The sequence below is a fragment of the Saccopteryx bilineata genome, chromosome 10, assembly GCF_036850765.1.
Source record: "Saccopteryx bilineata isolate mSacBil1 chromosome 10, mSacBil1_pri_phased_curated, whole genome shotgun sequence".
Classification (NCBI taxonomy): Eukaryota; Metazoa; Chordata; class Mammalia; order Chiroptera; family Emballonuridae; genus Saccopteryx; species Saccopteryx bilineata.
In genome coordinates, this window is record NC_089499.1 from 65,462,588 (window position 1) to 65,606,766 (window position 144,179).

Below are 144,179 nucleotides of genomic sequence, written 5' to 3' on the forward strand. Positions count from 1 at the left end.
CATCTCATAAAAGGCGCTTGGAAGTCTTCCCTCCTCTTGAATTTTTTGAAATAGCTTGAGAAGGATATGAGTTAGTGTTTTGAATATTTGGTAGAATTCACCTGTGAAGCCATCGGGCCCAGGGCTTTTTTTTGTTGGGAGTTTTTTGATAACAGTTTTGATCTCATTTGTTATAATCAGTCTGTTTAGGTTTTATGATTCTTCCAGATTGATTTTTGAAAGATTATATGTTTCAAGGAATTTGTCCATTTCACCTAGGTTGTCTAATTTTTTGGCATACAGTTCTTCATAGTATTTTCTTACAATTCGTTGTATTTCTACTGTGTCAGTTGTTACCTCTCCACTCTCATTTCTAATTTTATTTGATTCCTCTCACATTTTTTCTTGGTGAGTCTGGTTAAAGGTTCATTGATCTTGTTTACCTTTTCAAAGAACCAGCTCTTGGTTTCATTGATCCTCTGTATTTTTTTTTTAACCTCTATGCCATTTATTTCCGCTCTGATCTTTATTATTTTCCTTCCTTCTACTTCCTCTGTGCTTTACTTGCTATTCTTTTTCTAGTTCTTTTAGTTGCAGGACAAGTTGTTTATTTGAGCTTTTTCTTTCTTCTTAAGGTATGCCTGTAGTGCTATAAACTTCCATCTCAGGACTGCTTTTGCTGTGTCCCATAAATTTTGAGTTGTTGTATACTCTTTTTCATTTGTTTCAAGTAAATTTTTTAATTCTTCCTTGATCTCATTGTTAACCCATTTGTTATTTAATAACATGCTGTTTAGTTTTCAAGTGTTTGAGTGTTTTTCATTTTTTGTATTGTAGTTGATTTTTAGTTTCATGCCATTGTGATCAGAGAAGATGCTTAATATGATTATAGTCTTCTTAAATTTGTTGAGACCTATGTTATGCCCTAACATGTGGTCTATCCTAGAGAATATACCATGAACACTTGAAAAGAATGTGTATTTTGCTTCTATAGGGTGAAAGGTTCTGAAGATATCTATTAAATCCAGTTGATCTAGTGTGTCCCTTAAGTCTGCTGTTTCTTTGTTAATTTTTTTCTTGAGGATCTATCCAGTGTTGTTAGTGTGGTATTGAAATCCCTTAGTATTGTAGTATTGCTGTTTATCTCGCCCTTTATGCCCATCAAAGTCTGCTTTATATATTTAGATACTCCTATATTAGGTGCATAGATATTTATAATGGTTATATCTTTCTGTTGGATTGCTCCCTTTATCATTATGTAGTGAACTTCTTTATCCCTTACTATAGCCTTTGTTTTAAAGTCCATTTTGTCTGATATAAGTATGGTTATCCCAGCTCTTTTTTCATTTCCATTTGCATGAAATATTTTTTTTCATCCTTTTACTTTCAGTCTATGTATATCTTTTGTTTTGAGATGGGTCTCTTGTAGATAGCATATGTACGGGTCCTGTTTTCTTAACCATGCAGCTACCCATGTCTTTTGGTTGAAGCATTTAATCTATTTATATTTTAGGTTATTATTGATATGTAGTTATTTATTGCCATTTTTTTCTTTAAATCTACATTCTTCTTTTACTAGATTTTTTTCTTGCTTTGTTTTGTTTACAGCAGATCCCTTAACATTTCTTGCAGCATCGGTTTGGTTGTAATGAATTCCCTGAGTTGGTTGGTTTTTTGTTTGTTTGTTTTGTCTGGGAAGTTTTTTATTTCTCCTTCAATTTTAAAGGATAGCCTTACTGGATATAGAAGTCTTTGTTGTAGGTTCTTGTTCTGCATTACTTTGAATATTTCTTGCCATTCCCTTCTAGTCTCAAGTTTTTCTGTTGAAATGTTGGATGTCATCCTTATGGGGGCTCCTTTGTAGGTGATGGACTGCTTTTCTCTTGCAGCTTTTAGTATTCTTTCTTTATCTCTTAGCTTTGGTATTTTGATTATGATGTGTCTTGGTGTAGGTCTCTTTGGGTTCTTTTTTAATGAGGTTCTCTGTGCTTTTTTAACCTGTGTGATTCTTAACTGTATCAGTTTAGGGAAATTTTCAGCTAAGATTTCTTCAGTCAGGTTCTCTATCCCTTGTTCTTTCTCTTCTCCTTCAGCAGCCCCTATTATGTGGTGTTGTTTCTCTTTATGTTATTATAGAGCTCTCTTTAAGTTTCCTCAGACTTTCTGATCCTCTTTTATTTTTTCTATTCTGCTTCCATGCTTTCACTTATCTTCTAAATCACTAGTTCGATCCTCTGCTTCATCCATCCTGCTTTCAATTCCTTCACGTGTAGTCTTCATTTCCTTTTTTTTTTTTTTAATTTTTTTTTATTTATTCATTTTTAGAGAGGAGAGAGAGAGGAAGAGAAAGAGACAGAGAGGGAGAAAGAGGAGAGAGAGACAGAGAGAGAGAAGGGGGGAGGAGCTGGAAGCATCAACTCCCATATGTGCCTTGACCAGGCAAGCCCAAGGTTTCGAACCGGTGACCTCAGTATTTCCAGGTCGATGCTATATCCACTGTGCCACCACAGGTCAGGCGCTAGTCTTCATTTCTTATATTTTGTTTGTCATTTCTGTCTGGTTTTTTTTTTATGATTTCAGCCTACTTTTGGATACTTACAGTTTCTTTATTTAGGTGCTCATTAAGTCCATCCATTATAGCTTTGAGATCCTTAACTATCCTAATGATCAGTATTTTAAACTCTGCATCTGGTTATTTGATTACTTACTTTTCATCCAGTTTTTTTTTCTGGAGATTATTTTTGTTGATTCATATGGCTTATGTTTCTCTGTCTTTTCATTGTTTGTGTGTGGTTTTCAGACTTGTTAGAGTTGTGGGTCTGAGGTTGTTTTATTTAATTTGGCTTCTCCTCCAGGCTTTTATTCCTCTGCCTCTGCTGGTTGCTTGGATTTAATTCTCTTTAACTAGTAGAGCCACTTTAAAGTCTTGATTTGCCTGCTCTCTGTTTGCTTAACCCAGCGGGAGCTTCTACAATCTCCCCCCCCCCCCCCTTGATTTGCCTGCTCTCTGTTCGCTTAACCCAGCAGGGAGCTTCTACAATCTCTTTTTTAACATAATCAATTTTAATTGTTGTAAGTTTTTTAAAGGAGTTACTATATTTTTTGCTCCATAAGACACACCTGACCATAAGACACACCTAGTATTTTAAGGAGGAAAATAAGAAAAAAGAAAATTCTGAACCAAATGATGCATTAAAATATTTAATAAAATATTGTATGTTTTGCTCCAATAAGATGCATAGGCATTTTTCCCTCCATGTTTTTTGGGGGAAATTGCGTCTTATGGAGCAAAAAATATGGTATAGCCATGACTCTGAGAAAGAGCCTTGTGTTATGTGGCTTCTCTCTTTTCCATTAAATTTAATAGGTCTTTCAAGTGCCTCTTGTGGGTAACTCTGGTGTGATACAGAATTTTGCTTTTAAAGATTGAATGCGCCCTGGCCGGTTGGCTCAGCGGTAGAGCGTCGGCCTAGCGTGCGGAGGACCCGGGTTCGATTCCCGGCCAGGGCACACAGGAGAAGCGCCCATTTGCTTCTCCACCCCTCCGCCGCGCTTTCCTCTCTGTCTCTCTCTTCCCCTCCCGCAGCCGAGGCTCCATTGGAGCAAGGATGGCCCGGGCGCTGGGGATGGCTCTGTGGCCTCTACCTCGGGCGCTAGAGTGGCTCTGGTCGCAACATGGCGACGCCCAGGATGGGCAGAGCATCGCCCCCTGGTGGGCAGAGCGTCGCCCCTGGTGGGCGTGCCGGGTGGATCCCGGTCGGGCGCATGCGGGAGTCTGTCTGACTGTCTCTCCCCGTTTCCAGCTTCAGAAAAATGAAAAAAAATAAAAATAATAAAGATTGAATGCTGCCACTAGGGTAAAGGGGCTGCCATGCATGCAGAGATTATAGGATCATGCCGACATGTCCTTTACATACCATATTTCCCCAAGTATAAGATGCATTCTTTTTCAGAAAATTTGGCGTCTAAAAACTGAGTGCATCTTATACAGTGGTTGTAGTTTTTTCACTTGCATTTCCCTCTTTTTCACGCTTGTTTCTGCACTCGTTGTAGATTTTTTTTACTTTCATTTCCTGTTTGTTATCTGCACTCATTGTTTCGTACTTGTTAACAGTATATTATGGTAGGTTAAGTTTTGCCATGTTCTGCCCAGAATTGGTTCAGAAAAGTTTTTCTTATAGGGCTGAATTCAAGTTAAAAGTGATCCAGTTTGCAAAAGTGAATGGAAATCATGCTGCTGAATGTAAGTTCGGTCCTCCTCCAACTGAGAAATCAATCCGAGACTGGGTACAAGAAGAAAATGCCATGGTAGTAAAAGGCCATGAGGGGCCAGTCAGCAAAATGGCCTGATTTAGAGGGAATTTAAGATATGGATTGAAGAGCAAAGGGCAATTGGAATTCTGTGTCTACAAAGATGGTTCAGCCTGAGGCAAGAAGCATTGCTAATTTAAAAGAAGTTACTGATGTCAAAGGAGGACACAATTGCTGCTTCAGGTTTATGAAATGGAATGCACTAAGCATGCGTACATGCACCAGACTTGCCCAAAAGATGCCTGGAAGCTATGAGCGGAAGATCCTTGAATTTCATTATTTTGTCATTTAATGTCAGAAGACACATCAGTTTGAGTTGGGACAGATTGCAAATATGGATGAAGTCCCTCTTCAGTTTGATGTCCCAGGTAACAGAACTGTTGATAAGGGGGGGTAAAAACTGTAACTGTGAAGACAAGTGGACATGAAAAGAGCCGTAATACAGTTGTTCTAGCTTGTTGTGCCGATGGAACCAAGCTGCCTCCTATGCTGATTTTCAAACGCAAAGCAATGTCAAAAGAAGACATTCCTCGAGGAGTGATTGTCCACATTCATGCCAAGGGTTGGATGGATCAGGATGGGATGAAGATCTGGTTTGAGAAACTTTGGAGACCAGGTGGGCTCTTACACAAACCTGCCTTATTGGTGCTTGATCAGTTCAGGGCACACATAACAAAAAACACAAAGAAGATTGCTGCAGAGCAAGAAACAAAACTTACCATCATACCTGGAGGCTTGACATCCCAGCTCCAACCACTTGATGTCAGCATTAACAAACCCTTCAAAGCTGCCATGGGAGACAAATGGAACCAATGGATGAAGTCTTCTGGGTACAATTTGATACCAGCAGGAAGAGTGAAGAAACCAACTATAGAAGTTTGTACCTGGGTGAAAAGATCCTGGGATAATATCAAGATTGAGATAGTTGTCAAGTCATTTAAAAAGTGTGGCATTTCAAATGCCATAGATGGAACTGAGGACTAGGCAATATATGAAGACAGTGATTCGTCATCAGACACAGATGAGGACAAGCTAATGGATGGGAGTTTTGACAGTGATGAGTTGTATGAATTTTATGATGAATAAAACTTGAGTTGAATAACTTTATGTAATACATTTGTTTTCAAATTTCGCGCCCCAAAATTAAGGTGTATCTTATACATGGGAAAATACGGTTGGCTCTTCCTGTGAGTGGAATAATGGTGTGAATGTTACATGTTGAAGCTGCCACCGCCGTAGTCCTCTCACCACCTCTCTTACTCAAGTCAAATCAGTTTCTCTATAGATTCTTTTACCTCGCAGTGGGCTGAATTCAATTCAATGTCATGGGCACTTTTGTTTAAACAGCCGCATTTCTCAGACATGCCCTGCTGCGACCCTCACCACTTTGTGAAAGGCAGAGAGCTAGTTTAATGACTTCAAGTTTATAGTCTGCTTAGCCTCACGGAGATGGGATTGTAAAATTCCACATTGTATAGGGAAGTTTACAGCTGAATCATTTATTATAACTATATTTTGTAAATCATACTGTTTTATTTTCCTTATAAGTAATGATTTTTACATTTCCTCTTAAAGTGACATGTGCCTGTAACTCACTTGACTTCAGATTTTTTGACAGAACCATGTCGTTTCACTCAACACAGCCAAATTCATCATCTATTTTATTGACTGTGTTTTTGTCCTGAGAGATGTCTTTCCTAGAACTCTCAGTCTCTTACTTCAGTCTGGTCTGGATAGCTGTTGGCTCTGGTACTTCCCTTCACCATCATGTTGGTCTCATCTCTCTTCCTATGTGAAATCTCTTGTCTTCTGGAGTCCATGTTTTTCTCTTTCTTGTTTTATTCTGTCATCTCATCATTAGGTGGTGTGCATACATCATTAGCTTCCTGAAAAAGGTACTTTGCGGCTAAATGTTTTTTAAGATTTTACATAGCTGGCAATGCCCTTATTTTACCTTCATACTTGATAGTTTTCTTGGGAATAGAATGTCTGCTATATTGGAAATAATGACTAATGATGTTGGATATCATTTCATGTGTTTATTTGCTATGTCTTATTTGCTGATGAATTTGTTTAAATTTTTGTTCATATTTTTTCATTAGGTCATTTTTTTTATTACTGACCTTCAAGAGTTCTTCATATATTCTTTTTCAGATATTTGATATAAAAATATTTTCTCCTAGTTTGTGGTTTGTCTTTTAATTTTTTTAACAGTGTCTTTTGGGCCCTGGCTGGTTTGCTCAGTGGTAGAGCGTTGGCCTGGCGTGCAGGGGTCCCGGGTTCGATTCCCGGCCAGCGCATACAGGAGAAGTGCCCATCTGCTTCTCCACCCCTCCCCCTCTCCTTCCTCTCTGTCTCTTTCTTCCCTCCCGCAGCCAAGGCTCCATCAGAGCAAAGTTGGCCCGGACGCTGAGGATGGCTCTATGGCCTCTGCCTCAGGCGTTGCAACCAGAGCAACGCCCCAGATGGGCAGAGTATCGCCCCCTGGTGGGCATGCTGGGTGGATCCCGGTTGGGTGCATGCAGGAGTCTGTCTGACTGCCTCCCCGTTTCCAACTTCAGAAAAATACAAAAAAAAAAAAATAGTGTCTTTTGAAGAACAGAACATTGTAATTTTCGAGTCTGGCTTATTTTGAATTATTTTATGAATCATACTTTTGTTGTCATGTCTAAGAAGTCTTTCCCTATACATGTTTTCTTCTAGAAGTTTTATTGACTTAGGTTTTACATTTAGTTTTACGTTCCACGTTGAGTTAATTCTTATAAATAGTGATTGAGAACTTACATGTATGACTTGAATTTTATTAAATTTATTAAGACTTGTCAGATGGGCCAGAAGATGGTCTGTCTTGCTAAATGTTCCATGAGCATTTCAGAAAAATATTGGGTAGAATGTTTTTCAAATGTCAGTCAGGTCAAGTTGATTGATAGTGTTGTTAAAATATTTTATAGTCACTGATTTTCTGTCTACTTGTTGTATCAATTATTGAAAGAGGAGTGTTGAAATCTCTTGGCGATAATTATGGATTTGTTTATTTCTCCTGGCACTTATTCTAAGAGTTTGGCTTCGTGTATATTGGAGACATGTTATCAGGAACAAAATGATTAGAATTGTTATATATCTTGGTGAATTGACTTCTTTATATTATTAGTCAACCTTCTTTATTCCTGGGAATAGTCTTTGCTCTGAAATTTATTTAGTATAATATTAATTTAGCCACCTGAGCTTTCTTTTAATTAAGAGGAGCACAGTATATCTTTTTCTATTTTTTTTATTTTGAAAATTATTTTACGGTAAGATACTGTCATAAAACCAAGCAAAGGATCAATGTAACTTCAAATTTTGCTTACAGCCTACCTGGGATTTTAGGGTGTGTGTGTGTGAATATGTGTTTGCTCATGTACACCAGTGTGTGGTTTTGAATGAATTCTTACAATTTTTTTGTTCTCTTAACAGTTTTTCTCACATATTCCTGGTTCATAGTAGGTTCTCAGTAAATATTTGTTAAATTAAAACGTTTTGCATTCTACCTGTGGAAAGACAAGTAGACATTCTATCCTTTTCCTCTTAACATATTTCTGCTTTCTATTTAAAGTGTTATTTCTTGTCTTCTATTGGATTGCTTCTTATGATTTCTTTTTACCTCCTTTGTTAGATTATTAGCTTTACTTTTATGCTGTGTTATTTTAGTGCTTGACATAGAGTTTATGGAATAATCTTTAATTTATCACAGTCTGCCACCAATGGATATTATGCCTCTTCACATATAGTATAAAAACTTATAATGGCTCACTTTCCAAACTTTGTGCTGCTGTTGTCACACATTTTTCTTTTATTTATGATATAAACTCCATACTATATTGTTATTATTTTTGTTTAAACATTCCACTCTAGTCTTTTAAAGAAATTATTTTAAATAATAAAATAATTCTCATATGTTTACCCATGAGATTACCATTTCCAGTTCTATTTATTCCTTTCTCTAGATTGCAGTTTCCTTCTGCTGTAGTTTTCCTTCTTTTTGAAAGTCTTCATGTGATATTTCTTGTACCATGGGTCTGCCAGTGATGGATACGTTCAGCTTTGCGTGCACTTTTCTTTCTTTCTTTCATTTTAAATTTTTATTTATTTTTTTAGAGAGGAGAGAGAGAAGTTTTTATTAATTTATATTAGAGAGGAGAGAGAGAGAAGGGGGGAGGAGCAGGAAGCATCAACTCCTATATGTGCCTTGACCAGGCAAGCCCAGGGTTTTGAACCAGTGACATCAGCATTCTGGTCTATGCTTTACCCACTGTGCCACCACAGGTCTTTATTTTTGGTTTTATTTATTTTCGCTATTGTTTTCCATTTTATTTATGCTTTTATTTTTTATTTTTCTTGCTTTGCGTTTATTTTGCTTTTATATTGGATGTCACTGGTGCCACCCCTCCCTCATCCTTGTGGTGGCACCTGGGGCAGCAGCAGGTCACTTCTCTAGGCATGAGGCTTCATCAGTAAACAGGATACCTTGGCTCTCAGTTTTATACCCTTTGCTCAGTTTCTGCAAAAGCACAATTTTCTCTAGGGTGCTAGTCAACCCACCTGCAGAAGCATGTGCAGTGCATGGTCCATGCTGCACCATGAGGACAAAAGGCTAGCGTTTCCCAGGCCTGCTCAGTGGGAGATGTTTCTGGATGGAGACTGGACACTATAGCCCCAAGCCAGAGCCATGGAGAAATCACCAGGGTCTGCTAAGTCAGCACGGCTTGTCTAGTTTATTTATGGGATTTAGATTATTGAATTGAAAACTTTCTTTTCTAACGAAGCATTTAGTGCTAAAAATTTCCTTCACAGCATGGTGTTTGCTGAACTTGATGTATTTTAATATGTTGTATTTTCATTTTCTTTCAGTTCCATGTATTTTTAATTTTTCATTGAGGCTTCCCTTTAGCCTGTAGGTTATTTATATGTATACTATTAAATTTGCAAGTGTTTGGAAATTTTCTTGTTGTCTTTTGTTATTAGTTTGTTTAAAAATTTGTTAAGGTTGGCCCTGGCCGGTTGGCTCAGCGGTAGAGCGTCGGCCTAGCGTGCGGGGGACCCGGGTTCGATTCCCGGCCAGGGCACACAGGAGAAGCACCCATTTGCTTCTCCACCCCTCCGCCGCGTCTTCCTCTCTGTCTCTCTCTTCTCCTCCCGCAGCCAAGGCTCCATTGGATCAAAGATGGCCCGGGCGCTGGGGATGGCTCTGTGGCCTCTGCCTCAGGTGCTAGAGTGGCTCTGGTTGCAACATGGTGATGCCCAGGATGGGCAGAGCATCACCCCCTGGTGGGCAGAGCGTCGCCCCTGGTGGGCGTGCCAGGTGGATCCAGGTCGGGCGCATGCGGGAGTCTGTCTGACTGTCTCTCCCTGTTTCCAGCTTCAGAAAAATGCAAAAAAAAAAAATTTGTTAAGGTTTATTTTGTGTCCAAGATGTAATCTATATTGGTGAATGTTCCAGAAGCATTGAAAAAGGTATGTTCTGCTAAAGTGCTATGTGTATATGTCAGTTTCATGCTATTTGTCTATTGTGTTTTATTTCTTCTATATCCTTGTTGATCTTTTGTCTAGTAACTCTGTGAGTTTCTGAGAGTGAGGTATTTAAGTTCTAAACTATGATTGTCTATTGCCTATTTCCCTTTCACTTTATCAGGGTTTGATTGGGTCTATTTTGAGGCTCTGCTGTTTAATGCAGACATGTTTGGGTTCATTAGGTCTTCTAATGATTGCTCTTTCATCATTATATAATATTCTTCTTTGTCTCTAGTAAACTTTGTTCTGAAATCTACTTTATCTGATATTAATATAGCTATTATTTTTTAGATTATTGTTTACATGGTATCTCTTTCCACCTGTTTTCTTTCAATCTACCCATGCTGTATTTGAAGTGAGTTTTTTGTAGTTGGTATATTGTTGGATTATGGGGTTTATTATAATTATTTGTTTTTTAACTCAGTCTGCTCGGTGAAGATAGAAGCCTAAGCTTCTTCTTGGCCTGGGGAGAGGTGGGATCACAGTTATTTCATGATGTTTGTCTGGTATAGAGAAGTTATTGTCTAAAAGTTTTCAGTCTTGGTAGGCTGCTTCTTGTTCTTTGGCTAGAGAAAACAGTATTTCCTTGCCCTTGTTTATTTTTGCCTCAGCTCATTAGCATTTTTATGTTGCCAACTTTTCAGATCCAAGTCTGGAATATGTGGCACAATTTCATATATGGGATATATATCATTCTGTCATTTCTTAGGTTCCAAGGTTTCTAGCTTGTATGCTACCTTCTTGTTATCTTTGATCATCTTATGATTTTTCTATGTATATAATTGTAAGGATTTTTCACTGTGCTTAGTGGGAGGAATTAGAAAAGGCATGTCTACTCCATCTTTCTTGAAGCAGAATTGTTCTCATTGTTTCTGAAAAGACATTTTACTGGGTATAGAATTCAAGGTTGACAGTTTTTTTTTCTTTCAGGACTCTAAAGAGATTGCTCCAATATATTTTAGCTTATATTATTTTGTATGAAAAGTCATCTCTAATTCTTACTTTTGTTTTTTCTATTCTTAAAATGTCTTTTTTTTTTTTTTTTTTTTTGTATTGAGCAATTTGATTATGCTCTGCCTTGGTGTGATTTTCTTCACTTCTCGTGTGTGTTTGTTGTTCATTGAAATTCTTGGATCAATGAGTTTATATCTCTTCAGTAGTCCCTCTCCAAAAGCAGATGACTCAACCAGACTTATGGCAGATGCTAAACTGTTTTGAATTTTTAGTTGAACTCTGATCTTTCCCAGGCCCCATACTGTTTACTTAGTAGGTGTACATATTTTTTGTACACCATATACACCAGCACTTTTTCCACAGGGTCTGTTTTTGAATGTCTGGGGACATGATTTGAATACTTCCCTAAGTCAAAAGCCCACCTCATATTTTAGATGATATATAGAGAGATGCCCTCATGGAGGTGAAACTTGTCCACAGAGGAGAGTTTGTAAGTTTTAGGAGCACAGAGTTGGAACCAGACCAGCTTGGGTTTGGACTCCGTATCTCTTGTTGTTGTGTTATTGTAGGAATGTTATTTAACCATTTTGAGTCTCTAATGTATAAAATGGGAATGATAATCATACCTCATAAATTCAACATGTGTAGTAGTAAGATAAGTAAATATGGAACATTATTAAATACTCATGTAATGGTATCTTTAATAGCCTTTATTTTTGTAGAACAGTTTTTGGTCACAGCAAAATTGAGCTAAAGGTACAGAGTTTTCTCTCATACCCCCTGTCCCTACACATGTACAGCCTCTCTTACTACCAACATCCCCTACCAGCCTAGATATTTGCTACAATCAATGAACCTACATTGATAGATCATTATCACCCAAAATCCATAGTTTACATTGGGTTCAGTCTTGGTGTTGTACATATTGTGGGATTGGACAAATGTATAATGATATGTATTTACAATTACAATGTCATACAGAATCATTTCATTGCGTGAAAAATCCTCTTTACTTTGTTTTTCTCTCCTGACCCCCTAACCCAGGCATGGCCAACAGTTTTTGCCCCCAGGTCAGATTAGAAATAAAACTTTTTTCATGGGCCAGATGAAATATTAAAATTTAAAAATGTTAAATACAAAAATGATTCATTTAAGTAAATAAAATTTATTATGTAATTTGTTTATGAATAAATGTGAGTGAAAAAAATTTTAATATACAATATTATTTTAATAAAAATATATTTTAATAAAAATATAACTATATACCGTATAAATATCCAAACTATCATAATCAATCGAAACAATATTTAATTACTGGAATGAGTTTGAAGGGGTTATATTGCAAATAAAACAACTATTTTGTTTTACAAACAACCTAGACATGTTTTCAGTTATCAACTGCAGCTATTGTCTATGCTACAATGCCATTTGATTCAGTACACTTGACCACAAAAATAACGAATTGTTTGACCTTGGGTACACACTGGCAAACTTCGCCTAAAAGAATGTGGGTTTCACATCACCGCTAAACATCAAACAGTTCATATTGAGTACAGACGAGTACAAAGGTTGTAAATCTTTATAATGGAATTTTTTAAAAAAATAAGTATCGCGAATCCATTCGACCAATTATTGGAAGTTAACCCTAGATTAGTCACACGCAGAATTCTTTTTCGCATATCACTATCTTCTTAAATATCTCGATTTGCAATAATCAAAGATGCTTCCACTTCTGAGTAGCTGAGATTTTAAAGTAGCGGAGAATATTAAAAATTTAATCACGGATCACATGAACTCATATGGCCCGCGAGCCATATTTGGCCATGCCTGCCCTAACCTCTGGCAACCACTGATTATTTTACTGTCTCCATGTTTTACTCTTTCTAGGGTGTTTTTTGGAATAAAGGATAGATTTTTATAATGTATCATTTTCTGATTAGCTTCTTTCATTTTGGTAATATACATTTAAGCTTCCTCTATTATGTTTTTTCATGGCTTGATCGTGCATTTCTTTTTATCAAGGAATATTCCATTGTCTAGTCTATTTATCTACTTATCTACTGAAGGAATCTTATTTGCTTCCAAGTTATGTCAATTATGAAAAAAGCTGTTATAAGCACTTTGTGGAGGTTTTTGTGCAAGCAGTTTTCCAGCTTCTGTGGGTAAAGACCAGGAGCACAATGGCTGGATCCCATGGTAAGAAAGTGTTTAGTTTTGTAGAAACTGCCAAATTCTCTCCCTAAAATGGCTGTGCTACTTTGCATTCCCACCAGCAGTGAGTGAGAGTTCCTGTTGTTCCACAAACTTGTCAGTATTTGGCGGTGTCAGTGTTTTGAATTTTGACCATTCTAATCAGTGTGTAGTAATAGCTCATTGTTGCTTTAATGTGCAACTCTGTGATGCCATAAGATGTAGAACATCTTTCCATTAGCCTATTTGCCATCTGTTTATTTTCTTTGGTGAGGTGTATGTTCAGGGCTTTTGCCCATTTTGAAATCATGTTTTTCATTTTTTAAATGTTTATTTTAATAGGTCTTTGGTACATTTTGGAGCGGTCAGCATTTTCACTTGACTTATTATCTTCTGTATTAAATGGAGGGCCTCAGCTTTATAGACTGCAAACATGAAAAATCATGTTTGTCTTTTGGAAGTAGGTGGATAAATTATCTTCATCTGAAAAAGAAAAGAAATTTCCTTAGGATTCCCTTGATCCCAACACATTTCAGGCCACCTGCTAGGTACAAGAGCCCTCCGTGCTATAAATCCCACCCCACAAAATTAGCTTATGCCATCTGTTTCTTAACAACTGCCTTTTCAATGGTGGAAAAAACCTCTTCAACACAGCGATGCCTTTCTTCTCTGTCTTCCTTAGAAATCTGTGGATTTACCAAGGGACTGCTGTAATCAGTGATGGTGATAGTATACTTGTTAGCAGGTCACCCCAACTTCCTGAGAACTGTTCTGACCTAGATCATCCTGTAAAAATACTCACTAATGCCACCGAAGAAAAATACTTCCCAGGAGTGTTATATTGTCTGATTTCCATTCGCCTACCCCTTCACTGTGCATCAGTAAATTTATATCAATGGGATTTTCATTTTATGTTTTTATTTACACACCAATTCTTTTGCAAATCATTTTAAGTCCCCTTTTATGAGAGTGAAGTTCTGTGACTATGTATTCCTATATAAAATATTGCATTATTGTTTTTAATGCAGATTTGAAATAACGGTAATGGATTTCAGCTACAACAATTTCTCCCATTTGGAGGAAATGAGCACCTAGTTAGATGAAAAACATAATTCCTCATATATTTTGAAAACATCCTGTTTCCATGGTAACTTGTACTTATCAGCTTGCCTGGTAAAAGAAATGTTTGAATTCTTTCTATGATAAAAAATTTAACCAAACATTAGGATTTCAGGGTTTTTTATAATTTAATTATGGTTTTGGGCTAATTCTCTTTTTTTTTAACATGGCTGCTTTTGTGGAAAAGAATCCTAAAGACCATTTGAGGGTATCTTCACCTTCAAAATAAAAGAGGATTCGCAGGCAAAATGCTAATAAGCATTGGAAAAGAAACTATTTTTGCTGGTTATAATCATTTCCTGATTCCTTACAGTTGAATTATATCAATGGAGATGAAGCAGCAACTTATTAAGATGCTACTGATTTGACAGAGAATAAGTTGGTTATGCACTTTTATCTGGATATTATAATCATTAGGCATGTTTCCTCACTGCTAATCTTGCTTTTATTGGGTGGTTTGTGCCCATTTACTCTGAAGTTTATTTATTTATTTTGAGGGAGAGGCAGGGGGAGAGAGAGAGACAAGAACATGAGCTGCTCCTGTGTGTGCCCTGACCAGGGAATTGAACCAGCACTCTCCGTGCTCCAGGGTGATGCTCCAACCAATGAAGCGATCCAGCCAGGGCTTTTTACTCTGAATTATGATTCTTGCAATGATAGCTTTATTAACGATTTTTCTTCAGAATTAAATATAGAAATTATTTGTATTGTTAACTATGCTTTTGTAAAATGTGAAAAAGATCATACTGTATTTTATTGGCAAAATTACATTTCATGTAATATAAAATAACTTAGTCCAATAAGACAAGAAAATATGACCCTTCGGTATTTTAGGAATGAAAGAGAAACCACTCAAAGTTAGGATAATTCAGAGTTTAGTTCTGAGGATCTGGAGGTTTTTGAAAGGACAAAGATGATTCTTAGCCATCTTCTAGATCATTGTCAAGGATAGTAAACATTTGTGACACAAAGTGTATGTGCAAAGTAAACTATAGGTGCCATATTTATCAGCCTCCCTAGTAGATGTTACATTTTATAACTCTGGGTATGATCACTATGTGCATCCATTTCACTTCCCAAAAAAAGATACTATCTTACCATAGAAACTAAGAAACTTTTGTTATGTGCATTCTATGTAACAAATGAAAACCAACAGGAAAGGGAGTAAAAATTTGACAGCCTCCTTCTGGGTTGGGAGTATGCAATCCTGCTGACCTTTAATAAAAGGAAAGAGGTTAAGTAACTGGTGAGGTTTTGTTGGCCTAAAACACCATTTGGAAGTATCTTCATGATCCTAATATAGTGCTTTGTACAGTAATTATAGTTCCAAGAATGTTACACAATTAAAAAAATTTTTTTTTGGAAAACAGGTAATATGTCTCCATTTCAAAAATTGCTTTATTTTCCTTTTATAATGGCCCATTAATTGATAATGACATCTCAACTTTTAGAATACTTGGCTCTTAAGTAAAATGACATAACATTTCAATCTATACTTTAATAATGAATGTTTTAATCATAGAGGGATTCATTATTCAGTTACTTATTAACCACTTTGTGATAGTCTGTGAAGACTACAGGTGAGCTCCTCACCCCCAGGGAACTGAAGCTGATGTGGAAAATGGGTTCAGGTCATTTTGTATACAACTCACCACCTCCTAGGCTTTGTACAGATATTTTCTGTATCAGAATTGCTTATGGTATTGTATTTTGTTGATGTGATTGTTTATATGAGGTGATTATTTAAGCTTAGATAGCACAATGGTCTTCCTTAGAGTGCTGGCTTGCAAAATGTTCCCCTAAATGATGTCTGAACGATAACTGAAAGCTCAAAACAAAATCTTACCCCTAAACTTGCTTTTTAGCTGTGAAGAGGTAACCAGTGCATTGCCGCCTTATCACTGTGCATGCGCTTGTCAGCTGGCTCCACAGTGGGTGCAGAAAACCAAGGTAGGCTCTGTGGATATGCTCTTGTCACTACCAATCATTCCAGTGTGTCTGGGACTGAGGACGGTTTTTGGGTACTTAGTGCTCAAATCCTGACAAGAAACAGCAACCAACCCCCAGTGTAGCATCGAAGGGTTTGTGCAGGGTCTCCCTCTGTCAGCCCTTTGGGGCACATATCATTAGCATACTCATTGTTCAGCTGAGAAAAATGGAGATTCAGAGAGTTTGATTTGTTTCAAATCACACAGCTGTTAAGTGTGGACTCAAACACACTCTGAACTTTCTTCTGTTCACATTGCCTCTCTGTTGTCCATCTTTTCCTTTTCTTTAAAATCTGCTTAAGACCAAATTGAGGCTTGCCAACTTTCCTGTTCAGCCTCAACTTCTGATCTGAGTAATCCTCCCACCTCTGGTTGATTGGCCTGGGGAGCATTAATAACTACTTTTCATAAGGAGCCAGTGACTTACAAAGTATATTAGTGCAGGACTGCCTATTGTGGCGACAAACCTTGGTAGCAGTATATATGACAAATGCTGGGAGTTCGCTATATCAGTCATTGGTCCTGCAATCAGTAAACAGTCCTGTGCGGCCACAACAAAGGTTTCTACATCTGAATTCTTGTACTGGCCACAGAGCTGATGTTTCTGAAACCGTCAGGATTCTTTTATTTACCAAGGAAAAGCATAACTATTCTTTTGTCTTTCCTGTGCTAGGGCAAGAGATTCCTAAGGAAAGCAGTTTGGTCACCTGCTTAGCCATCACTCTGGAGCTGGAGCTCTGGCATTCCTGTCCCTTTCAGAGCTGTGTCTGGTGACTGATCTCTGATGGAATTTGATCTGGCCCTTAAAGGATGGTTGGAGAATTTTGATGGGCAGAGGAGAAAAGAAAGGTCTAAGGAAAACAGGATGAAGATTTGAGCACACACAGTGTGTTTACTGAGTGGGTATTAGATGGATCACTGGTTCTGCAAAGTTGAATCTCCATGTACCAGATGCTGCACTGAATGAGGAGGCAGTGGTAGAAGAGAGGGTCACAGACCATGTCACCTCACTGCAGAGCTGAAGATGTACCAGGAGAAGAGGATGCAGCCAAATAGATTTATATTTACAAATCTATATATTTAATATACCATATTTTTTGCTCCATAAGACGCACTTCTTTTCCCCCAAAAGTGGAGAGGAAAATGCCCATGCGTCTTATAGAGTGAATGTTCCTTATTATTGGCTGCTGTGGGGCACTGCACCAGTACACATATGTAGAATGAGTATTTGAACGTGAAAGTCTCTTCTCATTTGTTAACAGTGCTAATGGTTGTTAATACTGCTGTTGAGTTTACATTGTTGAAATATTATTGTGGTTTATTTTATTAAATATTTTAACACACCATTTGGTTCAGAATATTTTTTTTCTTATTTTCCTCCTTAAAACCATAGGTGCATCTTATGGTCAGGTGCATCTTATGGAGGGAAAAATACGGTATATATGTATATACAGTGTGTCCGTAAAGTTATGGTGCACTTTTGACCAGTCACAGGAAAGCAACAAAAGACAATAGAAATGTGAAATCTGCACCAAATAAAAGGAAAACTCTCCGAGTTTCATACCTATTCAGTGCAGTTCGATGTGGGCTCACGCACAGATTTTTTAGGGCTCCTTAGGTAGCTATCCCATATAGCCTCTACAGACTCGTCACTGACTGATGGCCTACCAGAATGGGGTTTTTCCACCAAACTGCCGGTTTTCCTTCATTATAAACGTGTCAATATTCACGTTGCACTTTGGTCATGGATTTGAATTTAGTGAGCCACAGAACACACTGAACTTTCCTCTGTACTGTCCACATCTTGACTGGCATGGCCGTGGGCTGCTCCGCTGTATACACAGTGTTACGTCATCATCTGCGCATGCGCACATGCTGCCACATCATCCTACAGAAACTGGGAGGAAATGTACTTACAAATGCATTTAAAGAGGTGGATTAGGTGGGAAGGATTTCACATGCTAGACTGGAGATTTCAGAACTCAGCCTATAAAAGATAGTAGGCCATTTAGGACTTTTGGACAAAAAAGTAGCGGGAAAAGTACATTTCAGAAATATTAATCTGTCATCCATGAAAAAGATAAACTAGCAGAGGAGAAAAACTAGACATTGGGAGATGAATTTACAGACCTATCCCTTTCTATCAGTAGCTGTTGTATATGTAGTTTATCTTCTTAACAAATTTTGGTGGTGTGCCATCCATGTGACTGGCCCTAGGCTAGCTAGGCACCAGGGCACAGAGGTGCATAAGAGGGGCCCAGGCCTCTGGGACAGGCAGTGAATCAGTGCAGCTTGTGGCTCCTGCTGTGAAGGAAATGATCAGGGATGGGGAGGATCTGCTTGGGAGTTGGGGGGGGTAGGGAAGATCTAGGAGGCTGGAGGTGGGAGAAGAGGCCAGCATGCAGGGTGGAGGGACTGGAGGGTTAAGAAAGGGAACAGCATGTGCACTTGCCTCAGGGCTGCCCAGAAGCTTTGAGGACAGGCAGGAAGGATCCAGGAGGTGCCAAGTCCTGCTGGCCACCAGAAAGTTAGGCTCTGTCCAGAGAGCAGTATTAACTAGCGAAGCACTTTAGGCATGATCAAATCACTGTTTGGAGACAACTGCTCCAGCTGCTCTCTGGCAGCGGGTTGGAGGAGCAAGTGCTGAAAGCAGGGCGACCAAATGAAGGATATTGTGCGTGGCTGGAACTCAGCAGTGGGGACTGGGAGTGGGTGGAACCACTGGGGAAAAGAAGGAAGACCAGTGCAAGGGGTGCAGGGAGAACAAAAGAAGGAGTCTGGTGGACAGTGGGTTTGGATGTAGACCATGGGCACATTTTCCAGGGTTGGTGACGGGCACGACTTCACTGCAAGTGCTTAACAAACACTCCTTTATACTTTTTCCTTCCACGTGCCACCCTGAACCAGACCTTCACTGATCTTTTAGATTCTGTATTAGTAACACTTTTCTATAACCCTTGTTGAGCTTGCAAGGTGCATTATACATATTTTCTTGTATATGACTCAAAGCAGCTCATTCAGGGAGCTCTTGTCATTGTTTCCCTGTTTCCTGTGAGGAATCTGGAGCTCATCAAGGTCAGTAACTTCCTAAAGTAACACAGCTTATCCATGACAGGATCTCAGTTAAAGTAGGATTCAGTCTCAAAAGCAATTACTCTTTTTTTAAAAAATTGAATTTATTAGTGTGACATTGATTAATAGGATCATATAGGTTTCAAGTGTACATTTCTATGACACATCATTTGTATATCGCATTGTGGGCCCAACCACCCAAAGTCAGATCTCCTTCTGTCACTGTATATTTAGCCCTCTTTACCCTTTTCTACCTCTATCCCCCTCGCCCTGGTAACCACTTCACTTCTATTGACACTCAGTTTATATCCCACCTATGTGTAAAATCATATAGTTCATAGCTTTTTGTGATTTACTTACTTCACTCAGAATAATGTTCTCAAAGTCTATCCATGTTGCCATAAATGGCACTATGTCATCATTTCTTATGGCTGAGTAGTATTCCACTACTATGTGGAATATATGTACCACATCTTCTTTATCCAGTCCTCCATCAAAGGTCACTTCAGTAGTTTCCACGTCTTGGCCACTGTGCATAATGCTGCAGTGAACAGTGTGGTGCATATATCTTAGTGAATGAATGTTTTCAAGTTTTTCGGGTAAATACCTCGAAGTGGGATTGCTGGGTCATATGATAACTACTCTGAATTTGGGGGGGGACCCTCCATACTGTTTTCCACAGTGGCTATACCAGTTTGCATTCTCACCAGCAGTGAATATGGGTTCCTTTTTCTCCACAGCCTCTCCAACACATATTGTTACTTGTCTTATTGATGATAGCCATTCTGACAGGTGGTACGTCATTGTAGTTTGATTTGCAGTTCCCTAATAGCTAACAAAGTTGAACATCTTTGGCCTTTTGTATGTCTTTTTGAGAGAAGTGTCTGTTCAGGTCCTCTGTCCATTTTTTAATTGAATTGTTTTTTGGCTTAATGTTGAGTTGTATGAGTTCTTGATATATTTTAAATAGTAACCCCTTGTCAGAACTGCTGTATGCAAATAGCACCTCCCATTTGGCTGGCTGCCTCTTTTGTTTTGTTGTCAGTTTCTTTTGCTGTACAGAAGCTATTTAGGTTGATATAGCCCCATGCATTTATTTTTGTCTTTACTTCCCTTGCCTTTGGGGTCAAATTCATAAAATGTTCTCTACGGCCAAGGTTCATAAGCTTAGTGTATTTTTTTTCTAAGTAATTTATTGTTTCAGATTTTACATTTAGGTCTTTGATAGATTTGAAATTAATTTTTGTACATAGGGATAATCACTTTTTTTTTTAATGAGAGGAGGGGAGATAGACAAACTCCTGCATGCACCCCGACTGGGATCCACCTGACAACCCGTCTGGGGCCGATGCTCAAATCAACCAAGCTAACCTCAGCACCCAGGGCTGACGCTCTAACCAGTTGAGCTACTGGTTGCAAGGGGGAAAGAGTGAGAGAAGGGGGAGGGGGGGGAAGAGAAGATGGTCACTTCTCATGTGTACCCTGACCAGGGATCAAACCTGGGATGTCTGCGTGGTGGGCCAATGGTCTATCCACTGAGCAAACCAGCCAGGGCCAGTAATCACTCTTAAACCATGATACAGTCTCCCTCACCGCCCCCACTGTCCTAGGGAATTTTCACGTCTCCCCCACCCCTCCAAGCCATCACCCGAGAACTGACCTACTTGCCATTGCTGGAAATGTGCCGCAGGCCTGTGGCTCCTCCCTGTGCCCTAGGGAGTCTGAAGTCTGCCATCTAGTGGCCACTGTCTTCCTATTTCTCTTTAGCTTTTGGAAGGAAGGAAGGAAGGAAGGAAGGAAGGAAGGAAGGAAGGAAGGAAGGAAGGAAGGAAGGAAGGAAGGGAGGGAGGGAGGGAGGGAGGGAGGGAGGGAGGGAAGGAAGGGAAGGAAGGGAAGGAAGGAAGGGAAGGTAAGGGAGGGAGGGAGGAAGGAAGGAAGGAAGGAAGGGAGGAAGGGAGGGAGGGAGGGAGGGAGGGAGGGAGGAAGGGAGGAGCCTGACTGGGTGGTGCCACAGTGGATAGAGCGTGGGACTGGGACACGTAGGACCCAGGTTCAAAACCCCGAGGTTGCTGGCTTGAGCGCAGGCTCACAGCTTGAGCATGGGGTTGCTGACTTTAGCGTGGGATCATAGACATGACCCCATGGTCACTGGCTTGAGCCCAAGGTCGCTGGCTTGAGCCCAAAGGTTGCTGGCTTGAGCAAGGGGTCACTCACTCTGCTGTAGCCCCCGGGTCAAGGCACATATGAGAAAGCAATCAATGAACAACTAAGGTGCCGCAACAAAGAATGATGCTTTTCATCTGTCTCCCTTCCTGTCTGTATATCCCTCTCTGACTTTGTTTCTGACCAAAAAAAAAAAGAAAGAAAGAAAAAGAAGTTCCCACATATAAGACAGCCTGCATATTTAAAGCCCCACACCCTGTAAACAGGAAACCTCTCAGACTTAGCGAAGGAGCCCAGTAACATAAACATAGGGCACTGCCTAATAAATTCCCCAGCTTGGTCAACAAACATTTAAAAAATGCACATGCACACACTGTCATTCCACTGGAAAGTGAGCTCCTGGAGACAGGGATTTCTTTTTCTGTATTGGTCACTAATGAATCTCAAGAGCCTAGGACAGGGCAGTTGTATAGCAGACAGCAACAAATATTTTTTGAATGTAGAATAAATGACCACCTAACGTTTACTGCCTCTTACTATATACCAGTCACTTGATGTGTCCACTTTTTCAGTGAATCTTGATGACTTATGCTCATTGAGAGCTAGGCACTGTCAGAATGCTCATTTCTCTGATGTGGAAACTGAGGCACAGAGGGATAAGAAGCTTGCCAGGTTTGGGGAGAGCTGGCTTTGACTGAGGTTTTTTGACTTTAGAGAACATGGATGGAACTTTTGTGCATAGTGTCTCCTTGTAGATCTACTGTGTGCCAGGCTTTGTGTGTGGCATAGCCGCCTTTAGACAACTGCTAGAAGTACCTCCAAGGGCCCACCAACCACTCCTCTCTAATGTTTTCACTTTTTTCCCGTAGTGCTGTGACAGAGACAATAATGGAGGGAATACAGGAAAGGCTGGCTGGCCAACAATGGGTCCCTGTCACTAGCTAGGTCAGTGGCTGTGTGACCTTGCAGTGTCCTCAAATCTCAGTTTTCTCAGTGGTCCAAGAAAGAGACTGAGTTAGGATCTCTGCCTTCCCTTCCAGCTCCAACATTCTACTGTTCCTGTGATTCCCAGGGAGCCAGATGTGAGTGGAAGAGAGAGGACCACTTGTTACTAGGCAACCAGCACCCACTTCACCCATGTTGCCATGGTGATGATAAAAGTTAGGCTGATGGGATTACCAGCTAATTACATATGAGAGCTCAAGGTCTGTCTCTTTCTTGCTTGTTCACTGGGTCTTACTTCCTCTTTCTCTTAGGAACTGTGGAGCAATCTCCCCCCAATCACCACCATTTGCAGTGTCCCCAAGGCAGCCCTAGTGCAATGGGCAGCAACTGGAAATAGAAAGCCTGGCTGAGTCTCTGAGTAGCTGTGTGTCATTGCACAGGTTACTCAGCTTCTCTGGGCCTCCATTTCTTCATTTGGAAAATGAAAGTATTAGAATAATGCTCCCTAAGGCTCTTCCCTGCTCTCAAATCCTCTGATGCCTATGGAGTGTGTCAGGGGAGCCGACCATACCGTTACTAGGCAACCAGCAGGCACCCAGCCCAAGTTGCCTTGGTGACTGCATGCTGGAGGGGAGGGAAATAGCTGCTGCAGCTAATTGCTTAATTATTTATGAGTGCCTCAAGTCCTTTTTATTGTTTTTGTTGCTAGGGGCTGTGTGGTCACCCTCTCTTCCTCTCTCCTGCCACCCCAAGCCGTCTGAGTTACGTGTTACTCAATACATATTAGTCTGGATCTCAAGCTACCCAAGCTCTAGACCTGCTCTTTCATTTTCTAGAGTGTGGCCTCAGGTAAGTCACCTCACCTCTCTGGGCCTCAGTTTCCTCATTTGTAAAATGATAGGTTGGCTTAGATAATCTTCAAATTCCCTTTCTACCCTGAAATTCTAATTCCTGCTGTCCAGTTACAAAGGGGGATGACAAGGAGAATTTTCCCAATTTGTTATCTTCTAAGGATGACTCTGAAGATTAATAACACATTTCAAACAGGAAGGAATGAATGTTATGCTCATTGTGCTATCCTTGCCTCTCACCTTAGTGACATCACCTGACCTTCTTTTAATCTAAAGCTCATTTAAATATGTTTTTGGATATCCTCTACTTCCAAAATAGATTTAAGGGGTTGTATAAGATGCATATGTGAAATTAGGTTATCACAATAAAAATAGCAATGAAATAATATAAAAATAGTGATGCTTCTTCATTGGTTAATACTAATGTTGTGATTGAGTATCAAATCTAGTATTGAGCATCCTGGAAGCCAAAGCAAAAAAGAGAGGGAGGTACATAATTGTTACTCAATAAAGAAAAATTGCCAGACTGTTCTTCTAACTTCTGAATGTAATTTATTAGTTGGTGCATACTGTCTTTTAGAAACTGCAGATAAAACTTGTAAATTAACCCCCTGTCTTGCTGAGGGTGTTTTTAAAGGACATAGGAAGAAGTGAAATTTGACAGTTTGACTAGTGTTAACCATTAGAAAGCAAAGCTCTCTTCCCAGCAATGCCTCTAGAATTTTGTAAACATAAATGTTACTTAGTAAATATAAATTTTCAGAATCAATTATTATTTACAAACTAATAATATAGTAAAATATATCAAAATTTTAAATATAAGACAAATTTTATTTCTCCAAGCTTGTTCTGAAATAAACTTGTACAGATGAGGAAACACATCAAATGCAAAATTGCTTATGGTAGCATTATTTATAAAAGAAAATGATTATACACCACAGAAATCTTGAGGACTAGTAAATGATATTACTGCTCTAGAATGGGTTACTTTGCTATTCTTAAAGCATCTATATGTTTTGATATGGAAAAAAATGTTCAAATATATAATGTTAAGTAAAATAAGGATTGCAGCAATGATATAAAATGCTTCTATTACTGTTATAAAAGCTATAGGTAGGTATACAATTTATATGTTTAGATACATGCTTTTTGTGCATACTTGTGTTTTCTGGAAGGAAACTGTTCCAAGTGGTTTCCTCTAAGCAGGAAGACTGATGGCCTTGGGATGAAGGAAGACTTCCTATTCATTTCCTTACTTTTACTACGTAGACCTGTTAGATCTTTTGGTTAGAGAGGCAGTAGAACCTGGCACTTAAAAGCCTTGACTGTTGTCTGAATACCTGTGTTCAAATCCTGGCTCTATCACGTACTGTGTGATTTTGTAGTTAATTTAACTTCTCCATTTTTCATCGATAAAATGGGCCAATAATAGTACCTTCATTATTGGATTGTTGTGAGGATTAAGTATAAAGTGCTCAGAACAGCCTAAACAATACCATATATGTATTTTCTTGAAAAAATAAAAGGCAAAGTTTTTAAAAATGCATTTAACCAAAGGACCTCCAGTATCTGAGAATTGGAAGGACTTTGTCACTGTTTCAAGCATCATATATTGTATAGAAATTACATTTGAAGCAAGGGTCAAAAAGCAATAGTCTTGTTTTCATTGTCATTTTATCGGGACTTGAATACTTGGGGAAGGCACCTACCCCGGGATTGGTAATAGGCATTTACGATTCTTGTAATGACCCTGAACCCATCTGAATTTGCAGCTCCTTTTCTGGTTCATCCCAGTGAATGCTCAAGCGAAGAGCACAATGCATGTTAGGCCAGGTGGAAAATCTATGAGGAGCTGAAACTGTTCAAGGCCAGGGAGGGTGGATCCAGAAATTCAGGGTTAAAGAGAGTATCCATGCCTATGTCCTAGCACCTCTCCTTTTCTTTTGAGAGAGTGACAGAGACCTGTAAGGGGTTGTGCCAAGAGGATCCCTCAAGAATCTTCTGGCATAGGGACTTCCTCTTTATTCAGAGGTGCGGAAAGCAGAGGACTTTGTTCAGGACTGCCTGGTTTCCTCCTCCTTCCTTGCAGGTGCTTTGGGGCAAGCCTAGAGAACTTCCGCCAACTTTGGGAACTTCCCTTTGAATTTGGCCACACTTTGGGTCAGGCTTGGGACCATGGCTATGGCATATGGTGACCCCAGAGAGGGTGAGTTGGAGGCTCTAGTCCCTTCAAATCAGTGAAGTGGAAAATGCTGTCACCATGAGGAATGCAAGGCTGACCTGTTACAACGTCATGCCTGAGTCCGTGGTTCTTGGCCTTGTTACTCTGGCCCTTTCTATGGGCAGTTTTGGGCATCCCAGTCTCTATCTATCTGGCCAGAGGGGCCCATTGCATCTGTCTGTCACATCCATCTGTACCTCTCTCTATCTTCCCTTTCATCCCTCCACTCATAGTCCAACTATCTGCCAACTTGACCCACTAGGCCTCCTTCCCTCCCACCGTGGAGTCATTCCTCCATCTTTCTGTAGCCCCCTCCATTCAACTGTCGACCTCCAGTTTGGCTGCAGAATTAGCCGCTTGACCGGTACTGTTCCCCTACCCTGATAGGCCGCTGCTCTGCCCGGGTCCGTGCCCATTTCCGTGCCTAATTGGCCCCCACCTCGTTCGGTGCTGGCCAGCTTCTGTTCGCCCCGCCGAACCGCGAGGCCGTGGGCGGGGCGGCCGGCGTGGGGGCGGGGCCGGGCGCGTGAGCCGGCGGGGGGCGGGGCCAGGCGCGTGGGCCGGCGGGGGGCGGGGCCAGGCGCGTGAGCCGGCGGGGGGCGGGGCCAGGCGCGTGGGCCGGCAGGGTGACTCAGCCGCCGCCAGCCCCGCGGTCCGCCTGTCCGCTGGTGTGGCAGGCGGGGCGGGGAAAATGGCGAGTCCCCGGGCCGCTACCGATGCCGCCCCCGCGCTGCCGCCAGGTCTGCAGCAGCTGCCGGTCCTGCCGCCCGAGCCGGGCGGGATCCCGCTGCACTCGCCCTGGACCTTCTGGCTGGACAGGTGAGGGCCCCGCTGTGCGCGCCGGCCTGCGCCGTCGCTTTCTCTGCCGCCGGACCCCTCCGCCCGCTGAGGCCGGCGCAGAGCAGGATCGGAAGCCGCGGCGTGGGCCGGGCGAGCGGCTGCGAGAGAACAGGCGCAACCCCTGAAGTTTCGGCCGCACTTTCCTTTTCTGTTACTTTTAAAAGAATGACGGCGGGCGAGCTTCGGGCTGGGTGGTGGCTTGGGAGCTAGGGACACAACCTTGGCTGTGACGGCGCTGGGGAAGGCTGACCCGCCCCTGGCAGAGTGCGGTATTGGTACTGGACAGCACGCAGTGCCTGCACCCCGCGCCCAACAAGGCAGCCGCACCCCTCCTTGAGTTCTTTCTCCTCCACTGGGCAGGCATTTTTTCTGAGCACTTACTACGGAGCCACACACCTGCTGGGCGCTGGAATTCAATGGGGAACAATACCTCACCTTGTCAGTAAAGTGGAGACTGTTTTTCTCAAGGGACAGCTCAAGTGTGCTGTTCTCAGAAATGCCTTTGACTACCATATCTAAATTGCGTACCCCATCCTGCAACAAGTCACCATTCCGCCCTCTTTGTTTTTCTTTATGGTGCTTAATGGTACCAGTATATTATTATGTATCTGTTTACTTTCAATCTGTCTCAGCCCCTCAACACTTCTCCTTTGTTAAGGGCCAAAAGCACAGACTTTGTTTTTGACACTTGCTCTATCTCAACACCTAGAATTGTGCCTGGCACACAGTAGGAGCACAGGAAATTTTTGATAAATTGATGAATACAAAGTCTTTTTTTAGTATCTGTTTTATAGTGGATGTCCAACGTAACACCCCGGGGTTGTCCCAAGAGCTTATGAAACTTTTGATAGCACTGTATCTGCTATGGTTAACTGTTAGGAGGAAATGTATGTGACAGTTTTCTATGAAATGTACTTACAGACACCAATGTGGTCTTAATAGGCTTTGTATAAAATGCTTCAAGACTTTTTAAAAGTGATATTCATCTTTTTAGGGAAGACAAGTTCATTGTTTCTTCCTGTTGGAATTAGCACCCATCTATACTGCTCACAAAAAAATAGGAGATATTTTATCGCTTCGTATTCATTTTGAAATACCCTCTAATTTTTGTAGGCAGTATATAAGAATTCACACTTGGAGTCATTGTCTTATCCCCACCCAAAGAAGAAGTTGGAGATGGGGAAGCTACAGCACGTCTTATTTTCCAAAATATTTTCACTTTCATTCTGGGATGCTAAGAGAGCATTTTACTGTCATAACAAGTGTGGTTTTGGCAAACTATCAAAATGAAATCATGGTGTTTTTGTTTTAAGGGGTGTGCGGTAACTGTGCTTGTTAACTGGTGTCTGTTTCCGAGGAGTTAAACCTCAACCTGTGGTCTAAATTTTGACTACTATTGAATGGTGGGAACAGTATCAGAGAGTTTCTTTTTAAACAGGTCAAAAATTAGTCTACTTAACAGGCAGCACTTTATAAATGGTCTAATATTAAGACTATATAACAACACACAACTTCTTAAGAATATTTGGTATCCTTTAAGATAAGAACATGGTAACTTCAATGAAGACAAACTATAGCTTTCCTATTATACATTCGCACATTTTCATTCTCTGAAAGCCAGAAGTCAGGTGAAACACACTATTATTGTAACAGTGTCCCAATCTTTAATAAAAATGACTATTAATTTAGAAATTATAACTAGTTCCAACATTGCACACATGAGTTCATTTTCCTGATCAGTCATCCCATAGCTTTTATTGAACTTTCTCCACTTCCTTGTATCCCCATTACCTTTATGTAGGCTGCCCCTTCCGCTTTGGGGAATGAACACATTGAGTTCTCGAGGTTCATTTACAACTTTCTCCCCTAGAGAACAAGATTCTAGAGAGAGTGGTAAGGTTCTCAGCTGGTATCTGCCACCAGAGACATCAGTTTTGAGCTCCACATCATCCAAAGGCCTCCCGCTACTTAAAGCTCCCCTTTAGTATCTATCTCCTGGCCTGTCCTATCATTCAGCCTGCTGTGATGTTGGACAAGTGAGCTAGCCTTCCTAAGCTTCACTTTCATTGTTTGTAGTAGGGGGATAATCATAGGACATATCTCATAGGACTGTGACTGAGGATTAAATGGGAGCCATGAATATGAAACACTGACACATAAATACTAAATAATGTTAACTTCTAACACTTATGTTTCATGCTCTCAAGTTACTAACCGCTTGCTCCCCCTCCCTTTTTTTTGTATTTTTCCGAAGTTGGAAACGGGGAGGCAGTCAGACAGATCCACCCGGCATGCCCACCAGGGGGCGATGCTCTGCCCCTCTGGGGCATCGCTCTGTTGCAACCAGAGCCATTCTAGCGCCTGAGGCAGAGGCCACAGAGCCATCCTCAGCACCCGGGCCAACTTTGCTCGAATGGAGCCTTGGCTGCGGGAGGGAAAGAGAGAGACAGAGAAGAAGGAGAGGGGGAGGGGTGGAGAAGCAGATGGGCGCTTCTCCTGTGTGCCCTGGCCAGGAATCGAACCCGGGACTCCTGCACACCAGGCCGACACTCTACCACTGAGCCAACCGGCCAGGGCCTCCCCCTCCCTCTTGCACATCCCATCCACAGCCACCAGAGCAGCTTATCTGATGAATTCAGTGTGAATAAGCCAACAACCTCATTCATTCTCCTTGTGGTTGAATTAGACTCCTCAGTGGAGTTATCTGCATTTTTAGTAGTAAACTCCAATATGAAATTATTGGGGGTTTTTGTTGTTGTTTTTAAATAGACTCTGGATTTAAGCATATGGGAGGTAATTTTGGTTGAGGGTATAGAATGAAGTTTCCTTCTGTTTTCTGGATACTTAGAGCCCTGTCCTGTCTTGATTCTTGGAAGTCACTCTTGTTTGTGTGTATCTCTGCTTTGTTTTCATCACATGGTTACCCCGTTTCCTGTGAGTTTTAACCACAGGACTCAGTCTTCAGCCATCTCTCCATCCACATCCGTGACCTCATCCAGTCACAAGGCCTTCTGTTCCATCTGTACACCGGTGATGCCCCAAACTCGACACTGCAAATTCAGCTTCTCCTGTGTCCCTGTGGATGTTTAATGCACATTCGACCTCAGTGTGTTCTATACCATCTCAGTTATCTGTGACTCCTCCTCACCTTCCCCATTTCTCCTCTCTCCTGTGGCTCCGCCATCCATTATCAACACATGCTATTGATTCTACCATTAAAGTGTGTTGACCTGCATCCTAGACCTTGGCTTGCTGCACCTTTCTCACCTGGGTGAAAAACTGCTCTCCCTGCTTCTGCCCTTGCCTTTATAGCCCATTCCCATCACAGCAGCCAGAGTGGTCTCTTTAAAACCCAAGTTAAAGCATGTCACTTTTCTGCTCTCTGTTTTACACAGAGCAAAAGCCAAAGTGATTATAACAGCTCTGTCCCAGCTCCTAGACTCTGCAGCATCTTCTGCCCCCACCCAGGACAGCTTCCTCCCTCTGTCTGCTTGTTGTTCCCCTCCTGCCCACACCCTTCTAGCCCCTTGTTCTTTCTCCATCATCCTCAGCATGGTCCTTTGCCTGAAATGCTCTTCCTTCCATCATCTGCTAAGCACCTCTGCTTTTTCTTTTCTTTTTCTGGCTTCTTCTCAAATGTTATCTTCTCAGGGAGATCGTCCCTGAGCACTGATATAAAATGGCATGCACATTCAGACACACACTCCCCATCATATGGCAAACCTGCTTTATTTTCTCAATAGGACTAGCCCCATTTGCCAGTCTTCCCTCGCTAGAATGCAAGCTTCACAGGGTTCTTTATCCATTGCTCTGTCCCAGCTCCTAGACCAGGCCTAGCACAAGCTGGCCTGCACTGAAGGGCGTCATTGAACTCTGTCCGCAGAGACTGGCCTTCTGCCATGGTGGGTCTGTACTACTTTATCATTTGCAAATCTGCGTCTCTAGCCTTGACCTCTCTCCTCATTTCCGGACACATACTACCTATCACGTGCTGTACCATCCTACACATTTTTCAAAGTTGGAATTTCCATTTGTCCCTTGAATCCTCTTCTCTCTCAAACACCCTCCTTCATCCAGTTCTGTACTGCGACTGTTGGTTCACTGGTGGAAAGCTTGTTCCAAGCCTCAGCCGACCCTCCTCCCCATGTCCCTCTCTACAGGCCCAGTTCTCTCTAGCCCCAGGTCCTCACTAGCTACCTGACTCCAGTTTCCACTTATCCAGGTACCTCCCCGACCTGGGTTGGCAGGGTCAGCCCCCTAAACGACACTGGATCTTGTCATCCGAGGGTTGCCTGCCCCCTCTGCTACTGCAACAGGTTTTGACTCTGTCTCTCACCACCTACAGGTGCCTCTGCTTGTGGGGTTGCATGTGCCAGATGGGTGAAATTTTGGATCTTCACCCCGACTTTACTAGCACAGCTCAGATTGTTTTTGTTGTGTTTGTTTGTTTTTACAAATGGGTCACTTTAATTTGGAAATAACATTCTTCAGCTTTAAAAGAAGTGAAAACTATAAACTTAGAGATAATGGTACAGATTTCCATATTGCTGTGTTTAATATGAAATCTACTTCCTTCTAAGCCTCATGGCTTACCTATCCCCAACAACAAAGTACCACAGCCTGTCCATTCTTTCTGGTAACAGCAGATTACTGGTTCTTTTCCTGGATAAAGTATGGACTTGCCAGCCTCTGAGATTATTCTCACAATGTTTCTTCTGCTTGGGACGCCCTTCTCCCCTCTGTCTGCCTGAAAAGCTGCCATCATACCAGGCCTTACTGAGATAAGAGTCTGTAGCTGTCCTTCAGTAGCCCCTTGTCCCAGCAGGTTAAGCCCAGAACCTTGTGTTTCTGCAGCACTTTTTATAGCACTTTTTTTTTTTAATGCTATTGCACTTTATTGTCCTTATTTTTTTTTTTTAATAATTTTATTTTTTTAATGGGGTGACATCAATAAATCAGGATACATATATTCAAAGATAACAAGACCAGGGTATCTTGTCGTTCAATTATGATGCATACCCGTCACCCAAAGTCAGATTGTCCTCTGTCACCTTCTATCTTGTTTTCTTTGTGCCCCTCCCTCTCCCCCTTTCCCTCTCCCATTCCCCCCTCCCCCCCGTAACCACTACACTCTTATCAATGTCTCTTAGTCTCACTTTTATGTCCCACCTACGTATGGAATAATGCAGTTCCTGGTTTTTTCTGATTTACTTATTTCGCTTCGTATCATGTTATCTAGATCCCACCATTTTGCTGTAAATGTTCCGATGTCATCATTTCTTATGGCTGAGTAGTATTCCATAGTGTATATGTGCCACATCTTCTTTATCCAGTCATCTATTGACGGGCTTTTTGGTTGTTTCCATGTCCTGGCCACTGTGAACAATGCTGCAATAAACATGGGGCTGCATGTGTCTTTACGTATCAATGTTTCTGAGTTTTTGGGGTATATACCCAGTAGAGGGATTGCTGGGTCATAAGGTAGTTCTATTTTCAGTTTTTTGAGGAACCACCATACTTTCTTCCATAATGGTTGTACTACTTTACATTCCCACCAACAGTGGATGAGGGTTCCTTTTTCTCCACAGCCTCTCCAACATTTGCTATTACCTGTCTTGCTAATAATAGCTAATCGAACAGGGGTGAGGTGGTATCTCATTGCTGTTTTGATTTGCATTTCTCTAATAACTAAAGAAGATGAGCATCTTTTCATATATCTGTTGGCCATTTGTATTTCTTCCTGGGAGAAGTGTCTGTTCATATCCTCTTCCCATTTTTTTATGGGATTGTTTGTTTGTTTGTTGTTGAGTTTTATGAGTTCTTTGTATATTTTGGATATTAGGCCCTTATCTGAGCTGTTGTTTGAAAATATCATTTCCCATTTAGTTGGCTTTCTGTTTATTTTGTTATCAGTTTCTCTTGCTGAGCAAAAACTTCTTAGTCTGATGTAGTCCCATTCATTAATTTTTGCCTTCACTTCTCTTGCCATTGGAGTCAAATTCATAAAATGCTCTTTAAAACCCAGGTCCATGAGTTGAGTACCTATGTCTTCTTCTATGTACTTAATTGTTTCAGGTCTTATGTTTAGATCTTTGATCCATTTTGAGTTAATTTTAGTACAGGGGGACAAACTGTAGTCCAGTTTCATTCTTTTGCATGTGGCTTTCCAGTTTTCCCAGCACCATTTATTGAAGAGGCTTTCTTTTCTCCATTGTGTGTTGTTGGCCCCTTTATCAAAAATTATTTGACTATATATATGTGGTTTTATTTCTGGACTTTCTATTCTGTTCCATTGGTCTGAGTGTCTATTTTTCTGCCAATACCATGCTGTTTTGATTGTCGTGGCCCTATAATAGAGTTTGAAGTCAGGTATTGTAATGCCCCCAGCTTCATTCTTTTTCTTTAGGATTGCTTTGGCTATTCGGGGTTTTTTATAGTTCCATATAAATCTGATGATTTTTTGCTCTATTTCTTTAAAAAACGTCATTGGAAGTTTGATGGGAATTGCATTGAATTTGTATATTGCTTTGGGTAATATAGCCATCTTGATTATATTTATTCTTCCTAGCCAAGAACAAGGTATATTCTTCCATCTCATTATATCTTTTTCAATTTCCCTTAACAATGGTTTATAGTTTTCATTATATAAGTCCTTTACATTCTTTGTTATGTTTATTCCTAAGTATTTTATTTTTTTTGTTGCAATCGTGAAGGGGATTATTCTTTTGAGTTCCTTCTCAGTTGTTTCATTGTTGGCATATAGAAAGGCTATTGACTTCTGAATGTTAATTTTGTATCCTGCGACCTTACTGTATTGGCTTATTGTTTCTAGTAGTCTTTTTGTGGATTCTTTGGGGTTTTCGATGTATAGGATCATATCATCTGCAAAAAGTGATACCTTTACTTCTTCTTTTCCGATATGGATGCCTTTTATTTCTTTGTCTTGTCTGATTGCTGTGGCGAGAACCTCTAGTACCACATTAAATAAGAGTGGAGAGAGTGGACAACCCTGTCTTGTTCCTGATTTAAAGGGGAAAGCCTTCAGTTTAGTGCCATTTAATATGATGTTAGCTGATGGTTTATCATATATGGCCTTTATCATGTTGAGATATTTTCCTTCTATACCCATTTTGTTGAGAGTCTTAAACATAAAATTGTGTTGTATTTTATCGAAAGCCTTTTCTGCATCTATTGATAAGATCATGTGGTTTTTGTTCTTTGTTTTGTTGATATGGTGTATTACGTTAACCGTTTTACGTATGTTGAACCATCCTTGAGATTCTGGGATGAATCCCACTTGATCATGATGTATTATTTTTTTAATATGTTGTTGTATTCGATTTGCTAGTATTTTGTTTAGTATTTTAGCATCTGTATTCATTAGAGATATTGGTCTGTAGTTTTCTTTTTTTGTGCCATCCTTGCCTGGTTTTGGGATGAGGGTTATGTTGGCCTCATAAAATGTGTTTGGAAGTATTGCTTCTTCTTCAATTTTTTGGAAGACTTTGAGTAGAATAGGAACCAAGTCTTCTTTGAATGTTTGATAAAATTCGCTGGTATAGCCGTCAGGGCCTGGACTTTTATTTTTGGGGAGGTTTTTAATGGTTTTTTCTATTTCTTCTCTACTGATAGGTCTGTTTAGGCTTTCTGCTTCTTCTTGACTCAGTCTAGGAAGGTTGTATTTTTCTAGGAATTTATCCATTTCTTCTAGGTTATTGAATTTAGTGGCATAAAGTTTTTCATAGTATTCTACAATAATTCTTTGTATACCTACGGTGTCCGTGGTGATTTCCCCTCTTTCATTTTGGATTTTGTTTATATGAGTTGTTTCTCTTTTTTCCTTGGTAAGTCTTGCCAAGGGTTTGTCAATTTTATTGATCTTTTCAAAGAACCAGCTCCTTGTTCTATTAATTTTTTCTATAGTTTTTCTGTTCTCTAATTCATTTATTTCTGCTCTGATTTTTATTATCTCCTTTCTTCGGCTGGTTTTGGGTTTTCTTTGTTCTTCTTTTTCTAGTTCCTTAAGGTGGGAAGTTAATTGGTTCACTTGGGCTCTCTCTTGTTTGTTCATATATGCCTGAAGTGATATGAACTTCCCTCTTATCACTGCTTTTGCTGCATCCCATAGATTCTGATATGTCGTATTGTCATTTTCATTAGTCTGTATAAATCTTTTGATCTCTGCACTTATTTCTTCTTTGACCCATTCATTTTTTAAAAGTATGTTGTTTAGTTTCCACATTTTTGTGGGATTTTTTTCCTCTTTTTTGCAGTTGAATTCTAGTTTCAAGGCTTTATGATCAGAAAATATGCTTGGTACAACTTCAATTTTTCTGAATTTGCTGATGTTGTTTTTGTGGCCCAACATATGGTCAATTCTTGAGAATGATCCATGTACACTGGAGAAAAATGTATACTCAGTCACTTTGGGATGAAATGTCCCGTAGATGTCTATCATATCCAGGTGCTCTAGTGTTTTGTTTAAGGCCACTATATCTTTGTTGATTCTCTGTTTGGATGACCGATCTAGAGCCGTCAGCGGTGTATTGAGGTCTCCAAGTATGATTGTATTTTTGTCAGTTTTTGTTTTAAGGTCAATAAGTAGCTGTCTTATATATTTTGGTGCTCCTTGGTTTGGTGCATATATATTAAGAATTGTTATGTCTTCTTGATTCAGTGTCCCCTTAGCCATTATGAAATGGCCATTTTTATCTCTGAGTACTTTTCCTGTCTTGTAGTCAGCATTATCCGATATGAGTATTGCTACACCTGCTTTTTTTTGGATGTTATTTGCTTGGAGTATTGTTTTCCAGCCTTTCACTTTGAATTTGTTTTTATCCTTGTTACTTAGATGAGTTTCCTGTAGGCAGCATATAGTTGGATTTTCTTTTTTAATCCATTCTGCTACTCTGTGCCTTTTTATTGGTGAGTTTAATCCGTTTACATTTAGTGTAATTATTGATACTTGTGAGTTCCCTATTGCCATTTTATATCTTGCTTTCTGTTAGTTTTGTGTCTTGTTTGATCCTTCTCTTTTGTTTTTCTATCTTTTGTTTTTATTTGGTTGTATTCCATACATCTTTCCTCTGTTGCTATCTTTTTTATCTCATGTGCTTCTGTGGTGGTTTTTTCAATGGTGGTTACCTTTGAGTAATGAAAAGGGTCCCTACCCTGTTCATTGTAGCAAACTATTTTGTGAGTACTTTTGCACTCCATCGTCCTTTGCTACTGTTAATCTCCATCTTCTCCCCCTCTTTCTTTTTGTTGTTGTCACAGTTTAAATTTGGTTTTATTGTGTTCTTCTTGGAGCTTTTACTTGTGGCTCTGTTTTTTTTTTGTTCTTTGTATCTGATTGGAGAACCCCCTTTAGTAATTCCTGGAGTGGGGGTTTTCTGATGATAAATTCCCTCATCTTTTCTGTATCTGTGAATGTTTTTATTTCTCCTTCATATTTGAAGGATAGCTTTGATGGGTATAGTATTCGTGGCTGAAAGTTTCTCTCTTTCAGGACTTCAAATATTGGGGTCCACTCTCTTCTAGCTTGTAGAGTTTCTGCTGAGAAATCTGATGATAATCTAATGGGCCTTCCTTTATATGTTGTATTCTTCTTTTCCCTGGCTGCCTTGAGAATTTTTTCTTTGTTGTTGGTTTGTGTCAATTTCATTATGATATGCCTTGGAGTAGGTTTGTTGGGGTTAAGAAAACCCGGTGTTCTGTTTGCTTCTTGAATTTGAGGCTTTAGTTCTTTCCACAGGCTTGGGAAGTTCTCATCTATTATTTGTTTGAGTATGTTCTCCATTCCATTTTCTCTCTCTTCTCCCTCTGATATACCTATTATTCTTATGTTATTCTTTTTGATGGAGTCAGATAATTCTTGTAGGGCTATCTCATTTTTTTTAATTTTTGAGTCTCTTTCTTCTTCTCTCTGTTGTGCCTCAAGTTGCTTGTCTTCTATTTCACTAATCCTCTCTTCTATCTGACCTGTTCTATTAGCTAAGCTTGTTACTTCGTTTTTCAGCTCGTGAATTGAGTTTTTCATCTTTGTTTGATTTGTTTTTATAGTTTCAATTTCTTTGGACATATATTCTTTGTGTTCATTGAGTTGTTTTCTGAGCTCCCTAAATTGCCTTTCTGTGTTTTCTTGTATATCTCGGAGGATCTTTAGGATTTCTATCTTGAATTCTCTGTCATTTAGCTCCAAGGTTTCCAATATATTAAATTTTTTCTCCATAGATTTTTCCTCATCTAGCTGTGTTACCTCTCTTTCTTTTGTATCCATGATATTCGATTTTCTCTTCCTTAATGGCATCTGAGGGTGGTTTTGTTGATAGTATTAATGAGATTTAATAAAGAATAAAAAGTTAAAAAAAATAAAAAATCAAAAAGAGTTTTTTTTTAAAAAAAAATTAATAATGAAATAAAGAAAAATAAAATAATAATTTTTTAAAAAAGGAAATTATTCCCCCCCTCCTTTTTTCCTCTCCTCTCCCCTTTTTTTTGAGAAAATCTTGTGGTGAACTGTGAATTATAACAAACAATGCCTGTGATGGAGGTCCTGAATTGGGGAAAATAAAGGGGCAAAAAAAAAAAAAAAAAGAAAAAAAAAGGAAAAAAAAAAAAGGGGGGCGGTATGGACCCACAGAAAGCAAATAAGGAAAAAATTTGGGTCAAGAATAAAATGATTTGCTTTTAGGTGTTGGTGTTGTCTAAGAGTTATGATGAGAGGAATAAGAGGAAAACGGAAAAATGGGGGGACAAATTAAAAAATTACTATTGTATTTAGTGGAACAAGAACTAGATAATATGGAGAGCCAGGGATGGGAGCACTGCTAGTGAGTTAAAAAGGTGAAGTAAAAAACCCCAAAATGCCACAAACATAGGTTTGAGTCCCAGATAAGATAATTTGTTTGTTATTGAGGTTTGAATGAGAGGAGATGTAAAGGAGAAAGGAAGAAAGTAATATAGAGGGAGAAAAGAAAGAGAGAGAGAGAAAAAAAGAGGGAACCAGTAAAAGAAGAAAAAAGAAAGGAGAGAGAGAGAGTTAAGGGTTTTGGAGTGCAACCCTCATAGAGAGAAAGGAAGAGGAGAAAAAAGATAATGGGAGATGTAACACTTATGGGTAGTGTAGTTCAAGGAGAGGAGAGAGTAAGACCCACAGAGAGTTAATCGGCCAAATTGGAGGAGGAAAAAAAGTATCAAGAATGAAGATAAGAGAAACAAACGAACAAATATAATAAAATGGGATAGGTTATAAAGTCTGCAGATTATTCTTGATTTTGAGAGGTTATCTTCTTGTTTTTTCTTTTCTCTCCCTCTTCCTGGTCGGTGACTCTGTACCCCAGGTTCTGCCCCTTTGGCACGCTCAGGTAGAGGTTTGCAGTTGATAAGTCTCTATGGCAATGTCATGTATTGTGCTTTAGTCTCGTTGGGAGTCAAGGCTCATTAGCTTTCATAGGCTCCGACAGTGAGAGAGTCCGTGTTCCTGGAGCCTTTCTCCTAGTCTTTCCTTCCTCAATTAGTAGCCTGATAATCCAGCTATGGGGTTGTTGCTGCCTCTGCCTGGATAGTAAGAGGTTCAAAGAGCTGGCAACTCCCCACTCTATTTCCACTCAGCACAGGGCTCTGGGTAAGGCTCAGTCAGTCAGAGCTGCTAGCATAATCAGGCGGGCTTTCCGCCCACTCAAAGACCTCTGGCTCTGCCACTCTGTCGGGTAACACAGGCGGGCACCCACTTCCGGGGTGCTTGGAGGAAACTCTCATTCACTATCTGCGCGCGCAGACCAGGATATCCGGCCAGTAGTCTCACGCTCTGAGTGAAACCCCCAACCGCATGGAAATTTGCAGCGCTGGAATTCGCTCTCGCTCCGTCCCCGTGCGCGGCTTTTGCAAGGCGCTGGGGCGGCCCGAGATTCCGCTTTTGCCCACACAAAGGCCCCTGACTCTGCCCCTCTGTGCGATAACACGGGCGCGCCCTGCCGAGGCACTCGGAGGTATCGCTCACTACCTATCTGCGCGCGCACACCAGGATATGAGGCCGGCCGCGTTTCCCTGAGTGAAACCCTCACCAGCACGGAAAATTTCCACCGTTGGAATTAGTTCTCGCTCCCTCCCGTGCGCGGCTTTCCCAGGGCGCTGGGGCTGCCCAGAGATTCTGCTTTTGGCCCACAGAAAGGCCTCTGACCCTGCCTCTCTGTGGGGCAACACGGACACCCACTTCTGGGGCTTAGGAAGAGATCTCTCGCCCACTAACTGCGCACCAACCAGGAGAACGGGTAAAATGGCTGCCCCGCTTGTCTTTCTTTGTTTGGGTTTGGCGCAAGTGTTAGCTTGTATTGCCCGGCTTGCCACAGGAACAGTTTTTCCTCCGCTAGGATCTTCGTGCCACAGCCTGGTTCGGCCTTTTGTGCGCGGCCTGGATGTATTCACCCCCTTTGCCCGCCTCAGTTTCTATATTCACAGTTACCAGAGAAAGCCGCCCTGTTTAGGTTAGTGAGGAAGGCGGAGCATTTCTTACTCCCTATTTCCTTCAGGATTTGGTTATATATTTAGCCAATTTTTCACTCGACCATACCTTCGGGTGTATTGTGAAGCATCTGGAGGCTCCAAGTATAGGTTTTTCTGTTTCTGGTTGAAGATCTTGTTGAGTTTTGGGGGAGATTTATCGGTATCGCTTCCTACTCCGCCATTACTCTGACGTCATCTCAGCACTTTTTGATTTAAGGGTCATTGATGCCTTTTCTGTCCCTCCTTGATCATGAGGCTCTAACTGCTCCTTGTCTGACTCCTAGAAGTGCAATTCAATGTACATAGTAGATGCTTAGTGAGCATTTGTGTTCTTGTGTTTTGTGTTTTATTAATGAAGGTGGACCATTGTGGCCATCTCCCACCAGCCCCACCCATCAGAATTTATCCGCACCCCGCCATTTTTCTTCAGGTGTAGTCCCTTACCACTTACCTTCAATCACCTGGCTGTGCTTGTTAAAATTCAGGCTTACCATCTTGCTCAGACTTAGTGAGACCTGTGAGTAGAATGTGCATTTCCAACAAATGCCTTAGGCCTCAAAACTTGAGAATGACTGCTCTGTTTATTGATCGAGTTAATTGAGCATATTAGTTGCTAATCACTGTTCTGGGTGCTGAGAATGCAAAAATGACGACAGCATTGGACCTGGGCCTCCCAGGAATGTTGTCTCAAATGCTGTACGCTTCAACAGCACCAGTAATGAGCTCAGCAAGGTACTGAGTTCCAGATGGCCCCACCATTCAGGGTGCCATGCTCTCAAATGCATTCCACAGTGTGCTCCATAATAACAAAACTCATCTGTGGAGGTAGGCCAGGCTTCACAAAGAAGATCCCCAAATTATCCTTGTTTATAGAATGACCAGGGACCAGGTGAGGGCAGGAGGCTGCATGAAAGGCCATAGTTGAGAGGTAGAGAGTGGCTGACATCTCAGCTATTCCTGTGCCCCCCTATTCTTGCCTTTCTGAACCTACAATCTCTGTTAAAGTCCTAGGATTTTATTTCCTGTAAGGGACACAGGTCTCTGGATTGATCAAACAGGGAAGGGCCTTGAGTGAGGCTCACGGCCTGTCCAACTCTGGGTCAGTGGTTGCTTTCTGCTGATAGGAGGCCTGTGGCTCCTAAACATCCTCACTCAGAAAGGTTAGTACTAGTTCTAACCCAGGATTAACTAGTTCTAACCCAGGATTAACTAGTTCTAACCCAGTATTAACTAGTTCTAACCCGGGATTAACTGTTCCAAAATAAACTTCCTCCTTTCAATGTTCGAGATGCCTTTTCCTTGTTTCTAAACCTCAGACAGCTAGCAAGACTTTAGTGATCTGCCACGATGACAGGTCAAAACCTGGCCTTGCTTAGTTCTGTTGTCAGCTCTGACATAGCCATGCCTCTCTTTCAGCCAACCGCCATGTGCTGAAGGATTAACTGTGTATCAGGATCAAACCAGTACCAGTTGCTACTGTTAAGGAGCTTGTAGACTAGGAGTTACAAATAGATGGAAGCAGGACAAAACCAACATCTAGTAAAAATGCAAAAATAAACCATTTAGATTATATAGTTTCCATGGATATATTATTAAATGTTAACGATAGGCCCTGAATCATTTTTGTCTGTGACTCTTTCTCAAACAGCAAGCTGCTGTCACCACAAGCCGCAGATCTATCTAAAAGTGATTGAAATTAATCTGTCTAGAAGTGATTTAAAGGAGTGATCTATAAGGGACATCATTCATCATGAGCCTGAGCAGATTTTTCCCTCCGACAGCTAAGCTTGATGGCAAATTCAACCAGAAGACTGGCTTTTAGGAGACATATTCCTGGCTTAGTAGTTCCCCTAGCACTGTTCTCTTTACTGAAATGAGATGACCAATTAGGTGGAGTGTCATCATCGTTCATTCTTTCATCAGCCATTTTGTGTGCATGTATACTGGCCATCTGTCTCCGTTCACTGAAAATACTGTACCATGTAAAGTTTTAAACATCCTTTTCTACCTTAATCTATTAATTTTAACTTCCATTTACTTCAGGGTGCTAGGTAGGTACTAGACTGGGTACTGTGCATAATTATCCACAAAATCCTCACAGTATTTAAGTAGAACATATCAGCAACATTTATAAATGAAAACAGTGAGGGCCAGAAAAGTCACTTAATTGAAGTCACACAGCTAATACAGATCAGAAACAGGATTTGAATTAAGTACTGTGTGACCCCCAAGCCCTGGGGTCCCAACTGCACTGAACACTGCATCCCATGGACAGCGAATGGGACACAATTCTCCCATATTTCATATCTGAAATACAGGAGCTAGACAGGATATGAGAGGTAATCTGGGCCTACCACTTAATTTCACAAAGAAGGAAACCAAGGACCAGTGTCATCGAAGATAATTAAGCCAAGGACTTCCACTTTCAAAATTTGTAGGGAGAGAGGAGAGCCCTGTCTAAAAACCGTATTTATAGAATCGTCCTTTACTTTTATGATAACACTGTCTCAATCTCTCTGACTAATGAAAAAATGCATGTGTTAGAATAGTGATGTTTACCTTTTTTCATACGATGGTATCTATAATTCATGAGCTATTACTTCCTGAGATGTTAGCATTTCTTATGGTGCCTTGATTTAGATGACATAGGCATATCTCAAACTTTAATGTATATGTGAATAACCTGGGATTTAGCAGGTGTTAAGAGATGCCTGGAGACTCTGCATCTCTAAGAAGCTCCCCGGTGAAGCTGCCAGTCAAGGGACCACACTTTGAGTGGCATAGATGCAGGCTGGATTTGGTGAAACGTTTTCAGCTTCTTTCCATTGTAAGAAGCATCTCCACACCTTTAGTTCAGTGGTTAAGTGGTGCTGTGGCCCACTAAGAGCTAGCCAGGTCATGATTAAGGTAATTTCCTTAAGAATTTACAAAAGCCTCTGTCCCGATGAGCTTTGTTCACGAATTTAGCCTGCACCCTAAGGATGGGTATAGTGGGGAAGGCATGTTTGGACTGCGAAGTCTGAAGTGAAGATGTAGGCTGTAGGAGAGTTGAGACTATGTTTGGTTCAGAGTTGTGTTTGTGGCACCAAGCAGATGATGGGTCATGCAGTAAATGACCAGTTTAGTCTAGTGACTAAGATCACCATTGGCAGGCAACTCTTGGTTCAAGTCACAGTTCTGCCACTAGCCAGCTATGTGTCTCTAGGCAAGTCCTGCCCTCAAACTTAGTTTGCTTATCTGTTGAGTAGAGTTGCAACCATTATTTACCTTATGGGGTTTAATGAGGATGAAATGCATGCATGTAGCACACAATATGTACGCTCCTCAGTTATTGGAGGCTCAGTAAATTTTCTTTTTTTGTGTGACAGAGCAGGACAAATAGGGACAGACAGGAAGGGAGAGAGATGTGAAACATCAGTTCTTCGTTGTGGCACCTTAGTTGTTCATTGACCGCTTTCTCGTATGTTTCTTGACCAAGGAGCTACAGCAGAGCGAGTGACCCCTTGCTCAAGCCAGTGACCTTGGGCTCAAGCCAGTGACCTTTGGGCTCAAGCCAGCCACCATGGGGTCATATCTATGATCCACGCTCAAGCTGGCAACCCCGCACTCAGGCTGGTGAGCCCGGGTTCAAGCCAACGACCTTGGGGTTTCGAACCTGGGTCTTCTGCATCCCAGTCCAATGCTCTATCCACTGCACCACTTTCTGAAAGGCTCTGTAAATATTTCTTAACTTAGGGTAGTGATGAGATTCAAATATACTGCTTACAAAAATTAGGGGATATTTTATCGCTTTATATTAATTTTGAAATATCCCCTAATTTTTGTGAGCAGTAATTCAACAACCAGTTCTTTTCCTTAATGACCATTTTAAGTATAAAAAAGATATACTGAAAGGTAGTATATTATTTCATGCATTTAATACTTAAATAAGAATAATAAAAGAGGCACACAAAACTAGATTGTTATAAGAGTTTTAAAATATTAATGAAAAAATTCTGTATTAAATAATACCTAACAAAAAACAATAAAAATTATTTAAGATATTCCTACATTGCTTCTTAATTGGCATCCTCACTTGCAATTTTTTCACCTGTGGACCGAATAAACATTATTACAAGGTGCTTAGAATATGCTATTGTACAGATGAATGTTAAAAAAGAGTAAGGAATGTAAATTTGTGATTTCTATATTGGGCAGCTGCCCAGGCACCCACCTTAGAGAGAACTCTGATCACAAGTGCCATTTTAACACCTGGTTTGCTGAACTCAACAAAAAATTAGGTATTGGTTCTGCCGAACTAGTGCGAACCAGCTGAATCCCACCACTGACTAAGGGGGAGGATCAAATGTTTTCAAGCATTTCAGACTGAAGTTGAGGTAAAAGAGTTTTGTCTTGTGGAGATTCTCAGGAACTTGCTTTAATGAGTAGATAAAGAAGAGTTATAAATAACATATTCAATTTTGCATGTAAATGGGGCTTAGATGGCTTAAAACCATTCAAGTAGAACAGTTGGTTCAACCTTATTGGACTTTCTGCCTCTTCCTAGCTACACAAATGGAAAGGAATTTTAACCAGTTTTACATAGAGAATCTTAAGAGGCTTTTCCTATTATTCCACTATTAAGTTGAAGATACACAGGAGTATTATAAAGCTGGAGTGGGAAGTTTTGGTCTTAAGTAAACACTAAGCCCTGCCCTGACATCTTTCTGCTAATCATCTACTTGGCAGACCTAGAAGGATCCTTTCTCACTTCTGCCTTAAGCATCATGGCTCTGGCTTAGTTACATCATGTGGAGGCAGCCTTTGCTCTAGCTATGGCCTGAAGCCCAGAGAGACTGGCACTTGATGGGCTTGCTTTTGTGAGGCCAAATATAGCAGCTTCTCAGCTGTGTGTGTAACTCTCACAGACTTCTTGGAATTTTTACTCTTTTTCTTACAGGTGAGAAAAATGTGCTTGGTGTCTCAGTTCTGATTACTTTCTCATCTGCTCCTTGTGCCAATGATGGTGGTGACAATGACATCAGCAACAATTGCTTATTAGAGGTCAGGAGCTGTGGCAATGCTTCCTACAGCATTAGCTCAGTAGTCGAAGTCGCAAAGCATTGTGCTCAAAGAGAAGGTGAGGGGCAGAAGATTCAGGCTTGTCACACAACTGGGTGATGGCAGAAATGGAACTTGAACTCAGATCTTTGATTCCAAAAACCATCTTTTTACCCCTTCTGCTTTCCTGTCTTTCTGCTACAGCCCATCTGGGGCTTTTGCTTGGTAAATTATTTTCCTCTCATGGCCAGCCCCAGAAAACAACCTGAAGATGTGTTCTTCCTGAATTGTGTTCCTTGTATCATATTTTGGATATCATTGTTACCAGGGTTTCCTGCATTGCAGCTTCTCTCTCAGTGGCTCGATGGAGGATGGTAGCAGAGAGCATGATAGGCAAGTGCACAGGGCAGGCCCATGAAGGGGGAGCCGGTAGTCTAAGGAAGGGTGAGAGAAGGACTTGTCAGGAGCTGTCCTTTGTGACATCCCAGGCTGATATTGACTGGTTTTTACTGATAGGCATCCCTCCCTGTCCATGAGGAGATCATGGGCATCAGAGCCAGACAGAGCAGAGAAAGAATCCAGATCTGCTACTTAGAGACCGGCTCACTAACCTTCAGTTTCCTAATCTGTAAAGTGGGGTAATGATGCCTACTTGGCAGAATTGCTATGAGAGCTCACAATAACATATGTAAAACCCTTTCAAATAATGCATGCTCAATAAAATGAAGCCATTATTACAGTGAAATCACTAAATCGGAGGGAAAGCTCCCGATGGAACTGTTCAAACTCCCTAACTTGTTCTGTCCCATGCTGCGTTCTCAGCTCCAGCTGTATGCTGTGGGAGGGTGTTTTAGAATTCAGAGAATGTGAAAATAGGTTCTGATTGCTTGGTTCTGTGATTTTCCACAGCTCAGGCTCTATCTCCTGCTAGGAATAGACAGAGTCAGTGTGTATATTCCTCTCTTGGCTTTCTCAGAAGAGTATCTAAGCGTTGTTTCTTTACCTTGGGAGTCTAGGGATTCAGAGAGCAGGGGTGCCAGTTCTAACTCGACTGGGACGAGGGCTTTGTCTTGACTCCCATCAGCTAAAAGAGATGTGCAATGAATTTTGGTGATTAAATAAATTATGAATCCTCGGGAACTATTGTGACATGCCTGTGGCAGGGTTTCTCAGCATTGATTCTATAGACAGTTTGGCCTAAATTATTCTCTGTTGAGGGCTGTGTGTTCACAGTGGGTGGTTCAGCAGCAGCCCTGCTTCCATCCACTGGATGCCAATAGCATCCCATTCATTCATGACAACCCAAAATGTCTCTGGATATTGCCAAATGTCCCTTCAGGGCCATACCACCCAAAAGATGAGCATCTTTGGACAGCAGAGAGAAGATGTAGTTAGAGCTCGCTTGGGCAATTTAGGTTTGTGACATGAATGAAGTAAAAAGACTTTCAAAAAAAGATAGGAAAATATACTATACATGTGATACCAGTAAAAATGTTTCTTTTTTGGAATTCTACTACAGACATTTACCTTCTGGTTGCTACAACTATCTGATAGCTCAACAGGGAGGAGAAGGTATGGCTGTCAGCTGCCTGCACTGCTGCCTTAGGAAGCATGAACAGTAGGACGACACAGCTTCTGGGGCAGCATTGAACCAGCAGGTCTAGCACACACTGCTCTGTTCAGAAGGCAGATCATTTAACAACCTCAGCTTGTTTGCCCCTTTTTAAATTGATTCTGTGGATTTGGCCCAGTTTTGTTTGTTGTAGATGTCCAAGGTTCAAACATGAGGCTTTGCTGTATTGGCATTTTTCACTGACCATCAGAACCAGATTTGGTTCACAGAATAATGCCATGCCTTGCCCTGGCCAAGCCAAATATTTACTATGATCAGAAGTTTTGACAACTCCATTTTGTTACTATGAAAACTGAATATTCATAAAACTGTGCAGCAGCCGGAAGGAGCCTTTCTGATCACAGAATCCAACCTCCTCCAGTAGGAAATTTGAAAAATGAACTGCTGTGGAACCTGACCTACTTCCTTTCAAATACTTACTACACATTGGTGTTGTACAATGTTAATCAGAGTAGAACTGTTGTTGAGCATGATTCTGTGAGTTCAGTGAGTATCTTCCCTACTCTGATCGTTGGAAAGACTCTTCTTACAAAGTTACATGAACACAATATAGTATTAAAAATATGGTTCAGCCTGACCAGGCGGTGGCGCAGTGAATAGAGCATCGGACTGGAATGCCGAGGACCCAGGTTCAAGACCCCGAGGTCGCCAGCTTGAGTGCGGGCTCATCTGGTTTGAGCAAAAAGCTCACCAGCTTGGACCCAGGGTCACTGGCTCAAGCAAGGGGTTACTCGGTCTGCTGAAGGCCCATGGTCAAGGCACATATGAGAAAGCAATTAATGAACAACTAAGGTGTCGCAATGAGGGACGAAAAACTAATGATTGATGCTTCTCATCTCTCCGTTCCTGTCTGTCTGTCCCTGTCTATCCCTCTCTCTGACTCTCTCTGTCTCTGTAAAAAATAAAAAAATATGGTTCAACAAAAACTATGGTCTGCATGAGAACACTCCAAGAGCCCATTGAAAATGAAAGTATAACTTGACTGGACCATTCAGCAGTTAGGGGTAAAGAGCAGAAAATATCAGATACATCACCTGTATTCTGATATGGTAACCTTGTCTTGGGCAAGGTACCAAACCTTTCTGAGTTCTGGCTTGCTCACCTATGCAATAGTGACCATGCAAGAAATAATACTGACAGCTACATAAGTAGGTTTGCCAGGACTCAATGCTGTCATGGAGGTGAATGCAAGAATTCATTCCATTCACACTGGCTGCTGACATGGTTTCTGTAAACCCTAACCAGTGCTGCCTAGTTCCTGCTTTATTCTGGAGGCCTGTTTGGACTCTTTAAATTTGTTCAAAAAAATGAAACAGAGGGGACCTAAATGACTGTGTAATGATCTCTTCCTCTAGAAAGTGAGTTAAAGATGGAGGCATTTAAAAAGTTCATCAGTGAACCTTCTTCTAGGTTAAATGGTAGTGTCTTCACATAGTACCTGTTAAGTTGACATAATGCTATATGAAGTGAACATTCAAATTATTCTCATTCTATACCATCATAAATTGAAGTATGACTAAAAATTAGTAAAATTTTGAAATACACAGTTTTACCTTGGCTGGTTGGCTCAGTGGTAGAGCGTCAGCCCAGCATGTGAAAGTCCTGGGTTTGATTCCCGGTCAGGGCACATAGGAGAAGCACCCATCTGCTTCTCCACCCCTTCCCCCTCTCCTTTCTCTCTATTTCTCTCTTCCCTTCCCTCAGCCAGTGCTCCATGGGTGCAAGGTTGGCCCGGACGCGGGGGATGGCTCAATGGCCTCCGCCTCCCTGTCAGGCACATGCAGGAGTTGGTCTGCCTGCCTGCCGGCCCCTCACCCCCCCCCCCACACTTCTCACTTCAGAAAAATACAAAAAAAGAAAAAAAAAAGAAATACACAGTTTTAGAATGAAAAAATACAAAGTCCATGTACTACTACTCCCTTTGGACCCCAACACCCCACTCTTCAGCCATAGGTGGAGCCCTGTATGCATTCTCACACGTGATTCCTGTGAGCCAGGATATCTGTGCTGGGCATAGTCATTTGGGAGGTCAACTAAACTTTGCAAACGAGGAAATCAGTATTGAAATAAATGCCAGTGAATATCTTTTTAGAAAAAGTTCAAGTACCTCTTAAATAGTTTTTCCCACGTTTTCATAATTTTAACCCAGAACGACATAAAAGCCTGCATTAAACAGCAAATCACTATTTATCCAAGTCAGCATTTTACAAGCCCAAGCCCAGGTAGTGGGACAGACGGATGAATCAGTCACAGGCAGGCAGTTTGAGAACCAGGTGCTGAACAAGTGTCTGAACTCTTAACCACACTCTTCAGAATAGTTATTTGAGGCTTCAAGTCTGGCAACAAATGCAGTCAGGGTGGTTGTTGTGGATTTCTTTTTTAAAGCACCCATGCCCAGCTTATTTATAAACAACTTAGAAATGAATTGTAAATCCAGTGCTTTAGGTCTATTTATTTATCAGGGTTTACCTGCTCAATAGGGGTCCCTTGTTTGCCCTCAGACTAGTCCATAACTGTGCCTACTTAGTGGCCCTTCAGGCTAGGAAGCTGATTTCAGAAATGTCTTTGGTATTCATGTTTGATATCCAGGGAGCGTTCACTGGTCCATTGTTCTGAGAGTGTCATGTTTAGAGCCCTGCCATTTATGTATCGTGTCACCCCCTTCCCCCAAAAGCAGACACCTGGGTGTGGCCCTTTGCTTTGCCATCCCCTCTACCTCTGAGCTTTATTAGTTTTGTGCACATCTCCAGTTTGCAGTAGTTTAATGACTATCCAAGGAGTTTTACATCTTGATGTTCTACAGGGACTGTCTCTCTGAGGGTCAGTGACTGGCAAAGAGTGTCCCTTCTATGGATTCCATATCTTAGTGCAATGGTTCTCAAAGTGTGTGCCAGAGCACACTGGCGCGCCCTAGAAGATTTCCAGGTACGCCCTATGGTATTCCAGAGAAATATGTGCCTATTGGGGACCATAAAACCAATATGACTTTTGGAGTTTAGATTTTGGGGGGACAGAGGTGTGGGGAATTGGCTATAAGCTGACAGTCTGCCCAACCCCCCACCTCACTTACCTGATTGGGTTGCAAAAGGCTGTTAAGCTGTGGTGCTGGATTGTTTACACTACCCTCTATGTTCCCTGGAAAGACTAGAGGCAAGTTTCTTCTATCCTTTGTTTGATATAAAGTTAAGATTTGCTAATGGCCTCACTTTGCCGTATAAATAAAGCAAGATGCGATTTTTGGGCACGATTTGTTCTTGCCAGCAGCAATTACAGGGCCCTCCCGACCCCATATTTTCTTAATTCTGCACCATTCCCACTTGGGACGTGGAATCACTAGCTGCGCTGGTTTGTGGCATGTGCCCAGATATAAAAATAAATACAGTTACTCCATTATACCACTTCATTACGGAAATACCGCTCTTTTTGTTAACACATCATTATTGAGGAGCCACTGCACCACCTCACCTGCAGGTGTTGTAAAATACCAAAAGCTACAGAATCAATATTCATATTTTAAGAGGCTTGAAGAACATTTTATTAATTTGGGTTAAGGTGTGCAGAAAAATTGTGAGAAATAGTCTCTGTACTGTGTGACTGGCATAAAACCAGGATGGCCCTTGGCATTGTATTGTAAATGCAAAGGGGAGGAAAACAAGGATTCCCAGACATTCCACCACACCTGTGGGGAAAGGGGTGAATGGCTAGCCAGGTACAGGAAGAGAAAAGCCAAAATAAACCTTCTCTTATAGCAATGAGCCATTTGCGGGCATTTGTCCCCACAGAAACTACCTCTCCTATGTAAATGTGTGTGGTTAACACATGTGACTCTGGACAGAGAGATGGCGGATAAACACTAGATAATATAGGAATGCCTTTTAGTATGTAAAGAGACATCTTTCTACCATTGTGTTGGCTTGTAAATTTTGTTTTCTCCAAAATGATGTATGGCTTGCAAATTGAACATGGTCCTACCATGTTAAAGGACATATGACTATAACCAATAGTGGTGAAGGGCTCCTGATTGCAATTTTTTTACTTCTGTACTTCCCACTTACAAAACTATAAAAACTAGGTAGAACAAAGGACCGGCACACTCTCCCTCAGATTTATGTCAGAGTTGCCGCCACTTGGCCAAGCTAAGACAATAAAGCTTTGATGTGTAATGGATGGACTTTGTTCGTGTCTTCCATGTTTCAGGTCCCTCCAGATTAGGTTTAACATTTGGGGGCTCGTCCGGGATTTTAGAGATTAGAACTTGGCCTGCTTGATCTTTATGCAGGGCTATTATGATAGGAACAAAAGGATAGAAGCTAAACAGAACTCTCTCGAAAAGGTTCGAGAACGGCCGTTTATGAGATTCTGTTTAGCCACATCCAAACAGGTGTTCCCTTCACTCTCATTTCAGTCATAGAACAGTAAAGAAATAAAATGAGTTTAGAGAAAGAGAATAACTGGAAAAATCTGTAATTTTCCCAAACTCTTAAGTATTTCTATTTACTAAAGAAAATCAGATGATAATAACTTTAAAAAGCATTTGTCTTCTAATTATTCATAAATTCTAATAGCTGCTACAACCAGCAGCTGAAATCCCTCCATTTCAACCCCCGCTGAAAGGCAGGTATAGCTTATCTGGGAGGGGAATATTTTCCTGCTCCTCTCCTGGGGCTGGGGCTCCCAGGCAGAGCCCAACCTTGCTCGCACAAAGGTCAGCCTGCCATAGAGTCGCGAACCCCGCGGCCACAGGGATTTGGGGCCCTGGGCCTTGGAGGTGCTTCCTCTGCTGCTGCACCTCGAGCTCATAGGAGCTGCACATTCCAGCAAAGGAGGCTGCGCTGTGCACCTGGCCTGTGCCACCCGTGAGACATGTCCCGTCTACTGCCTGTGTGCCCCTGCGGGACACGCTTTCTTCACCGCCCACGCGAGTGGCTGCCTGCACATCCATAAGGGGACCATGGCCGGGCCGCACTGGCAGCCGCTCAGACTCAAGGCAGTGGCTGCCACGGCTTCTCACGCTTGCGCTACTGGAAACTTGGTGGTGTCCGAAGCCTTGTATTTGGGCGCACCTTCCCCGCTGCACCCCTTTTGTATGTGGATTCCGAGCACTGGCCAGAGCTCTCTCCCGCCCCATGTGTGTCTTTTTCGCCCTGCTGACCTGGGAAGCCACTGCATCTGCCTCCACTGTCGCCTGCTCGCTTCACCTCGGCGGCATGGGGCAGGGCAAGCCGTGAGGCCAGCATGAACCCTAGTCCACAGGCGGCCTTGTCCCTGCCGCTTTACCGACTCTCAGCTCATTGCCCCTGCCTGGGGAGGCCAGCTTCCACTCTTTAGAGCAGGGATTTCCAAGGATCTGAGACAAAGACTTTGGGAGCAGAGGGCTGCAGAGCCGCAAAGTTTAAAATGGCCACAGCCGTGATATTCCCATCTTCCAAGTTACTCTCAGACTCTAAGCTCTTACATTTAGATTTCTCTGTTTCTACCTCATTCTGATTAAATAACTTATTCTCAAATAAAAACATTTGTACAAAAAGAAAAAGGTCCCTCACTTTTGAACCTAGTACTCCCATAGTTATTTATTCCCAAATTATTTCTATATTCTCCCCTCACACTGTACTTAAAAGCTTCACTCTCTAAAAGCTTTAACTCACTTTGTGTGCTCACTTCTGGGAGAGTTCCATTACCTCTCCACTTTCCCTTCTGCCACCCATGTCTGGCTGTGGGGAGAATAGGGCCAAGACAAATGCAGTGACAAAAACAGATAGACAGACAGCAAATAAACCAGACAAACAGCAAAAAAAACCCAAAACAAAAACAGACAAACAGCAAGAAAACCCAGACAAAAAGCAAAAACAGATAGACAAACAGGCGCCACTCTTCCCTCGAGCTCGGAATATCTAAACTCAAATGGGGTTCCCTAAAAGTGGGTTGCCTCCCAAATCTTCCAACTTCGCGTCAGAGGGGAGACGGCCACCGGCCCCTTCCCGGCTCGTCAGCCAGGGCTCGCGTGGCAACCAAATGGTCGTGACCTTGTTCTACTTACCCAGGGTTGAACAAGAAAGCTCCGGTGTGCAGACCGACGGTGGTCCCTCGATCCCAGACGAACCCCCAAATGTTAAGCCTAATCCGGAGGGACTCGAAACATGGAAGACACGAACAAACTCCGTCCATTACACATCAAAGCTTTATTGTCTAGCTTGGCCAAGCGGCGGCAACTCTGACATAAATCTGAGGGAGAGTGTGCCGGCCCTTTGTTCTACCTAGTTTTTATAGTTTTGCAAGTGGGAAGTACAGAAGTAAAAAAATTGCAATTAGGAGCCCTTTACCACTATTGGTTATAGTCATATGTCCTTTAACATGGTAGGACCATGTTCAATTTGCAAGCCATACATCATTTTGGAGAAAACAAAATTTACAAGCCAACACAATGGTAGAAAGATGTCTCTTTACATACTAAAAGGCATTCCTATATTATCTAGTGTTTATCCGCCATCTCTCTGTCCAGAGTCACATGTGTTAACCACACACATTTACATAGGAGAGGTAGTTTCTGTGGGGACAAATGCCCGCAAATGGCTCATTGCTATAAGAGAAGGTTTATTTTGGCTTTTCTCTCCCTGTACCTGGCTAGCCATTCACCCCTTTCCCCACAGGTGTGGTGGAATGTCTGGGAATCCTTGTTTTCCTCCCCTTTGCATTTACAATACAATGCCAAGAGCCATCCTGGTTATGCCAATCACACAATACAGAGACTATTCTCACAATTTTTCTGCACACCTTAACCCAAATTAATAAAATGTTCTTCAAGCCTCTTAAAATATGAATATTGATTCTGTAGCTTTTGGTACGTTACAATACCTGCGGGTGAGGTGGCGCAGTGGCTCCTCAATTATTATATTTATTAACACATCATTATATTACTTTAAGATAAACACACCCAAATAAAATGTATAGATTTTTCAAAAAGAAGCATGATATTGAAGAATTTGATTCTGGAAGTGAACAAAAGTTAAGTGTAAATAAAATAGGACATGAAGGCTGATGGGCAGAATTTAATTTTTAGCATTTTCCATCGCTAACAGTGAACAATACGACTGGATTAGAAACCTATTCATGGAAGCTTCAAGTGATTTTGGTTTAACAGTAACATAAGAAGAACTGGCAGCTATCTCCACTGATCGTGGATTGATGATGAAACATAAGGAATTGTCTCTTGAAGCCTTTTGGATTTCTTTTATTTTTTCATTTTAGAGAGGAGAGAGAGAGAGAGAGAAAGGAGGGAGGAGCAGGAAGCATCAACTCCCATATGTGCCTTGACCAGACAAGTGCAGGGTTTCAAACCGGCAACCTCAGCATTCCAGGTCGACACTTTATCCCTTGCACCACCACAAGTCGGACTTTTTTTTTTTTTAATTTTTTTAAGACTTTATTTGTTTTAGAGAGGAGAGGGAGAGAGAGAGAGAAAGAGAGAACGACGGAAGGGAGGAGAAGCAGGAAGCATCAACTCCCATATGTGCCTCCACCAGGCAAGCCCAGGGTTTCGAACCGGCAACCTCAGCATTCCAGGTCAACACTTTATCCACTGCGCCACCACAGGTCAGGAGCCTTTTGGATTTCTATAAAAGAAGAATATGTGGCAATATCTAAAAAAGCTTTGAACATTTTACTACAATTTTTAACATCCTATTTATGTGAATTAGGATTTTCTACCCTCAACACAATTAAGAGTAAAAAGAGAAGAATTCTTCAATATATTGACAAGGAAATGAGAGTTTGCCTTTCAAATATATGCCCAAACATGTAAGAAATTGCTAGGACACATCAGACTCACGTTTCTCATAAACACAAGAATGAAAAAACACATTCGCTCCAGGACCTGCCGAAATTACTCTTACTAAGAATGTATCTCTATATATAAAAAGATAACTTTTTGTCGTTTTAAAAATTTTTTAACCCCTCTTTTAGAGTCAGAATAAACTTAACTTTGTCGTATTTATTTCATTTAATTACCATAAAAGCACGCTTGGACTTTTTTTCTTTAATATTTTACTTAATTATTATAACGTATTTTTCAGAAATTTGTATATAGTGCACCTACAATTATTTGTAGGATTTTAAATGCGTCCTGACTTCAGAAAGATTGAGAACGCTGTCTTAGTGGGTCAGCCGTGAGCCAGTATGTTCTCTCAGCAAGCCTCTTATTTCTTACCAACAAACAGTCACAGTGCTTTCAAGCATTGTTTTGAGTGCTGAATTTTCAGCTTAGGCCTGATGTTGCTGGACACCAACATGTTTTAAAAGATTTTATTTATTGATTTTAGAAATAGAGAAGGCAGGGGAGGAGCAGGAAGCATCAACCTGTAGTTGCTTCTTGTATGTGCTTTGACCGGGCAAGCCTAGAGCCCCAAACAAGCGACTTCAGCATTCCAGGTCGATTATCTATCCATTGCACCAGCACAGGTCAGGCGAGGACATTTTTTTTTTTTTTTTTTTGCAAGAACTGTAAATTCAGTATAGGGTGAAAGAACAGGGGTCCGTAATTGAGAGTCTTCTAAGGATTGTCGAGACGATGTTATGTTACCCCTATCCCAGGAACCTGTGCTGAGTAAAGCTAGTCATAGTGTGTGGTTTTTCTAGTGAATAAACCTGTAGTATGTTGCCATCTAGTGGAACATAAGGAAACTAAAAATTAATGTTTTCTGAAGTTTAGCCGAGCTAATTAAATTAGCCAGGGGAAATAAGTAAGTCTTACTTTCTACAGGCAGTTGTTTCAGAGATACATGCAAATTCAAGTGAAACTAAAGTTCACTTTTAGTAATTTTGTTTTTCTAACAGTTGGCAAATTCACTCCTAAGAGTTCATGAATGTTTCCCACTGGGGAGCTAACAAGGTTTTAAACATGAACCAGGTCAGGACCCTGCATTTCCATTGTCATCTGTGCAGCAGTTTCTCATCCAAAGTCCTGGGCAAGGGGCCTGGTTACTGCAAGGTTATTTTAGTATTTTAAAAGTGGGATTTAAAGGTTTCCAATACCATTCTTACATACATTTCTGTTTTTTCTACTAAATTTCCACAGAATAAAATAAATTTATTTATAGGAGAAGCAAACCCATGACTTCACAAAGTAGGAATCTTATATTTTAAATTCTAAGTGAGTACCAGAACTGTGCAGCTCTGTGTCTTTGGACCTATTTGCATGAACACTGCAGACTATATTGTGAACTAGTTCGTGAACCCTGACTACTTGTCTTCCTGTTTCTTTGCCCCTTTGCTCATGTTTGCTTAGATCCCTCCCTGGTGCCACTGCCGCTGAGTGCGCATCAAATCTGAAGAAAATCTACACGGTACGAACAGTACAGGTAAGATCCAAAAAGGGGCACACCCAGTGAACATGCTGTGTGCTGGACCTGTAGTCACCAGCCTGGAAACCACCGCCGGACTAGCGGCTCCCACCCAGCTTCCTGTTCTGGCAATGGCTCGAGTCCATTCTGGTGCAGCTGTCATCAACTAAGTCAACCCAGAGGTCGGCAGAGCACCAGCCCCACGTGGCCTACTCTTTTCTTGGTGAACTCCTAAAATTTATTAACTTCCTAAACATTTCACAGACCCTCATGAGCAGCAGACGGTGCTGTGGTTTGGAAGACATGGCTCTGTTTCCGCATTCAAACACCAGCTCCCTGCCTGAGCTCTGACTTCTCACCTGGGAGAGGCACAGGCAGCAGCTGCAGCTATCACATAGGAGGAGCCGGGAGAGTTGAGCATGAAAGTGGAAGGTCTGAGACCAGTTTCCTGCTTCATGTTCAAATTTGATTGTCCTCATGAGGCAGGTCTCAACTCTTTTGATTTCTGTAAAGTTAGTATACTGATAGCACCTAATTCATGGTTGTTATCAGGATTGAATACGATAATATTTATACCTTGCTTAGAAGAATACCTAGTACTAGGTTCTCAACAAATGTAAGCTTGGTTCTGTTAGTTCTTTCTCCAACTCTTATCATGTACATTTTTTAAATGATTTATTTAGTTGATCAGATTTCTGTTTTCTTCAAAAGCAAATTCTATCAAGCTTGTCCCCTTTTCTAGTTTAATACACTATATTATAGAGACAGTAAGGGTTTTAAGTCTGCTTCATAATTACATTGACCAAGTCCTGAATTTTCTAGAAGGCCAGATTTAAATAGTAGTTTTTTTGTTGTGCCCCTAAATCTTTTAATGTGTTAGAAATTCTAACAGGTATGTAGATTGCAGTTCTTAGGCAGCCTCTCACTGTAGAAGAGGGCCTTTTTTCAGACACTGTTCCCAATATCTGGCAGAAAGTCTGGTATTTGCAGTTCTTTGGTCCCAAGATGGACAGGGAGTGGGAGTAAAGACACAGTCCCAGCCATGGGCTGTTTCTAATCTAGTTGGGAAAAGGACATAGCATGTGGAAAGTAAAGTAACAGTGTGGCTGTGACCATCACCTAGAGCCCTGCATGAGCTGCACACGGGCAGTGTGTGAGCCCCTGTCCAGAGGGAGCAGGCGTCTCCGAGTCCAGAAGAGGCTTCCCCGTGCTCCTCCCCTGTGGTGAAGTGCCATAGTATAAATTTCAGAGCCCTTGATTTTAAAGCCAGTCCTCCCATGGAAGTTTTTAGATCCTGCTAATTTTTGAGGGACTTATTAGACTTTCCTCTTTGAGCAGCAGACCTTGGTACAGTCTGATGAAGGGTTTGTTCAGCTCTCCTGATCCTGGATAATTGTATGAAACATTTGGGTGAGTTTTGGCATCGAGCAGCAAGTTAGACAGGGGCTTCAGGGACCATGTTCAAGTAGTAGGTATATACTAGGAAATACTTTCTTGAAAAGTACATTGGGATATAATTTATATTCAGTAAATGCAGATTTCTTAAGTGTCCAGTGTGATAAATTTTTGCAAAGGAATGAACCATGTAACCATCACCCAGATTGAGATAAAAATTTTTCTATCAGGCCAGAAAGTTTCTCCCTGCCCCTTTCCAGTCAGTCTTTTTCTCCCAGGAGCAAGCGCTGTTCACGTTCTTGTCACCATATATTCATCTTGTTTTTTACTGAATCTCATATAAACAGGATCACACAGTACTTATTTTTCTAGTTCCTTTTACTCAGTAAGTATTGCAGGACTGAATGAATGAATGAGATATTAATAAATGAACCATGTTCCTGAGTCACAACAGACTGCTCATATAAAAACCCAGCAAGCGGCCCTGGCCGGCTGGCTCAGCGGTAGAGCGTCGGCCTGGCGTGCGGGGGGCCCGGGTTCGATTCCCGGCCAGGGCACATAGGAGAAGCGTCCATTTGCTTCTCCACGCCCCCCTCCTTCCTCTCTGTCTCTCTCTTCCCCTCCCACAGCCAAGGCTCCATTGGAGCAAGGATGGCCCGGGCGCTGGGGATGGCTCCTTGGCCTCTGCCCCAGGCGCTAGAGTGGCTCTGGTCGCGGCAGAGCGACGCCCCGGAGGGGCAGAGCATCGCCCCCTGGTGGGCGTGCCGGGTGGATCCCGGTCGGGCGCATGCGGGAGTCTGTCTGACTGTCTCTCCCCGTTTCCAGCTTCAGAGAAATACAAAAAAAAAAAAAAACCCAGCAAGCTATAGGTCATACATTTTAAATGAGAGCTAAAATTGATTGTTGGTGGGCAAAAAGAAAATTACTCTTTTTATGTATAAAACCCAGGTATACATATAGTCCAGAAATAGATACAGTCTCTCTATGGTATTACAGTTTCACAAGAGAGTAGGAAAAGGGGCTCCTTCAGGTGCAGGGGTGATCATGGAACACTGCTCTAAGATATGACAGGAAGTTCTGTCGTATCTTTAATGTCTCTGTCCCTACACTTTCCTTATTTGTAAAACTGAGATAACAGTGTCTCCTCCCTTCGGCTAATTGAGGGTTAATTGAGGTCGCATATAGTTCTTAGCTGTGCTTAGCACTTAGCAAGCCCTCAGATGTCTAACACTGAGTCCCACCTCTCAGTCCCGTCAGTTTCTTGGTGAGGATGTGGGCTGTAGTGGAGGTGGTCACACTGCCTGGGTTTATGTCCCATATCTGCTACTTACCAGCTTGGGTAGGTTGCCTAAGTTCTCTGTATCTGCTTCTTGGTCTTTAGGATGGGAATAAGTATGACACCAGTTGTATCATTAGGTTGTGAGAAGGAAGTGGCACAGAAAGTAGGAAGCACTAAGAAGAGCCTCGTAATAATCATCATCACCTCATCTGCCGTCACTTGTCTGCTTCTGTTGGAACATCTTTTGTACTTTCTTCAGCCATGTTTTATGTCAGCAAACGGTGTGCTACAATTTCTACATTATTTATTTGAAGCAGTTATACCACAGCTAGCAGCCTACGTATGAAAACATATCTAACTTACCAATAACTTGTGATTTCAGCCCTTGATTATCCTTAATATCTATGAATAGTCCTTGGTATTGAAGGACTAGCCTAGGTGTCCATCTTAAAGGCAGTTATGACTGCCTTTTGTCCCACTGTCTTTTTTTCTGTAGTTGTAGGCTGATTCTTGGACTTTCTGTTAGCACTTTAAAAAACTGCATCCCTCACCGTGTCTGAGTTTTCCCCTCATTTATGTTTGAATGAAAGGTAAAAATTGCGTTGTAATGATTACTTTGTATAGAGCTGATATGTCTTTTTATACTTTGATGTCCTTCAGCAAAACATAGATCTTGAAGGAGTAAGGGAATAATTATCCCTGTTTATTAGCAGGGAGACAGGCCAGTGGGTCGTTTTTTACTGAATCTCATATAAACGGTATCACACATCACTGGAAACATCTAGTCATGTTGTGGACAGGAACTTCATCCCACTTCTGTCTAGTTCAGGTCTCTCTCTTTAACTCCACCCTGACTGAGGAGATTGGGTACTTGCTTATGGCCCAGTGACACCAGCAGAGGAGGACACTCACCAGGGCCAGTGATAATTCTCTATGCTTGTACACCAAAGGCAACCAATGAGTGTATAAATAAGCAAAACAACAAATCAATGTTTTTCTCTCTCTCTCCCTCTCCTTTTCTTTCTCTCTAAAAATCATTCAATAAAATAATATTTTTTAAAAAGAGTGAAATATCTTGTGACATCATTGAAAAGCGCTCAATTTAAAAAGTGTGTGGCATTAACCCTTTGAGTAGTACAAATGTTCATGTACGTCCTCACTCGAGGGTTAACAAAAAACTTACTACTCAAAGGGTTAAATTGGTCTATTTCCTTGTTTCAGACTTCATACAGTATTTGTTAGGTTTGTATGATGATGGAACAGCTCATGGAAGGGAGCCAGCATTACACAGCTCCTCAGACCTCCTCCCTGTGAACATGAAAACACCATTTTATTGGAAGCTTGATAATTTGTGATTATATTTCTTTTTTTTAGTTGAAACATCTAAATTTTATTAGAAATAGAACCTTGCAAAAAGATTTCAAAGGTGATTAGGCTTACAATCAATTCTATTTGGGCATGCAAATAGTAGATTGTAGTAAAGCTACAACAAAGTACAATGTTCACTAATGATGGTCAAGTGCTTTTTTCAAAAGCCTAATGATAACCCCCAAACAAGAATTATAAGAGTTGGGTGTTGGCCCTGGCTGGTTGGCTCAGTGGATAGAGCATTGGCCCAGCATGTAAACATCTCGGGTTCAATCCCCAGACCATCTGCTTCTCTTCTCCTCCCTCTCCCCCTTCTCTCTATCTTTCCTTCTTGCAGCAAGTGGCCCTGTTGGTTCAAGCAGCAGCCTCAGGCGCTAAGGATGGCTTGGTTGATTTGAGCATTGGCCCCCAACGGCAGTTGCTGGATGGATCCCAGTCAGGGTGCATACAGGAGTCTGTCTATCCTCCTCTCACTTAAAAATAAAAAGAATTGGGTGTCATTCACTCAGTCAGCATTTGTGGACACTGGTGAGTCCTGCCTTTGTACACAAGGTTCACTCCTTGGTGGGTAAGCTTCTGAGCACCATTCTGGCTCCTCGTCCACTTAAGAACAAGGCAGGTCAGATAGTTAACCAATGAAGTCTTCAATCCAATGGAGTCTGCCTGGATTAAAACCAAAGTTCCCAGGATAACCTTCACAGGCCACAGAGCCCTTGAAACCCAAGTCTCCTTCTTTGTGTAATAGGGCCAATATAGCAGGTTCATTGGATACTCGTTAGGTGGGAAGTGTAAGTGTGTGCTAAACCTAGAGGAAGAAGCGAGTGTGATTAGGTTCATTTGACAATGATGACCCTTGATAAACTAACTTCCAGTTTACTAGTTCTGATTGGAGCAGCTATGCCCCACCTGATAGTCTCCTGCCATTCATTACCAGGAAAACTGGCAAAATTTCTTCTGGAATGTTCTGAAAAAAAAACAAGAGACTATACTTGAGAAAAAAAGACACCAAGGTGTGAAACAAACACAAATACCCAACAAACACACCTCTAAAAATCAAAATTGAACCCATGAAATCCACAATTTCTTGTGAGGTTGCAGAATATGAAGCAGGAGAGGATTTTGAAATACCAAACAAATGTTTTCTTTCATCAGGCATTTCCCATTGTTTCGGGCTTGTTTCCCACCGACTGAGTCAATGGTATTTCTGGGGAGAGCAGACAGCACCGGAATGAAGGAGGCTGACTCCTGAAGAGCTTAATGGGGTTTTTAACTCAACAGCAGATACAGCAGGCTGAAAGCAGAGTGCTTCTGCTTTGCAAGAGCTGGTTACTTGGGAGAGAATGGGTTTTGCTTTGAACTCCAAAAGGCCTTGACTTAAGGTAAGAGCCAAAGCTGTGAGGAGATGAAGGATGTCAAGACTGTCCGACCACACAGAAAGTCTATAAAGCAAAAACAAAGTGAGTTGGGGAGCTAAGTAGGGTTTGAACTTTGAGAGAAGAGGACAGAGCCTGTCCCTGGAAAGTTTGGGGAGACAGCAGAGCAGTATGTAGCGTGCCACCTGGGTACAGCCACACATAGATGATTCTTTACCAATGGCAATATTTGTAAGTTCACAGGGGCTTCACAGAAGACCCAAGAAATTGTTTGAATTCAGAAGCTTAGATGATGCCATTTAACAAAGGCTGATATGCTGTGAAGAAGCGACTAGATGAAAAAAATCAGGGTTTGGGCCCCTAGAGGTGCTAAATGGTGGGAAGGTGAGAGAAGGGTTGTTTAGTAGGTTTGTTCTGTAAAGTCAAGTGATGAGAAAGGGGGGCGCCTGAACGAGAGAATTCCATGTCAGCTTCACAAAGGGAAACTTAGACCCTGCTTTTAGGTGAAAAGCTTTCTCAGTTGCCTTCAGCTCAAAATAACCCTTATTGTAAGTGGCATCTTCTTATCTCCAGAGGAGACCAAGTTTACCTTTGAAGTGACTAAATTCCTTTTACTTTGCAAGATACAATCCCTCCCTACCGTCTTCACCCCACCCACGCAAGGGCCTGCTTGCCAGCTGACATGGAGTTGCATGGGTAACTTAACTTCCTCTCTGTTTCTGCATGCCTAGGTGTGACTATAAATGTTGATCCCGTAAACACTAGTGAATAAATTAAATAATAACGAACCCTGTTACACTTATCTTTAGTCTGCGCTAGTCACCACTATGAAGCAGACCTTATGTCAGATCCTGCTCTCTTTCTTTCTTGCGTGGGTTTTTTCTCACTCTTCCCCACCCCCTCTCACCCAGATGGTTCCCTCCAGGTCATTCTATTGCAGGACACCACCCATTCTGGGCTGCCCTTCTGTGTTCAGGGCAGAAAGTACTTTGAATCAATCTCATCATTCTCCATTATCAATACTTCACTATAAACCGTCTCCTTCGGAAAGGAGCAGCCTCACTTCCCAAGGCTCTGGGGAGCAATCTGCTGTCCTAACTTAGTGAGCTGTAGCAGCACAACTCTACATACTTCTGATAAAAGATGTTGTCTTAATGTCACTGGCAGTACAGCTACAGAAGGAACATTTTCTTAATTTCAATAGAATGTGTGTGTGTGCGTGCGTGTGTGTGTGTATATTATATATTTTATTTTTAAGTGAAAGGAAGGGAGATAGACTCCCAGATGTGCCCCAACAAGGATCCACCTGCAACCCCCATCTGGGGCCAATGCTCGAATCAACTGAGCTGTCCTCAGCACTTGGGGCCAATGCTCGAACCAATCGAGCCACTACCTGCAGGAGGGGAACGGAGAGAGGAGGAGAGGAAGGGGGAAAGGAGCAGATGATCACTTCTCCTGTGTGCCCTGACCAGGAATTGAACCTGGGACATCAGCACACCGGGCCAACATTCTATCACTGAGCCAACCAACTAGGGCCTAGATGTCTATATTTTTAAGAAGACCTCTGTTTATGAGAATGATGCTGGATATCCATTTATAAAAGAAATATGAAGTATCTGTTTTATATTAATATAAGTAAAAATCAGTCAACATATGGGAAATGTTGGGTAGAACACAGTACAAGTGGACACAGTATGGCAGAACTTGAAATGACAGCACAGACAGCTGAGGCAGGACACAGGTGCAGTGTCAGTCTCGTGGGAGTAAGGCTGGAAGACACCGGGCACGAACAGTTCTCCCTCACAATCTATCCAGCGGATAGCTCTCCATTTCTCCACAGGTGCAATGAGGCTTGTCAGAGCCGTGTTCTATTCTGTAAAGCACCCATTTAAGATATGAAAACACAGAGAAATGCAGAACATTTGGAAATGTTTACAAAAGAGTAAAAGAAACCAACACATGTCTTGAAAACAAGTGAAGTAGGAAATAAATTTAAGTACAGTACTATATGAAGTCTGAAACAAGGAGATGGACCAATTTAATGTCACATGCTTTTTATTTTTTTATTTTTTTTAAATTGATTTTTTTTAATTTTATTTTTTTAATGGGGCGACATCAATAAATCAGGATACATATATTCAAAGATAACAAGTCCAGGTTATCTTGTCTTTCAATTTGTTGCATACCCATCACCCAAAGTCAGATTGTCCTCTGTCACCTTCTATCTAGTTTTCTTTGTGCCCCTCCCCCTCCCCCTTTCCCTCTCCCTTTCCCCCCTCCCCCCCGTAACCACCACATTCTTATCAATGTCTCTTAGTTTCACTTTTATGTCCCACCTACGTACGGAATAATGCAGTTCCTGGTTTTTTCTGATTTACTTATTTCACTTCGTATAATGTTATCAAGATCCCACCATTTTGCTGTAAATGTTCCGATGTCATCATTTCTTATGGCTGAGTAGTATTCCATAGTGTATATGTGCCACATCTTCTCTATCCAGTCATCTATTGACGGGCTTTTTGGTTGTTTCCATGTCCTGGCCACTGTGAACAATGCTGCAATGAACATGGGGCTGCATGTGTCTTTACGTATCAATGTTTCTGAGTTTTTGGGGTATATACCCAGTAGAGGGATTGCTGGGTCATAAGGTAGTTCTATTTTCAGTTTTTTGAGGAACCACCATACTTTCTTCCATAATGGTTGTACTACTTTACATTCCCACCAACAGTGAATGAGGGTTCCTTTTTCTTCTCAGCCTCTCCAACATTTGCTATTACCGGTCTTGCTAATAACAGCTAATCGAACAGGTGTGAGGTGGTATCTCATTGCCGTTTTGATTTGCATTTCTCTAATAACTAAAGAAGATGAGCATCTTTTCATATATCTGTTGGCCATTTGTACGCACATGCTTTTTAAATTGGGCACTTTTCAGTGATGTCACAAGATACTTCACTCTTTTTTAAAGATGTTTATTTTATTGATCAATTTTAGAGAGAGAGGAAAAAGAGAGAGAAACATTGTTTTTTCGCTTATTATGTGCCCTGACTAGGGATTGAACCCACAACCTTGACTTATCTGGACAGTGCTCTGACCAGCTGCACTCCTCAGCCAGGGCCTGTTTCACTCCTCTGTTCTCATGCAGAAACTTGCACCTATCTGTTTTACTGAGTACCGCAAGTCAGCGTTAAATCTGTTGCTGTCTGTTTTTGTTTTCAAGAAAAGCTTGTAAAAATATAAAGCTTAGCACAGTCCTTAGGGTGTTTTCTTACCTGTGGAACAGGAGAAGCATTTTGTTTTTACTCATAGGTGCTTAAAATAGTAGATAAAAAGTCAGAATTCAATAACTTTGGCAGGGTGTAAGGGTAGGTATTGTGATGTGGGATGCCTTTTTTAGGAGATTTGAAGTTTGCCTGCACCAAAGTCCTTTTGATTTTACCGAAGGCAGGGATCTCTAGGTTAGCATAATGTTGTCCATAAATTCTACACAGGTCATTCTACACATCTAGTGAGAGTCCAAGGCTAGAGCGAAGGCACCACTCTGCTGTCTGACGTTGGTGGGAAAATGTCTGAAACATTTCCTCATCCAGTGATTCCCTCATCCGATGACCTACTCCATGGCTTCCACGGTGGAAGAAAGATGTGTCAAAAACAGAGTAGTATTTTCAAAGGAGACAGCTTAGTGGTTAAGGACACAGGCTTTAGAATCAAACTGCTGCCATCAAATTCTGGCTCTGCCTATTTATGTGCACACTGCAGACGGACACTGAAGCATTGGAGTAATCTTATTCTTTGCACTAAGAGCAAACTATTTATATGGTAGAAACTGTGAAGGTGAGAAAATGATTTTCATCCCACTTTTCTAACTTTTGGCTGGACTGATAATTAAATTGACAGGTGACAGATTAACAGGAGAAAATGACCAAACTTTTTGTGTATGTACCTACAGGGTTCCAAAAGAAGATGAGACCCAGGAAGTATTGGGCAGCTGAGGCTTATCTGCCGGTCAGGACAAAGGAGAGGGAGGCGGGGCTCAGGGACTTCAAAGGGAAAACAGTCAGTTCCAGTAGATGAGAAAGAGCAAACATGTGGTAACCAAAGCATGCCGCGCTCTCCCACCTCCCACCTCCCGGGAACAATGGGACAGAGGGTTGAACAGATTTGCTGAACCCTCCCTGTCTGCCACACTGAGTTCATGTATTCTCAGCTGACTATGCTAAGGCTGCCTTTCTGAAGTAGGTTTCTCCATCTGAATTCTTTTAGGCAGGGAAGGGCAGAGGTCAAAGGTCACTTCTGAATCTTTTGTTTCTTAAAAACAACCAGCTTAAAATAATATCCCAAAGGCATATTTTGGGGTGGTAAACTCTAATCCTCTTCAGTACTTCCCTAAAGATGGACATTGTTTGAGGATCTGTTATTCCTACAAATCCATTTCAGCTACTCCCCACATTAGCACTAGGTCAGTATGCAGATCCAGGGTGTCCCCAGTGAATAAATCTACTGCCAGGTAGTTATTTGTCTTCTGGTTAATCTTACAGTTTATTGTTGCTGACCTTGCAATTACATATTCCCCATGTATAAGACGCACCCTTTTCTGAAAACTTTGGGGTCCAAAAACTGGGTGCCTCTTATATAGTGGTAGATTTTTTTTTTTACTCACACTTCCTGCTCTTTCGTGCTTGTTTTTGTGCTCATTGTTGTAGATTTTTTAACTCGCATTTCCTGCTTGCTGTCTTTTTTTCAAATTTTGGGCCCCAGAATTAAGGTGCATCTTATACATGGGGAAATACTGTACTTCCGCTTTAATTTTTACACAGGACAGGCTTGAAAAACCAACAAGGGTTATTAACACAGGACTCCTTTAACTGTTCCCTTCAGACCCACTAGGAGACTCAGCAGTCACTCTCTACTTGCCTCACCGCACAGAAGGGTAGTTCTCATTGGGGATGTAATTCTGTGCATAGGATTCATGGCAGAGTGTGATTCTATAGTTCATTCCAAACAAACTGGGAAAGGTTTTGTTCTTTGTAAAACTTAATTCTCATCCAAATCTTAATGGTCACACCAAACAGTGACACTTGAGCAGGTGAGTCTCTGTGCCTCAGTTTTCTTCTCTATAATGCAAGCATAATAATCGTGCCCCCTAATGAACTTGTCATTAGGATAAATTACATAAACATGTAAAATTTAATAGACCAAAGTCTGGCACTATTACTATGGCTATTACTATTACTCTATTATTTTTATATAATGTTTCTGTTTACTAGCCACTGAGTTTCTATTAGTTCTGGCTGCTATAACAGAAACCATGTTCTGGGTGGCTTAAACAACAAAAATTGATTTCTCTCAGTTCTTGAAGTCCAAGATCAGGGCCAGCATGGCTGGGTTATGGCGAGAGCCCTGTTCCTGGTTTACAGGCAGAGGGCCATATCCTTACTGTGTCTTCACATGATAGAGAGAGAGAGGGCTAGCCCCCTTCTCTTCTTGTAGGGATACTAATGCCATCATGGAGCTCCATCCGTATGTCCTAATTACCTCCCAAAGGCTCCACCTCCTATATGAATTTACTATATGAATTTGAGAGGTACACAAACATGTAGTACATAACACCCTATATCTTTGGCAGCTGAGCTGCTGCCTGTTCCTCCTAGAAGGGCAAAGGAGAACAGAGCACCTCGAGTGACTCTTCTCTGCCACTTTCTTCATATCCCTCCTTTAGTACAAAGGGCAAGAGACTCCTTCTAGGCTTAGAAAGAAGTCCATGTGGCTGGGAAATATGGTTCAGCACATATACTCAGCACGATAGACTTGATTAGATGCCACCTACCTGTCATCGTGATCATTAGCAAGATCCAATGTGAAAATACATTGCATAGAAATGTTTGCTTCATAACCACAGCATTGTGAAGCTTAGAACTTGTCCCGACTTCAGTAAGGAACATTTTTTAATGTTATGTTACATTTTCTAGCAGATAATTATACATATAATAGAACACTGAGAAAAATCTATTTGGAATGGATAGAACTTAATGGAATCTGGGTTTTTTTCCCCTTTAATTCACTAATTTTTATAATCTGGTATGGTAAAAATCAATACTGGGTATATTAAACAATATGTTTTTCTTTTAAAGATATTCTGGAGTGTGTACAATAACATTCCTCCTGTGACTAACCTGCCTTTGAGATGTAGTTATCACTTAATGAGAGGCGAGAGGCGACCACTTTGGTAAGTGTCTGATGTTAACTTGAGGTTAGGGTGGAAGGGAAGTGATCATATCCCTCATTAAATACTTCATAATGAATTGGAGTGCCATTAAAGTTTTCTTCAGGTGGTGCTGGAAGTAATATTAGCTATTACTTAATTATGAAATAAGCCCCTGCCCCCTACCCCAGTTACCTTGGGCTCAGGATGGTGGGAAGATTTCTCAGTGCTCCTACCTCAAGGGCCGCCTTCAGTCTCATCACAAACAGTTCGCTACTAGCACTCTGAAGGTATAATGCAGTACTTCGTATGGGGGGGGGGGTCACATCACTTGGATTTCTTATTTCATTTGTTCAATAATGACCTGGACAGCTGAGTAGGAAAGTGTAGAAGAAGCTAGTGGGGAGCTGAGGGGTTGATGTGGGATCTACGCCTGTTGTGTGGTTGAACAAACTCATGTCACAAAGATATATCTCTCACATGGACCACAGAAAGTGTGTGCTACTGACTATGGCCTAGGGTCTGGGAAGGCAAGGGTGAGGGGTCCTTTTTAATAGCTCATGCAGTGATGAGGGCGGTGGACAGTTTGCCTGGGCTGAAGTCCCAGTTAGTAATAAATCCTTATATCATGCCTTTCAACTATTCTAAGTTATGTATTCGTTAACAAAATAGGAATGTATCTCAGTTCTTTACATAGCAAATGACAGGAACTATTGATAAATCTAAGCAAAAAAAAAAAAAAAAAAAAAGAATTTCTGGCCCTGTAACTGAGAAGCTCAGTGGTATGGCTGATTTCTGACAGTATTCAAATATTATTTGAAACATGACGCGCTTCATCAGGCTTGCTTTGCTTTCCTCTGCACTGATTGAATTCTCAGGCTACCCCACTGGTGGCGGCACAGTGGCTCACGGTGCCCTCAGCCTCACTTTCCAAGGCTACCCATGTCAGCATTCACCAGCCTCAGGAGTATATCAGGGCTGGCTCTTGTTGGCTCACTTGGGTCACCTTTCCATCCTTGGCTGATCACAAACACTACGAAGAGGCAGTATTTCATGGGCAGATATGGATCATAAGCCCATCTTTGAAGCAGTCACCCCTATCTGAATGGGTCTAACATAAGATTAGGGGACAACTGGCTCCTTAAAGGGAAATTGGGATGCTCTTACCAGTGAGGAAGCAGATACTAAACAGGAAAACGTAACAAATTCCCACCAAAGGGCTGACTGTCCTAATAGTAATAGACCTAAAAGACAAGGTCGATACGAGAGACAGACGAGGCAATGCCATTATCCTGGTGATGAAGTATAAAGGCCTTTTCCTAGGTGAAACATCTGTATGACTTGTCCATCCCCTGGTAATTTAGGGAACCCCTCACTGCAACCTCCTTGGGGATCAGAATCTGGTGTCCCATCACCTTTCCTGCCCTTGTGGTCACTAAATTCCATTTACTTCCCTCTTCATCCCACCCCTTCCTTTTTCTTTCATCTGCTTCTGTTTCCACTGAAAGGACTAGGGAAGAGTGTATTGGAAAATACCATTTGTCTTTTTGTTTTTAATGTCATCTATTGTTAAAGTACATGTATGTACAACCACTTACTCCTTGAGTATAACTTTAGACGTTGATCTTTGATCCAGGGAAGAAGAGAGTAATGCAAAGGGCGGTGTGTGGAAGATGAAAGTTCCCAAGGACAGCACGGTAGGTTTGTTCTGATCCTTTTTTAGAACTGGCTGAGCTTGAGGTTGATTGAAGATGACATTTTGAGCTTTTCAGACAGCCTGCCTGGTCATCTCAGAACAGGACTAGGGGTGAGAAATTCTGTTCTAACCTTGGTGATTTTCTGTCTTGCACTGTCACTTTGAAATTATACTATTTCACTACTCTATAGAAGTGGTGTAATAGTCTACGGCCATACCCTAAACACACCTGATCTCTTCTGATTTCTGAAGCTAAGCAGGGTTGGGCGTGGTTAGTACTTGGATGGGAGAAGTACTGTGATAGTTTCACTGTGTCATATAGTCTGAAGAGCTAAATGACTCTCGTTTTTACAGAAAGTTTATCTTTATGTGATTATTTCCTCACCAAGCCATCACTAACATGCGGATGTTGGCTTTACAAGTTGAGAAGCAGGCCTCTTCCCACCAAAGGCTTGTCCCTCCTCAACTAGGGGCAGAGCAGTTCTGGGAACGACCATGGCGTGGAGAGGGAGGGTTCTGGGGAGACCTGGATCTCACCAGTCTTTGGGGTTTCACATGAGGCTGATGAGAACCTCGCTGGAGGAGTGGCCTGGTAGGAGGCAGGTTTACTATGGCCAAGCCTCAAAGACCTCAATTTCCCAGAGATGGGTGGGCTCTAATTTATTATGCTGACTGAAAATGAATGTTCAAATCTGGGAACATTCCCTGGGAAACCAAAAGGCTTCTTTGAAAATAGATGAAAGGGCAAATGTTACCCATTCTCACCTTTTCATAGTTTCTTTCATGTGGATAAGCTCAAAGAATTGAAGTGTCTCCAGAGACCCAAAGGCTTGAGCTGGAGTCATTTTCCTTTAAGCACATACCTAAAGATGGGGCCAGATTTATTTGTTAGAGATGCAAGCTATTAGTCAGGATTTGCCCATTATTTGGAATACATAATAAAAAATATCAGGGAAGCCAGTGACTAATCGGATAAGTTAGGACTATGAAAAACCTGTCTCCTTGAAGAAGAGAGAAAACTACTGTAGGAAAGAAAGGAAAAGATTGTGTAAGAGGAGAGAATTTGATTTCAATAGGAACAGGTTTTTCTTTTTATGTTATTTTCTGATACTAGACTTTGAATTTATAATAGAACAACCTTGATGCCAACTTTCAGTGCAAAGAGGCTGAAAGCCATGTTTTTCCCTTCCTTGTTAGCCCACTCAGCCACGTTTTGTCACAGATAATCACACTTCACGTCTGTATAAGCATCGCCATCCTGAGAAGTTTGATGCACACTTAATTGTTGGCAAGTGGGAGTCTTGTGGGCCAACCTTATCTGAATCCAAAACAGGACAGGGAACTTGCCTTTCCCTAACTCCCTTCCTCCTCTCTCAACTCCAGCACTGCAGTGTTCAAGACTGAGGTTGGACAGACAGAACACAGAGAGGATGCTCTCTAGAGAGGAGACAAGTAGACCAGAAGGGAGGACCTAGGGAACCAAAAGAAAACCCTCCTAAGAGAGAAAGGTCACAATTGGTAACTGGGTTAAAAATTCAGCTAGGCTGCTCTCAGCTCATTGGAACACAATAATAAATATTGTTATTGTGGTTGATATGGACTGAGCTCCTGGCATATAGCAAACACAGCTATTTATGGAATGGTTGAATCCTTTGGCTGTTATCACAGTACTAAGTGCTTTGAATGCATTTGTTGACTAATTTCATGGTCACAACCTTGGAGGTTGTCATTCCCTGTTTGCCTATGGAAAACATGCCCAGAGAGGTTGGTAACTTGCCCAGGTTCACAGATACTAAGCAGCCTGTCAGGATTCAAACACAGTTCTGGGAGATTTCAGAGACTGTGGGCCAGGGCAAGGAAGATAAATGGGACCAAGAACTTTTCAAGGGGGAATAACTGGTAGAACTTTTAGGACTTCAGTAACTTGTTTGTTGGATGGCATTCGTAGATCTTGAGTAGAAGGAACTCTATTTTCTCACTGGTGCAAGGTAGACCGTGGTCTAAGTGCTTCATACTGTGTGACCTATGAAGTACTTTATAAACTGCAAGAAAAACAGAAAAGGGTTTTCAAAAGAAGGATTTTACTTAAAGCATTCAAATATAACCAGTTGATATGTTTTGAATCAGAGAGAGGAAAAGAAATCAGAAAATTATGTCATTTGAATGTATTCTCCTCGTTGTTTGAATTTTATCAAGGGTTTCACTGGAAATTAGTTTTGTGACTTGGGACACCTAGGTTTTTGGACATGAAGTTTGTGATTCTGGATCACTGTATCTATCTATGTAAAGTGATTTGTTGAACAAGACAACACACACCGCTGCTGTGAGTTTATGCCTGTAAGTTGGCAGTGTCTGTGGGCTCCAAATACAGCCTACATGTGAAGTTGCAGAAAATAGGACTTGTGTAGCTCCTGGATATAATTGTCTAAATATATATATATATATATATAATATATATATACACACACACACACACACACACACACTTATATATGTTGTAGGGGGTTTGGTTTTGTTTTTTGTTTTTTATTCTTTTTTTTTTACACCAGTCCACAGTTTGGAAAGAGTTGTTGTTAGCGACTATCGGGGAGCAGTTCACAGACTGCGCTGCAGCAGGTAAAGCGCCACAGCTCGGGCTGCTGAGTCTGCTTGGCTTGTGCTTGTTACTTACAGAAGTTTGCGTGTGTTTGACTTTATACGTTTTCAAGTTGTTTATTTTGTAATTTTGAAGTTTCTTAGATTTTTCATGTGATTGTGTTATGTGTATGTATACATGCCTGTTTACTGTGTGTATGCCACATATACATCTGCGTATAGGCATGTGTATGTTCCCTCATAACTCATTTTAACAGTATCTATGGCCATCTGTCCAAAGTAAATAGGCAGAAAGAAAACATTTGGAACCAGTTGGGATCTTAACACAACTTGTGGTTAGTTTCCTATTCCAATCCTTCCAGAGAGGAAGTGCTTCTGGTGTCTAGTGAGGCTTGTAGTTAGGTAGACACAATTCTTTCTGTCCCTCTCAAGCCCTGTCCTCTTTCTCCTGTTCCTCTCTTGGTCCCCTGATGAAAGGGAGTGATATCAAGGGTGAGCAGGAGGCACTCGCCATTATTAGCTGTGACCCCACCTACCCCCATTATTGAGGCTAAAATATCAGGTCTTCAGGACTTGACTTTGGAGACCATTTTCAAATAGTGAGTGAATTTCTGAGAGCCTCTGTGAGTACATTTTTATTTTGTTTTTTAATTTTAGTTTAGTTCATCATGAAACCACTCAAAGAAGGGACTTGAATGGCTTGTCTAAAGTTTTTTTTTTCCTTGAGTAGTTCCTTCTGGATGCTTCTGAGGTAACATTTTGAATAACATTTTTCCTTTTCAGCTTTCAGTTATGACTTTTTTTTTTTTTTAACAAAATGGTATTGACTAATTTGCCCTCTGCCGTGCTGGCTGGTGCAGCTTCAGGAGCCCTGAGGCCCAGACACTGCTGTGGCGAGTCTCACACTCATCTCACCCGCAGTCTCACGCCCGTCGCGCCCGCGGTCTCACACTCGTCTCACACCCGTCTCACCCGCAGTCTCACACCCGTCTTGCGCCCCCCCCCCCCGTCTCCCCGCAGTCTCACGCCCATCTCCCCCGCAGTCTCACGCCCGTCTCCCCCGCAGTCTCACGCCCGTCTCCCCGCAGTCTCAGACCCGTCTCCCTGCAGTCTCACGCCCGTCTCCCCGCAGTCTCAGGCCCGTCTCTTCGCAGTCTCACGCCCGTCTCCCTGCAGTCTCCCCGCAGTCTCAGACCCGTCTCCCCACAGTCTCACGCCCGTCTCTCCGCAGTCTCAGGCCCGTCTCCCCGCAGTCTCACGCCCGTCTCACCCGCAGTCTCACGCCCGTCTCCCCGCAGTCTCACGCCCGTCTCCCCGCAGTCTCACGCCCGTCTCCCGGCACTCTCAGGCCCGTCTCACCCGCAGTCTCACGCCCGTCTCCCCGCAGTCTCCCCGCAGTCTCAGGCCCGTCTCCCCGCAGTCTCCCCGCAGTCTCAGGCCCGTCTCCCCGCAGTCTCACGCCCGTCTCCCCGCAGTCTCACGCCCGTCTCCCCGCAGTCTCACGCCCGTCTCCCCGCAGTCTCAGACCCGTCTCCCCGCAGTCTCACGCCCGTCTCCCCGCAGTCTCAGGCCCGTCTCCCCGCAGTCTCAGGCCCGTCTCCCCACAGTCTCACGCCCGTCTCTCCGCAGTCTCAGGCCCGTCTCCCCGCAGTCTCACGCCCGTCTCACCCGCAGTCTCACGCCCGTCTCCCCGCAGTCTCCCCGCAGTCTCAGGCCCGTCTCCCCGCAGTCTCACGCCCGTCTCCCCGCAGTCTCACGCCCGTCTCCCCGCAGTCTCAGGCCCGTCTCCCCGCAGTCTCACGCCCGTCTCCCCGCAGTCTCACGCCCGTCTCCCCGCAGTCTCAGACCCGTCTCCCCGCAGTCTCACGCCCGTCTCCCCACAGTCTCAGGCCCGTCTCCCCGCAGTCTCAGGCCCGTCTCCCCGCAGTCTCACGCCCGTCTCCCCGCAGTCTCACGCCCGTCTCCCCGCAGTCTCAGGCCCGTCTCACCCGCAGTCTCAGGCCCGTCTCCCCGCAGTCTCCCCGCAGTCTCACGCCCGTCTCCCCGCAGTCTCAGGCCCGTCTCCCCGCAGTCTCCCCGCAGTCTCACGCCCGTCTCCCCGCAGTCTCAGGCCCGTCTCCCCGCAGTCTCACGCCCGTCTCCCCGCAGTCTCACGCCCGTCTCCCCGCAGTCTCACGCCCGTCTCCCCGCAGTCTCACGCCCGTCTCCCCGCAGTCTCAGGCCCGTCTCACCCGCAGTCTCACGCCCGTCTCCCCGCAGTCTCCCCGCAGTCTCAGGCCCGTCTCCCCACAGTCTCCCCGCAGTCTCAGGCCCGTCTCCCCGCAGTCTCAGGCCCGTCTCCCCGCAGTCTCACGCCCGTCTCCCCGCAGTCTCACGCCCGTCTCCCCGCAGTCTCAGGCCCGTCTCCCCGCAGTCTCACGCCCGTCTCCCCGCAGTCTCAGGCCCGTCTCCCCGCAGTCTCAGGCCCGTCTCCCCGCAGTCTCACGCCCGTCTCCCCGCAGTCTCACGCCCGTCTCTCCGCAGTCTCACGCCCGTCTCCCCGCAGTCTCACGCCCGTCTCCCCGCAGTCTTAGACCCGTCTCCCCGCAGTCTCACACCCGTCTCACCTGCAGTCTCAGACCCGTCTCCCCGCAGTCTCAGGCCCGTCTCCCCGCAGTCTCTCCGCAGTCTCACGCCCGTCTCCCCGCAGTCTCTCCACAGTCTCACGCTCATCTCCCCGCAGTCTCACGCCCGTCTCACCCGCAGTCTCACGCCCGTCTCCTCGCAGTCTCACGCCCGTCTCCTCGCAGTCTCACGCCCGTCTCCCTTGCAGTCTCACGCCCGTCTCACCCACAGTCTCACGCCCGTCTCCCCGCAGTCTCACGCCCGTCTCACCCGCAGTCTCACGCCCGTCTCCTCGCAGTCTCAGGCCCGTCTCCCCGCAGTCTCACGCCCGTCTCACCCGCAGTCTCACGCCCGTCTCCTCGCAGTCTCACGCCCGTCTCACCCGCAGTCTCACGCCCGTCTCACCCGCAGTCTCACACCCGTCTCCTCGCAGTCTCAGACCCGTCTCACCTGCAGTCTCACACCCGTCTCACCCGCAGTCTCAGACCCGTCTCACCCGCAGTCTCACGCCCGTCTCACCCGCAGTCTCACGCCCGTCTCACCCGCAGTCTCACACCCGTCTCCTCGGAGTCTCACGCCTGTCTCCTCGCAGTCTCACCCGCAGTCTCACGCCCGTCTCACCCGCAGTCTCACGCCCGTCTCACCCGCAGTCTCACGCCCGTCTCCTCGCAGTCTCACGCCCATCTCCCTCGCAGTCTCACACCCGTCTCGCTCACAGTTGTGAGAATTCTGCTTGTTTTGCTTTCTTTTTATACTATGGTTTTTATTGACTTAAGACAGAACCTGTGTTAGATGAAACTGTCTTGTTTTTTTTTTAAGTAAGAGGACGCAAGATAGAGAAACAGATTCCCACATGTGCCCCAACTGGGATCCACCCGGCCACTCCCCAGCTAGGGCCGAAGCTCGAATAAACCAAGATAGTTTTAGTGCTTCAGACGGACATGCTTGGACCAATGGAGTTATCCTCAGTGCCCGGCGCTGACGCCCAAACCAACTGAGCCACTGGCTGTGGGAGGAGAAGAGAGAAAGAAGGGGGAGGAGAGGGAGAGAAGCAGATGGTCACTTCTTTTATGTTCCCTGACCGGGAGGTGAACCCGGGACATCCACTCACCGAGCCAATGCTCTATCCACTGAGCAAACCAGCCATGGCTGAAATTGTCTGAAATATAGATTTTCTCTGTTTAATAGGAAGTGCTTAGCAACTGCACAATATGCAGCCAAAATGCATCCTAGGTATAATTATAAACACAGAAATCCCTACGAGAGGAAGTATTCTGTGTGAATTATTCCTATTTCCAGAACCAGGAAAAATTATCTAAGTAATAATAAATAGCCAGGATTAAGTAAAGAAGACCAATTGTTTGTGGTTGACTCAGAAAACCAAAGCACCATTAACTATTAACCTTCCATGAACCTGGTGTGCCACTTGAAGCAAGTCAGCTCATCTCTTTGGGCACACTGTCTCCATCTTTAAACAGTGGCTCCTCCTGCCTCTAATGTCAGGAACTGCCAACACCCTAAAATAATGAGGGTTTGCTGATTGGCTCTACTATGACACTGACATGTTTGCTAATGGATGTGCCTTTGCATAACAGTTGCAGCCTTTTTACCATGCCATTTCTGAAAGCACTGTGCTAGCAGGCTATGCCTAGCTGCCAAAAGCCAAGCCACATTGAAACATTGATGGTTCAGCATATGCAGCACCCTCTGACCAGACGTGTAGAAGTGGGCAATAGCAAAAGACTAGAGAATACTTATATTTTCCTAAAAGGCTGATCTAGTGACTTCATGACCATTCTTAAAAGTGGTACTTTATGATTAATATCACATAAAATTTGACAGTTGAGCTCTAGCACTGATATTTTGAAGGTATAAATAAAACAAATGTTTTGATGGAATAAAAGTTCCTATTTTGTGGCCATGATTGGAAACTATTTGGTTTTTTGTTTAAATGTGACATATACACAAAAATAGTGTACAAGCCAAAATGTGTATAGCTTGATAAATATTCTTGAAGTAAAAGACCCCTGTAACCAGCATCCAGATTAAGGAGCAGAATATCACCACCCCCAAAATCCCTTCTCGTCCTCCCTCCCCCAGCTGTTCCGGCAGTCAGCTTCCAAATCGTAGGCTGATTCCACCTGCTTTCAAACATTTATTTAAATGGAACCATTTAGTGCCAAGTCATACACATTTAGCTAGACAAACTTCATTTAAAAAAGAAAGAAGGGAGGGAGGGAGGGAAGGAGAGAAAGAAGGAGGAGAGAAAGGAATTATTTTACTGAAGATGAATTCCTTTAGTAAATTAGACAGGTGTTCATTTAATTGTATCTAAATACTAGGATGTTTAACTTGCAAAAGACAACTGAAAGAACTGATGACATAAATTATTTACATTTACAGTAAATTAGGCAAAGTATATATCCTAAAGCAACACTTTTTAATTTTAATGCTTACCTTTCTCATTTTACTTACTGGTGCTGAGCATGCAGTTACAGAGAGCTGACCCTAGTTCATGAGCATGTCATGAACATGTAAACCGGGAGCCAAAAATCTTTACTCCTGTCATTTTGCTACAAATTAACATACACAAAGTGGCTGCGAGGGAGTGTATGAGAGTATAGCAAGAAGACCTTATTGACCCACTGTCATTTTCAGATACCTACAAGGTAGCCCCAGATCCAGAATTTAGACCTCCATTAATTAATGAGGATAAGTGCTTTAATGTCCATCTACTGCAGTACTATGTTAGCAGAGCCACACTCAGAAGATACTCTTACTTTATACACAGTACCGACAGATGGTCATTGATTCTCTAGCCCACAGTTTAAAAGCCCAAACAGAGAACAGAATGGCTAGCGAGAGGCATTGGAGAAAAGGAAGAATCAGTAAGCGGAAAGCAACTTGGAACACACAGTCTGAGTCTAGTTAGTGTTGGGGCAAGTAGTACTAAGATCTCTGAGCACTTGGCAGGAAGTCAGGAGAAATACTTGCTGTTCTGAACAAAGACAGTCAAACATCGAGGAAAAGTTCGTTTGAGTTCACTTGGCTTTCAGAGGGAAGACTTATGCAACTCAGTTTTTTTTAAGTCTTACCAAAACAGTAAGAAATAGTCACAAAGCTTTGGTAATGTATTAAAAAGGGTAAATTACTTATCTGGAAAATTTGTTTGGCTAGAACACTTTGTTTATCTAAGTCCCTGGTTAAATGTGATGTGATTGCTACAGCTTTTGCCCAATAACTTGCTTTTTTGTCCAACAATTCCCTTAGAAACAAATATTTATTATGGATTTCCTTGTGCGACCTTTTTTATCATCTTATTTATAGTTTACAGATAAAATAATAAGTGCTTAAAACCATTGCTGACAGACTTGAAATTATCACTCATTTTTTTTTATCCTGCCTTCCCTTCAGATGATGAAGTAATAGGAGTCAGCGTCAGTGTTCGGGACCGAGACAACGTAGTCCAAGTCTGGAACGTAAATGCCTCTTTAGTGAGCAAAGCGACCGTTTTAGAAAAGATCTATGAACTTCTACCCAACATAGCTTTTAAAGCAGTATTTTATAAACGTAAGTGCTTCGTTTCCAGTTATTACTTTCTAGATAATTCTATCATACTTTTTAAAATAGAAATTGTGTTGCAAATGAGGTGAAAGCAGAATCACTTGAAATTCTATAATCCAGAAAATATTTCAATAAAATACATTAAGTGTTCAAAAAAAATAAGCTTCATCTCAGCACAGATAAGACCTAATTGTTGCCTAAATACATATATCAGAATAGGAGATACATGTTGTATTTATCATTTCAAAAATTTAAACCTGATCATAAATTTGTCATTCTCGGAAAAAAAATTACCTTCTATTTGAAGCAACAATAACAAAAATGTTACTCTGTGAGCTGGCAGGTAGATATTCAATCATCCCTTCATAAACAGCAATTTGTACTGTATAACATCTGTATTTGTGGAGGAACTCTTCTGAGACAGATGAGTGAATGTTCTACTGAAATGCTAATACTTCCTCATTTCAATAACTGTGACACAGAACTGAAGGAGAATTCATGCACAGTGGTGACATGTTAAAAGTATGAATAGGTGTGTGAACCCATTGTTTGCATCATTATTCATGTTCATTGCTTTTGTGTGCTATTTTTAAAAAAGTCATTTTTGTCATAATGAAAACAGCTCAGTGCTTTTAAACCAAATATTTGGTAGATCAAACTTCAGGTTACACTTTCAACAGTGAGATGGAGCAAAGCATTGGCAGCCTGCACATACCTGATAAACTTCCTGTTTCCCAAACTGTTCTGGAGTCAGTAAACCGATTTTTGTAACTACTGTGTTTCATTGAATCTAAGATGCCCTTGATAATACGTATTATTTTAGTATCACTAAGAAAGAAAAATAAAAGGCTCCCAGTTAAACTATGACACACCGTTAATTCCAGAGGTGCCACTGGGGGCAACGCATCATAGAATCACTGAAATACACTTCATTTATTGTTTCACTTTTCTGAGCCGTTTGCCAAAAAGGAGGAAAAAAGTCAGATTTTGTTTTATAAGTGTATTAGTATGATGGAGCATATTAAAACTAAGACCTCCCTCAATGAAACCACATGACCAGGCCAGGTGAGTTAGATGTCAGCACAAGACTGAACTGGGCTGCAGGTATTCCAGAGATGCCTAGCATCTAAATTAGAGGTGACAATTTAAATAAAAGGGATAATGATGGCACTGCAGAAGGTTGCTTATTGGCTGTGCTGTGTGGAAATTGCACATTTGTAGATAAAATTTTCATCCCTAAGGAAACATTAATTGTATTTTCAACCCAAATATTAGTTGGAAGGCCACTGAAGGTTCTTTTCTTCTTTCTGCTCCATAAGATGTACCTCAGCAGAAACTCTCTGGAAGGAAGTATGTCTCACTGCCATTCATGAACAGGGCTAAAATGTTCTTCACTGCCTTTGTACCAGCTCCACATTTTACTCCAAAGAGAAGAAAAGCAGTTTGGAACTACTAAGTCAGGCACTCTGGATTGTTGTTCCACCTTAACAGTGTGACCTTGAGCAAGTCACAACTTCCATCCTTATTCTTTCTCATCTGAGTAGCGAGGAGGTTGGTCTTAAATGATCTCCAAGGTCCCTTCTGCTTCAAAATTGTGTGATTAGATGTTCAGTTGGTTAGCAGTAGTGTTTCATTAGCTAATTAACCATAGAACGGTCAGTTTGATTTTTAGGGCAATGGCAGCCATCAGGTCAGGACAAGCAACGACACATCCCTGCCAGCTTTTGTTGATGGGCAGGAGGCGTGGGGAAGCCAAACAAAGGGGCAGACCTGCGGGTTGGCCAGTTGAGTCAAGCTGAGTAGACATTCTGAAGATAGATGCCATTGTGAAGTTTGTGGGTGATGCAGAACAGGCTCCGGGTCTCGTTAGAAATCCACATTTTAATGGCATAGATGAACATCTAAAAACTCAAAAGATTATTCAAATAAAGATTTAAATCAGAGAGAAAGCAATTATTTTTATTTTACATAAAGCAGGCAGTCCTTTACTCAGTAGGGTTATGTACCATACACTACAGAGTTGATCTAGAAATCTGGGGGGTGGGCAGGAATCTCACAGTGTGGTAAGAAACAATTTAGGGTGAGCTGAGTTAGAAATGACCAACTGCATGTTTTCATTCTGTCTTGGTCACAGGTATCAGTATTCATTCACAGGGTGTAGAGCCAGGTGACACAGCAGGTTTTCCGCAGGATGGATAAGAATTGGGCTGTTGATAAGTTGTATAGTGGATAAAGATTGTACAGAAACCCCTCTCTTCAAATTCTGATAGGTTATCCAGAGCAGCTGAATGACAAAACGTCTTTTTCGATAAGAAAATTGTTTAGAGCAGAGGTTGGTAAACTATGAGCCTCAAGCCAAGTCTGCCTGCTCTGTGCATATTTTTGTATGGGCTGCTGCTACGAATGGCTGTCACGTTTTTAAATAGTTGGAAAAAAATCAAAAGAACCACAATGCATGAAAACTGTATGGAATTCATCTGTCAGTGTCCACATGTGCATAAGGTGTGCCAGCCCCTGGCAGCGCCCATTTCTGTACACAGTGTCTAGGCTGCTTCGTGTTACAGTGCAAGAGTTCGTAATTGGCACAGAAACTGTATGGCCCATAAAGCCTAAAATATTTATTCTATACCCCTTTCCAGAAAAAGTTTGCTGAATCCTGAATTTGTGCATTTCTGTATTCCCCTTTGCCAAGGCTCACCTGCGGCGAATCGAGCTTCCTCTGCTTCCCAGGACTCTCCCACATCTGATGCTCTATTCTGCTGTCTCTGTGACTGGTCCCAGTCACAGCACTCTAGTGTCCCTCACATCCAGAAGTGATAAGACCTTTGGGGAGCTCCTATCTCCTGACATTTCTCCTGGAGTCCAGCATCCCTGGACTGTGGCCCCTGGGCACTCAGTGGCGCTGTGTGTTTCATCACAGAGCAAGCCAAGCTTTCTTTGTTCAAACAAACACACACACACACACACACACGAAGTGAAATATTTGTAAAGTTCTTGTATTCAGTTAAGTCAGTTTGGATTACAGGCCACCCTCAGCAGTGCGATTCTCGCCGTGTTTTGTCCAGGGAAAGAGAAGGTGGGGTCAGTGTCCAGGATGAACCTGAAGGGAAACGGTCCCATCCTCACCCACTAGTCTGAAGGCATCTGCCCATGTTAAACCCAAGAGTTGTGTGCCACTGCAGAGTGAAACAGGCCAGCCTACATGTGCCTCCGGGACATCTTCACTGCTAGTGGTTACTGTGTGGCAAGATTTTAACATTTTAGAAGCCAGTAAGCATAATTTATGTACTCATTGATTTTGTTTTATGAAACATCACTTTTTAAAACTTCTTATTGTAAAATAAACATACAAAGATATGGAAAAACTACCCAAAAAAATGTGTAACTTAGTAAATTGTTATAAGGAGAACATTCTTATAAGAGCACCCCGGTAGGGGTGGGGGGATAGAGCTCAGGGGACCCTGCATGGCCCTTGGTTTAATCAGACCCAGGCCAGAGACTTTTCCACTGAACAGAAGAGAATCTGCCCTTGCTTCATGGTGACGGGTACCCAGGTCCAGGAAGGAGATTCACAGTCTTGGCCCTTTGCCTTGAAGGAAATGTTATGTATTTCATAGGTCTCCCATTTCCCACTTTTACTTTTTAAAATTTTAAGTCTTGGAAAAATATTTTTGATAATTTTTTAGTCTAGAGTTTTACATTGTCATTAGTAATTTTACAAGCCAAACAGCAGAGCCGGGAGGAAAAATAATGCTTGGAAAAAAGAAAAGACACCAATTTCATGAAACTTCACTTCCCACAGAGGACATTGGGAGATGGGGAGACATAATTGTTACCACCCTTCTGTTGTTTGTTTCGTTTTTGTTCTGTTTTATTTTTAAAGGCAGACTTGTGAATGGCCCTGCCTTGGGTCAGCTGAGGCCCCTCCCGACTCCCGCATTCTGCGGGCGCATCTTTCCCTGCAGCGCTCGGAGCTCAGAGCTCGGAGCTCGGAGCACAGGCTCTCGTCCGCCTGTCTGAGTGCTGCTCCTCTCCAGCTCAGTATAAGAAGCAGGCAGCGTGCCCACTGCCTGTGTATTCCTTGTTTTAATTTTCATTACTACATTCCTCAGGAAACGCACACCTTACCTAACAGTTACTGGCACAAAAAGGTATTTGAATTCTTGCCAACATTTGGGGAAACTGAATGAGATGCCTTAGAGAAGGGTTGCCCCATCCTTTGCTTAAAGTTTTCTTTCCTTTTTTTCTTTTTTGTTTTTTTCTGTCCTTTAGCCCATGAAGAGCATCATGCTTTTGAAGGTGGACGTGGAAAACACTAATTGCACTCTGTAAAGAATTCTTTGTCCTTTGCTGATTGGTTTTGGAAACGGTCTTAACAGGAGGGAGAGTGAAGAGGAGATGTGCCGAAGTCCGATGCTGGTCAATTTAGAGTGGGTCTCTGTCCTTGCAGACCGGGCAATTAGGACTCAGAGTGGCAGGGGGGGTGGGGAAAGATTGTGTGGGGTTTTTACTGTCACGTTGCTTGCTTTTTTTTTCTTTCTAAATTCTGTTCTTTTCACTCCAATTCCTTTTGCGCTTTTAAATTCCTTATTTTATCTAATTCTTGTTTTGTACACTCTCCTTTCATTGAGGCAGAAGAAATCAGTTTCCCTTCAAGGTACTGTACCTAGTTAATAAAAATTTGCATAACTGTGACAGGACCACTTTTGGAAACCAGGCTGCACTCGCACTCGAAGGAATACCAGCCATGGAACCTGTCTTGATTGTTTGTATGACACGCTCCTGTATACTAGGCACTGGGCATTGCTTTTTCTGTCCTAGGTAAAAGAAAAACCACACTTAATCAGATTTTGTGCTGACAGCACACACATCTTTTATTTTTACTTTTTAAAACTTTTTTTTTAGCTATAAAAGGAAAATAATAGTTGGGTTGCCTGACATGAAAATTATAATCACGGTTTAGTATCAGGATACAAATCCAACTCGAGGATGGGACTCTGTGACATATTCCTAACCAGAATTCCAATCTAGCCTTTTCAAAGGAAGGTTTAAAATGGTGACAAGAAATTTCTCCAAATAAGAAACTATACTTCTGATTTAAAGAAGGAATACTTTAATTGTTTAAACTAAGCTTCTTGCAAATTTTGGGCATGTGTACCCACCTAAGGTTTTCCACAGCAATTTGATACATTTTGTTAAATGACCCCTTTCCTGCTCACATTGTATGTCATTTCCAAAGATCTGTAGTCCTCCAAAGTTAAATCTCATTTCCTGGACCAATGTGAACATTCACGAAGTTGAATTTGATTGCATTCTGTTCATATTAGCTTTGGGAGTTGTTAATATATATTAAGTTGCCAAAAAAATAGTGGTTTTAATAGAAGGAAATGGCCACCCTCTGGAACATCAAGACTTGTTCAAAGATGCCTCTTTCCCTCCATGACTCTGCCAACCTTCCTGTGCTTCTTTCTGACAGAGGCAGGTCCGTCTGAGGGTGCCTCCTCCTGCTGGCGCTTCTTGGAGTCAGGGCCACTGATGCATGCTTACACATTTTGTAAAAGGGCCAAGTGCCCAGAACTTCAGTGTACCCAGGATTTTTAATTCCTTTTGCAGTGTTGACCAGCAGAGAGACATGGAGGTACTAAGCCTTCATCCTGTGGTTTGTAAATAACATTCTTCATTTAGACAGTTGATAGGACTTTCAGCAATATCTAGTTATGAAAGTTGGGCCCTTCGTTTGCATTACTAACCATATCAGCTATAATAACAATGATTGTAGGGTTTTTTTTTTTAAATGCTTTGTTTCTCAACTTTAGTTTCTTCAGTGATCTTAATATGAGGTATAAGGATATCAGACCCATTTTTTCAAAAGCCTGGAACTTGTTTCTTTAAATATTATACTAACATCCAACTTGTTTTTATTATTCATTAAGGATTTTAAAAAATTATTCTGTATATGAATAAAAACTTTTTGATAATATAAATATTTTTTCTGATAGATTAGAGAAAGGATATAATTGACTTATCTACATTATAATTGTCATATATACTTCCGTTAGTAAATGGATTTTGAAGTATTTTTATTTCTGAACTTTATTTAAAAGCATTGTGGTGACATGTTCAACTTTTGCGTGTATGTCGCTCTTGAAGTAAAAATAAATAAATAAGTAGGAATGTTAGGCTCACATTAATGTTTTTCTAGTTACATTTTTTTATGATAATGATACATGGCTTTTAACACACAAACTGGACTCTTGTGCCACAGGACTTGTGCAACTATTTTTGACCGTATGGAAAATACCAACTGTGAGAAGGATTTAATTTGTCTAAATTAAGAACCTATCATCTTAATTACGTTGAGATTATTTTGTCAGATTTTACTTTAGAAATTGTTTTAAGTGAATATTTAGTTCATAGAAGATGTTACATGAGCTAACGTGATTGACCAGTTTAAAAGCCTCTCATTACCTTCTTGGATTAAAGAAGCCAGTACTCTTCGGAGATACAAGGAAGTATTTTCTGGGCCATGTGACTTTTATGTTAGGGCAGTAGACCCATCTCGACCAATGCTGGGGAAAGTGAGACCTTTCAGTAGAATCCTGTTTTTGTTTTTCAGCCAAGTCCTTGCAGGTGCAGTCTAAACTCCCCACACAGATACACACCGTAGCCAAGGAGCTCACTGTCCTGTCTTTGTGGTTCCTCAGGGTCTGGGATACAGAGCTAGGAGCTTGGAAGCCAGCTTGTTTCTTCACCTCCCATCATCGCGGAGGTTGTCAGAGCTGTGGGGCTTCACTGTTTGCATCACAAAAGTGCACTTGTTAGATAAGGATGAGTAATACTCGTTTACAGTAACTTGTCTATATTTCACTTTTCCTTTGGAAGCACTCGGAAGTGCTGACTCTCTCTGTTGAAGCGAGAGAGTGCTACTCTCCCTTCACTGTTCCACATCTCTGAAATGCGGGGCAAGTTCAGAGTGAACATATAAATTTAATGTGGCTGTTAAATTTATGGTACAATTGACAGAAAAAATGAAAAGAAAAACAACTCTAATGAACTTGACTCTAACCTTCTCAATTTTATTCCTGAATTTAGCTCATGTCTGTATCTAATACACAGTCACTAATACATAGTCACAAGGCTTTATACTTAAAAGAAGCTTTGAGTAAAGTTGAGTCCACTAGATACAATGTACAATCTAGCCACAGAACCTCTTCACTGACTCTATCCTTTGTTAAAGGACATGGGGCTGACAAGCAACAGTGCGGGCATTGAAGTCTGCAGGCTACATCTAGTCCAGGATTCCTTAAACCAAGAACATGCAAAGTCTGTCAACCTAACCCCCCCACAAGTCACCCTGGTCAAGTATCTGATCCGGTCAGGACACTGATAAGACTATATACATACTCAGACTTTCTTGTTATCAACAGTTCACATTTGTCATTCTCACTCTGTGCCTACAGTGGTATTCCAGCCTGGTGTTTGGAAGTGGCCTGATTATGACTGCAGGTGGGCATTGTTGTGGGAACCTCACCTGGGCACTTACACTGAGCTGACGGCATTTGGAGCCATCACATGGTGGTGCTGCCTTCCAGCCAACGGTCTGGCTCAGCAGCATAATTTATTCAGCTATATTTATATAATTATTTTAAGAGTCTACTGCATTTTACTCTTATGATTTTATAAAAACTAGATACTACCAATAGAAGTTTAGCTCTCCTATACCTAGGAAAATGCATCAAAGATAGAATTCTCCAGATATATGTTGAAAAACCTCAAACCTTAGGCTTTCAATGAGCCTGTAAACAGTTATGAAGAAAAATAATGAAATAAATTAACATATAGGAAATATTCAACTATTATGCACAAGAAAAGTAAAATTGTAGTTTGATTTCTTTTTTAGCTTTCTGAATATGAAACTCCCCTTTTAAAATACATCGACCATTCACTTTTACTATATTCTATGTTTCTATAAAATTTCACTTATTACAAATGAAAGTAGAGGACTGCCTGTAGAAGTTTATTTCCTAAAAGAATATATTCAGATCAATTAAAAATTACTTAAGAGTTTGGTGACAGGATGTAGAAAGCTTGGGTAGTCTCAGCAGCTGAGAGCAGTCAGGTGGAGAGGAAGAAGGCAGGAAGCAGGGAGCGGAGAAGCCCGGGAACCTGGGCTGCAGTGCGTTCGTTCATTAGGTGGCTTGTTCCTCTACTTCTCCCAGGAGGAAAAAGCCCCAAACAGCATCCTCACACATCAGCCTCTACTGTTGTGTGTTTTTATTTTCTATTAAGAATCTAAGAACACTTCTGATTTAGGCCAACCCATTCAGGCTGAAAGTCACCTTCTGCTGTTGTACAGGTACTTTCATCTTGCCAACAATACATTTCTAAAAGAAAACTCATAGACTCTTAGAATTTTAGAGTGGAAGAGACCTTTGAGATCATCTATCACTGCTTCCCACCCCTTCGCATGCAGAAGGATCCCTGGGAGCTTACTTCATGTGCAGATCTCAGCCTGGACTCTGGAGAATGACTCAGCAGTCCCGGGGGGCCAGGGTCTGCCTGTCCAGCAAGCTCCTCAGGGACGCTAATGTGGATGGTCCTCAGACATCACTGTGAGAATCCCTGATTATATCCAACCCCCGCATATGACAAATGAGAAAAACCTCACCCCCCACCCCCCACCCCCCAGCCCCAGCCCTCTCAGGTGACCTGGTTAGAATGTTTAATACCAATGTCCTTAAGAAGGCTGGAGAAAGCCACTATTACTTTAGACTTGAAAAGCTGATGCTTGTAAATAAGAACTTTATGGCTAGGATCACAGCTGTAACAGGTAGCCCATCTCTGCAAGTCTATAATATAAAACCTTTAATATGGAGTGGTGGCTTTTTTTCTAAATACCATTTCAACCTGTTAAGAGAAAAGAAATTAATGTTCAGAAAAAGTAGTTACTCCATATGTGCAGTAACTGCTTTCCTGTAATGTCTTATGGCATCTGGGGTTCAGCATCGTTGAACTAGATTAAATGAATGTTATAGAGTTATAAAATCGCGTGTAAAATAACGCCAAACTGTTCAAATGACTATAAAAGTAGCCTGGGAGTGAATTTCTACTAAAATTAATTGTCACTCCTAGATGTAGCTTAGCAAAGCTGTTACTAAACTAGGAAGATACTGTAATACATAGAAGTGTAAAAAAATCAAATAAGTGTTCACTAAACCAAGTGAATGATAAGCAAAGTTATTGTTAGTATTTTCTTGTTCATCATTGCTACTGAAATTTAGGTTCCCATTATATATGTGTGTGTTGAATGTCCTTTACTAGAATATCCAATAAAAGCAGCCTTTTGGATATTCTATGCTCTTGTGCCCTTCAAATGTCATGAGGTTGAAGGAATCTGTGTTGAGTGTTTTTGTTTTGGTTGTTGCCTGAAAAAATGTTATCCACTCATTTAATGAAATGCAAGATTTCATACTGAAAATTTCAAGTTCTAGTGTTCAAGTCAGAGAACTTTTCTTAAACTTTTATTTTGGAACAAGTTTTTTTGGGAAATACTCAACTGGTAACTTTGCATTATAGAAAAGAGCATGAGGCAAATATGAGTGCTTCTGAATTTTCTATACAAAATTAATGGTACCTCTCATATTTTTATGTGCAAAGCAACTTTTAGTAAAGATTTAAGGTGGAAATTGTAGTTTTAGCACTTTACATGATGTGATAAATGGAGACTATTGAGGAACTGTGAGCATTTTTAATAAACTTACAAGGTTTTTGTTTTCAAATAGAGCTATTAATTTTGTGAGCCTCGATTAAATTCCTCCCAAATTTCTCAGACTTAAATCGGGTAATATGGCTTATAACCACTGTATGGTTTTATAAAAAATGTTTTAACTGTTTTCTCAGTAATCATTTAATAAGAAATCACCATCCCTTTGCACGTATCCTCACTGAGATTTTAGTTTCTTTGAATTATTACACAAAAGGACTTAGAAGCTTAAACTCATGAACGCACTTTAGTTTGCACTATTTGTCCCAAATTTAAAGTCAGTTAAATTCAAAATTATTCATTCTTTCGAACTGCCTGCCCCATGTAAGTTGAAGCAAGTTTACTTCCTTATGTTTTGGATCTGCCTGTGGCCCCTCCCCCACTGTGTACCATCTGTGCCCTGTGCAGGGAGGCCCGTTCACATGTGGCTCCAAGCTGGTGTGATGCCCTTCCTTTGATCTGGCTTCATCCAGTGATTTGCTCAGGATTTTTAAGGTCAAAATGAAAACTTTTCTGTTCTAGTTATTTTTTATTTTATATTGTGTGTTATGTTTGATGTTCAGATATATGTGAAAGTTGCTTCTATGAACCAGTAATTTTTATTCCAGCGTTTTGCAGCAGTAAGGTAAGACTAGGCTATACTTTTCTTACTTGAAAATGTAGTGATTTATGTGTTTCATGCAAATGTTCAGACTTTTCATGCAAAAGTTCTTGCTCTTTTCTCATTTGAATCTAGATTGTTATGAATTTTTGCTCTGTCCTTTTTTCCAAGTTTTAACCTAGTGGGGTTTCAGAGTTCATTAGTTTGTATAATTTAATCTTTTTTGATCGGTTGCCTGTCATTCTCACTCTGTAACTGGGTTCTTTAATACAGAAATGTTCTTCTCTTCCTTTGGGTTTAACATTTCATGCAGTTTTATTCATCACATTGCTTCATCTCAGTTGAGTTCCAAGTATATGTGTGGTAGTTGTCTTAAGCTTGTTTATCCCAGCACATAGTGAGACTTCCTGTCCAACTGCTGTAATGTGGGTGAGGCTCCCACCACCGTGGTGCCTATGGTGCTCTGACAGGAATCAGCTATTTCTGTTTCTTACTCTCCCTCATTGAACACATTTGGTGATAGTGCTCACTTGGTCTATTAAAGAACACATTTTGCTTATCTTAATTCTTTTTCTTTACCCTTTACTAAGAATGGTTTCATTTAGAATAAGTTAGTTACCCTTGTTTCTTGTTTGTCCTGCAATTTGCCAATAAGATCCACTTGCCAATTAGATTCAAAGCTCCTATTGTAAAATATAGATTTTTAAAGTGTCACAAAATAATTTACTCTAGCCAAGTAAAGTGAATTTACTCTTCCTTTCTGACTAAAATATTCCTTTGAAAACAAGCAAAAAATACCAGCAAACTCTATTTCCCCCATTCATTTGGAGACTTTCATATTTCTCACTATAGAAACAAGCAATTTCAGAGTTATGTATGTGATGCTCAGGTAATTTGAACAGCGAATCTAGTGAAAAAGTTGAGTGGCAGGCCATCACACTCTGAGGCTTTAACATTTCCTAGGGTCTGCTGCTTGTATTGGAGGCCGCTTACTGCTGCCACGCAGTCCATGGGTGCTTTGTATCTAGTGATTATCCGTGCACTTTTTGGAATGTGTTCTTGGTGGTTTTATACATGTGGGTTCTGCCTTCCTACCTGAGCTGCAGCTTTATAGAGGCCAACACCAATGATTCTTTTAATGTAGTAACTGCTGTTAAAAAAAAACAACCTTTAACTGTTTTCACTAATGAATGTGTTTTGTTTTGTTTTGTTTTTTTGAATCTCTGGAATCCTACAGGAAGATAGTTTTTTTGTTATTGGAAAAAAAGAAAACAGTAGCATTTACAAGGCTCAGCAAGTTTAAAATGTATATCATTGAAATATGTATCTATTTCCCATCATCTGGCGAGGCTGTGGTGCTAACATTTCTTGCCAGAGAATCTAAGTTTAAATCGTAAGCATATTTAACTAGCAAACATAAATCATAAGCCCTCTAATCACAAGCATGTTGAACCCTGGTACCATTTGGACAGATGGTCTGGTTACACGTGTGCTCCTCCTAACCTCAAAGACTGGGACAAGCTCTTACTCCCCAATTTCCTCTTTCATCCGGGAAACTTCAATCATTTGCTTTCACACATAGAGAATTCTAGAAAGCGTGAACCTAGAGGAAGGTTTCAAGTCCTAGCAAAGTTTTGGGTCTTGTGACTCGTATTGGAGAATGGTGGAAGTGAAGGTTAAACTCTAAAGCAGTGTTCATTTTTTTAGACAAAAATAGTTGCTATTTCATGAAGACAGCAAGTTATGAGGGACAAGACTTTGATATTCAGCATGTATCTTTTAAAAATCATGGAATCATAAAATTTTAACAGAAGTCTTTGGTTTCAAAGAGTATGTTCCCCAGGTGATTGGTTCTATAGAAATACTTTTCAATAGTGCAAACAAAGCTCCTATTGTAAAATGTATTTTTTAAAGTGTCATAAAACAATAACATACTCATAATGATGTGTACTGTGTGGCAAAATGTTAACATTTTGGAAGTCGGGAAGCATAATTTATGTACTCATTGATTTTTCTTTATGAAATACCACTTTTTAAAACTCTTATTGTAAAATAAAACAATGATATGGGAAAATGACTTAAAACAAATGTGTAACTTAGTAATCTGTAATAAGGAGAACATTCCTATAAGAGCTCTCAGGTCAAGAAATAGGACTGTGCCAGCCACCCAGAAGCCCCTTCCCCAGTCTCCTCCCAATCACAACCCCAACTTCCCCTAAAATAACTATTATCCCGCCTTACAATAGGCACCTCCTTGCATTTCTTTCTGGTTTTATCACTCAAGTGATAAACATTATTTTTTTATAGAAGTTCCTCTTCTAAAGAAAGTTGGGTTCACAAAAGTTATATATAAGCTCTTTAAATGATAAGAGCAGAAATTGATACTCTGTAAGCAATCGTTACCCCATAGGTCAGTGATTCAGCAGAGCTTGACATGCTTCTGTTGTAGTGGGTCACACTGTTCACGCTTTACTATTAATTTTAACAGCTAACATACGGAGTTCCAAGCCATCTAAGTAGTTAACTAATTTACTTCACCCCTAACCCTGTGAGACACGTACTGTTATGGTTGTTCCATTTTCTGTTTGTAGAAACTGAGTTCAGAGAGGTGAACTAACTTGCCCAAGGTCACACAGTGAGTCACAGAGCCAAGACACATGTAAGGTAGTGTGTAGCTCCAGCCAGTTCTCCCAACGCTAGCCTGAACTGATGGAAAGCAAAGATTCTGAGGTACAATAATTTGGATATTTCTTATAAGAGCTTGTTTCCAAAAGGATCTATAGCTTTAAGGGAAAAAATGAAAAACTCTGGTCTAGTTCAACCTTTTCCTTTGACAAATGAAGAAATGACCCAGAAAGTATAAAGAATTTGTTTAAGCAGGTGGTGGCAAAGTTGCTGCTAGATCCCCAAATTTTCTGGCTGTTAAAGTCAGTAATCTTTCCTTCAATCCATACCTTATATGGAAAAAAATAATACATTTTCTAATCTTCTTTGTATCAATTCCACAAAAACAGATTTGACTTGAAATCAGTGTATAACTATGACACACCATCCACTTGCTTACTTTCTCAAGGTTTTAACTAAGAATTCAAATTTTTTACTTGAAATTTGCTTTTCTGTCTTACTCATTGAGTGCCCAATCTGTAGATGCACATGCCTAACACTCTTCTCTAAAGAATGTACAAAAATAACACATTTGACTGGTGTGGATGGCAGGTGAAAAAGAATTACTGGTGTAGTGTAGGCCCTTCCACATATTCACAGCCAGTTCTGCATTATCCCAGCACAGATGGATCATGTAAAATCCCTCTTTTGCTTCTTACTAGTGACCTTTAACTATTTGTGCTGCAAATGCTCTACCAGGGATTGAAAAGGAGAAGAGAGGAAGAGAGAATTTGATTACTTGAGCAGAGTTACATATCCTAGTAAGAGATCTGGAGATTTGTGTGGGAGACCATGGGATTCTCTCTGGGTTGAACCCCTGTGAGATGCCCAGCTTAGCTTTGGATGTTAACAATCAGAAGGGAAGCAGACTTCAATGATGCAAAGAGCTTAGTTTGACATTTTATTGGGCTGAAATCCCATTAGCTTGTGTCTTGATTAAGTTTCTCATCTTGTCTGAGCTCCAGTTCTCTTATCTTTAGATTGGAAGAGGTAGAGGAGCTTTTCCAAAGCAGATAACATATTTAGGCATCCAGCTCAGTACTTTGCTCTGATAGAGTTAGTTAATGGTACTTCCATTGGTTGACTGCATCCATTCATCCATATGGCAAAGAGTGAACTGATCCAACATTGGCACTTTCCTCTTGAAGTATTGGTCTGGCTTAAGTTGTTTGAGGCCTTGCAAGTTGTTGGTGATAACACTGTCCCAACTTACTAGTCTTCTAGATGCTTGTCTACTTATCTTTCTACTTCTTCTTCATCACACCATATTGGGGAAAACAAATCTGCTTTCTTCACTTGAGCTCTATGTATCTGACTTGTGAGTCACTTTGCCATGAATCAACTTAAAACCTGAATGAACTTTCCAGTTAATTATTTTTCTTTTCTGTTTTTTTTTATTGTGACGGAGAGAGAGAGAAAGATGGGGACAGACAGACAGGAACAGAGAGATGAGAAGCATCAATCATCAGTTTTTCGCTGCGACACCTTAGTTGTTCATTGATTGCTTTCTCATATGTGCCTTGACCGCGGGCCTTCAGCAGACCAAGTGACCCCTTGCTCAAGCCAGCAACCTTGGGTCCAAGCTGGTGAGCCTTGCTCAACCAGATGAGCCCACACTCAAGCTGGCGACCTCAGGGTTTCGAACCTGGGTCCTCCGCATCCTAGTCTGACTCTCTATCTACTGCACCACCACCTGGTCAGGCTCCAGTTAATTATTTTCTAAGGATGTTCTTGCCTTTGTTACTCAAGAATATAAGGAAGTTCAGTTAATGAAAATGTTTCCCAAGCTGAAAAAATTCTTGTTGAAGCCTAAACCCTATATTGTGCTCTGTGGGTTGTAGGCATTGAAATTATCATTGGATGATTTGAAGAGGCTCCCAAGAATTCCCTGCATTTCATGCTATTCTTTTAATCCTGGAGACAGTAAAGCAACGTTGATAAGCATTAGTATATCTGAGATAAGGACTGCTTGGGATATTGAATTATTCACTCAGTGAGTATTTATTGAACAACTATGAAGTGCTAGGCACTGGGAATACAAAAGTAACCAAGATATGACATTGTCCCTTTTTCATGGAGCTTATAATTTTTAGTGGATTGGTAAAAGGCATTAAAACTTCTTAACTTGTAGAGCATAAAAAAGGCAGCAGGAAGTGTATATTAAACATCTCTGAGTTCCACATGCTGTGAACTCAGTGTATGTTTCAATTAAGAAATGTTTAAAAGTCATACACAGGTTTGTGTAAGTCCAAATAGTGTTATATTTCTAAAGCCGAGTGTTTCACTAATCTAATTAATGATTTTAAATTCTCTAATAATAGTTTTGACACTGAATTCAGTAACCACAAAGGCTGTTTATAATTTGTTGGTGCTTTTCAAACATTTTTAAAAGCCAAGCGAGCCCTTGACTTTTGCTCAGTGATTCACTATGTCTTTATGTGTATACCTGAGGGGTAACCATCATAAAAAGGCCTTTGCACCAACATGTTAAATATGGGGATTCTTTTACTGTGGAATTTCTAAAGATTGCTTACTCTGTAATTTTTTAAAGCCCTGTAATTCTTATAAAGTATATATAGCATCTGAGCAAGAAATACGGCACTAAGTCTAGGATTAAATAATATCTTGGGGCCACTACCTTATGTATTTTCAGCAGTTTGAAAACTCCTCTAAGTACAGGTTAACAAGACCCGAACATCATAAATAAGCATCTGTCCCCTGACCCAGCTGGGGACCCTTCTGATTATTCATTCCAGAAGTGCCCGCTGACATGAGCCCCGCCTCCCCAGTCTCCTGCCCGCAGTGGCCCTCTGAGATGGGCAGGAGGTCAACTCTTTCCACCCTGTGCTTGGTGTCCTAGCCAAGTGTTCTCCAGGTCATGCTTTGTAGCTCTGATAACTCTATTTTCAACATTGAAGTAAACAAAAGGAGACTCTGGACAGGGAGCCCTCCAACTTTGCACATGTGTGGAAGAGGTTTTGATTTTTAATGTGTTGTAAGTGAGAGCAGGCAGCTCTGCTGTTCCGCCCGCTGCCCCAGCTGGCTGCGGGGCCTTCGCAGCCCTGGCTTCCCGTCCACTTCAAAGGCCCGGCTCTGAGAGGGTCACACATTCCCTTGATGACAAATTAATCAAACTAGATTTTCTTGGTTAAGATGGATATGAAAACTACAACTCCCCAAGGCCCAAAAGTCAATACAGCCCTTCTGGCTCTGATTAGAGTAACAAAAGGGTACCTCAGAGCCATCTTCCTCCTCCTGCGCCCTGGATGGGGCTGAAAACCAGCCAGGCTTCGCTCCTAAAGGAGGAGGGCCTTATTAAAACATGTTTCAGCTGCGATCGAGTGCACAGTGAGCCCTCCTGACAGAGAAAATTACTTTTTAGTAGATGCTCACCTTTTGTCCAAAGCAGAGTTTCCACTTAGAAGAACCTAAAGGAAGTAGTATATTATGAATCTGAAATGTTTATAGATCTCCCCTTTTATGTTTCTGCTGTAAAGATGAGGTTTGAAAAAAGGAAAGAAATTGGCCTGTGATATCTGGCAAACGTTAGAGCTAGCCCGAGTTTGGATAAGGAAATTTACTTCTACCTGGTTGGAAAGGAAATGCCCTGTGTGCAGGGGGTCCTGCACCTGGTAGGGTGGGCCGAAGACAGGAGAAGTGCTGGTGCAAAACATGGGCGGTGGGTCCTCTCCACAGCCTGTCCTGCGAGGGCAGTGAGCCTTCTGCTGGATCAGGGAGCCCGGGAGTTCGGTGCAAAGCCCTCCGAGCAGCTTGGCCGCCGCCTGTTCTGTGGAGCATCTAAGGACACAGCTCCCATCCTCTTGTGATCGCTCTACATCCTATATTTAGAAGAATTACTGTTGCACAAAATATGGTCCCTGGATTGTCCTTGGGTGTGCCTCACACCTTTCCCAAAACGACTTCCAGAAATGAAGGGTTCATTCATACCTTTATTTCACAATTTCAGGAAGAAGGCCCAGATGGTTTTCCCTTCGATATGGAAGCACAGCATGCAACTGTCCATGCTGTGCCTTCCATTTTCATACGTCTGCAGGTGTACTTCCATGCGGCACAGCCCACTAGATCACCATGTGCCTAGGGAGGTGGGATCGCCTGTGCCCATCTCTTGTTTTTGACACTGGTTTGAAGGTCCTTCCTCCAGGGATCTTTCTGATCCTGACAGGCAGCTTTCAAAACATTTGTGGCATTCCAGGACCCTTAATAATTAAAGCTATAATTTAGAGTCCAGCAATGAGCAAAATGTACAGAGACTTCTCCCTTCCATGGTGGGCTGGGTCCAGGGCTGTCTCCCCACCTGGGATGCATGGGCTCCAAGCTGCCGCAGCCAAGGCCCCGGGATCCCCTGCCTTCCACCTCCATCCCTCCCCGTGCACCCAGCCCGGTGCACTGAGGGTGAGCCAGGGTCCCTCTACCATGAAGTTTGTTGAGTTCTTGAGACCCTGTTCTTTCCTGCCATCTAGGAAGTGCTTGAAAGATCCTGCAGCCTCTGTGGCCTTGGCTCACTGTAGTGGACTGTTGGTCAGTGTAGCACTAACTTGAGAGTTCCCAGGTCTTTCCACATCTCCTGGTTCAGAGCCCTCCCGGAGAGGCTCAGCTCTCTGTTGAATGGAGGAAGGACACTGCTGGAAGCCTGTCAGAGAGCCTTCCTGAGGAAAGCTATCCTGCACTGCTGGGGACGGTGCATGCTGGGAAAGAGTGCTGTGCTTGACGTGAGAGGACTAGCTCCTGCCTCTCTGCACTGCACTGGCTAGTTTGTGACTTTCAGTGAGCTGACTTTTCTGAGCCTCAGTTTGCTCACCTGGGGAACAGGAAAGATGCATCATTGAGTGGGGGCATTGAGAAAATGTGCTGAAGGCCCTGTACAAACTGTCAGTGCTGTTCTTTTGTGGATCTCTGTGGGGTAGAAAAACGTGTTTTAAGTTCGCCCCCTTGTATTGGGGCAGCGCCATGTGCAGGAAAGGCTGCGGGTGCCCGCCCTCAGGGCAGCAGATTGTAAATTGTGCACTGCCTTCCTACTTAAGAGGGGCCATTGTTTGCTATTGTTTGCTGGAGAAGGGTTTTTTCCCAGCCAGTTTTTGCTGGAGTGCAGGGAGAGAGAGAGGGGGGGGGCAGAGAGAGAGTCTAGAGGGTGAGTATGGAGAATAAGTCCAGGTTGTGGAACGGGTGACCGAGTCAGGGCTTCGGAGCCCTGATTTCTGCCCGGCCTGTTTGGCTGGGGAGTGCTGAGACTGGTGGGGCCTGAGATGGGAGAAAGGGAAGCGGTCTTCCCTGCCTGTGTGCTCGTCCACTTCCGTCCGCCGTTAGACTTTAATAAACGGAATGGCCCACCATCTTCTGGCTCCACAGCTCCGGTCTGCTTGAATCGAACCTGATCCTGACTGGCCATGTAGGCGGCCACTGGCTTCACATCTGGCACAGCCAGCAGAGTTTGGATCAGATTGGTATGGAGCTGCAGGCACTCTTGAGGGATGAGAGGACTGGTCATTGTTATGGTTCCCCATGGCTGTCTTTTTGGGGACCGTGGGCTGGCTGTTTTTACAACCCTGCGAGAGGAAACCGAGACTTCTGTGCAAGATGCTTTCCAAGGTCAAACCGGGCAGCAGCAATGGCTTGAACTGGAGCAAGTGCTTGAAAAGGAGGCCAACTGGGTTTGAGAGCTGCAGATGCAGGCAGAGTTCCAGTGGCGCCTGGAACTGAAAAGGTCTCTGGAGAAGGAGACCGAATGGGTTCATGAGTTGCAGTGTGCCCTGGAAGTTGAACATTGGCAGCAGCAGTTGTTGGAGGAAGAACTGCAGGTTCAGCTTCAGGCTGAGAGCCGGCAGCACAGACGCTGAAGATGGAGCTGTGCTGGCCGAGTGGCTCTGAGTCAGCAGGAGCAGGCGTTTCCAGTTTCTCTTCTGAGGATGAGGAGGTTCGGGCTGAAGCTGCCGTCCGCACACTCAGAGCTTGGCTAGGGGTCGTGCAGAAGGTAGAAACCCAGCAGCAAAGAGTATCTACTGAGCCCTGGTAGGCTTGCTGTGATTGTGGAACATAGAGGTGGATGGCAGCATGCTCTCTGGAGCAGAGCTGGAGAGATTGGCCACTGGTGCCATGTGCTCCTCCTGGGGCAGCGTCTTCAGAGCGGCCATGACTACAGGGATGACAGGGGAGGCCTGAAGCCCTATGTGAACCTATTTGCCTGTAATGGACCTTTACCTTGGTGATTTGCATAGACAGCTGGGCTGTCTATCATGGACTGATTCTTGGACTGAGACCAGAGAGGGACACCGGCTCCCTTGTTGGATGGACATGCCACTTTTGGACAGTATGAGAGACCCTGATGGGAGGGTGCAGCTTTGGGGGAGGCCCTCCTGCACCTGGAAGCTGCTCACATCCAGTTGGAGAGACACACCAAGGACACTTGAAGGTTTCTATGGACACAGCTCTGGACTATACAGGCCCTCTCACCTACGGTGGAGTAGGGGGCTGGAGATGGGCCTCCAGTTGGCACCTTGGGCAGAGTGCTCAGGGAGACACTGAGAATGGCACCTTTGTAATTATTCAATTATATAACTTGTGCTGTTCCTATAGTTTGTTTATATAATGTACCTCATTCCTCACACAGGAATACCTGTGGTGCAGATTGTGAATTGAGCAAAAGGGGTGGAATGTTGGGTAAACAAATGTTTTTAGGTTTGCTCCCTTGTATTGGGGCAGCGCCATGTGTGTGTAGTCTGTGGAAGGCTGCGGTGTTCGTCCTCAGGGCGGCAGATTGCAAATGCAGACTGCCTTTCAGCTGGGGGGGGGGTGATTGTTTGCTGGAGAAGGGTTTTTCCCCTCAGCAATTTTTTGCTGGAGAGTGCAGAGAAAGGGAGAGAGAGAGAGTGAGCAGAGATAGATCCCGGAGGGTGAGTCTAGAGAATAAGTCTGGGCTGTGTGACCCGAGACTGAGTTAGGGTTTGCAGGCCTAGGGTTTGCAGGCCCTGGTTTCCGCCCGGCCTCTTTGGCTGGCGAGTGCTGAGACTAATGGGGTCCTGGGATGGGAGAACAAGAAGCGGTCTTCCCTGCCTGTTTGCTTGTCCACCATTAGGAGACTTTAATAAACGGAATGGCCCACCATGTCCTGGCTCCACAATTCCTTTACCATCTGCCCAAATCCACTGAGAGCCTGCACGGCCACCATGGCGTCAGCCACTGGCTTTAAAATCTCGATGTTACTGTTTCATGTTACTGCAGTGTTCTGATCAAGGTAGGCTTGTTTCTTTGTTTGTCTTACATACTTGGCCAGTTGTTTTAAAAGCATATTTGAGAGTTTACACACCTTTTATTCTTACAAAAAAGTTTTAGGATAAAAGTAATGCATGTTCATTTTAAAAATGCAAACAATAATAATAGCTAGCCTCCCCATTTTTTAAAATTTCTAAATGGTATTAGTAGTAAAAAACAGTGTTTATGGATATCTGAAGATATGCAAGAAAATTGGGCTGCCTGGGCCGGGGTTAGGTAAGAGGAGTACGGCAAAGGGTGGGGAAAGGAAGTAAGGAACAAGAAATCTACTGCTCACAAAAATTAGGAGACATTTCAAAATGAATATGAAGCAATGAAAAAAAGCATTTGATTTGTTCTAATTAAATAAGAACATCAGAAAAGCAAACAACAAGTCAAAGTTCCATTATGCAAATGAGATGCAAAACCTACTTTGATTTCATTGGTGAAAAGTGCACTATACAAAAGGCTGAAAGTACTGGAGTATCTTCACGTTCCCTGACCCCCTAAGTTTTGTGAGAAAAAGAAGGAAACAAATTCTGCACGTCTTGCGAAGAGGCACCCACCTGACCTCAGGTGATAATTTATTAACAGTACCTGTCTCCTCCCCATGTTTAGGGAATTCTTTAAAGCAACCATAGCCATTAAACTTTATTTGTGTAGGTGTAACACCTGTCAGACTTTCTTCACTCTTCACCTGGAGGTGAAGGTTGAGGGCCAATATCACCGGCCAGAGCCCCTGTGAATTTCTAAGGGTCAGAATCCTCCTATAGATAATTAAGTCATCACTCATCTGATCAACAAGTCTGCATTATCTTCACTCCAAGAGGCAGAAATTATTGGCCCTGAAGACACATCAGTTAAATTTTGTGGTTTTAAGTCTACCGGTAATTCTTTTTCTTGTCAGTGTTGTATCTTGTGTTTATATCACCTGAATTATAGTCACTGTGACAAGAATTGTGTACTGTTAATAGTTTCTACTGGAAATTTCCTAGAATTGGAGTGTATGTCAAATTCCAAGAGGAAAAAAAATGGGAGTTATTTTGATGTTCACTTTTCTGTTCTGCTCTATCGTTTGTTAGGTCTCTCTCCATGTGGAGCCCCCAGACAGGGCAGCTCTCGAATAACAGAGGGCAGAGGTCAAAGCCCCGTTCGGACTTCACCAGGACAGAGAGCAAGCTAGAGCATGCAGGAACGTCAGATGATCTATTTCTGCCTGTGGAAAGGTGTCAGTGACATCTGATTATAACTCATCCTCAACCATTTCACACATTCATTTGCATATTTCTTTTTTAGAAAACAAAATGTAAAATCCTGTGTTGCAGACAAAAACACATAGTTCATAGACTAAACTCTTGAAGAACAAAATGTCTTTATCTGACACAATACAGGTGGTCTTTTGGGAGAGGTTGGGGGGGGTTGGGGGTGTATTTTTCTGAAGTTAGAAGTGGGGAGGCAGTCAGACAGACTCCCGCATGCACCCGACTGGGAGCCACCCGGCATGCCCACCTGGGGGCGATGCTCTGCCCATCTGGTGTGTTGCTAAGTTGTGGCCGGAGCCATTCTAGCGCCTGAGGCGGAGGCCATGGAGCCATCCTCAGTGCCCAGGCCAACTTTGCTCCAACAGAGTCTTGGCTGCAGGAGGGGTAGAGAAAGATAGAGAGGAAGGAGAGGGGTAAGGGTGGAGAAGCAGATGGGTGCTTCTCCTGTGTGCCCTGACCAGGAATCGAACCTGGGACTTCCACATGTCGGGCTGATGCCAACCAGCCAGGGCCACAATACAGGTTTTAAAAGCAGATTGCCTTGGCTGGATAGCTCAGTTGGATAGAGCATCATCCTGAGGCACAGAGGTTGCTAGTTCGATCCCCAGTCAGGGCACACACAATAACAGATCAAAGTTCCTGTCTCTGGCTCTGTCTCTCTCTCTCTCTCTCTAAAATCAATAAAATAAACATTTAAAAAATAGAAAAAGCCTGACCAGGTGATGGCACAGTGGATAGAACATTGAACTGGAATGCAGAGGACCCAAGTTCGAAACCCCGAGGTTGTCAGCTTGAGCCGCAGGCTCATCTGGTGTGAGCAAGGCTCACTAGCTTGAGCCCAAGGTCGCTGACTTGAGCAAGGATTCACTTGGTCTGCTGTAGCCCCCAGTCAAGGCACATATGAGAAAGCAATTAATGAGAAACTAAGGTGCCACAATGAAGAATTGATGTTTCACATCTCTCTCCCTTCTGGTCTCTTCCTATCTGTCCCTCTCTCTGTCTCTGTCACAAAAATAAATAAATAAATAAAAATATAGCCTGACCAGGCAGTGGCACAGTGGATAGAGTGTTGGACTGGGATGCAGATGACCCAGGTTCAAATCCCCGAGGTCACTGGCTTGAGCGTGGGCTGATCTGACTTGAACGTGAGCTCACTGGCTTGAGCGCAGGGTCACTGGTTTGAGCATGGGGTCATAGACATGACCCTGTTGTCGCTAGCTTGAGCCCAAAGTTGCTGGCTTGAGCAAGGGGTCACTCGCTCTGCTGTATCCTCTCCCTGCTCCCCCAGTCAAGGCACATATGAGAAAGCAATGAACAACTAAGGAGTAGCAACGAAGAATTGATGCTTCTCATCTCTCCCTTCCTGTCTGTTCCTGTCTGTCTCTATCTCTGTCTCTCTCTGTCCCTGTCTCTCTTGCTAAAATAAATAAATCAATAAATAAACATAGATTGTTTTAAAGTTTTATTATGGTGACAGACTTCATACCTCCAATTTTTATAGATATTTTCTTCATTGTATGAAGTTTAAAATACGTGAAAAGTGTCTATATTTAAAAGTTGTAGAAATCCTAAGGTTAATTTTTAGCAGAATTGATAAATAAAGTACTCTGCCCACCAGATCGTTTCAAAGTCCCTGGCTGACATCGAGAGACAACCAGGACCAGCCGGGGACTTGTAAGAAGGCCTGCCGTAGAGAGAATCCACAGTGGTGAGAGGGAGTTGGGTAGGGTGTTGTCTCTCGAGCACAGGAGGGCTCCAGCCAGGCTGGAGACTCTCTCCCAGGACTACCATTTGAGATTCCTAAGACCCCATACAAGAGAGGTTCTTTGGGGTTTGTCATTTACACGATTGCGTTCCCTGGGCACAAGACCAACGATGGCCTCTCAGCTGCACCTACCTCGCAAAGCAGGTGTGGACTCTCTTGGAAGGAATATAACCCTCCGTTTACTTTGGGTATGCATGGGCTTCCTGATTCTGTCAGTCAACTTCTGGTGATTCAAAAGCAGTCTAGGAAGCCGTTCCCAGCCCGAGTCAGGCCCATCCAGGGACATTTCCTCATATCATAGCTGAGGGTATTGAAGCTCAGAGAGGAAAGGGCCTCTGGGGAGACAGCTGTGTTAGGCTTAGGTGCTGGTTTACCAGCCACAAGCACTGCGCCTGGTTGATTGGTGCGTGAACACATGGCAGTGCCACGTGTGGGTAGTCTATGTAATGCTATGGGTGCTTGCCCTCAGGGAGGATGATGGGTTGCCTGTCTGCCCGCTGCTGTGGGGGGCCATTTTGCTGTTTGTTTGCCTGAGAACTGGTTTCCCCTGCCTGTCTGTTCATCCGCCCTTGCAAGACTTTTTATTAAACGGTAATGGCCAACTTTTTCCAGTTCCGCAGTTTTTCTACCATGTGCCCAAATCCAATGTGGACCTGCTCAGCCGAGGCCACCGGCATTACAGGTCCCTTGCCCAAGGTCACAAACTAGTGCTCCCCAGAGCTGGATCTATGCTGCAGGCCCCATTACTCCATGTCTAGTCCCCTTCCCTCTGCAACTGTAACTTGACAGTTGTAACAACACATCCCTGTACTCCACTCTGCCTTCATTTGATTTAATCTGTCTCCATTTAGTTCATGCTTAAAATTTTTACTGTTTTAACTGTAAGAATTTAAGAACACATGAAATCAATTTCAGTAACTTACGACATTAGGCATGCAGTAAGAGAGGGTCACCGTAAACACCATTGTTTTAGGGCTGTTCAGAAAGCCACCATGCCTGGTTCATAACAGGTGATCTCCAGCCTTTGGACACCTATTCAGTACCAAACAAGGAGAGTTGACAGGCAGAGCACCTCCCAGCCCTGTTTGGCCCTGTGGTTTGCTTTCCTAGTGCATCATGGGGCATCACTCTGATCTGTAGCTGCAGGCATTATCCCAAGACCTAGGCCACAGCCTTGAAAGCATCCTCCCAATGTCCAGGGAGTGTGCTGGGCCCAGAGTGGGCGCCTCATCCCAACTCCTACTCCCACCCTGGTTCTGCCAGCTAGCATAGCAACGGTCACCTATCCGATGGCAGAGGCTCTCAACACTCCTTGTCTAGGTTTGTAGATGACACTGTAGTTTTTAAATAAATTCTTGTTTTGAAAAGATGATCTCCTTCTTGATTCAAAAGCAGATTTTAATCCATGAAAGAATTTTCCTGAAAGTAAAGATTTACTTTCTGTATTAGAGCTTCAGAGCTGCTCAAGGTAAAAACGTCACTGACAACATGTCAAGGAAAATCTGCTCTGGGAGAAGAATTAACAATATAAAAGAAACAAAAATTTGAAATTAACCCACCTGACACTTGGACCCACCCTCTGCTGCCCTCCCCCTTCTTCCTCAAGTAGAGGAGTCCACTGTCGTCATCTTCCGACGGGGCTGAACACCTGCAGGGAAGGTATTGGTAAAGGGAAGCATTTAATATAATTCATTCAAGTTCAGTTTTTACTGTTTACCACCTAGAACCCAAGAAAGGCATCCTTGCTGTAGATGTTGGAGGTGAGCTAAGTCTTAGGCCCCGGCTGCAAATATGTGCCGTCCATCTGAGAAGTGAGCACCAGGCGCAGTCTTCCCTCTGTTTCTGCCCCCGAAGTCCCTCTTGGTGGAGCTGCCATCTCTCTTACTGGACAATTCCCCATGTTTGCTGGAGAGGTGTCTCCAGGCTTTGAAGTCTCCACAAGAAACTCGGCAAAGAGAAACCCAAGTGACTGAGTTTGCTGGGTGGTGGACAACATACTGTTTGTTTGGTTTGGTTTTCTTGCTGGGCGTGAAGACAGCCCAGGTGCCAGCACGCCAGAAATTAAAGGGTCTTCGTCCTTACACCTGAGACAAAAGCTCTTCAATTTTTTCTTTATTGAAAGAAATGAAAAATAGAAGCATACATAGAAGTGTTTAGTTTCCCCTTGCTCAAATGAAAATTGAGATCTTGGTGTGCTTTGGAAAAATAAGTATGTTTCTGAATTTCTGTTTATAGTATTTAAAGTTTACAAAGTATATTTATATACATTAGCTCAAGCCACCTTCCCAAAAAGTCAAGGTGGTGAACACGTTACCTTCCTTGTGCAGATGTGCTGACTAAGAGAAAGGCCAAAGGACTTGCTCTGTGTCAGGTGGCTCTTGAGCGGCGCCTGCAGCCTGCCTGTCCTCGAAGGAGCATTTTCCGGCTAAGACACACTACTTTCACTTTACTGGGGGAAATGGCCTGATCTGAACTATTTTCCTTTCCATCTTACCATCAAATTGTGGAGTCATCTTTTTTTCTTGGGGGGTGGAGTCCAGTATTCATGGCTCCAAAGACAAAATAGAAACAAGGAATTAAGCAGCAATCATAATATGATTAATGATAACATTGATCAGGCAGGGACTTGGTGCCTCACAGGACACCTCCTTGTTCAGGGAGGCGTGGTGACATAGCTGGAAGGCGATGAGCTAGAATTCAGACACAGGCAGTCTGACAGCCGCCTGTTCTTATCACTGCTCTCTCTGTACTCACTGGGTATTGACTAGTGCCAGACCTTTAATCTGCACTCTCTCATTTAATCATCCCCACCCCCATTTACAGACAAGGAAGCAGGTTCAATGTGGTTGGGTGACCTTCCCAAAGTCCTAGTCTTGGAGTCAGGATCTTAATCAGGCTGTCCATGTTGCAAGCCAGGTCTTGGGCCCTCCAACTTCATTCCATGCCACACTTTGCCACCTGCACTGCAATGAGTAAAACTGCTAAAAAGCCCAGGGGGGGGGGTGGACTCCAGAGGCTGCACTACCCAATACAGACAGAGTGTATGTGGCAATTGTGAAGAGCCTGCCCAACAGCCCAGCCGTCCTTCCCACACCACCATCCAGCATCTCACTGGAACCTTTGAAAGATGGAACGGTAGCCCAAGGAGGCTGTGACTGGCACAAACGCATGTGTCTTACTGAGGATGTGAAGCCCAGGTATGAACACAGGTGTTTGTACTTAAGGCCCTGGCCTCTGCAGCTATGTACCTTGGAGGACTCTGACCTTGAGAGGATGTATGGGTGTCTAGTTCCCGTTTGTGTGCCATCCCCATGTTACTCCAGGCCTGTGCCTCCCTCTGTCTGCCTCGTCTCTGGGAAGGCAGAGAAACTGCCACCCACCTTCTTCATAGAAATTTTGCAAAGATTAATTGGATAATTCCAGAATAGTTCTTTGAGCTACTTGAAGGAAAGGTGCCATCTAGAAGTACAAAGTAAAATAACAATAATAATTATTATATTTAAATGTATTTATTAAAATCTCTGTGGGCACAGTTATGAGGAAACCAGCTATTACTTGTGGAAAATTCACAAGCTGTTGAAACACCCATTCCACACAACCCTGCTGGCTTGCTGGCAGAGTGACCACATTCTGGTACCAGATCTGAAGTGTGCCCATGAGGGGTGGGAGCTTCTATCCAGAACCACCCATTCTTCCGTACAGAAATACCCTGCCACCACCCCAGGCCCACAGAAGACGGCACCTGCCATGACCCCAGACTGGGGAATGCAAAGTGCTCACACAGCTCTTTCCAAAACTGCACTCCCTTATTATCTGCAAGAGAGAACTTACGTTTGGGGCTTCAGCATCTGTCTTACAATTAATGACTGCCCATTTACCACAGGGACAGAAAATTCCTACCACCTCAGCTGAGTGCCTGGAAGGACTTTTCTCTCTTCTTATAGAACCTGTGTTTATATTTAGTGGTAGGCCAGATAATGAGGTTTTGATGCCACAGAGCTATTTTGGAGAGTTTACTCTAGGCTTTCAGGATCCCTCGGCTGCTAACATCTGGTCTGTTCAGATGTCACCCTCTCTTCATTCAGAGGGCCTGGATTTGGTGGGTAAGATGTTCTTTTTTACAATTGACTTGCCTTTGATCTTCAAGACTGCCTTTGCCGCTTAAACACCTGGCCATGCTTAGCCTCTGCCGCAGTTCTGCACCCTGCACAATGTTTGTTTCCTTTCATGTACAGATGGCCGCCATGCTATGTGCAACTGCGCCGCTGGCCTGCTCATCAGCTCAGGAGAGACTTTCCTCCAGCCAATTCAGACAGCAGAACTGAATAATTGCTGGGATATCTTTCCACCTCTCACCACTTCATCTTTGCTCAAGGCCACCCCACCAGTCCCTATCCATCAAGTCCGAGCAGTGGCTGAGCCACCTAGAGCAGAACTTCTCAAACAGCCATTTGCATACAAATCAGCTGGACATCCTATTAAAGTATAGATTGTGACCCATTGAACAGGGATGGGCCTCAGTTTCTGATTTCTGACGGGTCCCAGGTGACTGTTGACTCAGGAGTCACACATTGAACAGCCAAATCTTAGATTGCTTCTGGAATCATCTCCATTCTGACCTTCGCTGTGATGTTTCTGTCTCTTCCCCTTTCTCTTAAAACTTAACTGTCCTAGGTTCTATTGCCAGAGAAGCACCCAGGTGACTGTTTCATACTCAGGTGCTAATAGTCAGTAGAGAGCAGATGTAGAATCAGAAGGCTTTATCTGAGAGAGCAAGGTACAGGATCTGTGTTGTGACTACGGTGTGAGAATCATGCTTCCAATGAATGAGCCATTATTGTTTTTAATATATCCTGACAATATCCTACCATTATACAAGTTCTTAAAAGAGTGATTGTATTGACAATATAAAATTATGTATTGAATCTTTTTTTAAGTTCTTTTAAATTTATTCATTTTAGAGAAAGAAAGAATGTGGAGGGAGGAGCAAGAAGCATCAACTCCCATATGTGTCTTGACCAGGCAAGCCCAGGTTTTGAACTGGCAACACCTGGGGTTTTGAACTGGTGACCTCAGTGTTCCAGGTTGATGCTTTATCCACTGTGCCACCACATGTCAGGCAGTATTGAATCTTTTTACACATATTCTTCTCCCACCCTCAGAAAACACAGGAAGCAGGGAGACATAATTTAGTAATAACTCAGAGTCCCCAAACATAACAATAGCATCACATTAACTTGTGGTTGAGAAGATGAGCTATGTGCCTGTCAAACTCCATTCCTCAGCTCAGACCAGCTGATTCTGTTCAGTCTTGAGAAAAGCAATTTCCATATAATAAGTCTAATGACATAATTAAACATTGTCATCACAACAAGATTTATGCTTGCTTTTCTTAGGAATCTTCAAGGGTGACATTCAAGGTGAGCACGACCATCTGAAATCTAGCGGAGGCAATGGCTCTCTCTCGAAGGGATGGTCCTTTATACCATTATTAAATGGGTTCTTCTGATTCTCCCATTCATACATCAAGGTTAATAGGGAGTTGAGAATCTGTGTCAACTAAATGGATATCCTGGTTCCATAGCATGATTTTCACCATGTTATTTAACCTTGTTTAGCCCAGCTTTCCCTACCTGTGTAATGGGCATAATTACCATCATTTATTTGGGGCCTGTGATGTGATAGGCCCTGTAGAATCAACTCCCCTGTCCCTAGGACAACCTTGTATAGCTACCTAACAAGTATTGTGCTATGAGTATCAACCAGTAAGAGCAAACTGGCCCTTGCAGCTATTCAGGCCCTAGGGACTCTGCCCTCACCTCCCTTTAGTTCCTCCCTTTAATCATGGGTGAGGTGATTCCCTAGGAGGGGCTGGTTCAGGGTGTATGCTCTAAGAATCCCAGGCAACTGCTCCTGACAGTCTGGTATGAGAGGATTTCAGTAATACATTCCTACTTGGCTGATAAAAATACTGAGAATTAGGTGATGCAAATTTCCCAAGACTACACAGCCAGTGAGTGGTGGCCAGGGTATGTCTGACTGTCAAGCCCAGCCTTATCCACTGAGCTGCCCCATTCAATGTGACATGAGATGATGCATATGAAAGAGCGTGGCATGTATCAGATATGTGCCTGGTGGGTGTGCTGGTCAAATAAGTTTATAAATATGATGTATATATTTGCTCGCTTATAGTTTACATTGGGCATGGGGGACAGGCTTTAAGCAGGCAGGGTCGTTATAGCCTAAGGCTTAGTTTTAAGCCTAAGCTTTTCCCCACACCCTTGACTGTTACATGATGGGGGCGGTGCACTCTCATTTGGAATCCCATTTATGCATCAGATAAATGGCTTTGTATCAGAGACTTCCTTGTTTGTATATTGAATTAAACGTTTTGATTTCTACACTATAAAATGGGGCAGAGGAGCCCATGCAGAAGGAGAGCAGAGAAAGGCTACATGGAGGAAAAGAGAAGCAGCCAAGATGGCGGAGTGTTGAAGGAGAAGCCAGTTTGTACAGTTTGTGCAGAGAGGAGATGGGAACTGTTGAACAAATAAAATATATTATGCTCACTTTGTTAAAGATGGTGCTGCCCATGTGGAAGCCTGTCACCTAAGTGATATTAGTTGCCCTTCTTGCTTGGGATGGGCGTGATTACGTTAATATGTGTTAGGGGAGGGCTTTCACGCCAAAAGGTTTTAAAAGGAAGAGAGATCATGTTGTTCCAGGGAAGAGTGATTATGTTCTAGGAGGAGCCCATGCTGTAGGAGAGCAGAGAAAAGAGAGCAGAGAAAGGCCACGTGGAGGAGAGGAGAAATAGCCAAGATGGCGAAGTGCTGAAGGAGAAGCCAGTTTGTGCAGAGAGAAGGAGATGGGGAACAGAAGTGAATAAGGCTGGTGAGGTAGAAACCTTTGATTCTAGGAAACTCGGATGAGTCAGTGGGTTTGAGAGCCCTGAATGGAAAGGGAAGTGTTTTCCCACTGTGTGTATTTCTTGCCTGCTGATGCAAGCTAGGATTAAAGCTAATGGCCCACCAGTTCTTGGCTCCATTATTTCATTACCATCCGTCTGAATCAAATGCGAACCTGCATGGACCAGGCGGCTGTAATGGTGCTGTGGCTACTGGCTTTACAGGGTGCTCATCATATCTTAGTTTTCTTTGCCCATTGATTCCTGTATATATCTCCTCTCAATTCAATGCTACCTGTACACTGGGGGCTGGGGTGGAGTGGATAAAGTTAAACCTTTGACCTTCTCATTACCCAGCAGGGCCTGGCCGGTGCTGTGACTCATGGTTTCCAGGTCTCCCAGCTGCACCCTGTGCATGTGGGAGTTTTCTAGCTACAGGTCCGTGAAGAGTTCCAGGGCAGGATGTTTACATCCCCTAGAGGAATGGGCACAGAACCAAGCCAACCCTTGCTTGGCAACCCCTAGCCATTCTTTCCAGCCTGAGGCACCTCGCCAAACCAACACAGGAGAAGAAAACACAAGTGCTGATGTGCTTCCATTTTACATAGAGCATAATAAAAGTTTTCAGGATGATTTATTTTCCTGAACAAGAGAATACAGGGGATGGCATCCATTGTTCAACATGCTATTGATGACTTTTACTCTCTTGTCGAAGACAATTGATCCTACAACACTCTGTGGCAGCGGGAAAGTTATTTGTGGAACATAAGGATTTAAACCCAAGGGAAAAGGTATATTTCCAAGCACCATATAAATGAGTTTCTTTAGACCCTGGCTGGTGGCTCAGTGGAAAGAGCATTGGCCCGGCGTATGGACATCCTGGGTTTGATTCCTCTTGATCAAGTAACTTTGTAAATATGATGTATATGTTTGTTCGAATCAAATGCGAACCTGCACGGGGCAGGTGGCTGTGATGGTGGCTGTGACTAGTGGCCATACAATTCCCCATAAGGGCACACAGGGAAAGTGACCATCTCTTCTCTCCTTCTCCTTCCCCCTTCTCTTCTTCTCCCCCTCCCGCAGCCGTGGCTGGATTGGTTTGAGCCTGGCCCCTGGTGCTGAGGATAGCTTGGTTAGTCCAAGCATGTCAGCCTCAGGGCTGAAAAGATCACTCAAGCATCAGCCCCAGATGGGGGTTGCTAGGTGGGTCCCGGTCAGGGTGCATGTGGGAGTCTGTCTTTCTGTCTCCCCTCCTCTAACCTAATAAAAGTGGGGGGCTTCTTTAATTTTAGGTGATAGGCTTGGAAATGTTACCCATACAAACTGAGTTTTAATAACTCAATGGTTGCTTTATTGTAATTTTTTTTTTTTTCATTTTTCTGAAGCTGGAAACAGGGAGAGACAGTCAGACAGACTCCAGCATGCGCCCGACCGGGATCCACCCGGCACGCCCACCAGGGGGCGACGCTCTGCCCACCAGGGGGCAATGCTCTGCCCATCCTGGGCGTTGCCATGTTGCGACCAGAGCCACTCTAGCGCCTGAGGCAGAGGCCACAGAGCCATCCCCAGCGCCCGGGCCATCTTTGCTCCAGTGGAGCCTTGGCTGTGGGAGGGGAGGAGAGAGACAGAGAGGAAAGCACGGCGGCGGAGGGGTGGAGAAGCAAATGGGCGCTTCTCCTGTGTGCCCTGGCCGGGAATCGAACCCGGGTCCTCCACACGCTAGGCCGACGCTCTACCGCTGAGCCAACCGGCCAGGGCCTTTATTGTAATTTTTATAAAATATATTTCTTCCAACTGACATCATTCAAGCTCATGGAGCAGAGGGCCTGGAATTGTACTATTTCTCAAGACCCTTGTTTGTGGCCCAGTTAACATCCGTGTGTGGCCTTGGGGGTAGGGATGACTTGGAATCCTACTGTTCTTTTCTCACCTGAGAAACCAGCTGAGTGCTTTTCCCCTGAGAATTACAGTTAACCAGGAAAACACAGAAGTTTGTTTTAATTTCAAGCAAGTTTGAAAGAATGGCAGAGTCTTTACTTTCAGATGAATGAGGAATTTTTCCTTTCCAAGAAGTGGCATCTAAACTTATTAATTTATCACATGTTTAGTGATGTTATATATATTCAAATGGATATCAATAAAAATTTAAAATATGCAATAGCTTATTTTAGGATTAGCACCATAACTCAGGTATTAATGTCAGCAGATAGAAGTTTAATTCTACGTTTTCCTTTTATTTTAAGCTTTTTAGGTAGTTTGTGGACAAATGAGTCTGCTAACAAGAGATCCTGAAGAAAGCCGTCAGAGCGAGGCATGTGACTGTCCGTGTCTCCCAGGAGACTTCAGGGAGGAAATAAAAGATAAACAAAGGCACAAACTTTTGCTGATTCCCTTAAATGGCGTTTTAGCTATGAAAATGTGAGCATTTCTAAAAAATTTTAGTAGACTCAGCCACTCTTCAAAGATTTCTTCCATCTTGATTTTTAGATTTATGACTATGAACAGAAATCAGCATTTCTCAATTGTGAATCACAGCCAAACGGGCCGTGTTTGGGAACAGCTGGGTCTTGGGCTCCAAAGTTGGTTGTCTGGGTGACCCAGAACAAACTGGTTAACCTCAGCCAAGTTGTTATGCCATTGTAAGATGCGAACAATTGTAGCTTGTTGTGAACTTAAAATTAAGTGGCACAAATGAAGTATTATTGAATACAAAGGAATCCTTCGAGAAATGTTTCCCCTCCCACTTCATCCCCCCAAAAAGGAAAAAGAAAACCTACATATATGTCAAAATTAAAAAATAAAATGGAGCCCTGGCCGGTTGGCTCAGCGGTAGAGCGTCGGCCTAGCGTGCGGAGGACCCGGGTTCGATTCCCGGCCAGGGCACATAGGAGAAGCGCCCATTTGCTTCTCCACCCCTCCGCCGCGCCTTCCTCTCTGTCTCTCTCTTCCCCTCCCGCAGCCAAGGCTCCATTGGAGCAAAAGATGGCCCGGGCGCTGGGGATGGCTCTGTGGCCTCAGCCCCAGGCGCTAGAGTGGCTCTGGTCGCAATATGGTGACACCCAGGAGGGTCGCAACATGGCGACGCCCAGGATGGGCAGAGCATCGCCCCCTGGTGGGCAGAGCGTCGCCCCCTGGTGGGCGTGCCGGGTGGATCCCGGTCGGGCGCATGCGGGAGTCTGTCTGACTGTCTCTCCCTGTTTCCAGCTTCAGAAAAATGAAAAAAAAAAAAAAAAAAAAAAAAAAAGGAGAACTTTAGGAAACTTTCTCCAATGATACATAATCATATCCTTAGTACATGTACTAATAAAAGAAGTATGTTTTGATTCTTTCATCCTCTCAATAAATATCAATTGAATGACTATCACCTTTGAGGCATCAGAAATAACTTCCTTCTACCCCAGAGATGGTGACACCGAGTTATGTAAGCAGTCATGTCTAAATTTAAAGGGGTTTTTTGTTTGTTTTTCCCAGCAAGAAAAAGTGGCTGGGGGCAATGCTACTGAAACCAACAGGATTCAAAGTTGAACCACCAGATCTCATTCTAGAGATTTCCAAAAGATCTAAAACAATATTCTTCTTTATGAAAGAGCTCCTAAAATCCTTGAGGCTTAACTCCACTATTCCCTACTTGCAATATCATGTTTAGGATTATTCTAAATAATTCTGAGACTTTTCATAACTATGTCTATTTCTAGCCTGCTCTGGGAAGATGGGATTCCACAGAAGGCAGCTCACGTGATTTTTAGTCCGAATCTATAAATAATTGGTGTAACCATTTTAGCCACCAAAACTTCCATCTGGTTCCCTGTTCACAGGACAGTAGGCCAAAAGCTTGGAAGGGTAATAATATCCTGCAGAGCGTGAACACTGTGGGGTAATTGTGGGTGTAGTAGGAAATTGACGGTTTTCTGAGGATTGTAACTTCGGCTTCCCCAGGGTGATTTGCACAGGATCAGCAGGTTAGATGGGAAAACAAATCAGTTGTAGGAAGGTATTATTTCCTCTTCCATGTTCACTTATCCTTTGTGTTTCCAGGCATTAAATGTAATCATGGTTCAGGATCAAGAAGGCCTCACCTCAGCCCTGGCCAGTTTGCTCAGTGGTAAAGCATCAGCTCGGCATGTGGATGTCCCAGGTTCAATTTCCAGTCAGGGCACACGGAAGAAGCAACCATCTGTTTCTCCACTCCTCGCCCTCCCCTCTTCTCTCTCTCTCTCTCTCTCTCTCTCTCTCTCTCTCTCTGCCTCCCTACCCATTTTGCAGCCATGGCTTGATAGGTTCAATATGTTCCAGTCTGTTGTGGATGACTCTGTGGAGCCTCTTCCACCTCAGGTGCTAAAAATAGCTCAGTTGGGAGCATGGCCCACATGAGCAGAGCATCGGCTCCTGACAGGGATTCCAGTGGGGTGCATGAGGAAGTCTGTCTATCTCCCCTCCTCTCACTTGGAAAAAGAAGGCTTGACCTCACTCCTGCTCCTCGTGCAGACTTTTTATAATTCATGAATTTGAGAGTCAGAAGAATACTGCTTGTTTGGGGAATCCCAGGTGGAGTTTGCAGGATAGATATTAGAAAAGTCATGTCTTTTGAATGGTAAACTGAGAAGTTGAAATTAGCAATGAAAAACCATACATGCTGAGAAGTGGGGTGGGGCTGAGGCAACCCATGATGTCACTTTTGCATCTATAAAGTGTGGAGAAGTCCTGCCGGGGGTGAGGATGACGGAGACGCAAAGTCCCGACTCCGGGGACCAGGTTCAGTGACACAGATCCACTTTATTCAAGAAGTAAACTAGCTTATATACATGGGTTCAGCCAATAGGATGGTAGCGTGTCCTTCATAGCCAATGGATGAAAAGATCAGGGAGCTGCGTGGTTGACGCTAAGTCACTTCCTTAGAGCGGGTGAGCTCCCTTCCTGGGTATGCCCAGGAAGGTTCTGGGAGCTGGAGTATTCTCACAGCATTGCATCAGCCACGGCTGCTAGGAATACACTCTGCGCTCCACCCACAGTAAAAGGTCATTTAGTAGAGCTGATCTGCACTTGAAGAATTCCTAATGGGCACAGTCAGTTCAGACTCTGAGCAGATTTTGTTGAAGTTCTGGTTGAAGGGGGTAAAAACAACAGACACACAAGCATACACTCAACAAAAGAAGGGGAAAGTGTGGGCATCAGGCTTGTCCCTGCTGATTTAAGGATAACAGTTAAAGAGAGAACATTTCAAGTTCAGGGATGGAAGCAAGGACAGCCCTGAAACAGGAGGTGGAGAGAGCGAAGGGGAGTTTACAGCAGCAGAGGCTGGAAGCACTGGCAGAAACGGGGCCCCAGGAGAGAACGTGTGAAGCAGACCATCAACAAAACCCACCGTGATGTGTTAGGAATGGTTAAATCCCAAAGTTGGTGAATGTCAAAACTGTGGTCCCTACAATTATTGAAAGTGAAGCAGTTAAAATGGAAATCATTTGAATTGTGACAGGGCAGGAGGAACCTAAGAAATATTTGACATTCAAATGCCCTTTTTTAAAATTGCCTTTTCCCCAAAGTTCTTATTTTGTGTCTGCCTAGAATATTAATAAGGTGGCCGATCATCCTCCTTTAGGGAGGACAGTCCTTTTTTAAGTTCTGTCCTCCCTTGAAAAGTATCCTCCTACAGGTCCTCCTTTTTGATATTGGAAGACTAATCTGTAAATGTCCGTATTCGGTCGATGCAGAGTCGATCCATTGCATGTGATGTGACATATTTGTATTTGACATGATGATTCATCAAGGATCAGTACAGTGTGTCTAGACATGATAATGAGATGCAAGCGTTCCGCACGGGAGACCTTGAGAGAGCATGTGATATACCGAGCGCGCAAATGGCTTTGTGCACTTCTTACTGAAACACAACACGGCACATACGACATTGTAGATTCACGATTATTTCTTTCTCAGTAAATATTCAATCATAGGTAAGCACAATTCACGTTTTATTTATTATCTATTTAATAATTTCCAATTATGTATAATTTTATTTACAAGTATTTTCCCGAAATTCAAATTTTAAAGTGGAAATCTAACCTCAAACCATATCTATTAATAACGCATTTTGATTAAATAGTTGCATAAAACATGTTTTAATTAGAAAATGATAAATACACCTGAATATCACTCCAAATTAGTGGTTTTGTTTAGTATTTAGTTTTGTTAATTTAGCTTCCAGAAAATTTGCCTACTATGATGTAACGTTTTCAGTTCATAATGTGCTTGCATCATTCATGTAGCTCTATATTTTAATTTTAAATTTCATTTAAGGGATGGAAAAATAAAAAAAGAGAAAATGCCATTTCAATGATAAATTGAAAAAGGAATTTCCATTCCTCATATCAAAGAAAGATACCTTTGTTTTCTGCAATATTTGCAGCAGAAAATTTTGTATTGCAGTTGGGGACAGAGCAGTGATAAGGAAACACTTGACCACCAACAGACATAAGCATCATTAGATGCATCAGCTTCCAGTTGTAAAGTAACAAGTTTTTTTTAAAGCTTCGAATTATTTTGAAGATGAAAAACAGTTGGCTGCAATGGAGGGAACATTTGCATTTCATACCATAATTCACAATGAAAGTTTTCATAGTATGGATTGTACAACTAAATTATTGAAAAAGTTTCACAATGCAAAATTTTCATGTGCCAGGACAAAATGCGAGGCTATTTTGAAATCAGTGTTTAAAAATTACTGTGAAATACAAATTTTGGTGGGTGAAGACACAAAGGGGTGAATAATGTATATGTAAAATTACAAGAGTTACTCCAAAAGAAGATACTAGGAATAGGTCGTAATGCTCATATTTTGTCAAATGCAATCAACACAGCATCATGTACTGTGCCAATTGATATAGAAGTAATAATAACTACAATTTATTTACATTTTAGTTGTTTTATCATTCGTGATGTTACTTTAAAACAATTTTGTGAAGAAGCAAATGTTGAATACAAAAAACTTTTAGGATATTCAAAAGTCAGATGGCTTGCTCTAACCCTGCCATAGAGCATGCTCTATAATTATTTGAGCCTCTTCGTTCATATTTTTTAAGCTTAGACAAATGCCCTAAAATCCTGGAATTGTTTTTCAATAAAAAAATATCTGAGATATTAATGTATTTTGTACATAATCAAGCATCTATTTTTTACAAAACGATTCAAAAGATTGAAGGTGAACACATTTCAGCTATGGAAATTAGTCTTATTTTGAATGATTTTATCCTTCAATATAAATCTCATTTTGAAGAAAAATTTCTTCCTTTAATTATAAAAAGAACATTGTCAAACTTAGAGGAATCAAATTCAGGCATAACAAAACAGTTAAACAAAGAAGTGCAGGATTTTTACCAGACATGTTTTCAATATATCAAAGAATGGTCTGAAACAAACATCATGGGACATAACAATTTTCAATGGTGTTTTTTTACTTCATCGCAAGTATATTGGGCAGATACTGATCTTGTCTTGAGTTTTTATCTAAAGAAATGCCAGACATCAAAATAGAGGACAATTGTCTCTTTGAAGAAATTAGAAGACTGAATGTATATTTAAATTCTGAAAAATTAATACAATGGGAAAATGAACACATTGAAATTGATAAAAGATGGGTGGAAATATTCAGCCATTTCAGAAATGAACATATTCCGTGTGAAAATTTATTTATTCTTGTTCAATTTACATTGTGCTGCCTGGAACTAATGCAGCAGTTGAAAGAGTTTTTTCAATTGCTAATGATTTTTGAACAAGTGAGAAATCGAGATTGAATGTTGATACTCTAGCTGCAGCACTTGCCGTAAAATTCAATATGAAGGATATTTCTTGTTCAGATATTTTCAATATATTGTTACAAGATGATACATTGACAAAAATATTCATTCAGATAATATTCTCTAAATGAGTACTTTTTTCTTATACTTATTGTTAAAAATTAATAGACATGTAAACAATTACAATATAAATATTACAAATGTTTTTATCATGCATTTATCATATTATAGTATATTATTGCAATGAATAAAATGTTTCTTTTATTTACAATATTGTTTTCTTCAATTTATTTTTGTCTTTTCATTGTAAAAATGTTGGTCATCATAATATTGTTCTTCCTTTCTCATTAATCACGGGGTGTTCTGTATCTTCTCTATGGAAAGAAAAGGAGCATCTATAGATGAGAAATGAATCGTGCCCTCCCTGCCTTGTGCCATGAACTCAGACTTTTCACCTGTACCCAATAAGAGTGATGAGAGAATAACTGGAGCAACCTGGAAGGGAGACATGTGTGAACGAAGACCTGTTGAGTGTGGAGTTACAAGTAGAGCACTGTGCTGGCTGTTAGAGCATCAGTCACTGGAGAGGACAGGTGGGGCTGAGGCCACCCTTGCTGTCACCCACTCCCTCAGGATCCCCATCTCATGAGCTCATTTCACTTCCCCATTAACCACAAAACAAGCCTGGAATTAAAACCATCTTTATTCTTGTGCTTCCTGAAAGTGACTGGCAGAGAAGCCACAGTACTAGCAAGTTCTGATCAAGGAATTAAATTCAGGTCTATTCACAACATACATTAACTTTGTGGGTGGAGATAAACCTGGAGGAGAGAAAGGAAACATGCCTAGAAGCCCCTGGAAACTGGCAGACAGACTTCCTGAATGAGGTCTCTCCAAGGAATGTTCTCCTGGAATTAAACCTAGGACTGAAATACATTTGCACATGATTGGGCTTAGACTTGGAGTTGTGTTTCCTTGTATCATGCTGCCAGGGGCCCAGTGTGTTCTGTGGCTGTTTAGAGATGAACAGGGAGAAATGATCCCCCTGTGAAAATGCAGAGCTGGAAATTCCATGCCACACATCACTTACTTAGACCCCTCATCCCAAATACAGCATGGCATTCATGGCGATGGCTGCTTCTTAAATGTCGGATTATGCTGGTCAACATGGTCACTGAATGAGAACAGAAATGCCTTTAAAATATTTCATCTGTTCTCTCTAATGTTTGTGTGGCTGCTCACATGCTGTCCATAGTTTTTGGCTGTTAGCCGACTGTATTGAAGTAGCTTCTTTATCTACTGACCACCATTTTTGGCACATTTATTCAGTGTGATTAATTAAAGATGATTTTAAAATCCACATATTTCTTTAAAACACTGAAAGGACAGTCCAGAATTTTTCCATCTGTAAATGGTGGTCAGAAGCTACCATAAGATGGCACTGTGACATAAATTATGGGCAGAGCCAGGTATTTTGGTATAAGGATTGAAACAAAAGTAAATGGTCGGGGCCCAGGTTGGGTGGCTCAGTAGATTAAGCGTCATTTCGGTGTTCCAGTTTTGTGGGTTTGATCCCTGGTCAGGGCCCATAGGAGAAGTAATCAGTGAATGCACAACTAAGTGAAACAACAAGTTGATGCTTCTTTCTCTCTCAACCTCCTCCCTACCTTTCAAATCAATGGGAAAGTTTTGGGTTTTTTTTTTTAAGTAAATGGCCAGATTTGCAGGTGAACATACAGGACCTATTCCCACAGAGATGCATTAACTAGGAAGCATGCTGAGAGCATGTGAGATCCACATTGTACTTCCATCAGTGAGGTGCTGTCTAGGAGTCCAGTGCAGACAGGATTCCAGTGCAGTATCAGAGAAAATGAATTAAAATGTCACCTGAAGAAAAATATTTTAAAAAATAATAAGAACCCAATCTCTAGGATGGCAACGGACTAGGTGGACATTACAACTCCCACCTCCCAGAACCAAAGTGGATTACAACTTAACTTGGGAATCAATCATCTTGAAAAACCAACTTTGGACTAAACTAAGAGGAATCAATAACCAAGGATCATCGAAGAAACCACACTGAGACTGGTAGGAAGGGCAGAGACGTGGAGAGGGCTGCCCTGCTTCAAGAGTGAGCGGTGCCCTGGAGGTTCTCTCATGGGGTGGTGGGTTGCCCAGAGAGTTGTAGGTCCTCAGCCCCAGGACCAGAGCCCCAGCTTAGAGTCCCAGAGACTAGAAGAGGAATACGGACAGTATTTAGCTGAAAGAAGAGCCAGGTTACTGTTTGCAAAAGGGAGACAGCACTCTCAGACCCAGGCTCCATCTTAAAGGGACTGCACAGAAAACCCCATTCACAGCCACTTAACTGGGGCTCCAGAAGTAGGGAGTGCTGAGAGGACTGGAGTTGCAAGAGGAGAGTGTAATCTCAGAGGCACGGGGAGAGACTGTGGGAGACAGCCACCCTAACCCCTGTGCTGAGTCACTCCTCAAATCTAAAGTGGCCATTTTCCTGGGAGAGGCGGTATCAGCAAAGGGAAGCAATTACCCAGCCCACCAGAGGCTCTCCTACTCCAGTCAGAGCAAAGAGTCACTTAGAAGCAGAGGAAGCATCAGGGACACAAGTTTAGAGAGCTGAGGTCTGGGCTACATCCCCCCATCTGCTGAGTACCCTCCAAAGGGTGGGCGGACCCAGCTGCGGCGTGCTGGTGCCCGAGTGCCCAAGGAAGCGGCAGTGGCAGCAGTGGCGGCGAGTTGGCAGACAGACTACACCTTGGGAATACAGAGGCCACACCTACTGGTCAAGAGTAGATAAAAGCCAGCCTAAGAGTGCCGCTGGTATTTACAATGACACCTGGTCCCAGCAGAGGCAGACACAAATTCTGGATCACCTGTAACTCCAAGAAGTTGCTAAGGGCTAGTCATAAGAGGGACCCCTCCCCCCCCCAATCTGTGCCATGTTCTGGCCAGGGAGGTCCAGGGCTGGTGCATCCAGCTCCATATATGGAGAGCATCAGCTCAAGACCTAACAACCTTAGTTAGAGTGGTATCTTAAGGAAGGACTCCTCATACTTAACCCAGCTAAGGCATAGAAAATTCTGACACAAATAGCAAGAAGAGCAGTAGCAGCAGACAAGTAGCCCACAGTGAATTACAAATAACAGCTGAGGTCAACCCAAGAAGATCTAGAAACAACAAAACTGGAAGCTGGAGGCAGGCAACACCAACCCTATACTCAGCGAGCTACACTAACAGCACATCCAAAGGAGCATCTATACATAGACAAAATGGGAAGACAGAGAAATGCAATCCAAATAAATCAACAAGAGGAATCCCCAGAAAAAGAACTGAATGAGATGGAAATAACCAAGATACTAAATACAGAGATTAAAATAATGATTGTTAGAATGTTCAAGGATCTTAGAGCAACAGTGGATGGACATAATGAAAACTTAAATAAAGAGATAGCAAGCACCAAAAAGGACATTGAAATCATAAAAAAGAATCAGACAGAAATGGCAAATACAATATCAGAAATGACTACACTGGAAGGAATTAAAAGCAGGCTGGATAAAACAGAGGATTCAATCAGCAATTTAGAGGACAAGATAAACGAGAAGCAGAACAGCAAAAAGAAAAAGAGGATCAAAAAGTTGGAAGAAACTCTAAGAGAGCTCTGTGACAACATGAAGAGAAACAACATCAGCATCATAAGGGTTCCTGAAGGAGAAGAGAAGAACAAGGAATAGAGAACCTGATTGAAGAAATGATAACTGAAAACTTCCCTAAATTGATGAAGGAAAAAGTTACACAAGTTCAAGAAGCACAGACAGTCCCAATAAAGAGGAACCCAAAGAGACCCAAACCAAGACACATCATAATTAAAATACCAAGGTTAAGAGATAAAGAAAGAATACTAAAAGCTGCAAGAGGAAAGCAATCAGACTCCTAAAAAGGAGCTCCCTTGAGATTTCATTTGACTTTTCAACAGAAGCACTTGAGATCAGAAGGGAATGGCAAGAAATATTCAAAGTAATGCTAAACAACAGCCTACAACCAAGAGTTCTTTATCCAGCAAGGCTATCACTTAAAATTGAAAGAGAAATAAAAAGCTTCCCAGACAATAAAAACTTGAGGAATTTATTACAACTAAACAAATACTGCAAGAAATGTTAAGAGGCCTGCTGTAAACAGAACAAAGCAGGAAAACAATCTAGTTAAAGAAGAATGTAGATTTAAAGAATAAAATGGCAATAAATAGCTACATATCAATAATAACTTTAAATGTAAATATATTAAATTGTCCAACCAAAAGACATAGGGTAGCTGCGTGGATAAGAAAACAGGACCCATACATATGCTGTCTACAAGAGACACACCTTAAAACAAAAGATACACATAGACTGAAAGTAAAGGAAAAAAATATTTCAAGCAAATAAAAATTTTAAAAAGCTGGGGTAGCAATACTTATATATGACAAAATAGACTTTAAAACAAAGGATATAGTAAGAGATAAAGAAGGTCACTACATAATGATAAAGGGAGCAATCCAACAAGAAGATATAATCATTGTAAATATCTATGCACCTAATATAGGAGCACCTAAATATATAAAGCAGATTTTGATGGATATAAAGGGGAGATCAACAGCAATACTAGAATAGTAGGGGATTTTAATACCCCGCTAATATCACTGGATAGATCCTCAAGAAAGAAAATTAACAAAGAACCAGCAACCTTAAAGGACACACTAGATCAACTGGATTTAATAGATACCTTTAGAACATTTCACCCTAAAGCAGCAGAATATACATCTTCTCAAGGGCTCGTGGTACATTCTCTAGGATAGACCACATGATAGGACACAAAATGAGTCTCAATAAATTTAAGATTGAAATCATATTAAGCATCTTCTCTGATCACAATGGCATGAAACTAAAAATCAAATATAATAGAAAAACTGAAAATCATTCAAACACTTGGAAACCAAATAGCATGTTATTAAATAATGAATGGGTTAACAATAAGATCAAGGAAGAATTAAAAAATTTTCTTGAAACAAATGAAAATGAACATACAACAATTCAAAATTTATGAGACACAGCAAAAGCAGTACTGAGAGGGAAGTTAATAGCATTACAGGCATACCTTAAGAAGCAAGAAAAAGCTCAAATAACTTAATCCTGCATCTAAAGGAACTAGAAAAAGAACAGCAAGTAAAGCTCAGAGGAAGTAGAAGGAAGGAAATAATAAAGATCAGAGCAGAAATAAATGACATATAGGCTAAAAAAAAGATACAGAAGATCAATGAAACCAAGAGCTGGTTCTTTGAAAAGGTAAACAAGATTGATGAATGTTTAAGCAGACTCACCAGGAATAAAAAAGAAAGGACTCAAATAAATAAAATTAGAAATGAGAGTGGACAAATAACAACTGACACAACAGAAATACAAAATATTGTAAAAAAATACTATGAAGAAATGTATGCCAAAAAATTAGACAACCTAGGGAAAATGGACAAATTCCTTGAAACATATAATCTTTCAAAAATCAATCTGGAAGAATCAGAAAACCTAAACAGACCAATTACAATAAATGAGGTTGAAGCAGTTATCAAAAACTCCCAACAAACAAAAGTCCTGGGCCAGATGGCTTCACAGGCGAATTCTACCAAATATTCAAAGAACTAACTCCTATCCTTCTCAAGCTATTTCAAAAAATACAAGAGGAGGGAAGACTTCCAAACTCCTTTTATGAGGCAAGTATATATAATACTGATTCCAAAACCAGGCAAAAACAATACAAAGAAAAAAAACTATAGGCCAATATCCCTGATGAATTTAGATGCTAAAATTCTCAACAAAATATTAGCAAACTGGATCCAGCAATACATGAAAAAAATCATACATCATGATCAAGTAGGATTTATTCTGGCGATGCAAGGCTGGTACAATATGTGCAAATCAATCAGTGTGATTCATCACATAAACAAAAGGAAGGAGAAAAATCACATGATATTCAATAATTTCAATAGATGCAGAAAACGCATTTGATAAAATCTAGCACCCATTCATGATCAAAACTCTCAGCAAAGTGGGAATACAGGGAACATACCTCAACATGATAAAGGCCATCTATGACAAACCCACAGCCAACATCATACTCAATGGGCAAAAATTAAAAGTAATCCCCTTAAGATCAGGAACAAAGCAGGGGTGCCCCGTTTCACCACTCTTATTCAACATAGTCCTGGAAGTCCTAGGCACAGCAATCAGACAAGAAGAAGAAATAAAAGGCATCCATAATGGAAAAGAAGAAGCAAAATTATCATTATTTGCTGATGGTATGATACTGTACATAGAAAACCCTAAAGTCTCAGTCCTGATAAATGAATTCAGCAAGGTGGCAGGATATAAAATTAATATCCAGAAATCAGAGGCATTTTTATACACCAACAATGAACTGTCTGAAATAAAAATCAAGAAAACAGTCCCCAATTCATTCATTTCTATCAATCTCTAGGTGAGTTGCTCCGCGACTGTCGGTGCCCACCCTCTGCCGCCGCGGCCCCCCGCCAGGCTTCGCCATCACTGAGGCCTCTTCCAGCAACTCATCGCACCCCATTCTCTTTTACTTCGTCCCTCGCCAACTGCAATCATTGACGCCATGTTTGTCTATTCGAGTGACCGGGACCGCAGCCGGGATCGAGGGTTTGGTGCACCTCAATTTGGAGAAAGTAGGGCAGGGCCTCCATCAGGAAAGAAGTTTGGAAACCCTGGGGAGAAACTAGTTAAAAAGAAGTGGAATCTTGAGGAGCTGCCCGAATTTGAGAAGAATTTTTATCAAGAACACCCTGATTTGGCTAGGGGCACAGAGCAATGGTGGAGACATACAGAAGAAGCAAGGAAGTTACAGTTAGAGGTCACAACTGCCCAAAGCCAGTTCTTAATTTTTATGAAGCAAATTTTCCTGCAAATGTCATGGACATGATTGCAAGACAGAACTTTACTGAACCCACTGTTATTCAAACTCAGGGATGGCCAGTTGCTCTAAGTGGATTGGAGATGGTTGGAGTAGCACAGACTGGATCTGGGAAAACATTGTTTTATTTGCTGCCTGCCATTTGTTCATATCAATCATCAGCCATTCCTAGAGAGAGGAGATGGGCCGATTTACTTGGTGCTAGCTCGGGAACTGGCCCAACAGGTGCAGCAAGTAGCTGCTGAGTACTGTAGGGCATGTCGATTGAAGTCTACCTGTGTCTATGGTAGTGCTCCTAAGGGACCACAGATTTGTGATTTGGAGAGAAGTGTGGAAATCTGTATTGCAACACCTGGAAGACTGATTGACTTTTTAGAGTGTGGGAAGACAAATCTGAGACGAATCACCTACCTAGTCCTTGGTAAAGCAGATAGAATGCTTGATATGGGCTTCGAACCCCATATAAGGAAGATTGTGGATCAGATAAGACCTGATAGGCAAACCCTAATGTGGAGTGCAACTTGGCCAAAAGAGGTAAGACAGCTTGCTGAAGATTTCCTGAAAGACTATATTCATATAAACATTGGTGCACTGGAACTGAGTGCAAACTGTGACATTCTTCAGATTGTGAATGTGTGTCATGATGTAGAAAAGGATGAAAAACTTATTCGTCTGATGGAAGAGATCATGACAAGAAGGAGAATAAAACTACTGTCTTTGTTGAAACCAAAAGATGTGGTGAACTTACTAGAAAAATGAGGAGAGATGGGTGGCCTGTCGTGGGTATCCATGGTGACAAGAGTCAACAGGAACATGACTGGGTTCTAAATGAATTCAAACATGGAAAACCCTCCTATTCTGATTGCTACAGATGTGGCCTCCAGAGGGCTAGATGTGGAAAATGTGAACTTTGTCATCAATTATCACTACGCTAACTCCTCAGAGAATTATATTCATCGAATTGGAAGAACTGCTCTGTACCAAAACAGGCACAGCATACACTTTCTTTACACTTAATAACATAAAGCAAGTGAGCAACCTTATCTCTGTGCTTCGGGAAGCTAATCAAGCAATTAATCCCAAGTTGCTTCAGTTGGCTGAAGACAGAGGTTCAGGTCGTTCCAGGGGTAGAGGAGGCATGAAGGATGACCATCAGGACAGATATTCTGCAGGCAAAGGGGTGGATTTAATACCTTTAGAAAAGGGGAAAATTATGACAGGTTACTCTAGTCTGCTTAAGAGAGATTTGGGGGCAAAAACCCAGAATGGTGTTTACAGTGCTACAAATTACACTAATGGGAGCTTTGGAAGTAATTTTGTGTCTGCTAGTATACAGGCCAGTTTTAGGACTGGTATGGTTATGATGGCATTCAGCAATATGGAAGTAATGTTCCAAATATGCACAATGGTATGAACCAACAGGCATAGGCATATCCTGCCACTGCAGCTGCACCTGTGATTGGGTATCCAATGCCAACAGGATATTCTCAATAAGACTTTAGAAGTATATGTAAATGTCTGTTTTTCATAATTGCTCTTTATATTGTGTGTTATCAGACAAGATAGTTATTTAAGAAACATGGGAAATGCAGAAATGACTGCATTGCAGCAGTAATTATGTTGCACTTTTTTGCTATTTAAGTTTGATATTTCTCTACATTTCTGAAGCAATTTTTAGATTTTCTTGTACTAGAAAATGTAGGCAGTGTTTTCACAAAAGTAAATGTACAGTGATTTCAAATACAATGAATGAAGGCAATGCATGGTCTTCCAATAAAAAATATTTGAAGACTAAAAAAAAAAAAGAAAGAAAGCAATCCCCTTCACTAGTGCACCTATAATAATAATAATAATAATAATAATAAAGTACCTTGGAGTAAATGTAACCAAGGAGGTTAAAGTCTTATACTCAGAAAATTATAAAACATTGATAAAATAAATCAAGGAAGATACAAACAAATGGAGGCATATACTGTGTTCATGGATAGGAAGAATAAACATCAATAAAATATCTATATACCCAAAGCAATTTATAAATTCAATGCAATTCTATTAAAATACCAATGGCATACTTCAAAGATATAGAACACATATTCCAAACATTTATATGTAACCAAAAAAGAATATGAATACCCTCAGAAATCTTGAAAAAGAAGAATAAAGTGGGTGGTATCACACTTCCTGATATCAAGTTATACTATAAGGTGATTGTACTCAAAACAGGTTGGTACTGGCATAAGGACAGGCATATAGATTAATCAAACATAACAGAGAACCCAGAAATAAAACCACACTTTATGGACAATTGATATTTGACAAAGAAGATAAGAGCATACAGTGAAGTAAAGACAGTCTCTTTAACAAGTGGTGTTGGGAAAATTGGACAGGTACTTGCAAAAAAATGAAACTAGACCACCAACTTAAACCATTCACAGAATAAACTCAAAATGGATAAAAGACTTAAATGTAAGTCATGAAACCATAATCATCTTGGAAGAAAACAGGCGGTAAGCTCTTTGACATCTCTCAGCAATACATTTGCTGATTTATCTCCATGGGCAAGTGAAATAAAGGACCGGATGAACAAATAGGACTATATCAAACTAAAAAACTTTTACACAACTTAAGACAGGGGTTGGGAACCTATGGCTCATGAGCCAGATGTGGCTCTTTTGATGGCTGCATCTGGCTCCCAGACAAATCTTTAATAAAAATAATAATAACATTAAAAATATAAAACATTCTCATGTATTACAATCCATTCATTTTCTACTGCTCATGTTCATGGTTGTGGGTGGCTGGAGCCAATCACAGCTGTCCTCCGGGACAACACCAAATTTTTATTGGATAATGCCTAATGTACACGAGTCATTGTGAGGTCAGGAAGTAAACTTCCCTCCTTTTAATCAAGTAGTCAGCTAGCTAATTGTAGAAACCCTTTTGACGAAGAAGATGGCTAAAAGAAAAAAAGATGAGGAGTATTGTACTTTTTAGCAGGAATGGACAGAGGAATTCACCTTTGTGGAGAGAGCAGGTTCTGCAGTGTGACTAATATGCAATGATAAAATTGCATCGATGAAACAGTCAAATATGAAGTGGCACTTTGACACACGCCATACTACATTTGCATTGAAATATCCAGTGGGGGACAGCAGGAAGAAAGTATGTCAAGAGCTACTGTGCAGAGTGCAAGCTAGTCAGCAGCAACTCCGCGTTTGGACCCAATAAGATGACTGGAATTCGGCTAGCTTTGCTGGTGCTTTAGCAATTGTGAGAAATGGAAAGCCATTCACAGATGGGGAGTATGCCAAAACATTCATGCTTGATGTTGCCAGTGAACTTTTTGACGACTTTTTGGATAAAGAAAAGATAATCAAACATATAAAAGACATGTCCTGTTGGCAAGAACTGTTCATGATCGTACATCATGATGGCAAATCAAATTGAGGAAACACAAGTGAAGGACATAAATGCAGCACCATTCTTTTCTCTCACTTTGGATGAGTCAACAGACGTAAGCCATTTATCCCAGTTCAGCGTGATTGCAAGGTATGCTGTTGGTGACACACTATGTGAGGAAAGTCTTGCTGTTTTGTCTATGAAAGAGATAACAAGAGGGGAGGATTTATTCAAGTCTTTCACTGAGTTCGCTAAAGAAAAAAATCTACCAATGGATAAACTTATTTCGATGTGTGCTGATGGTGCTCCGTGCATGGTGGGGAAAAACAGAGGATTCATAGCGCTTCTTTGTGAACATGAAAAGAGACCCATCCTAAGTTTTCACTGCATCTTACATCAGGAGGAGCTTTGTGCTCAGATGTGTGGCGAGCAGCTTGGTGAGGTGATGTCGCTGGTCATTTGAGTGGTCAACTTTATTGTTGTCCGAGCTTTAAATGATTACCAGTTTAAAACACTGCTGGATGAAGTTGAGAATAATTATCCTGGTCTGCTTCTGCACAGCGATATGCATTGGTTGTCAAGAGGGAAGGTGCTCAGCCGTTTCATGGCTTGTCTGAGCGAAATCTGGACTTTTCTTGAAATGAAAAATGTCAAGCATCCTGAGTTAGCTAACACTGAGTGACTCCTGAAGTTCTACTATCTCATGGACATGACTGATCATCTGAACCAGCTCAATGTGAAAATGAAAGGCGTTGGAAATATAGTCTTATCCCTTCAACAGCAGTGTTTGCATTTGAAAACAAACTGGAACTCTTCATCGCCGACATTGAAACAGGTTGTTTACTACACTTTGAAAAACTGGGAGAGTTTAAAGATGCATGCACAGCAAGTGACCCTGCTCAACATCTTGATCTCCAGCAGCTAGTGGGCTTCACATCTAATCTCCTGCAGTCATTAAAAGCACACTTTGGACAATTTTGTGAGCACACTCATCTTTTTAAGTTCATCACCCATCCACACGAGTGTGCAGTGGACAGCACCGACATGAGTTACATCCCCGGTGTCTCCGTCAGAGATTTTGAGCTACAAGCTGCTGACCTGAAGGCCTCAGACATATGGGTGAATAAGTTCAAGTCACTGAATGAAGATTTGGAAAGACTTGCACAATAGCAAGCAGAGTTGGTGAACAAACACAAGTGGGGAGAAATGAAAAAACTTCAACCCGCGGACCAGCTGATTGCCAAAACTTGGAATGCACTTCCTGTCACATACCACACACTGCAGCATGTGAGTATTGCTGTACTGACAATGTTTGGCTCTACGTATATATGTGAGCAGTCTTTCTCACATGTAAAGAACATTAAGACCAACCTATGATCATGTTTAATGGATGGAAGTCTCAACGCTTGCATAAAGCTTAACCTCACCACATATCAACCAGACTACAAAGCCATCAGCAAAACCATGCAGCACCAGAAGTTGCATTAATGGTAAGAAGTACTTTATTCATCATTGGTTAGCAACAGCATAACAACGTTATTAAAAAGAATTCAGAGACTTATTGTACTTTAAAAGTGTTGGTCTTACACAAAATGTACACATTTCCTTGTATTTAGTGTTAAACATATTGTATAGCTCGCAATGAATTACATTTTAAAATATGTGGCGTTCATGGCTCTCTCAGCCAAAAAGGTTCCCGATCCCTGGCTTAAGACAATATGAACAAAATAAAAAGACAACCCACACAATGGAAGAATATATTTGACAATATGTCTGATAAGGGGTTAATAATCAAAATTTATAAAGAAACTCAACGCCAGGAAGATAAACAATCCAATAAAAAAATGGGCAAAAGAAATGAACAGACACTTCTCCAAAGAGGACATACAGATGGCCAATAGGCAGATGAAAAAATGTTCAGCATCACTAATCATTAGAGAAATGCAAATTAAAATCACAATGAGATACCACCTCACACCTGTCAGAATGGTGCTCATTAACAAAACAACACAGAATAAGTGCTGGCGAGGATGTGGAGAAAAGGGAACCCTCCTGCACTGCTAGTGGGAATGCAGACTGGCGCAGCCACTGTGGAAAACAGTATGGAGATTCCTCAAGAAATTAAAAATGGAACTGCCTTTTGACCCTGCTACCCCACTTTTAGGACTATATCCTAAGAATACCAAATCATTGATTCAAAAGAAGATACGCACCCCCATGTTTATTGCAGCATTGTTCACAATAGCAAAGATCTGGAAACAGCCCAAGTGTCCATCAGTGGACGAGTGGATTAAAAAGCAGTGGTACATATAAACAATGTAATACTACATGACCATAAAAAAGAAGGAAATCTTACCTTTTGCGACAACATGGATGGACCTGGAAACTATTATGTTAAGTGAAATAAGCCAGGTAGAGAAAGAAAAATATCATATGACCTCCTCATTTGAGGAATCTAATGAACAATGTGAACTGAGGAATGGAATAGAGACAGAGGAGGAATCAAAGGGACCAGAGGGAAAGCAGACAGAGGGAAAAGGGATGAGAGGATGGGATCAGAAAAGGGAAAGAGGTTAGTGAAATTATATACACATAACAGCGTTATGTTATAGAGAGCAGAAAAGAAAATCCTGGAGGGAAGGGGAAGGCGTTGGGGGGAGGGTCAAGGGGGTGTCGAGGGGAACACGGGGGTGGAGGGGAGATATATTCGGTGGGACACTTGAATCTATGTAAACACAATAAATTAAAATTATTGAAAATGAAAAAAACAGAAGGGACCCAAACTGCACAGAATTCATTGTACTAAGTGGAAAAGAGCTGTTTTCTGGACATCTAGTCTCCTGAGAAACTAAGAACTTGTTTCCGCTTTCATTTTCAACTGACATGTGTTCAGTAAAAGTACTTTCAAGTTGTCCTTCAAAAAAAACCCAATAATAATAATAGGTAGGTCATACTGAAACCACAGTGCAAAAATGGAGAGGTGTTTTCCTCTCTTGGTTGGGTCTCAGGAATATAGTTACAAAGGCCCAAGTGAAAACCTTGTTCACCATTTTCCCTTTTTCCTTCTCTGTGTTAGCTGGGGAGGTGGGGCTGTGAGCAGTGTTGGCACCACAGAGCCAGGCTGTGCAGTGGCCAGCGCACCTCTCTCTGCGGTTCACCAAGGAGATGCTGCCTTTTCCAGAGGAGCAGTGGGGAGCAGAACGTATTCTGGGATGGCAATGCTGCAGGCATTTCTGTAGTTGTTTTACAGTGTGTCTTTTGGTTTTCTTGCTTGTTTGTTTGTTGTTTTTGCCAAGCCCTGTTTGAGAAGGGCCCACCCAGTGCTGCCTCTGCCAATATGACCTTGGTTTACAGGCAATTCCTAGAGATTAAAGAGGGAAGAGGGGAGGAAACCTCTCCAGAATCCTTTGTAGAGGCTCCGTAGCTTTGGGTGCAGCTGAAGACAGCAACCTTGCCAGCATGTTCTCTGGCTTCATAGAAAACGGTTTCTGTTTTGTTTTGCTTTTCTTTGTTTTGTTTAAAATCACTGTTTTTTGGAGGTCTTAGGCTAATGTGATATGAAGCAAGTAGTGTCTTAGACTTTGCATACAACTGGGTTCATGCTTCTCTCTTCCTGGCAAGCAGGTATCCAGGCCCTGCTCCACACCAGACTCAGGGGAGAGGCGCAGAGGCTGCTGCGATGGCTACGGGGTGGCTTTCCAAGTGTTCTGTTTCCTGCAAACAACCCAATCCACTTGGCTAAGAGGAGGTCACTGGGGGGCCTGGATTTATGTGGAAAACTTGGCTCTCTTTTTAATGACTTTCCTCTCAACCACCCCAGCTGAGAAAATGGACAGAGCATCAGGTGACTGGCCATACTGGTCCAAGTCCAGTGAGGAATTCATGGGGGATGCCAGCTTCTAGAGAGGCCACACGTGGCATGTGGCCTCGTAAACCCACAGAGCTCAGCAGCTAGCTGACGTCAAGTTAATGTGCTATCTCTCGGGTGGCTGAAGCCTTTGTTTTGAAGGAGACAGGCTAGCACCTTGGCAGGTGAGCCAGGTGTCAAGGGGTCTGTGGGACAGCAGTGCAGGGATGACCACCCTTACTCTGTTGAGTGAACTAAGGGTGATGGCAGCTCCTCACCTCCCTTGTAAGATCGCTGAGGCATGGAGCTGGCTGTCTCATCAGAGTGTGACAAATGTAAAGTGGAGTTTGTCTAGGGACGGAGGGATGGAAGCAGGGAAAACAAATGACTTGCTTCTTGATAAACGTGTGTCCTCCACTCTCTGCTGGCAAAAATCTGTTGTGAAATCTCTCTGATTTCCTGTTCATGTGAGAAAACTGCATTACACCTCCCAATTTTTGCTAATTATCTTCAAAAATGTTATTTTGAAGATATTGTTTTAAACACCCCCTTTTTTCCAACAGAGTACATTTTTTTCCTCAAGTGGAAAAAGTTGTATCTCAGTTCATAGGTGTGTGAAAATTGATATTAGAGTCCAATCCCTTAAATAAAATCTTTATTGTCAGAATATAGAACTTGAAGGGTTTTATAAGGGTACTGTGGTGCACAGAGCATACATCATGTACCCTATTACTGATACATTAATATTTCTTCAGTGAGATATGTAAATGTTCACCTTTGTGGTATAAGGAAACTGTAAAAAGTCCTATATCAGGTCAGATCTTGCCAATATTGAGTTAATTTTTAAAAATAAGCAAGACTGAATTTTAGAATTATAAATAAGGGAATGTGGACCTATGTTTATATTGTATATGTGAATTTCTGTTTTAGAAGAAATATGGCCTGACCAGGCAGTAGTACAGTGGATAGAGTGTTGGACTGGGACACAGAGGACCCAGGTTCGAAACTCCAATGTTGCTGGCTTGAGCATGGGCTCACCAGCTTGAGCATGGAGTCGCTGGCTTGAGCATGGGATCACAGACATAACCCTATGGTCACTGGCTTGAGTCCAAAGGTCACTGGCTTGAGCTCAAGGTTGCTGGCTTGAGCAAGGGGTCATTCACTCGGCTGTAGCCCCCTGCCCCCGGTCAATATATGAGAAAGCAATCAATGAACAACTAACGTGCCACAATGAAGAATTGATGCTTCTCATCTCTCTCCCTACCTGTCTGTCTGTCCATATCTGTCCCTCTCTCTGACTCTCTGTCAAAAAAAAAAAAAGAAGAAGAAGAAGAAGGAATGTGATGTACAAGTTCCAATAAAAAATTCATAGATTATAAAAGAAAAGGTAGCCCCTTGAGATCTGGCTTTGAAATTGCCTCCAATCTTAATGTCTTTACATATTTATTGCTTTCTACTTCTCCCTTGCCACTGACTAATTAGAACCTCCTGCTCAAGGGTTGCAAACTCATGTATTTGAGAAGACCACAGGTAATATAAACAGAGTGATTTAGGTTAGACAATAGGGAATGATGAGAACCAGGACACAGAAGAGCCCCTGTGCACCCAAGGAGTTGGATAGCCTCCCTTTTAAATTGAATAGGTTATCCTTTTTCAAAGTAGGCAAACATATTCTAGATTTCAAAGTTCAAATTCCAACTCAAGTAATTGGAAATTCTCACATGCCTTCCAGAAAGTATTTGGTTTCTTGAAATATTATTAATGCCACATGCAGATACTTTAGCGTGCACCAACACAACCACTGTGAGTTGAGAGAAAACGTTAGTGCTTTTAGTGTGGACAGGTGTCACTTCCCAGTGACACACTGCACGGGGTCTGTGAGTACTTACCCATCACGTTACTCTCTAATATGAGTTTTTCAGCCTCAATTTATGCTAAAGAGGCCACTTTATTTCAACCTCAAGACTTTAGCCTTGGCACTAGTGGGTGATGACTAACCAACCTATGGTTATCAGGTGGCAGAAGCAAGTGTCAGAGATTGTAATAAGCAGCTGGGGCTTTGAAATCTTTCCATAGCAAGTTTGTATCCCTCCGTTTCTGCACTCGTGGCTGCATGGCTGGGAGAAGATGGTCCTAACACTATCCCCCAAAGATCAATCCAGCATCCCCCACAGCCCCATTCTATACTCTACACCAGTGGTCCCCAACCCCCGGGCTGCGGACCGGTACCGGTCCGTGGGCCATTTGGTACTGGTCCACAGAGAGAGGATAAATAACTTACATTATTTCCATTTTATTTATATCTAAGTCTGAACGACGTTTTATTTTTTGAAAATGACCAGATTCCCTGTTACATCCGTCTAAGACTCACTCTTGACACTTGTCTCGGTCACGTGATACGTTTATCCGTCCCACCCTAAAGGCCAGTCCGTGAAAATATTTTCTGACATTAAACCGGTCCGTGGCCCAAAAAAGGTTGGGGACCACTGCTCTACACGGTGGCATACCACAGAGGTGCTGCTCTGTGGATTGCAGCTCCCAAATACCTGCAGATAACAGAGTTGATCAAGATCTGGCACTTGAAGTTTATCCTATATATGTTCGTTGTCAGCTGCACCAAAATGGCTGAGTCCCATCTTGGTGGGCACAGTTGTACTTCTTCGCACACCATATGTTGTTTCAACCATTACCAGGGTAATTTGAGTAGAGGTTGGTGATTTTGAAGCATACTTCGAGCACCTGGTTTTAGACAGAATCTTTCATCCTATTTTTAAGTTCATTGATCCTCACTGTGACTTGTCACTCCGACTCTGTTTATGCTCTGTAGTGTGGTGTCGAGTGGTATTGCGTTTTGGCGTAATCATCAGCTGAAGAGATCACAAATCAAGCATTATTTCTGAAAACAATAATAGGCATGCCAGTATATTTTAAAATTCGTTTATACTTTATTTTTCTCCAAAAATAGAAGTATTTATTTTAAAGGTTTGTGTTTTAAATATTCTTGTTTAAAGAGTTGCTGTTCCCACAGACTGGAGGGCAAAAAGTTTAGTGACTCAATTGAATAAGTATTTATTGAATAGTTACTATAGTATAGGCCCCATGTCTGACACCGTATTCATTTTCTGGGCTACACGGGAGTGAGAGATACCATTCAAACATTCAGTTCAACAAATGGGATTTGTGTGGTGACTGTTCCATATGCTGACAACACACACAATTATGTCTCTAGTTCTTACCTCTCCCTTTAAACTCAGAATCAGTGCATCTAACTGCCTTTCAGTATCTTCACTGGGGTGTCCAGTAGGCATCTTAAACTTACATGTTCACAGGAGACAGAAAGTACAATAGAGATGACCAAGACCTGGGGGCTCGGGGGTGGGAAGCTCATGTCTAACAGGTACAGAGCTCGTGTTTGGGATAATGGAACAGTTTGGGAAATGAATAGTGGTGATGGTCACAACACTGTGTATGTACTTCATGCCACTGAATTGTACACTTAGAATTGGTTAACATGGCAGCCCTGGCTGAGTAGCTCAGTTCGTTAGAGCATCTTTCCGATTTGTCAAGGTTGCAGGTTCAATCCCCAGTCAGGGCACATGTAAGAATCAACTAATGAATGCATAAATAAGTAGAACAATAAGTCGATGTTTCTCTCTCTCTAAAATTAATTAATAAAAAAATTAAAAGCCACTGGATGTTTTTAAAAAAAGGTTAACATGGTAAATTTCATGTTTGTATACATTACTATAATAAAATAGTACACATTCAAAACTACATTTTTATGCCCCCAAGACTGTTTCTTTTGCCATTCTTTTTATCTCAGTAAATAACATCTCTGCTGAACTTTAGATGTGTGTTAAAAACTTAGTGTCCTCATCCTTGGTCCTTTCCTTTTTATTTATTTGTTTATTTTTCTTAATTGATTTTAGAGAGACAAAGGGGAGAAAGGAGAGAGAGAGAGAAGCATTCATTATGTTGTTCCACTTCGTTGTGCACTCACTGGTCTCTTCCCATATGTGCCCTGACCAGGCATCAAACCTGCAACATTGATCTTTCAGGACAACGTGCTCTCTGAATGAGCTAACTAGCTGGAGTCAATTCTTTCCCTTTTTCCCACCAACATCCGATCTGTTACTAAATCCTGCTCTCAAAATACATATGGTCTTCCTGCATCTACTCTTTTTATTTTTTTGTTTTCTCTCTTTTTTTATAATTTTATTTTTTAATTGCAGTTGATATTCAATACAGCATTCTATTAGTTTCAGATGTATAGCATAGTGGTAAGACATTTATATAACTTACAAAGTGATCACCCAGATAAATCTAGCACCAACCTGGCACCATACATAGTTATTACAATATTATTGACTATATTCCCCATGCTGTACTTTACAACCCATGACTATTCTGTAGTTATCAATTTGTATTTCTTAATCCCTTTATCTTTCCTACCCAGCTCCTGAACCCCCCCCCCTCCCATCTGGCAATCATCAGTGTTTTTTCTTTGTATCTATCAGTTTGTTTCTGTTCTGACTTTTTTTTTTAATATTCCACATATTAGTGAAATCATATGGTATTTGCCTTTCTCTGACTGACTTATTTCACTTAGCATAATACTCTCCAGGCCCATCCATGTTGTTACAAATGCTAAGGCTTCATTCTTTTACATGGCCTAGTACTATTCTGCTATATACATATATGTACCACATCTTCTTTCCAGGTCAATGCTTTATCCACTGTGCCACCACAGGTCAGACAAATACCACATCTTCTTTATCCATCTGTCTATCAATGGGCACTTAGATTGCTTTCATATCATGGCTACTATTGTATATAAAATGTCCATGTTTGTCTCTTATTGTAGAATTTATTGTAAAGTCTACTTTGTTTGATGTAACTATTTTTACCCAGCTTTTTTTTAAATTTGGATTTGCATGAAATATATTTTTCTCTCCCTTTCAACCTGTGTGTATCTTTTGTTCTGCAATGTGTCTCTTGTAGACAGCATAAGTATGGGTCCTGTTTTCTTATCCACACAGCTACCCTATGTCTTTTGATTGGAGCATTTAATCCATTTACAGGTAAAGTAATTATTGATAGGTATGTAGTTATTGCCATTTAATTGTTCATACTTTTGGACTTTTTGTTCTTCTTTTTCAGGAAGTCCCTTTAGTATTTCTTGTAATCAGAGTCGGATTAAGGTCAGTTGAGGCCCCAGGCGCAGAAGAAAATATCGGGCCCCTTACATTAGAAAAACATGTCAAGTTGGGGTTTTGCGGGACTTGGTGCACGCCCAGTGCGCCTGCCATTAAATCTGCCTCGCTTGTACTACTGATTTGGTGGTGATGAACTCTTTCAGCTTTCTCTTGTCTGGGAAGCTCTTTATCAGTCCTTTGATTCTAGATGATAGCTTTGCTGGGTAGAGTAATTTTGGTCATAGGTCTTTGCTTTTCATCAGTTTGAACATTTTGTGTGAATTGCTTCTGACCTGCAAAGATTCTGTTAAGAAATCAGTTGACGGTTTTATGGAAGCATCCTTATAGTTAACTAACTGCCTTTCTCTTGCTGCTTTTAAGATTCTCTCTGTCTTTAACTTTCTGAATTTTGATTATGATGTGTCTTGGTGTGGGCCTCTTTGAGTTCTTTTTGTTTGTAACTCTGCACTTCTTGGATTTGTGTGTCTTTTTTCTTCACCAAGTTAGGGAAGTTTTCAGGTATTATTTCTTGAAATAGGTTCTCCATCCCTTGCTCTCTCTCTCCTCCTTCTGATACCCCTATGTTGTTACACTTTACATGATCCCAGAGGCTCCTTAAATTATTCTTGTGTTTTAAATTCTTTTTTCATTTTGCTGTTCCAATTGAGTGTTTTTGCTAAATTGCTGATTTATTCCTTTGCTTTGTTAACCTGCTATTGATTTCTTTCAGTGTATTCTTTATTTCAGGTAATGTATTCTTCATTTCTGACAGGTTGTGTGTGTGTATGGTTTCCACATCCTTTCTTATGTTTTCCATCACTTTGTTGCAGTTCTGAGTTTATCTATTCTTCCCCCGAGTTCACCAAACATCCTTATAACCATGATTTGAACTCTGCATCCGGTAGATTGCTTGTCTCCATTTCATTTTAGTTCTTTGTCTGGAGTTTTGTCCTGTTCTTTTACTTGGGACATGTTTCTGTTCCCTCCTCATTCTGGCTGCCCCCTTGTGTTGGTTTCTATGTATCAGGTAGAACTCTTACATCTCCTGGTCTTGGCAGGGTGGCCTCATGGAGTAGGGACCTGTGGGGTACAGTGGCACATCCTCCTTGGTCACCTGAACTGGGTACACCAGAAAGTGTCTCCTGTGTGGGTTTTATGAACCATTCTCTGTGGTTGATCCTAGGTTGCTGTTGGCACATCAGTAGCTGGGACTGACCCGCAGGCTGACTGACTGTGTGGACTGGCTGTGACTACAGCAGATGAGCTGTTGTTCAGGGGCTGATCCCACAGAGTAGGATTCCCCTTAGTGGGATTCTGGTGCCTGCCAAGTTCACCCTTTGGGTGTGTCATTTGTAGAACCAAGTAGGTGGTGCCTGGTGTGGTGTGAAGTCAGTTATCAGGCATGGAGGTTCTGGGGCTTTTGGGGAGAGGCTCCAGTGCAGGCCAGGCAGGCTGCTGCCTGTGCCATACCCAGGGCCACCTGTGGGATCTATGAAGAGATCTGTGGTTAGTTACCTGTGCTGTACTTGGAGACACCTGGGAGAGGTTGTGTTGTAAACTGAGGCTGCTGCCACTAGTGCAGGGCTTGGAGCCACTTAGGAAGAGGTACAGCGCATGTTGAAGTCAACTCCTGATTGTCTGGATATTTGGACCTTTCAGAGATTTTAGGGAAATCTGAAATGTGGGCCAGGGCTGACAGCCTATGAGGAACAGCCACTGAAAGAGCTTTGGGTTGGGACTCTAGCAGCCTCTGTCTCAGCCACAATCCCCATTGGTTTTCATAGCCAGGAGTTATGAGGACTTCTCTTCCTGGCACTGAAACTCTGGCCTGGGGGCCTGGTGTGGGGCTGGGACCTTTCCCTTCTCAGGAGGAACCTCTGAAGCTGACATATCTCCTCTGATTTGTAACTCACACATGTGTGGGACCAGCCCATTCCATGTTTCTGCCCTTCCTGTCAGTCTCTACTTGGATTCTTCTGTTTATTTTTAGTTATAGGACTTCTGTTCAGCTGAGCTTCAGGTGGTCCCAAGGGGGTTGTTCTCTAATTCTGTTGTAATTTTCCTTTTTCTCTTCTTCCACTTGTTCTTCCTTCGTTCCTTCTTCATGTGGTACTAGAGCGAACCTTTGAACATAGATGTTCCATCATGCTGTTCTTCTAACCCACCTGCTCCAGTGCTTTCCCATCGCAGCATAATCAGAGCTAAAGTCTTTTGCATCCAAGAAGAGGGAATGAATTAAGGTTGGCCTCATTCAGCCACATGGAACAAGCACCAGAAGGGGTTTATTGAAAGGGAAATCAAAAGAAGGTGAAATAGATACTGTAAGGACAAAAACATCTGCTGATAACTAAACCAGGAGAAAAAAGATTCTACTTGGATGTGATGTAATGCATTGCTCTTTGACTTACATATTTTCAATTGGTCTTAACAAGTTGTAGCAGGTTTTAATTTGATTGTGAATGGATTCACACAGTTGTAGAATGACAGAAGGTTGTCCTTAGGACGAAGTGCCTACATTGTGCCCTGTGCTAGAGTCTGAGATGAAAGGGACAGTGCCTGCCTCATGTAGTTCACAGTCCAACAGTGACTGAATTAGAGAGAACCTTTTGGACCTAAAGTATAAGTTAGAACCTTTGTCCCATAAAAATATTATGCAGAAGGAATGAGTGGTTCTCCAAAGGAAACTAAGGCACTGTTAGCAGAAGGAGAGAGGCTGCTGGCGGAAAACAGCAGCTGCTGCTCCATAACACCCGGTCTGTCTGAGCCTGTCTCCTCACTGACAGAGTGGGGTAACAAGGAAATCCACCTCCTACAGTTACTTCGAAGGGTAAGGGGGTTAACTAACACCTGTAAGGTGCAGAAAGTAGTGCCTAGAGCATAAAATGAGTTCTAGTTTGACTGGTGATGACGCACTGGCTAGAGCATCGATCTGGGATGCTGAGGTTCCAGGTTCAAAACCCAAAGGTTGCTGGCTTGAAGCCCAAAGTCGCTGGCTTGAGCAAGGGGTCACTGGCTTAGCTGAAATGCCCCAGTTAAGGTATGTATGAGAAACAATCAATGAACAATTAAAGTGATGCAACTATGAGTTGATGCTTCTCATTTCTGTCATCTTCTCTCTCTCTCTTGCAAAAAATAAAAAATAAAATGTGCTCTAGCATCCTCCTCCTCCTCCTCCTCATCATCCTTGTATACCAAGCTCTTGATCTATTATTCCTTCTTACATACTGTTTTCATAATGGAGCCCTAGAAGTGATAAATTCCTGGCTGTGCCCTAACCCCCTAAGCAATAGGGCTTTTTGAGTAGTAATGAAAAGGAAGAGGGATGTTTGATAACCTCTTCTGCAATCAAGTGCCATCTCAGGCTTCCTCCCCTTTGACTGGGGTAGGGGTAGCCTGTAAGTGTTTGTTCAGTGTGAACTCTCTAAATGTCAACCTGTGCAAAAGGCTCAGGCTATGAGGACAGGACTCTTCTCCGCCGAAGTTCCCAGGCCAGTCCCTGCATTCCAGCCCCCACCCTGCATACAATCTTCACCTAAAACTGACAGAAAGTGATTGAAATGCAAGTTTTGTTGAGATGCTGAATTCAGGATTGGGAGCATATGGATCACTCCATATTTGTTTTGTGCATATCTGATGTTAGCAATTGAGAACCTCACTGGGACGCTCCCTAGAGAACTTCAGTTCTGTAAATGAAACAATTATTTTGGCAGTGTGGGAAAGATATATTCATAACTTTCATGGTATTTAAAGGGGAAACACACCTTCCTCAGCCTCCTTTTCCCTTGCCAGGTATGAAAAATGAAATTAGAGTGCTAAGGAAATAAATGGCATAAATAGAAAAATTGACAGTCAGTGTGTCACATTCATAATCAGATTTCTAGGATTGACAGTAAGACAGGATGTTATAGGGTTCCCCTAATTCTGGGCACAAAGAAGTTGTGGAGATCCCAAGGCCTGAGGGATGACATCCATTCGTTCCAACACCAATGTGTTCTTACTAAGGGCTGAGGTGAAAAGACCCAGGGCTGTTTACAGTCTGTAATTCTTACTGTAGGATTCTGTGGCTGCTGCAACAGAAAGCAATTTACAACAATCTTAAGTGAGAAACAAAATTATAATGAGGGAGCGTCTTGTGGGACTCAGTGAGGGAAACCCCAGTGGTGTGAATAGAACCTAGACCCAGGGATTCAAAAGCGGGCCCTCGGTGTCTCTCAGTCTTGCCTACTTGTTGATTCTTCTGTGCCCCCTGGTTTTCTTTCTTACTTAGTCCATGTAGCAAAAAATGACCATCCTATAGCTTCTGAGTATTTAGATCTCTCCACATTTGAGAGATTATACCAGAGAGAAAAGAATCTTCTTTGTCCCAAGTTTAAATGTTTGGGAAGGAGAAGGATTGGCTCAATTTGGTCAGTGTTCGCTCTAGGTCCAGTCAGCTGTGGTTAAGGGTGGGGTTTATACAACCTGTCACTCGGAGTGTGAGAGCCTGGCAGCAGAGTGGACCCTCCGGCCACCCAGAATGACTGGAGCAGGAGCCCCGTGTTTGCCAGCGCCCAGTCCTGAGGCTAAGGTTTGAGAAGCTGTGCTGTAGAACCTACATGGCCACCTGGCCACCACTCTGGGGCTGAGATGGGCAGATAGGAGAGTTTCTGTCAGCTAAGCATATAGCTCACAGCATTGCTACAACAATCACATAAAATTGCTCAGCTGCGGGTGCTACTTTCTGGGAGAAACGTTAGCTCTTAAGATATATGTAGGGGAGATGACTTAGATCAGTGGTCCCCAACCCCCGGGCCACAGACCGGTACTGATCCGTGGGCCATTTGGTACTGGTCCGCAGAGAAAGAATAAATGACTTACATTATTTCCGTTTTATTTATATTTAAGTCTGAACGATGTTTTATTTTTAAAAAATGACCAGATTCCCTTTGTTACATTCGTCTAAGACTCACTCTTGACGCTTGTCTCATAAGTTCGACAATTATATTTAAAAATACCACAGTTTTTACGCTGGTCGCATAATTTTATTTTGTGCATTTATCCGTCCCACCCAAAAGGCCGGTTCATGAAAATATTTTCTGACATTAAACCGGTCCGTGGCCCAAAAAAGGTTGGGGACCACTGACTTAGATGTTTACCATGATAGAAATGAAATTTTTCATGTCTATGTGATATTTCTCTGTAACCCCCCTAACCCCACAGATGTGACAGACTTCTAACAGAGCTTTTTCAATCTGAGATTCAGACTGGATGTCTCATACACCCCACACTGGCCATGGGGGTGGTTGGTGAATGTGCCACAACAAGAAAGTCCAAATGTGGGAATCCTTTAGCATATTTCTGGGAGTTCTGTGTCTACCGCTGATCATGGTTTTAAAGGAAATGGCCTTGGACGTGGCTCATGAACACCTGGACTCCTGGCCTGAGATTCCCACGAGAGAAGCAGGGCAGGGGAGACAGGCGAGCCTTTCCTGCCCGTCCCGGGTGCTGATGGCAAAGAAGGCCACTCTGCCTTTGGTGGCTCTCCCTTTCCTGTGCGATTCGCCCTCTGGCATGGACCCTCTGTCGGGATCCTGGAGTGTGAGGTTTGAGCCAGGTTTTTAGTATTAACTTCTCCCAACATGTACGAGTTGTTGTTTTAGGAACATATAACACCTCATCTTGTATTTTTTCCCGTCCCTAGGGCACATTAGGTAAGTGCTCACATCATGTTTGGGAATACTCAGAGCATCACATCAAGAGCACAGGGCTTGCTCAGCGGCTTCCACTGCAGATCTGAGACAAGTTCAGTCACTGAGCACTCTGAGCCCAAGACGGGTGAGAAGAATCAAGGGCCTGACTTCACCCACTTCACGTCCATTGCAGAGTTGTTTGCACACCTTAAAACACAAAGTATATTGAACAAAGTACAGGTATGCTCAAAGTTGTCACACATGAGAAGTGCATTTTCAGAATTTCTTTTCTGATAAGGACATATGCTCTAAAAAGTTTAGAGCTACAATTTAAAAATGTTTTAAAGAGCAGCACACAACTTTATTTACTTAAACCTTATATAGTACTTGCCACATGCTGGCACTGCTCCGAGTGTACTGTAAGTGTGCTGCTCCGAGTGTACTGTAAGTGTGCTGCCCCGAGTGTACTGTAAGTGTGCTGCCCCGAGTGTACTGTAAGTGCGCTGCCCCGAGTGTACTGTAAGTGCGCTGCCCTGAGTGTACTGTAAGTGCGCTGCCCCGAGTGTACTGTAAGTGCGCTGCTCTGAGTGTACTGTAAGTGTGCTGCCCTGAGTGTACTGTAAGTACGCTGCCCCGAGTGTACTGTAAGTGCGCTGCTCCGAGTGTACTGTAAGTGCGCTGCCCCGAGTGTACTGTAAGTGCGCTGCCCTGAGTGTACTGTAAGTGCGCTGCCCTGAGTGTACTGTAAGTGCGCTGCCCCGAGTGTACTGTAAGTGCGCTGCTCCGAGTGTACTGTAAGTGCGCTGCCCTGAGTGTACTGTAAGTGCGCTGGTCCGAGTGTACTGTAAGTGTGCTGCTCCGAGTGTACTGTAAGTGTGCTGCTCCGAGTGTACTGTAAGTGCGCTGCCCCGAGTATACTGTAAGTGCGCTGCCCCGAGTGTACTGTAAGTGCGCTGCCCCGAGTGTACTGTAAGTGCGCTGCTCTGAGTGTACTGTAAGTGCGCTGCCCCGAGTGTACTGTAAGTGCGCTGCCCCGAGTGTACTGTAAGTGCGCTGGTCCGAGTGTACTGTAAGTGCGCTGCCCTGAGTGTACTGTAAGTGCGCTGCTCTGAGTGTACTGTAAGTGCGCTGCCCCGAGTGTACTGTAAGTGCGCTGCTCTGAGTGTACTGTAAGTGCGCTGGTCCGAGTGTACTGTAAGTGCGCTGCTCCGAGTGTACTGTAAGTGCGCTGCCCTGAGTGTACTGTAAGTGCGCTGCCCCGAGTGTACTGTAAGTGCGCTGGTCCGAGTGTACTGTAAGTGCGCTGCTCCGAGTGTACTGTAAGTGCGCTGCCCTGAGTGTACTGTAAGTGCGCTGGTCCGAGTGTACTGTAAGTGTGCTGCTCCGAGTGTACTGTAAGTGTGCTGCTCCGAGTGTACTGTAAGTGCGCTGCCCCGAGTATACTGTAAGTGCGCTGCCCCGAGTGTACTGTAAGTGCGCTGCCCTGAGTGTACTGTAAGTGCGCTGCTCTGAGTGTACTGTAAGTGCGCTGCCCCGAGTGTACTGTAAGTGCCCTGCCCCGAGTGTACTGTAAGTGCGCTGCCCCGAGTGTACTGTAAGTGCGCTGCTCTGAGTGTACTGTAAGTGCGCTGCCCCGAGTGTACTGTAAGTGCCCTGCCCCGAGTGTACTGTAAGTGCGCTGCCCCGAGTGTACTGTAAGTGCGCTGCCCCGAGTGTACTGTAAGTGCCCTGCTCCGAGTGTACTGTAAGTGCGCTGCTCCGAGTGTACTGTAAGTGCGCTGCCCTGAGTGTACTATAAGTGCCCTGCTCCGAGTGTACTATAAGGGCACTGTCCTGAGTGTACTATAAGTGCGCTGCTCCGAGTGTACTGTAAGTGCGCTGCTCTGAGTGTACTGTAAGTGTACTGCTCTGAGTGTACTACTATTTAGTCTTCATAACATTCCATTAGAGTTGGTAGTTTTCAATATTTTATTTGTGAAAACTGAAGTCCAGAGAGCTTAGGTAACTTGCCAACGCCACCCAGCTACACAGTGGAAGCTGGGATGTGCACCCAGGCAGTTCGACTCTAGTGTCCAGACTCTTGCATTGCACACTAATCAGGGTGCTCCTTCAAACAAAACTTTACCTAAAGTTGAATGTACAGAACAAAGCTAACCAGGTAGAGGGCCCTTGTTTACCTGGACTGAGGCTCCTTGGCCTTCCCCTGAGCCTATTCCTTCCCTCTCTTCTCAACCCTTTTGCCCCTTTCTCTGAAGTGCAAAGTACCCCTGGGAATGTAGCCTGGAAACCACCAATCTACTCTACTCCGCCCATATCGTGTGTAGGGACCCACTCTGCAGCGGTGAGGAGGTGCTGTGTTACCTAGGCCCCCAGCTTGTGAACAGCAGGACTGGGAGGACAGCACTTGCCGGGCAGGTCTTTCTGCCTCCCCAAGAAGACATGTCGGGATGACTTAACTCAGCCTTTCTCCAGAGTGTGTCTCAGGGTCTCTCCCCAACCCTCCTTTTTAAAAAGCACACTTAGAATATGTGCTACCTACTGGGTTCTAGTTCTCCCCGTTTATGATTGTTCAGTTTTGTATGATTTACCTTTCAGATCCTCCTTTTGCTCAATTAGTTCATTTCACCAAGTTTTATATTTGGGGTGGTTTCCGGCAGCTACATTTTAAGAAGACAGAGGTGGGCTGCAGGGAGACCCAGCTGTGCTGCTGAGTGTGCGCTTGGGCTGACCGGCCAGTCGCCGTCGCAGCTGCTCGTGCTGAGTGTGCGCTTGGGCTGACCGGCCAGTCGCCATCGCAGCTGCTCGTGCTGAGTGTGCGCGTGGGCTGACCGGCCAGTCGCCATCGCAGCTGCTCGTGCTGAGTGTGCGCGTGGGCTGACCGGCCAGTCGCGGTCGCAGCTGCTCGTGCTGAGTGTGCGCTTGGGCTGACCGGCCAGTCGCGGTCGCAGCTGCTCGTGCTGAGTGTGCGCTTGGGCTGACCGGCCAGTCGCGGTCGCAGCTGCTCGTGCTGAGTGTGCGCTTGGGCTGACCGGCCAGTCGCCGTCGCAGCTGCTCGTGCTGAGTGTGCGCTTGGGCTGACCGGCCAGTCGCCGTCGCAGCTGCTCGTGCTGAGTGTGCGCTTGGGCTGACCGGCCAGTCGCCGTCGCAGCTGCTCGTGCTGAGTGTGCGCTTGGGCTGATCGGCCAGTCGCCGTCGCAGCTGCTCGTGCTGAGTGTGCGCTTGGGCTGATCGGCCAGTCGCCGTCGCAGCTGCTCGTGCTGAGTGTGCGCGTGGGCTGACCGGCCAGTCGCCGTCGCAGCTGCTCGTGCTGAGTGTGCGCTTGGGCTGACCGGCCAGTCGCCGTCGCAGCTGCTCGTGCTGAGTGTGCGCTTGGGCTGACCGGCCAGTCGCCGTCGCAGCTGCTCGTGCTGAGTGTGCGCTTGGGCTGACCGGCCAGTCGCTGTCGCAGCTGCTCGTGCTGAGTGTGCGCGTGGGCTGACCGGCCAGTCGCGGTCGCAGCTGCTCGTGCTGAGTGTGCGCTTGGGCTGACCGGCCAGTCGCCGTCGCAGCTGCTCGTGCTGAGTGTGCGCTTGGGCTGACCGGCCAGTCGCCGTCGCAGCTGCTCGTGCTGAGTGTGCGCGTGGGCTGACCGGCCAGTCGCCATCGCAGCTGCTCGTGCTGAGTGTGCGCGTGGGCTGACCGGCCAGTCGCGGTCGCAGCTGCTCGTGCTGAGTGTGCGCTTGGGCTGATCGGCCAGTCGCCGTCGCAGCTGCTCGTGCTGAGTGTGCGCTTGGGCTGACCGGCCAGTCGCCGTCGCAGCTGCTCGTGCTGAGTGTGCGCTTGGGCTGACCGGCCAGTCGCCGTCGCAGCTGCTCGTGCTGAGTGTGCGCGTGGGCTGACCGGCCAGTCGCGGTCGCAGCTGCTCGTGCTGAGTGTGCGCTTGGGCTGATCGGCCAGTCTCCGTCGCAGCTGCTCGTGCTGAGTGTGCGCTTGGGCTGACCGGCCAGTCGCGGTCGCAGCTGCTCGTGCTGAGTGTGCGCTTGGGCTGACCGGCCAGTCGCCGTCGCAGCTGCTCGTGCTGAGTGTGCGCGTGGGCTGACCGGCCAGTCGCCATCGCAGCTGCTCGTGCTGAGTGTGCGCGTGGGCTGACCGGCCAGTCGCCATCGCAGCTGCTCGTGCTGAGTGTGCGCTTGGGCTGACCGGCCAGTCGCCATCGCAGCTGCTCGTGCTGAGTGTGAGCTTGGGCTGACCGGCCAGTCACCATTGCAGCTGCTCGTGCTGAGTGTGCGCGTGGGCTGACCGGCCAGTCGCCGTCGCAGCTGCTCGTGC

At 42.6% G+C, this 144,179-nt stretch overlaps 1 protein-coding gene and 1 pseudogene across 3 annotated transcripts; both read left to right on the top strand.

Annotated features, from left to right (window-relative positions):
• The first annotated feature begins 25,959 nt into the window (after positions 1 to 25,959).
• Positions 25,960 to 114,940, top strand: EIF4E3 (eukaryotic translation initiation factor 4E family member 3). 3 transcript variants are annotated; one of them, XM_066245838.1, is made up of 7 exons: positions 25,960 to 26,162; positions 54,641 to 54,713; positions 66,239 to 66,333; positions 67,946 to 68,006; positions 70,555 to 70,621; positions 76,619 to 76,774; positions 111,032 to 114,940. In XM_066245838.1, the coding sequence occupies exons 1-7, from the start codon at positions 26,035 to 26,037 to the stop codon at positions 111,100 to 111,102; spliced, it is 651 nt and encodes a 216-aa protein (XP_066101935.1). In that variant the 5' UTR covers positions 25,960 to 26,034; the 3' UTR covers positions 111,103 to 114,940. The 3 variants fall into 3 exon arrangements, with proteins under 3 accessions (XP_066101935.1, XP_066101934.1, XP_066101936.1); XM_066245837.1 differs by lacking the exon at positions 111,032 to 114,940 and adding an exon at positions 98,145 to 98,377; XM_066245839.1 differs by lacking the exon at positions 111,032 to 114,940 and adding an exon at positions 81,041 to 82,955.
• Positions 114,941 to 121,446: 6,506 nt separating this feature from the next.
• Positions 121,447 to 123,407, top strand: LOC136314249 (probable ATP-dependent RNA helicase DDX5 pseudogene; annotated as a pseudogene).
• Positions 123,408 to 144,179: the final 20,772 nt, after the last annotated feature.

Coding starts and splice junctions, on each gene's coding strand:
- EIF4E3 (XM_066245837.1), top strand. CDS start 26,035: ATGGCGAGTCCCCGGGCCGCTACCGATGCCGCCCCCGCGCTGCCGCCA. Junction 68,007..70,554: donor AAGTTCCCAAGGACAGCACG/GTAGGTTTGTTC, acceptor TTTTTACACCAG/TCCACAGTTTGGAAAGAGTT. Junction 76,775..98,144: donor TAAAGCAGTATTTTATAAAC/GTAAGTGCTTCG, acceptor ATCGTTTGTTAG/GTCTCTCTCCATGTGGAGCC.